Raw genomic sequence first — 129,657 nt, 5'->3', positions numbered from 1 at the left:
TTGTTATGCGTTTAAGTAAAAAAAGTTATACCTTGAATTTTAGTTATAACTTTGATATAATGGTAAGTGCTTGATGAAACAAATATATGCATTCTTCAGTATTACATAGTGCATCTCAAAACTTATAAATGTTTATACTGTATTTATGCGGAAAAAAAATGTTCTTTCATTTAATCGCTAAGAGGATCTCTTAAAAACTTCATCATCAAAGACCTCTCAAATAGTGTATTAAAGCTTACATACACCAACAACTCCTCTCGAAAGATTGCTTGACACCTCCACATAGACTTACATGCATGACTTGGTAGTAGATTCACATTAGCTGAAATGGACATGTATATAATGGACATGTATACACATATTATATATATATATATATATCCATTGTACATCAAGAATTTCCACTAGTATGGAATTTCGATTACCAAAGATACAAAATACATATATAAAGACAAATTAAAACAAAAACTCTTTTGGATTAGTTTTGGCATATAGAAGTATCCTCGTTAGAATCATTTGTTAAGATATTTGTTCTCATGCAAACACCACAATCATTGGGTCTAACAACAGACAATGAAAGAGTAAGCTAATTATTCAAAAACAATAACTTACTAATGGTAGTCATTTACACATTCATATATAATCACATTATTCTCATCAACATTAATCAAATCATCCATACCATGTATAATGAAATCAAGGTATCTTTTCGAAAGGTAAGGTTGCTATTTCCAAACTCATAAATTAACACTTGTGGGTAACATTGTAGTCGACTACTATATTGGTATCTCCAACTATGACAACACTTTGAATACCCTACCCACATGGTGTAACTATTGACGTCTCTACCCGTCCTAGCATACCTCCCTGTAGTCGTAGGAAAAGCCTCAAACAATCTCTAAACCATAAACCTTATTCTACTTGAATGGTACTAGTGGAACCTATAATCTCACTAAATCTGCAATAGCATAGCCACCACACTCATGCTCTGTTTGCATCCGAGTGAACACTGTTCATTTGGATTGAAATGCACGAATTTCTTTTGTTTGTTTCCATTCAATTACACAAAATAGAGGGCGGTGATTTGCGGGAGAGAGATGAAAGCTATCTTCTCTGCCAAGCGAAGAAAGGCAAGAAAACCTTAAGAAAAATACATCACACCATTACAAAAGTCTAAATTACCCTTAATTTTTAAAATTTAAAATAGAAATAGTATATATTAAAAATTATAAATAATAACAGTAAATAAAATAATAATAATAAAAAATAAATATAAATAAATATAAATTAATACTTAATAATAATTAAAATAAAATTATTAAATAATAATATTAACAATAATAAAAATTAATTTTAATTTTGATTTGATTTTATGAAAATAATTTTTATATGTATTTATAAAATTTTAATTAACTAAAATTAGCATAAAAATATCTCATAGTTTTTTATTTAAATATTTTTTAAAGATAGGGTAAATTTGTAAACTTATATTTTACATATTTAAAAAAAATAAAAAATTTCTTACAACCATCATATCACTCACAAACTTCAATAAACTTTTCTCATAAATTCACTATAATATATCCTAATCCAAACAATCTCACTTTCTTTACACTTTCCTCTCAAATCACTACAAGTCCACTCCCCAATCCAAACACAACCTAAATGCAAGTTGTATATTCCCAAGTACCAAACGTATCACGTGCATATCTCAATGCTTATAAACATTATTTAATGGCTTAAGTCGACCTCACAGACATCAAAGTATGCATGTATCTCAAGATAATACACATCAATATCCATAACAAAACTATACTGTAATATTTTGATTTTATTATTAGTATAATTAATTTATGTAAATTAAATTAATTTTACACAATATTCTTTTAATAAATATATTTTTTATCTGACAACAAAATAATATTGAATAGACTAACATTTAGGGTGTGTTTGGATTAGAGGGTGTGGGGGAATGGAAAGTTGAGGGTGGGTGGGAGTGGAAGTGTGAAGAAAGTTGAGGTTGTTTGGATTGGGGTATGTTAGAGTGGATGTGATAGTTGTAAGTGATGTGATAAAATTTATTGAAAATTGTGAGTGATGTGATAGTTGTAAGAATATTATAAATTAATTTGAATAGTAAAGTTTGTGAGATTACAATTTTACCCTTGTATATAAAAAAAGAATAAATAATGATTAATCCTATTTCATATTTTAGTTAATTATAATTTAAAATTAAAGTATAATTATATTATTTAACATTTTATTAATTAAGAATTATTTTTTATTTAAGTTAATTTATTTACATAATTTTAATATTATAAATGATTTTATAAATTATGTTATGTTATATATATACAAATATATATAAAATTAATTTTAATAATAATTTTCATTATTATGAATAGCAAAATGAATATATTTTAAAAAGAAAATAGAAATTTAGAATATAACATGAATATTAAGTAGGTGTCAAAATATATAATATAAAGTCATTACATGAAGAACATAATAATGTTAATTAGAAAAAGAAAAGACATTCTCAGTAATAACATTTGAATCCTTCTTGTGGGGACCTTCAAACGGTTTTCTAGAAGACATATCTTATTCCGTTGTATGATAATAATTTCATCTTTTTCATCGGCAACGTCTTCAATGCACCATTTGAAAAAATTACAGCCTAGAACCATGCCACTTCTAATCTGTTTTGAAGAAAACAATAAAATTGAACAATGAATAAGTTTAAAATAACATTCTTAAGTTTGTTTGAAACCTAATTGAATAAATTTTACCTTGTAGTTGGGACAACCCCAAAAATTTTTTCCAGCATTTTTTTGTGTTGTCGTTATTCTCAAAACAGCAAATTGTCCACAATATCCTTTTGGAATAACCAAAGGATCGCCTCGTACCAAAGCATCTTTCAATATCCTTGAATCGGAGGCAGTTCCTTCCCAACCGGCTAAGACATATGTGAACTTCAGGTCAAAGTCACAGGCTGCAAATATGTTTTGGGTTGACCAATCTTTTCTCCCTCGAAAACGAGGCGCATCAGCACGTGCAACCTTAGCACGTACATGACTCCCATCTATGGCCCCTAAACAATCCTAATGTAAACAAAAATTCATAACTTTAATTAACCACAAACTAAAGAAGACATTACACATAATTTCAAGTAATGTTTTTATCAACAAACCTTAAAGTAGGGGAAAAATCGACTTTTGTTAAGGATGTGTGGTTCTACAACCGTTCCATTTGGTTAAATTAAGAATTCCCCCTCCAACCTTAAAATTGCACTCAAAACATTATGAAAGTGACGGGAAACTGTTTCTCCAGACCGATGAAAAAAGAATGACACACTTCGATTCTTCACATTATGCCCAATAATGTGCAAAAATTTCGCTACTTGTTCTTCCACGGTTGATCGATATGCATATTTAACAAGTCCAGTTCCCCGTATTCGTTCACATAATTTAATGAAAGCTTCCGGTCCCATGCGAATAATGTGACGAGATTGTTCAGTGTGAACCAAGTACTCCATCAATTCTTGTTTGCGACGCTCTTAGTTGAGACTCACTAATACAGTTGCTTGTAGTAGGCACCGTGCTTAACAATTTCAATCCAAAAGCAATCATACAAAGAATCATGACTGATGCACCTTCATTCTTTTTTTTATTTGTTCTTCGATTTGTGAAATTAAATTCATGTTCACCGCAACAAGATCGTCATAAATTGCAACTGTTTCCTCAAAATGTACCATCTCTGCCTCGTCATAATTTCTTTCCGAATTCATACCGAATGCGGTTACCGTATCGGTATAAAAGTACACCAATACAATTATCCTAAAACGTGCTTTTAATTAATTTTAATAAAAAATTAATAAAAAGTACTATATCATTCAATAACATAATTTAATCAAACAACAAATAAATATAAACAAACTAAATAATTTATGTACAATCTCAAAAAATATACTAACACTTGACTGTTTTTTTAAATTACTACAAATATTTTTTAATGTTTTTAATTATAACATTAATAAATTATGTTAAATCTACAAAAATGAAAACCCTATAAAAATAATTTTAAAATTTTTAATTTCATTATGTCTAAATTAAATTTTGTAAATCTTCTTTATGAATAATTCATTTTTAAATAAATAATAATTTTGTAAATTTATTATTAAAATATGAATTAAAAATACAACTTCTAAAATATCAATTATTTTAAAAAAAACCTACGAATTAAAAATTCCTATTTCAAATTGTAAAAATATTCATTGTACCTTAATAATTAATTTTATTCTTTAATCACTACAACATTATGTAAAAATATTATTTCTTATAAACAATTTAATTTTGAAACACTAATAACTATCTAAAATTATTATTAAAAATTCATATTTCTTATGTAATGTTTTTCTGACTTTTTAAATTACTATAACATTTTTTTTATAACATTTAATTCTAACACCAATAATTAATGTGAAATACAAATTAAAACAAAGTTAAAATCATATTTTTACTCAACACTTTTACTGTTTTTTTAAATTACTACAACATTTTTTTATTTATTTAATTATAATATTAATAAATTATGTTAAATCTAAAAAATGAAAACCCTATAAAAATATTTTTAAAATTTTGAATTTTATTCTGTTTAAATTAAATTTTGTAAATCTTCTTTATGAACCATTCATTTTTAAATAAATAATAACTTTGTAAATTTATTATTAAAATATGAATTTAAAATACAACTTCTAAAATATCAATTACTTTTTAAAAAACCTACGAATTACAAATTCCTATTTCAAATTGTAAAAATATTCATTATACCTTAATCATTAATTTTATTCTTTAATCACTACAACAACATTCTGTAAAAATATTATTTCTTATAAACAAATTAATTTTGAAACACTAATAACCATCTAAAATTATTATTAAAAATTCATATTTCTTATGTAATGTTTTTCTGACTTTTTAAATTACTATAACATTTTTTTTATAACATTTAATTCTAACACCAATAATTAATGTGAAATACAAATTAAAACAAATTAAGTCAAAATCATATTTTTACTTAATACTTTGACTGTTTTTTTTAATTACTACAACATTTTTATTTATTTATTTAATTATAACATTAATATGTTAAATCTACAAAAATGAAAACCCTAGAAAAATATTTTTAAAATTTTGAATTTTATTCTGTCTAAATTAAATTTTTTAAATCTTTTTTATAAACAATTCATTTTTAAATAAATAATAAATTTGTACATTTACTAGTAAAATATGAATTAAAAATACAACTTCTAAAAATATCAATTACTTTTTAAAAAACCCACTAATTACAAATTCCTATTTCAAATTGTAAAAATATTCATTTTAAAAACATTAATTTTATTCTTATAAACAATTAAATCTTATAACAAAAATAACTAAAACAATTTTTTTAATACTTTTAATGATAATATTAATAATTTTTGTCCAATCATTTTAAATAAATAAATCTATTCTCTTATAAACAATATTTAACTAAATTTTTGTTTCCATTCTAGAAATCATTCATTTCATACAAATAAATATTTTTTTAAAATCTTACAAAAATTATAACTATCTACAAAAATTAAAACAATAAATCAAATAATAACATTAATTTACTAACTCCTTACCATAATTAACTAAACTAAATTCTAAAGAAATTATATTACAAAATCATAATCATCCAAACATAAATATAAAAAAAAAATAAAAAACAACTTTACATAAAAAAAATTAAAAACCTGAAGATAAGCAAGAACACCACAATTTAGGATGACTGATAGGATGAAGAACAGTGCTTGAAAATCACATAAAAAAAATTAAGAAACACAAAATTCCAAAAAAATTTAGAACATAATCGATTATGCTCTCAGTTATACACAGAGGATAATCGATTATCCATGGATAATCGATTATGTAGGTAGGCAAAAATACAGCATAATCGATTATGGCACTCAATAATCGATTATGGCCCTTTTTCAACACTCCAGATAATCGATTATGGTTCTAAATTTTTACAGATAATCGATTACCAACTTTGAAAAATCGATTATCTGCACCATAATCGATTATCTGACTGATTCTAATTGAGGCATAATCGATTATGCACCATTCCAAAAAAAGCTCTCACCTCAGACGAACCCAGATGAATCACACAGATCAACCCCAGGACGTGAGATGAACAAGGTATCCTAACACAAACTATGATGGCTTATATGAATCTCTCCAACCACACTACAATACACTCTCTGATGGCTCGGTTTCTTTGGTTTTTTGTGAATGGAGAAACCACCTTCATGCTCTTAATATAGCCAGCTTCACGCCCACCTACCTCACCCACTGCATTCACTCTCCTTTCACAGTTTCACACAGAGTCAAACGATTCCTGAGCCAAGTCAGGAATCTCATGGCTTCATGTGGCATGCATGCAGAGCCACTGTTGCTCTTGACTCCAGTGAAAGTAAGGGCAACTTTGTAACTTCCTTCGGATGACTTGGCACTCCCACTCTACAGTGCAACTTTCTCTTCATCTTTGCGCAAAACGAGAATTCACTCAACTTGATCTTTCCTTCCACACTCACCTGCAAGCATGCATGGATCCAAACGGGTGCTGTTGTGACTTCCGTCGTCGACAACAGTGACACCCCTGGATCCAAACGAAGCCTAAAGGAAAATAATGAAATTTTACAAACAACTTATACTTATTTTTTAAAATTGTAACTTTTAAATTAGAAATCCTTTCAAATTAAAAATAAAGTTGAACCAAAACGTAGAATTCAAGAACATAAACGAGTCTGCTAAGATAAGAAGTTTATTGAAATGTGATAAGCTATATATTCATTAATGTGAATTAAAAATGATAAAATTACAAATGAATTTTATAAAATAAAAATAAATTTTATAAATTTTGTAACTTTTAATAAATTTCTGTTAATTCTTTATTTTTTCCATCAATAATATAGATCGTGCTAATAACTTTTTTTTTCTTTCTAGTTACGAATCAAAATATTTTTTAAAAGTTTTTATATCTGTTCCCAAATTTTACTTTAATTAATAATTTTTCCCTATTACTCTATGCCTAGGATTGTTCACTTGCTCCCTGCTTTCAAATGTTTTATCTTCTTAATTTTAGTATTAATTAATTAATTAACTAGTGTTACCGTTGATGGTCTGTTACATTGAGTGTTTAACTCATCATAAGTTTCATCTTCTTAATTGGTTATTAATTAATTAATACGATAAATATTTCTTATCAATAATATTTTTAGTTTTTTTATAAATAAATTGCGAATAAACTTGAAATACTATAACACGCAAATAGGCATAAGAGAAATCACGTCTTTAGTTGTTTTTTTTTTACTAAATAAGCAAAGTTAAATATATTTTACTTTGTTGATAATTTACTTATTTTTAACAAATTGTTTTTATGCTTACTAGCGGAACAAGTGCAATTACGTCGGTGTATCCATATTTTTTTTCTTTTACTCATATTTTGCAATGATAATAATTTAACATACATACAAAGATAAATTTGGATGAGTTGAAATTGAAAAACAAAAAGTAACATTAAAAAAAATGATGAGTTGATTAAGCAATATCTTTTTTCTTTTTCTCTGGTTTTGGGATCGAAAAGTGTGATGATATTCACTTCAAGGTTAAGATTGACTTGATGGTAGATACAAAATAATAATGATCTTACTAGAGAATATAATTGCTTGAAATGTAGTGAAGAAAAAATAGAAGTTATTTTATTTGATATGTGAGATTTGGTGTGAGAACGAGTGATAATATATTATCTCTTTCTTCCTGTTGTTGCCTTGAAATAAATATTTAGAGAAAGAGGGAAGAAGATAATTTGTGTATAAAAACTGAACATTAATATTAATTTTAAAAATTAAACAATAATTTTATTTTTTAAGTAATTCATAGAAATGACAAAATATTTCATTATACTAATAAAATGAGATATATTAAATAATGATAGAATTAGAAAATGTTTTTGTAAAAAAAAACAATTATAATGGAAAATCCCCATTAAATATAGGTATAGATAATTTTTTATTTATTTTATTTTTGGTTCTTAAAATAACTTGAAAATACTATTTCATTTATTCTTTTTGGGAAAAATAATGTAAATTTTTTTAGGGAAAAAGATTAAAATAAAATAAAATTATCAGAGATCAATTGATAACAACATCTACTAATCTACCATTGATCTAATCTAACACATATTTAACTTTACTAAACTTGTTAGACTATTTTTTTTTTTACGTTTTCTTGATAAAATAAATATTAGAAAGAGTGGAGCGGGAAGAGAAATTCGAATTTCTCTGCTCTGTTCTCTCTCTCTCTTCTTCTTCTCTTCTTCTACAGCTTTTTCAAATCCCTTTCACTCTTGAACATTTCTCTTCTTCTTCTTCTTCTTCGGATTCAGCAATGGGCGTTGAGAACTACCACGTGATTGAACTGGTAGGCGAAGGTTCATTCGGGAAGGTATACAAGGGAAGGCGCAAGCACACGGGGCAGGTACGCTACGCTTCTGAGTAGGGTTTCTTCAGAGTCTCGATCTTTTACGATTATTATCTTACTTCCGATTTTCTATCATTAGACCGTTGCGATGAAATTCATAATGAAGCACGGGAAAACTGAGAAGGACATTCACAATTTAAGGCAGGAAATCGAGGTGATTCATTCATTTCTTCCTTTATTGTTTTTACGCTATTTGAATCTCATTGTTATGGATTTCTAGTTGTTAGGAATTTTGAGAAGCGTTGGTCACGGATTTCGTGTAGCTTGCTGTTTTGTGGCTTGAATTTCTATTTTTGTCCCCACTTTAGTGTCTAATGTATGAGTTTGGAACAAACATGTTGCCTTAGAGGTATGATCATCAGGAATATCTTGTTAAGAAGCTTGTTGTTAATTTTTACTATTTTTCAATTTTAAGTATAATATCTGCAGTAATTATTATTATTATCCGCGGACAAAAAGACCCATCTGTGTCTGCTTTTTTATTAAGTTATCAAAGATAGTTACTATGGCACTTACTGTAATAGTTACTACCATTCCCTTATCATAACAAGGTAAAATGGTATGAAATTGTGGATAGCAAAAGCCTTTACGAAAAGTAGTATCACTTATCGATTAGTATAAATTAATAATTTTATTATCATTATTATTTTTGGTCTGGTATCGAGAATGTCAAATCTGTACCCTGGAAAATTGTGATTTATTTCTTTTGTAACCCATGTTCTACATGCCTGTTGTCATGTTATAGTTAAGTCATGAGGTAACGTTAGTAGAAACTATCATTACAGTTTTTTAAATGATTTGTTGATGTACTGCCCATTTGCTTAATCGATGAATATACCTGACTTTACCTTGTAGAGTATAAGGATTTTCTTGTAATTGTTCTTGCTACTTATTGATATGATTATTGATTGCTTTAAATGTTTCTGCCGACTGCCGACTGCTGACTGCTGACTGGTGACATTTGATATTAATAAACTTTGCAGATCTTAAGAAAGTTGAAGCATGGAAATATTATTCAAATGCTTGATTCCTTTGAAAGCCCGCAAGAATTTTGTGTCGTTACAGAATTTGCACAAGTAATCATCCGTATTTTCAGTTTCCAGACTGATACTTCAGTATCTGAAAGTTAACACTTACGCATTAATTGTTGATCTAAGCGTACTCAGCTAGCTGAGAGTGAAAAGATTGTGGGACAGAACTTTGAATATAAATGTTGCCATGCTGATTATTTTATTTTGCAGGGTGAGCTATTTGAGATTCTTGAGGATGATAAGTGCCTTCCGGAAGAGCAAGTTCAAGCAATTGCAAAGCAATTGGTATTTCCTCTTATTCAGTGATCTCTACTGTCTTTTGTAGGAATGTGTGTGCTATATATATATATATTATCATCTTAGCAGAATTTCATTTTTAGTTTGGATTATGCAGGTAAAAGCTTTGCATTATTTGCATTCCAATCGGATCATCCATCGCGATATGAAGCCCCAAAATATTCTGATTGGTGCTGGATCTGTTGTCAAGGTTGGTTTAACTGCTACTTTGTTCACATGGTGAAACATAAACTTAAATTTTTGTCTTATAGCTAGCTGTAGCAGAATTTTGCCACTAATTCACTATCTATTGTTATGGTATGCATTATAACCGAGTTAAAGCTTTGTTTCATTCAATAGTCCGGCACACCTTTTGAATAGCACATTTCCCTCCTAGGCGGCACTTTGTGCATGTTTGGTTCAGCTTTTTCATGGAAATATTTGTTTTCTGTTTTCAAAATTTGTCCTTGGAAGCTGTAAAGAAACATGAGAAGCTAGTTCAACTTTCCTGCAAATGAGTACATTCAACAATGGTCTAATATTTGTTTTTTTTTTCTTTTTTGGTGAATATCTTGTAGCTTTGTGATTTTGGGTTTGCACGTGCAATGTCCACAAATACAGTTGTTTTGCGTTCTATAAAAGGTTTGGCTGATCAGAATCGATTTTGTTACTTTTAAATCTTAACTGCAATTTATACTTTTGAGGATTGTTCTATAGTCTGTAAATATTCAGACATCGTGTGTTTTACAGGCACCCCGTTGTACATGGCTCCAGAGCTAGTCCGTGAGCAACCATACAACCACACTGTAGATTTATGGTCTCTTGGTGTCATACTGTATGTTGGATCTCTCTATTTTTCTTGGTCTAGTATTGTACTTTTTATTGTGATTGTGGTTGATTGCTCATTTAAATCTGGCCTAATGCCTGATGTCTATATAATGGATCCCTTTACAAGATTTACATTAGCCCTTTGTATTTTTCTGAATATATTCATGGATGGAGAATACATTTGCCATATGGATGAATTCTGAGTGCCAATTGAGGTTTTTTACTTAGTTATATGAGGGTCCCCACATGAGGCTATGGGTGAAAGGATATTTAGGGTTAAGGAAGAGAGGATTGATATAATACTGCTTTTTGGTTTTTACTGAGTAAACCGTGAGAGATGGCTGCGATGAAGTTGTCCTAGGTGTTGTTTTCTTAGCAACTCGTGGTTTCTCGTTTGGAATCCTTTCTATTTGTCACATACTTATGCCATTTTTTGTACAGAACTTCTTGTTTCGTTCTAGCAGAAGATACTTTCCCCAGCTTCTTGCTTGTAGTATTCAACCATTCTTTCACCTTACCCTTGTATAGTGTGAATATTCCAGATCCGTTGCACTTTCCAAGAGTGATCTGAATGATGACGCTGTGTTACTAGTTGTTATGGTAGTGTGTTTTGTTGAACAGCGCTTCCTGACCCTCATTTTGCTTTACTAGTCACGAGTCACCTAGTTTTCCTGTTTCCAACAGGTACGAGTTATTTGTTGGCCAACCACCATTTTACACAAATTCTGTATATGCTCTCATCAGACACATTGTGAAGGTACATTTCCCAAATGTATTACTTTTGTTATTTAATCTCTTACGCATATTTACTAGTACTGAAGGGTGGGTCTGATCACTAGTTCAATAATCCAGGATCCTGTTAAATATCCTGATCGCATGAGTCCAAATTTCAAAAGCTTTTTAAAGGGTTTGCTTAACAAGGTAGCTCACTTGTGAATATATCCCCTTTTTTATTCCACATTGCTATATTTTACTTTGATCTAAAATGATATTTAAAATGCTTTGCTTTCTGAATTTTTTTCAAGCAGGCACCGGAAAGTCGACTAACTTGGCCGGCTCTTCTTGAGCACCCATTTGTTAAAGAAGCCTCTGACGAACTTGAGGCCAGGGTTAGTGTTAGATTGTTCCACAATGTGCAACATGCTCATTGGATGTGTAATTTGGTTGATTTCTAAATTAATTTAATAAAACATGTACTGAAACTTCAGGAATTGCGAGAGATAAATGGTTCACGCATGCGCAATGGTGCAGAACGGATGGTTGAAGGGAAAACCATTCAGACTCCAACAGGTTTAGCTACTTATAATACTGCAAAATGATAGTACCTAATACTGATAAAGTATCAGCTAAATATGCCTAAATTTTGTATTTTCTTTCCCTTCAGTATAATAGTTTTTACGTCACAGGCAAAAACAATCACATGGTAGGTGCGGAAAGGCATATTGCTTCACCGCTTCAGAGTGAAGCTCAGTTAAATGGTCCTAACTTAGACAGAACTAATTCTTCAGTGCTTGATGAGTCCCCGGTATTTTCAGATCAAAATATAGGAGACACAGGTAATTCTCTTGGCTTTATTCATTGCTCATTATATGCGAATAATATTTTTGGTTGGGGGAAACACAATCTTGTTTTTGCACTTCCAACTGTATTTCTATTGTTATATTTTGTCACATTCGTTCCAAATGCATTCTGTTATGAAAGAAAGGGTTATTATACTTTTGTTATTTTAACTAACAGGTAAGGAAATTGTAATTATAATTGATTCTTCATTCAACTGTGAAATTTCTATTTTAATGTGTGAATGATGTCTTTAACGTTTCCTCTTTAAATTAAATAATTTTATCTAATATTTAAATTTAAATTGGTATGGTGGGCTTTTGGTTATTGTAATTATGTTATATTTCTGATTTGTTTGGTGTGCTCATGAGAACAGAGGTAACTGTATGCTCCGTCGAAAGGAATTGATTGAATGTCACATACACTGAAAAATTTAGGAACCAAAATGTCGTATGGTTCTGGTCTAATATATGATGTGAAGCTTATAAGTGAGCCTCCGGGCTAATGAAAAGGAGATTTCCTCGATGTTTTGTGTTCTTTTGTTTTTCGGATTTGGTGTATACTCACATATGTCCTTCGCATTCACCAATTCTAAACTAAGTATTTTCTATATTAATTATATTCTAAGACTCTCCTCAAGCCAAAACTAACATTGCAAAATAACATTAATGCAAAATGTTAAAATTGTGATTATGATCACTCTCCAGTCCAATCACTTCCTTCATAGCTGTATCCTTTCATACAAATGAATTTGTAGAAACTGTAAAAGCTTATGCTGTTGAAACATCACGCAGTATTTTTTAAAAATTTTGTCCTAACAGAAAGGCTGAAAAGCTTATATTATACTTGAAATTTTCCACATTTTATGCAGACATTTATGAGGAATGGATTTCTTCTGGAGACTTTAAGCCTTTTATTCACCAATTTTTTTTATAAGGAAGGAATGTGTATGCATAACTATCGTATGCATCCAGTTAGGGACTTTAGTACTGTGAACTTGTATTATAATTTTTGTTCTGTTGACTTTCTGAAATTAATTTTCAAATGTCTCCATTGACGTAAATACTTCTGGGTAGGCTGCCAAAGATTGGACAGACTTGAAAATAACTCTCGCACAGTCAAAAGTGCAAAAATAATTGGTCAAGATAATGAAGCGTTGGCACATATTTTGCTACCACTGAAGAAGTGGTCAAAAGGATCTCAAAATATTTGCAGGTATATATGAACTTCTTACTTAAGACTTCTATTTTTGCATATTGAATCCTCGTCAACATTAAACGTTGAGTTGGTTTTAATATGTGGAGTTTACTCATAACTTTTCTTTTAAGATTTTGTTCATTATAATTTTAAGTAGGGAATTTTTTTTTGACTTGGAATATAGGAATACTATCGATTTGTTATCCTTCTAAAACATGGTTTTATTGTATTTCTGCTCAATGTATAATGTTTTGCGCATAGTTTTAAATTCAATCACAAATTTGCAGCATGCTTTCTATCCCTCTAGTTAAGTAAATCATGTGATGTCAGTTTTACTTCCTTGATTGCCTGCTTTTGTACGTCAGGCTGTCAGAGCGTCTCTAGCAATCATTGTATAAGCCTTTTAATGTTCGTATTTTTTTAAAAAAAACTACGATAGTTTTTTAATCTTGAAATAGCCTTAGTTTATGTGTTTGGACGTTGACTGGGCTAAAAGCCATAGTTAACGGCAAGACCAGCCAGATGATGTCAGCAGCATGTTGTTTATATGTCTTCCTAAAATCTCTCGTGTCTTACCTTCGGTATTTTCTGCTGGTATCCTCATAAATGATTTGTTGAAAGGTTTTATGTAATTTACTTTTTCTATTTTGATAATTATCTTCTCAGTTGTAGTTTGCTGCGAAGGATATAAAGTGCTAATACTAGTATTATTTGATTTGCAGAGTACTGCTGCATCACATAAACCTTTTTAAGTTTGCGTTGTTTCTGACTAAATCATTGTCTTATTTTTGAAATGGTAAATGCCAACTCAAGAGTCTTGTGTTTTATGGCTTTTCTCTTCCTGTAATTTAAAAAAAAAACTGGTTACCTTTAGTGTGCTGTTGTTCTATTCTTTCTTTATCTTCTTCATAGAAATAAAATAAATCAATTTGATTTACTAGTGGGTTTTTACTTAGTGTTTTAAATGTTAAAACAATAGCAATTCTATAACCTTTAAATTAAAAGTTAATGCTTTTTTAGGCCCTCTACACAATTTTTATAATTAATTGTCTTTGAAGTCTAATTGCATGTGAGCAATGTACAGTGATCAAGATGTTCCTCAATCAAATCAGTCATTGAGGATTCTCTCAAACCTCGTTGCAGCTGGTGCCTTCAATTCTAGTGGACGAATAGATGAACTAATAAAAGAGCTCCTTGTGTTTACTGGATCTGTTATAGCCATTAAGTCTTCTGAAGTTATTGACATGATGGCAAAGGTACATCACAATGACATCTATTATAGTATTTTTTCCTCCATGACTAGTAAAACTTGCTTGGATTTTAGTTTGATGTATGTTAGAATATTTCAGTCCGTTTCAATATCTTAGAAGTTTAATAGTGATGTAATTTAGGAAGCAATCTTAGTAATTGTTGAAAAGCGATCTTGGGAGTTGTTTATAATTTCTTATGTTTCTTGAGTTGTTTCCGTAATAAATTTATTTAGAGCTAGCAGTCTTATTTATTGTATTAGTGAGCTCGGGCGTATACTAGAAGAACAACAATGTAATCTGATCTGATTAATAAGTTATTGTAATTATAAATTGGTGGTATTGCTTTGTACTTTCTCTACCTCATTATCCATGAAACTATTACTCCCTTATACTCCTTCAGTCTTTCCTTCCTTTAGCCCCAATATTTATCATGGCATGAGAGTGGTTTTGTCCGTCTGGCAGGGTTTGTCCTTTTAGCTATGTTGAGTTCCCATAATGTGAAAACTGTAAATTGCCTCTCAAATATCATCCTTGAGAACCAATTTTTTTAGGACTGCTTTTTCTTGAAGTACGTATAGGGAAAATTTGGGTAGCATATAGGGAAAAGACTAGTGGAAGCCCTAGTGTTGGTAAACTGCCTTAATTGCACTCATTCCCGGACTGCTTTGATTGTGTCCTATAAGAGTTGGTAGCCTCTTGGAAAGGGCTATCAGTGGAAGAACAACAAGAAAGGTTGAGTGAGGTTTTGGATAGTGCAACTTCTGAGACGTTGGTTCTCAGGGGGGTTAGGTTAGATTTAGATTTGATATCAACTAGAGATATGACCAACATATTCCTTGTAAGACTCGAGCCATCATTGCTTTACAAAATGATTTGAGGAGTTGAATTAGATCTTAGACTAAAATCTCTAAAACCTAGTAAGGAGAGTAAGATTAGATGCCCGCACGGTGCAAAGTTAGAGACAGAGGGAGAGCAAGGAAAACTATAGGCCAAACCATTAAAGAAAGATGTAGATTCAAATGGTTTGCCATTAGACATAATTTATGATAGGACATTATGGCATTGCTTGATTGATGTTCTGATTGCATCTGGTTAGGCTTTCGTACTACTTTTTTTAAAGGCATCAATCTCAGTACATGCATTAAATTAGGTGCTCTTTGATTAATGATGTATTAAACCGGGTTTGCCTATTATTATTTGTTTTTGACAATAACTGACAGTCCTTTTTCTCCCAAGAATAGCCAGTGAAACTTAAGATATTTTATTTGGTGCAGGGTTTCTCCATCACTAAGATTTTGCTAGATAATGGAGGAAGTTGCCCATCAAGCTCTTATCTAAGTCACTGGGTTGAATTTGTTGATATATATTCTCAGGTAACACTCTTTCTATCATGTAAATTCATATCTCGTAATGCTAATTTATATTTTCAATCAAAGTAGTGCCGTTTTCATCCATTTTTCCAACCAGCCTATATGCACTGAATACTAGTTTGTATAACTTAGATGAAAAATCTCTTGATAATTGTGTATTTCTTTCTTGTTTTTAGTACTTATTATTATATGTACTTTCAGGTTGTAGCATCAAATAATGATGCATCTGGAAGAGTTCTTTATGAATCCAGTGCCTGCATTACAGTCATGCTGTCTAGAGTTGCTCAAGTGGTTAAGTCATCTTCTCAAATTTCAGGCCAAGAGACACTGAATGAAACAGCTAGCAGAATTTTAGACCACGCAAAAACAATGGGTTTAGTGGACCATCTATGTCTGTGTTTAGCCACTTCAGGTTCAAGTCTTATTTCAGGTTCTTCCAACATGCTAAGGGCTGCTTCTGAAGCATGCAGAGCTATGTGGTCTTTGATTAATGCACTGGATATTCTTTTTATGAAAAAAAGTGCCATTTTGTTTCCCATTAATGCTTTGCGCAGTCATTCTTTGCATCGGATGGAAGTTGTGCAACATGAGCAAAATCTCTTGGACAAAGCAGATTCAACTAAAGTTGTTGATGCAATGACAAGAGCATTCCTTAGATCAAAAGCTGTTCAGGTTGCTGTTTACTATTGTTTTCACCAACGACTTGAGTCTGCAATGAGTTGTTGTCTTCAGGTAATTGTGGTTTACCCCTTGCCCCTTTTTTGGATATATGGCAACGAGTTTTATACCTGTGTTTTGGATACAGTAGATGAATTCAATATTGTTTTTGCTGTTTTCTTCATGATGTTGTAGTTGTAGCACCTAATTTCTATTTGGACAAAGGTTGTGGTTGTAATTATGGCAGAGTTTAAGGTGATTTAATTTGTTATATTCTGTTTTTCCAGCTTTTGTCTAGGTGCTGCCTACACAATGAACTTGTTCCAGCTCTTCTTTGTGGCCTTCCCAGTTCCCTTCCAGTGACTACTGTTGTTAGTGGGGGTGGTGATGGAACTATTGTTTCAGAAGTTTTCACTGTTTTATCATTATGCGGTTCCTCTGTTAACAAAGACGCTCAGAGTATGGAACCAAGTAATGTAAAGTGCAAATTAACAAATCCTTCTGCTCTAGTTCGTCATTCATGTCTTGTTCTCGCAATAATTGCTCAGTGTTTGAAGTCAACTGGAAGAAATTCAGCAATGTTTATGCTCACTACCGCACCAAAGAAGCAGCATGCTCGACTTACAGTGCTTTCGCATCATATTACTTCTGATGATAAAATAAAAACCTCTATCGAACCTCAAAGTGCATCAGCCATATTGGCTTTGGCATCCATTCTATCTCTCGAATCTGGGGCTTTAGTTGAGTCTCCAATATCTGAAATTGCAATGCCTTTAATTCCTCGAACCTCTACACTAAGTGATCATCTTAAATTTTCATCTGGCAATGAAAATGAATTGGACCCTTGCAACTTCAGTGGGAAACTCTCATATTGGCAAGGGGTAAGAGATGGGTATGTTGGCCTTTTAGATTCCAGACTCAAGTGGGGAGGACCATTAGCTGTTCAGCAGTTGTGTGCAAGTGGCACTCCTCTACTTCTTATGGGCTTATTAGGAAATGATGGTTTTAATGCTTCTCATGGAAATGATCATCTAAGTGATAGAGTTGGATTGTCTCCTATTGGTGTTGTATGGACAATTTCATTATTATGCCATTGTCTTTCTGGCGGTGCTTTGATATATCGTCAAATTTTGATTAAGAATGAACATATTAAGCTCATTTCCAACTTGATATGTGATGTTCATATCAAGTTGGTGAAATGCTGGATCGGACCTGGTGGAGGGAGAGCAGGAGTCAGAGATCTAATAAATGCTGTGATAGATATTTTAGCATTTCCTTTTGTTGCTCTGCAAAATGCACCTGGCTTGCCTTCCGCCACTGCTTCTGTCAACAGTGGATTTCTTCTTAATATGGGCTCCTCTGGTCAGAGAGTATGCATGGAAGATAAGGGTATAATTAAGGCAATTGAAGAAGACATGGGAAAATATATTAAGATACTTGCAGAGGTAAAATCTTTTTTTGATTCCTCATTTGGTAAGCTTCTAGCAAATATCATTGTAGCATGTTATAGTAATGAGAGGTCATTCCATGATTTGCTAGTAAGACGTCATTACAAGTAAATTCATTTTCCTTAACGAGCAGTGGTTAATGATGGATAAGTCATTTCTGATGTACTGTGGTTCAACAGTTATTGCTTCTGAGACAATTTTTTTGTTGGTTTTATTTAGCAACTGTTCTAATCGTGCCTAGTACTTATATTTTGTTTAAACTTGATTACTGGATGAATCGCTATATTGTTAACTTTAATGCTCATGTTGTTACCATTATTAAATGGTTTGAACTTTTCAGGTTGGTGTGCCTGGTATCATCCTTCGGTGTGTAGATTATATGGATTTGAATGATTTGGGCAGGCCTATTGCATTTCTAGCTAAGATGGTCTGCCACCGACCTTTGGCAATCCAACTCGTGAGTAAAGGTCTTTTGGATCCAAATAGGATGAGAAAGTTGTTTGACTGTTCGGGCCCAAAAGAGGTCACACTGGATGCTCTTATGATTATTTCCGATCTTGCTCGCATGGACAAGGTTAGTTTCATTCTCCGTCAAATGATTTTATGCGAATGCAAATACCAAAGTTAGTCAGTTCTTACCTTTATTCTTTCTATTCTGTTTACTAAGGGTGGTGAATACACATAAAAGAAAGAGTTAGATAGGTGGAGATAGTGCATGCCATGCACAGCCTCATTTTACATAAATGTATTTTTGTGTTAAAAAATAAAGAGAATCCTTATTTTGCTTATTTGGTACCACAGATGCATCCATTCTCAAGTTTTTAATCCTTTAAGGGTATATTTATTTTTTATGAATTTAATGAACTTTTATTCTTTATAGAGACTGTCTTGGGTGATTTGTTTACAGGTATTTGTTTCAGTGTCAAAATGTCATTTTGATTTCAGTTGGTTGTAGTTTTACTTTGAACGAATATATACTCGTGGTTTCTGATCATCCAGTTTTGTTTCTACTTTGGATCATTAATTTCTCTGTATTTTCATTTTGGATATTCCTTAATTATTGTTTTGGAAAATCATTACTATCTGTTTTACGGTGATCAGGGATTCTATGAGTACATTAAAGGTGCTACTATTTTGGAGTTCTTGAAAGATTTTCTTTCGCACGAGGATCCCAATATGCGTGCCAAAGCTTGCAGTGCTCTTGGAAACATGTGTCGTCATAGTGCCTATTTTTATAGTTCACTTGTAAGTATTCTAAATAATGGTATTTGTATTAAAGTAATTTATTAAGACAATGATATTTCGTTGTTGGATGCTATTTCCTGAATTTCTTTTCATTATTTCTCCTACTTCAGCCATTTTCTCCTCCTGTTTATTTTTTTGTTAGCTATTAAGCAATTATGCCTTTTCCAAGTGTTAGATATATACAATTTTGTTAAATAGATTTATACTATGGCCGTAATAATGTAACAGGAAATTTTTGGATGACACCACACATTACATTAAATTTTCTGACGCTCAAATAACGATATGAAAAAAAAAGTAATACTATGTTTTCTGCTGTTCTCATATTTTGGATTCTCTTATTTTCAATTGTGATTTCCAGGTTAGACATCAAATTGTTGGTATCCTTATCGAAAGATGTTCTGATCCAGACAAACGAACACGAAAGTTTGCTTGTTTTGCTGTAAGTTTGATCTCATTCCCACTGCCGAAACTAAAACTTGATCATAACCATGTTGTTCATATGTATTTCTTAATGCGTTTGATTTTATTAATTTATTTATTTTGGCTTTAGAATATTCTTGTGGTTCATGATTTGCTGAAGATATTAATGTAATTGCATGGACATAATAACATAAAATGCGATCAATTATTTTATTTAATGTTTCACTTGTCAAACATTTATCTGTTTAATTGTCAATCTACCAAGATGTATCTAGCACAAACTTATCCTTCCTGCTTTTAGAACTGATGCCATCGTGTTTATGTTTTCTTATACCGTACATATGCCACTTTTCTTCTATTTTCATCTCTTTTAATCTGCTGCACCATATCTGAACTCAGATTGGAAATGCGGCTTACCACAATGACTTGTTGTATGAGGAGCTGAGGAGATCGATTCCTCATTTAGCAAATTTGTTACAAATAGCCGAGGAAGATAAGACTAAGGCAAATGCAGCAGGTGCACTTAGTAATCTCGTTCGTAACTCTGACAAACTTTGTGAAGACATCGTGTCTAAAGGAGCGGTTCAGGTTAGTGCAAAGCTGCATTTTTTTAATACCGTGAAAGTTTTCTATTCATATCTATTTTCACAACTTATTATCTGATTTTTTAAATATATTTTTAAATCCTCAAATTAATATTTCTAAACTGGATCATATTTTTCCAAATTCGAGAGATTAAAATAAACTTTTCTTAGTTTGGAAAACTAAAATTGTAGTTATTCCACATTTTTATGGATTTAAAATATACCTAAATTTTAATAATGCTTTTGGATGGAGAATTTTTAGACAATATTGACTATGTTTCTTTCATAAAATAAAAATAAAATCCTGTTAGTCACGCGGATGCCACGCCTGAATAGATACAGTACAGTAGCTATGCTGCTAGTGATTGCTAGTTGATTAGAATAAGGAGCAGGTGCCTACGTGAAAATGTCTGATTAGGTTTTGTAGTCTGAAAACCAGTGAACTATCAATCTCTCTATTGCGGGAGGCTTGTTTTCAATCTATCCCACAATCAATTGTTTTAAATTTGTATGGTACTAGTGGATTGTATTTCAACTACTGGCTTTGATTATACCTAATTCTTTTGTTTTGCTTGGATGGTGTTTCTCCCTTGTAGTCTCTGCTGAAATTAATATCCGATTGTGCGGTATCGGCACTAAATCCAGGCAGAAATGATTCGGGAAACGAATCTCCACTTAAGATCGCTCTGTTTTCCCTGGCAAAGATGTGTGCACATCCACTCTGCAGACAGTTCATCCGTTCATCGCCATTGTTTCCTGTGATTGGAAGGCTTAAGCAGTCTCCAGAATCATCCATAGCCAAATATGCGTCCGTGATCATTGGTAAAGTTGCTGAACCTTGACATTTTAACTCTACTTCACAGTTGTGCCATTGGTGCCTGACTTCCACTGAAGAAGTCATTATTCTCTTTGTACAATGCTTCTTGAATTGTACGGACATTGTAACACTGCAAATAAGTGATTTTTTGACACTTATTTTAATATATGTAAAATATGTACATGTACATATATTGTAATGTTTATTCTAAGTGTTTGTTTTGTCTCTTAATGACTGTGACTTCTTACTCAATCCTCTTAAAATAAAGTCAGTCTGAATAAGTATTTTTATTAGTATTTATTGAAGAAAAAAATACAATAACTAATTCTTTTAGTATACAATTAAAATATATTACTAATTAACATTCTGAGCTCTGTTAAGGAGGATTTTTGAAAATTTGCGTATTTTAATCATAATATCAATGTAGTTGTAAATATTTGTTTTAGTTTAATTAGTAAGTAAATTTAGGATTAAAATTAGAAGTGTAATTTCATACGTTTGTTTTTCTGTTATAAAAAAATGATATTTTGACTATTTATGTAAAATTAAGTGTTTAAAACTACTCAAGCAGCATTAATCTTGACACATATTAATTCTAATGTTAAGACCATAAAACCTTCTTGCAATGCAAAATTTATACTGCAAAATAATGAACTTAAAAGCTGCTGAAAAAAAAGGACACTTAAAAAGTGCTGATAAAAAAAAAGAACCACATGAGTATATTCCTGGAGTGAATCGCTCTTGAAAGAATATGGAAAAATCTATTAAAAATGGGAAGAAAATGGCCTAAGTTTCTGATTATTTAATATGTACATTGATGGTTCCAACTTCCATAGTTAGAGAGTTATTTTCTGTTGAGATGATGAACTGTTAATTGTAAGAACATTGCCAAAGTTTGCATTTTATTGGATATTTACAATAATCACTGGCTGGTTCAGAGAGCTTGAAATGGGTGAAAGATGCAAAATTGATTAGTCTGCAAATATGGAAAAAAAATGTTAGTTTCCATAGAGGGAAGAAAAACTACAATAAATTTTAAGAAGAAGATGACAGAGAAAGGGTATACCTGTTATGAGTAAGAATTATGTTAAGTAAAAGTATACTAAAAATGGAGTTAGAAGTTAGAAGTTAGAAGTTAGGAAAATGTGGTTGGAATTATATTTGGGAGACTGCAAAAACTGTTGAAGCTGCATCTTCTTCCTGCCATATCCAGAAGATAGATAGAGTAAAAGAAGTGCATAAAGAGAAAAGAGAGATGAAAAAGAGAAAGTGAAGGGAGTAAAAACGAACAAGTGGAATGTCAAAGAGGCTTCTTCTGCGTTTTCTTGTCTCAAAAGCACTCATTCTGAGAAAATACTTTTGTGCATGACTAGCAACTTGTGTTGGAGTCTTTGTTCTCACATAATTCTTTGAGATCTCTTTCCAGTTACCTTTTCCAACATTCTTTAAACCACACAAGAAGTACCTGTGCTCTTCCTCAGTCCATGGTTTCCCTTCAACAACAAAAATCATTCATGTTATATAATTTTAATAAATTTATTATTGTCTTAAGTTCCAAATAATTCTAATTTATCATTAAAATTAATTTAAGGATTAAAAAGTATCTTTATTAACTTTTTTTAAAAATTTGCAAATATTATATATGTAATTAAATAAGGTTTGCACCTACTTATATAATATGAAATGTCTTTATTTTTAGTCGATATGAAATCTCCATTGCACCCACTCACGTCAAGACCTGCAAACTCGTACGTGAAACTATATATAAATGATTCAAGATAATTTCTTTCTGCACCCCTACATATTTCTTCCTGCAACCCCACAATATTATGCAAAAATCAAACTGTCCTATTATTTTTTAAAAACCCTAAAATGCACTTGAACTGTATTTATTTTTTTGCTTTCTGGATTATAAAATCCAGAAAATTTTAGATTAGCACTTCCGATAAAATTTCGGATCCACAAATTCATAATTTAAAATAAGCATTTCACATTGAAAAAAAGCATTCCGGATCCACCAATCTGTAATAAAAATATACATTCCAAATTCAGAAATCCATAATTAAAAAAAAAGCATTTCGGATCTACCAATCCGTAACAGAATTAGGCTTTCGGATACAGCAATATGGAAATCAATAATTTATGCAAAATTTACTACCAGAACACCCCCTCATCCAAAAAAAAAATGATTTCATTTTCGGATTGATGAATTTGTAGCACACTCCCAAATCCCGATTTCCAATAACCACGGTGTTCTTTTTCAAATAAAAGGTCAAGGCCAATTTTGGAATTTAGAAAAATGTAGGGGTGGAAGAAAAAACCATGGTTCAATAGCAACTCGATAGTGCGCAATACAATAAGTCCAAGAAACTCTTGTTAAAATAGACTCTAAATGGTTCTAATATCATATTAAAACGTGAGATCTCAATCGAGACATGCCTACTCGCGTGAAACTATATATTATAACTGGTCTGATAACAACCTGATAACATGTGATCTGATAAGAGCCCAATAGTGAGTGATATAATAAGCTCAACAAACTCTCGTTAGAATAAACTCCAAATGGTTCTAATACCATATCAAGAATTTAAGTCTAACCTAACCTTATAAAATCAACCTATAATGTAAGGTTTGATTTCACCTATATACTATTAAAAGTTCTTATCTCTAGATGAAATATCTAACCGATCTTGAGATATATTCACAAATATTTTATGGCCCTGTAACTACTCTTTTGATTATCTTTATTTAAATTTAATCTATTTATCAAATATAATTAATAAAAAGTTCATAAATTTTTTCAACAAGAAAATAATTAAATGTAAAAATTGAATAAAAATACAAGTGCAAAAGATTCATACATATGTTTTTAACATAATAAAAATTGATATAAATAGTAGATTTATATGAAAGATATTAATGATGTGTACCTTTATTTTTCTTGTCATGGAAGGCATGTCGTCTTTGAAGAAAGATATCTTTAGAATTTTGTTTGAATGAAGAATTAATCATCCATTCTCTTCTTATGGATTCATCCATCATCATATTTGATCTCATAAACTCAGGATAATTCATCCAACATCCAAAATAATAATCCTTCCTATTTTTATTCTCCTTCTCTTCATCTAAATAACTCAACTTTACCATTCTTCCACCTTTCCCTGAAATATCATATAATTCTTAATTTTAATTATGTTAAATATAATCTTATCATTGTTCAGAAAAAATATATATTTTTCTCACATTTTAAAAATGTAAAATAATCATTTTTCTATCAATAAGAAAAAATAAAATAAATTAAAGTATTTAAAAATACTTCAATCCATATAAAAAAAATTCTATACACATAAAAAACTATTCTGTTTAACAAAGAAGAGAAAAAAAAAATAAACATCTTTTTTGTTTCATGGCAAATGCTAACTACTTGACATCAACAATAAACAACACTTAACCAATCATGTACACAATAACTGTTTGTACATTTTAGGCATGTTTTACAGAAAGAAAGAAAAAAAACACATTTTGTCAACAAAACATGACTAATTATTATTTTCAAAAGTCAATTTCAATAAATGTTAAGCTGAGTTATATATATATAAACAACCTCGTAATAAATAAATAGAGAAATACCTAAACATAACCACAATTATTATCTAAAAATTTATCTTGAAAAGCCTTTTATATATATTATACATAAAAGACATGTTGAACAATAACATAAAAAAAAATAGATTTTTTATTTATTTTAACTTTATAACTCAATAGTAATTTTTTTTAAAAAGTTGACTAATTTTTTTTTTAAAATTAAGATAAAAATAAAAATAAATAAAACTTGTTAGTTTGTGACTATAAAACAGGATCAATCGACAACTTGTATGTATACATAAAAATGAATTCTTATTAAAATAACAATCAACACAGTCTCATTATGTAAAATTTCAATAATATATATATATATATTTTAAAAGACAACAAATTTCTACTAATAATATAATATGAGTTTGCATATTTTTTTATAAAAAAATTAAATAAATTGAAAATATGTTTCAACCTATTTAGCACAGACACAACACGTACACAAAAATTGGATTTTTTTATAGAGGAGCAAGATGTTTTTTATGACTGGTTCAAAAGAATTTGTTCCTTATTTTTATAATCATAATAAAATTTTATACAATAAATTTGAGTTTTTAAAAAATTATTGTATTTATATTTTTTAAAATTGTGTTAGAACCGTGTTAGAATTTTAAGAAATCCAATAAATATTTTTTGAATTGAACACTTCACCGATAAGTATCGTTCGAATGTCGTACGAGTATAGACACGGATACGTGTGTCCGACACGAACAAGTCATTTAAGAGAAATGTCTAAACTTCATAGGTTTCGACCCATATAAAAACAGTTTAAAAACTTAAAAAATCCAGCAGAGACCATTAAATCTTTCTAGGTTGTCTTTATTGAAAAAAATATTATAAATTTATAACATATTACTTGAAATAATTTATGCATACTTTTATATATATATATATATATAAATAAATATAAAATTTAAAGATTTAACTCTCAAGCACCTACAAGGTGTTTGATAAAACTTCCAAGTCAATTTAGCAGTAACAGCAATCATAACACTATCAACATTAATTTAGAAAACATATGCAGTGTGTTGTTAATATAATTAAAAGGAATGAATAATGTACCCATATTGTTGTTGCCATGATATGCATGTAGTTGTTGATCAAATTCTTCAGAGAAATATTCATCTTTACAACTTTTGGCTCCATTAAGGTCCTTCTCTGCATCAGCAGCAGTTACAGGTTTCTTTGCAACAATGTTGACACCAAACAGCCTCAAACAATCTTCACTGTTCCTATTGAATGTCATTCTTCTTTCTCTTTCTCTTTTGCTCTGTCAACAACTCTTATGATCATGTGATAACAATTTTGGCTTTCTCTATTTATAAAGCTTTTGGTGGGATGAAAAAGTCCATTTTATGAACCAATAATCTTTTATTTCCTAATTCTCAATCTTATGTCTATTATCCTGGGAAAATATTTGGTCAACAATCTAATTATGGCATCAAATTTGATTATTCATTTCATTGATTAATTATTCCTTTTATTCATGTAACTGACATTTCACTTTTTCTGTAGTTTCATTCTTCTTTTTGACTTCAGAGGATTTTTGGGATCTGATTTATTTTAGATTTGCAACGACGTAATCTCTGTTATAAACTATATATGCATATTTTATGAGTCAATGAGGATAAAGTTTATAACTTATTAAGCACTTGGATTTTTTTTATTTTTTTTTAAAGATAAAATTAAAAATAGAATATGATACTATCATTTAATATTGTTATAAAAAGATGAAGCTAAAAAAAGAAACAATCTAAACATTATCTTTTATATATATAAAAGTCAATGAGGATAAAGTTTATAACTTATTAATTATTTGGATTTTTTTTTTAATTTTTAAAGATAAACATATAAAAGGAAAATCGGATATGATATTATTATATAAAGTTCAAACTAAAAAAGGAAACATCTTAACATTATCTTTTGGTTGAATATATATTTTTAGTATAAATACGTCAGTAATAATTACTTTATTTTAATTAATTGTGTAATATTATATAATTTTTCAATCTTATATTATTATCACACTTATTTCATGAACAATTAATTACAAAATTAACATTTTATCTGTTATATTATGAGAGAAAGGAAACGGTAAGATACGATGTGACAATCTATATTTGCGATTTATAATCTTATCTTGATATATCTAATTTTTATGACATTTTTTTCCGTGTATTCAATCCTTAATTAATAATTAAAGGTGATTTTTTTTACATTTTTTTTCATAGCATATTTTTATTTTCTTGTTTATTATGACGTGTTATGTTTTTTGAGAAGAAAATAACGTTGTAATCAGGATAATAATATATAATATAAGACAATTTAAAATATTTTATATAATACTTTAGATATTATATTTATTTATTTTTATCTCAGTAGAGAATGAAGTCTAATTTTCATTGTAGGAGGTGGTAATGGTGAAGAGGATGACTGAGTGAAATTTCAATATAAATTATGTCGTATGCTCTCTATAGAAAGTAGCACTTTTTTTAAATCACTACAAAAAAATCATCAAATAAAAATCAATTTTTAGATACCAAAATAATTAGTTGTAATAGTAACTAAATTATACCATTTTAGAAATTAAACAAAAAATTGGTTTCTAAATTAGTTTTTATTATTGTTAAATAGTTTCTAAATTGGTATCTAATTAGCAACCAATGTTGTAGATACCAAATTTAGAAACTAAATAATTAGTAGTGAATGAGACAAGATAAACAAGTTATAAAATTTTATTAAACAACTATTTACATAATTTTTTGACATTGACAAATCCATTTATACTCATCATTGATGTCAATACTCAGAACATTTGGATCATATTGAGATGATGCTACTAGAGCAGTCTTAGTCTTAGTAGATGCAACATATATGGTAAAAGTGCACATTGTATTAGACAAATAATTGTGTTAGAGTTGAATAATGTTTATGTTAGGTTGTTGTTGAAGAAAACAACTTTGGCTCTTTATCCAATAGATCACTTGACATGACTTGTGCTTGATCATATCTCATTGACAAACGAAAGGAACAGACAAATCCTACGACATAGAATAAACTTACAGATATTCGAGAAGTACAAGATTATCTTAAACTATGCATGTATTGTCCGAGCATATTGATGTCTTGTTAGATGTAAAGGAAGATATCAGAATGTTGTATCGTCTAATAGACGAAATATTTGCGTATTAGGTAATCTGCTATTGAATAAAATATTTGTCTTATAGACAATGTATGACCATATTTTATGTTTTATTGTATTTAAACACTTAAAATCATGGATGTATAGACACATTTTTTTTCCAATTTATATCAACAAAAGATATTTTCAAATGATATTAATCGTAATTTAAATAAATAATAAAATAAATAAAATTAATGTTATCTAACTGACATTAATTTAAATAAATATAAATACTAATAATAAACAAGATTAACATAAACTAGGTCAACACTATTTTTTTTTAATATTTATTTTATGATACCAACATAAATATTTTACTTATTAAAAAAAAAGTTAGAAATAATTAACGTCATTTTAAAGTCGCCTACGTTGTTAATGTCTAGTATTAGTTTAACAAACACTAATTCTTTTCATGGTATGTGCTTATTTTCTTGTTTATTACGACGTGTTAATTTTTTTAGGAAAACAACGTTCATTAATCAAGATAATATATAATATAACATAATTTAATTTTTTTTTCATGAAATATACTTAGTTTCTTGTTTATTATGACGTGTTAAGTTTCTTGTGAGAAAAATAACGTTCATTAATCAGGATAACATATAATAATATATAATATAACATAACTTAAATATTTTACATAATATTTTAGATATTTTATTTGTTTATTTTTATCTCAATACCAATTGCAGAGAAAAAATATTTTTTGAGAATTTGCATTATTACTAGAAGTAATAATATATGTGACATAACATTAAAATAATTGTCACAATATTTTTGTGACGAAATGTCATGTAATCAAAAGATATGTAACTCAAAATTTGTGAAAAAAAAGAGTCAAAAGTTTTGTGACAGAATTATTATTTTAGTTGATTAAAAAGGTCTTTTTTTAAGTTACCTTCTTATAAACACACACAGTTTCAAGTGAAAACAAAAAATTAAAAGTTTTATGTATCAACGATGTGTATATTTTCTCTTAAGTTATATTAAAATATATTTAATTTATTATTTATTTTAATTATTATTGTGACAATTAAAATAAATAATAAAAAATAAACAAAAAGGTAAAACTATTATTTTAATTATTGTCATAAAATTTGATATTATTATAAAAAAAGTAAAACTAAAAAACAAACAACCCAATATTATCTTTTGTTGAATATATATTTTTACTAGAGATAACAATGCGGATTGGTTCGTCCCATATAGACCGTTTCGCATTTGACACGCAAAATGCGAGCTGGATTGAGCTGTCCCCATAGTGAATGCGAACTCATTTTTCTATCCTAATCCCGTATTATTTTCAAAATATTTATCATTATTATGTACTTTTTTATCTTTATGATTTGTTCAAACAATACATTATATTTTAGAAAATATACAAACCTCAATTTTATTAGATTAAATTATTTTTAGAATATATATTTTATTATTTTCACTTATTTTTATATGTTTTTCTTTATTATGTTTAACTTAATTTTAAAAGTTTAATTGTGTAAACAATTGATTTCTTAAGTAATTAGAAAAAAAAATCTTCATTTTTTTTGTTTTTAATTTTACTTGAAAGAACTCTTATTTCACTACATAGTTTTTCGTTCTCTCACTCCCAGATAATGACTTGAATATTTTTATATCCATCAAATTTACTTACATATACAAGATATTTTCCCTCTGAGTATTTTGTGAAATTAATGGATGTTAAGATATTATGAGATCTCAATTATGTGTAATAGTTTAATTTTTTATCTATTTAAGAGCAGTATTCAATAACATATTTATTTTTTGAAACAAATAATTTTTTTAATTTTAATACATTAGAAATAGTAATTTTTATATTACTTTTGTAAATAATTATTCTATGTTCATAAAATATTATTTAAAAAGCTAAATACATATTTTTGTTTTATATTACATTATAAAATATACCTGTTTACAATTTTACATGTAAAATATAAAAAAAAAATAGTTTATAATATACAAAAAAATAAAAGTTATACATAATTATATTCTTTAATTGTATTTTAAATTTATAGTTACAATAATTGATATTTGTTTTTAATTTTTAAAATTCAATATTAAACATGAAAAATATGCAAATGTATTGGAATAGGTAAAAACAATAAATTCTGTCATTTAGCAACCAAAAACTAATTATAAAAATCTTAAACAAATAATTCACATTATTAGTCTCATAAATATTCTAAAGACACACCTTAGACGATAATTTTGTTTTTGTCAAGTTTATTTCTCTTCTTTTCTTTCTCCTCTTCTGGGTAATTTTGTATTCCTCAAAAGAAAAGAAAGAAGAAACTCTGTTTTTCTTGTTTGGTTTTCTTGAGTGTTCTGTTTCTCCAAGATTTGCCTCTGTTTTTGCAGTTGTTTGAGAAATGGCAAGTTCAACCAGTGTGTGCAACTCAGTGGTGCAGGATCGTATATTCCATGCAGAGGCAGCTCCAAGATGCAAGAAACTTGTGTGGAATGCATACAGGGAGGAACTACCCGTGAGATCTCTCTTGTTAGCAAAAGGTATTATTGAAAACGACACATGCCCATGTTGTGGGAAGGGCAACGAGACAACCATGCATGCTTTGTTGCAATGTGAGGAAGTGAAGACCATTTGGTTTGGGTCGCCATTGGGGCTCAGAGTGGAAACGATGCATGATATCAACACTGTGTCGGAATGGATCCATGAATGTGTGGCTTTGTTGGATAAAAGGGCCATGGGCATCGTCTGCGTAATCATGTGGGCACTCTGGCACAGACGCAACGTTTGGGTTCTGCGACAAAAGAAACTGGGTTTTCCAGAGGTCATGGCCAAGGCTTGCTCCATGTTCTTTCCAGATGAATGGATCCCACCTTTGTATCCTCATGTCAAGGCCAATTTTTCTGCTTTTGTTCAAGACAATGTTGGTACTGCAATGGGAGTTGTTTATAGAGACTCCACCGGTGCACCACTAGCATCTGGTATAATTTTTCTTCTATTCAACATAATTCATCTCATCATTAAGAAACTATAATGTTTTATGAGTTTTCATCATGAGAAGTGTTCTTGTTGTGTATTTTTTGAAGTTGTACTTTTGGAATGAAAACATGTTGTGCATATGGAATAATGCAGATGCTGTAATAACTGAAAAGAACAAGTTTGATGAGTGTTTATTGAAAAATTGTGTGTATGCATTAGAATTCTTATTGGGTGTAGTACTTAACATGTGTTTGGATGAACACTGCAGCGACAAATTTTATGGAAAAAGAGTGTTTTGAGGTGGAAATTGCAGAGGCATTGTGCTACAGGTGGGCTTTAGAGCGAGCAGGGGAGCTATGTTTCTGTGATGTTATTTTCGAAACTGATTGCCAAGAGTTATACAGTCACTGGAACGAAATAATGAAAGAAAAAGGCAATATTGAAACTTGCTACCTTGATTCACTTCTGGAAGATTGCAGAATCATGCTCCGTTGGACGAGATCAAGTCTCACATTGGTGGGTTGGGGAGGCAATAAAGTGGCACGTAATATAGCTTTAGAGGCTTTTGTTTATGGTGAAAGGGTTTGGACTGAGGATGTCATGGATGAAGCATCCCATTTTGTACTTGCTGATGCTACCAACTTGCAGAATCAAATCTAATTCTGGTTCAATTCATGATTACATGTTCCAAAATACAACATGTTTAATCTCTAAATTCTCCTGTTAAAGTTGATAATATGTTTCTTGTGGAGTATGTGATCAAATATCAGAACCAAGAGTTGCATCTTTTTCTGGTGTTAATACTGTCATTGCAGAATACCTATAGCAGTTAAATGCAGCAGAACTGATCAAACCAATCTATATTTGTAATTGGATGATAATATAAAAGGTATTTATTTAGGATTTCAATTCATAAGTAATTATTTGAAGTTATATCTGATTGAATTGCATTTTTCAACTTGATCATTTAGCTGACACAAAGCATGAAATTAACATATGAATGGTGTGCCTTAAAATCCAAATATGACTAAATTAACTGTGTCAGCAAACATAATTTTCATATGATTATTTTTAAATTGAGGCAAAACATAAAATTTAGCAGTTGTGGTGAATTGATTGGGTAGCTACTTTATAAAATTTGGTTAAATCTAGAACCAATTTTTATCTCTTTGTTAACCAAATATAACTATAACAACTAATAAGCATCAATATCATACACAAACCATAAATCATGAACATTTCTAGAATATTTTTATCAAGTAATGTTCAAATTTGCAAGTTGAAAATTCTTCATCTTATTTTAACTCATATTGAATCCCTTTTACACCTCCAGGGAGATGAAGATAAAGACCTATCTGCATGTAAATAAAGAAGTGCATTTGTCCACATTATGCATGGAAGCAAAAATGAGAATAAAATTAGATAGCAACCAGATAGAGACATGCAACAAATTTATTTAAACGGTTTAATTATTTATTCAACCCAATCACATTTGACCACATTAAACAAATTATTTTATTCCACAAATAAACAAATAATGTTGCTTTAAGTGTTAAATTTTGGGTTTCATGGTACATATAACAAGATTTACGTTAGAACCAATAAATAGGTTCAAAACATTTATAATATATTTTATAATTAATATATTTTATAATTGTAAGATCTGAAGAATAAAAGTTCAATTAAGTCAAAAGTTCAACAAGTGAACACTATAAATAAGTTATTTACTTAAGAGGTTAGCAAAATGATTTTTATCTGATAATTAAGCAAATTGATTTTATATTTATTATTGAACCTGACCAAGCAAAACAAGTTGCAACCGAGAACCAGTCCAAGCCAATGGACCATGTAATCGAAAGCCCAAAATAGCAATGAGAGTCTGAGATACCGAGAAGAAAAGAAGAGTACTAATTGTTTCTAAAGCCTAGTACACTAATTTATAGCTATATATAAAGGACTTTCTTCTTAACTTTCATTTTATTTTATTCCAATTTTATCCTTATACTTATATTTTAAAAATATATGAGAGGAGATATTTGTCATTTTGGGACTTCTTTATTTTTAAAAAGTAAATTTTAAATATTAAATTTTGAATGTTGAATTTTAAATTTTGAATTATGGAGTAATTGTAAACATAATTTAAAATGTTTTGAGTCACTCCTCTTTTCACTTATTTAACCAAACATTTTCCTTCAAATCCCATTCTTCTCCATTTCTTCTTTAATGGGTGAGAAAAACCACTTATACCATCCAAGAATCTTTCTACGCAATGTCATTAAACATGTAACTTTCTTAAGGTTGAATCTAAGGAGTGAACCTTTTTTTCCAAAAGTCTAATGGCGTGTAATGATGCAGAAAATATAATTAATGAATAAAGGAGTGTAACTTTTTTTCCCTAGGTGTGTTTTCGTGTCAATATTAGACATCTGAAAATTTTGTGTAATTTTTTTGTTTTTGATCTATTCTCTTTCTTTCTCTTTGAACTTTTATTGAGTTTTTTTTTTTTCAAATGAAGTGTGAGAGAGAAAATATAGGTGTGCAAATAATAACATAATTTAATATATAAATGAAAAAAAAATACGGATACATACGCATGTGGGGTAAATTCCCTATCTATCTAGCACCATTTACACTTTTATTTCCCTATCTAGCACCCTTTTGTTTTTATTTCCCTATCTAGCACTCTTTTGTTCTTATTTCCCTATCTAACACCCTTTTATTTTTTATTTCCCTATCTAGAACCATTTCAAAAATAAATAAAAATAATAATAAATTAAAAAAAATGATAATTTTAATTTTGAATGCATTAAAAAATAAATATTTTTAATGTTTAAAATAGATAGAAATATAATTAATGAATAAAGAAATGAGTTTTTACAAAATAAAAAAAAAAAAAATTTAAAATGTTTGGTTTAAAAATTATTTTTTTAAGAATGAAGAAAATAAAAAATTAAACCCTACAACAACATATAAGTTGAATCTATAAACATAAATTAGTATTTATTTTTATTATTATTGATGATGTAATCATGTTAATTTCAAGTAAAAAATACAGAACATAATTATAAAAAAAAAACCAGTTGAATAAGGACTGATATAAACATAGGAGAACAACATGATCGAACAAAAAAAATGTTCATATTGTCAAACACCAGGACACACATAAAGAACTTGTCTCAACATTACTGGATTGTGCATTTCTCGTCATTAATTATGTTTCATTTGGCACAAACTATTTAATGTACCATTGAAGAAAATATTAAATGAATGATCATTTTTCATTTATTTTCCTTTTTATGATCAACATATACTTATTTAATATCGCCTTATATCTCTTATATTTATCTTATTTGGATTTTTTTATATCTTTTATCTTTATCTTATTTTGTTTTGCCTTTATTTTATATATTTTATATTTGTAGTTATTATTTTTTTCTGCCATTCTTTCTTTATTTCTGTTTTTTGTTTTTATTTTATTGTTGCTGTTTTTATTTTCTAGACTTATTTATTTTTGTATTTTTTTCTTCTCATTTTTAAGCATTAAGTGTTAGTTTTTTTTTTTATGATTTTGCATTTAAGGTAGACACTTCAATATTATTTGTGTGTCCACTATTATTTAATACTAATTGACTTTGGTTTTTTCATAATTATGTCCTGTATTTTTTACTTGAAATTAACATGATTACATCATCAATAATAATAAAAATAAATACTAATTTAGGTTTATAGATTCAACTTTTATGTTGTTGTAGGGTTTAATTTTTTATTTTCTTCATTCTTAAAAAATAATTATAAACTAAACATTTTAAATTTATTACTTTTTTTATTTTGTAAAAACTCATTTCTTTATTCATTAATTATATTTCTAACTGTTTTAAACATTAAAAATATTTATTTTTTAATGCATTCAAAATTGAAATTATAAAAAAAATTAATTTATTATTTATTTATTTATTTTTGAAATGGTGCTAGATAGGGAAATAAAAAATAAAAGAGTGTTAGATAGAAAAATAAAAACGAAAAGGATGCTAGATAGGAAAATAAAAACAAAATATGGAGAAATAAAAGTGTAAATGGTGTTAGATAGGAAATTTACCCTATCATTGTGTTCCCGTTTTTATTTATATTTAAAAATAAAGACATTTGTGGTAAAATGTTTAAATTTTTATTAAATTTAATTAAGTCATTGATGAGATCTAATGAGTATCAATAAATTTTAAGTTTCAACTAACAGGTCTTCAAATATGTTGAAAACACCAACCGAATCCTAACTGAATAATTATTATTTAATGATTTGTATTGTTTTTTTGAAGCTGTTTCGATTTCTTTTGTGTTGGCAGTTTTCTTGATTCTTCTTCTTTCATCGCCCTATAACTGAGAGGTTAAATGTTCTTCTTATTAATAATTACTATTAAGTTCCCTAATTACGTTCAAAAAATCACACTTATCTAAATTCGCCAAAAACTATAAATTCTTCTTCTTCTTCTTCTTCTTGTTTCTTGATCTGGAATTTGTTTGCAGAAACAGAGAATGGTGCATTCTAAAAGTGTTTTGGACTCAGAGGCAAAGGTGTGGAGGGGTATATGGCACGCAGAAGCGCCTGCAAGATGCAGGAGCGTGGCGTGGCGAGCGTGCAAGGAGGAACTGCCGGTGAAGTCTCTGTTGGTACAAAAACGCATTCTGGACGACGCCACGTGTCCGTGCTGCGGCAATGGTGCGGAGACAACGGCGCACGCTTTGTTGCACTGCGAGGAAATCAAGCGCGTTTGGTTCGCGTCGCCGTTGGGGCTGAGGGTGGAGGCGCTAAGCGGAGTGACGAGTGTGTCGCAATTGATCGAACAGTGCGTGTCCGTTTTGGACGAGAAAGCGATGGGCATGGTCTGCGCCATCATTTGGTCAGTGTGGCACAGACGCAATGTACGGCTTTGGAAAGACAAGAAATTGGACTGCAAGCACGTTATGGGGAGAGCCTGGTCCGTGATCGCTCGCCAGAAATGGGCCCCACCACCAGTTCAACACGTTAAGGCCAATTTTGGTGCTGTTGTGAGAGACAGTGTTGGTACTGGAATGGGAGTTGTCTTTAGAAACTCTTTGGGTGTAGTTCTAGCATCAGGTACAGTTTTTGGTATCTTTTTAATCATTAATATGTTCTGTTTGGAATTAAATTTTTTGTGTGCATGAATGCAGGTACAAATCTTCTTGAGGATGAGACTTTTGAGCCCGAAATTGGTGGTGCATTATGCTACAAATGGGCTGTGGAACAATCAGGGGAACTGGGTTTTTCAAATGTTATTTTCGAAACTGATTGCAAAGTTTTACACTCTCAATGGAACCTAATCACTGAAGGAAAAGGTAGCAGTGGTGTTTCCTTCCTTGATTCACTTCTAGAAGATTGCAAAGTTATGATCGATGGGACAGGATCATCTTTCTCATTGGTGCGTCCCACTGCCAATAAAGTGGCACAACGTTTGGCTGCAGCAGCTTTTGATTACGGTGAGAAAATTTGGATGAAGGTTGTGCCCGAAGAGGCGTCACTGGATTTACAATCTGATATGCCAGCCTCTGCTGATAAATGAAACTGCTATACTCTTCTACGTTTTTGGGTTAAGATACACTTGAAGTTTGGTTAGTTTAATCTTTTTACTATATATATCATGAAGTGCCTTTTTGATGAAGAGATCATGGGATGAAGACTTACACTCTAAACTTATTCATGCAATCTAAATTTTATGTATTGGAAATGGTTGGTCAAATTTGAAATGACTAAACGAAATAAGCAAACAAGCTTCGGTATTCGTTTTCTATGTAATTTCACTTTATGAGATCAAATTGACTAAAAGTGAATTGTCTCTGAAGAAGACGTTTTGAAACTAAACTTAATAAATGTTTAACTATCTTTTCTATAAAAGAAAGGCCTAAGAAAACTCTTAAAATAGTATTTATTATGAGCCTTCTATAGAAAAGGGGATCACAAATACGATCCATCTTTAGTTATAAGCAATTATAGAAAAAAAAAGATATAGTGTAATCAAATTTGTTTTCATATTTAAAATTAATATATATTTGTTATGTTGAGACCTTAAACGATATGAATAATCTGCCTACACGATCTGTTAAGCTTCTATTAAATGATCTCATGAACAAAATATCATATATGAAGTTTATATTCTTATGTTTTGATGATAACAAAAATTAACAAAAAGAATTAAATCTAGTTCAAATAACATGCATTACATATGTTGAATGAATTGAAATATTGGACGGTCTAAAATTCTATAGACTATATGTTCCGACACAAGACGATCTCTGACCCATAGACGATATGATGACTAGACTGCATTAAATATGTTTATATTTGACACTGCATTAAATATGCTTGCATCCTTCACATACTCAGCACCACCTTATACATATCAAATGCTGATACCTTTAAATGTAGATCTGTCCATTGCATTGACGTGTTCCACAGTAGCAGGTATTACTCCTACACTTAATCAATTTTCCATTAGAGATATTATAATCATAAGTCAGCTCTCTACCAGCAGCAATGTCCCTTATAGCAAACAGCATTTTGTGAGGAAGACTCTTGTCATTGTGATCATACATAACATCTTTGACACATAGATTTGGAGAACAACTATGATTTATAAATCTTCCAACGTTTCCATATTTACTTGCATTAATGAAGATCTTTCCAACACCTGCAAAAGAACACTGAAACTGTTAAATTAAGTCCCCAACACAAGAAAAGAAAGTATCCATCATCAACATACCCATATGAAATGTATAGTCATCATCCAGCCTCCATCTAGCCTCCATATAGTCACTCACTTCTCCAATATACTCACATACAAAGCTTCCAGAGGGAATGAAAGAGCGTGTTCTAACACCCCAACCTTTCAGTTCTGTGATGAAGATTTCAAGCTGAAACTGAATGCCATGCTGAGTTACTCGGTTGATGCAAGAAGAGGAGCACTTGCAAGATGGGCCACACTCATATATAAATGATGATTCCAGGTCAGAAGCTAGTCTTTTATTACAATCATTCGGCATTCTGCTACCATTCTTCCTGAAGCAGACACAACTTTCTTTGTCAACACACCCGTCTGCACAATCACAGCCACGGAGAATTGCCTGCTTGAACTTGTTTGAGTAAATGTTATTTACAACGTAATCAAAGGATGTGGGTAGCTGAACACAATCACTTGAAGTCACCACCCTAACACTAAACTTCTCGCCACCATTTGAAAGATCTTTAATGCGAACAACCTCCTTTTGAGCTACACCACTTTTCAGTTTGTGTTTCTTCCTAGGAGTAAAACTTGCAAGTTGCCTTGAGTTTTGGCCATGGCCCTTAAGGGCAACACAAGTTTGGGGTTGTCCTAAAATTCTATTTAATGCAAACTTGAACACAAGCTTTCCATATCTGCCTCTTTCTATTTTCGTTGTGTCCACCAAATACAAACCATCATACACATATGAGTAATGAGAATTGTTGCCAGTGTTACTGAACTCACCATCAAACTTTCCACAAACTTTCAATATAACCCTCACGGGACTTCTAGTTTGCATGCTATTTTTCAGGGCCAAATTTCCTCCTTCCAATTTTTGATCAATAAGTGAAATATTTCTCCCAACATTAGGATTTCCTCCTTGACCTTCATAAACCAAGGTACCATTAGATTTCATAGCATTATCATAGCGATCCGTGACTACAATGCTTGTGGCCAACAAACTATTGTTTATTACCTTATAATCAATCCCATTCCAAAATTGTCTATGGAGACCAATGACATTGAGTTCAACCCAGTTCTGAAAGACATCACCGACATCGATTCCTAGTATATGCCCCACACACTTTTGAGTGTTTTCCCATTGATGTTCTCTTCTCATTGTCCTTGCTGCCTCCATCAGAGCTTTTGTCTTAACCTTAGAATTCCCAGGTTCGTACACTTTGTATTCATGCATTAGCTTCTCAAACAAGTTCCTAAATATGACCAATGCTCGATTCACCTTCCTGCGTTTCAAAAACACTTCCCTCAATTCTTTGCCAGACGAAGTGCTACTGTTGCAATCTTCATGCCTTTTCCTATAGGTCTTTGAAGCATCCATGTCTACACACCCAATTTACAAAAAGAGACTCTGTGTCAGAGATATCCATCAGTGGTACCTCAACAAGTAAAACAACAGTTATGGAAGTGTTCAAATGTAGAAATGTTGAACAAACAACAACAACAAAAATCACATACCCACTATTTAAACAAAAAAAAAACATTAAACTAAGAATTCAAATGTTGAAAGCTTTTTCAGTTATGGAAGTGTTCAAATGTAGAAATTAAAGTATAATGGGGGATTGGAGTGTAAAACAATAATGCTGCAAAATGAAAACTGAGAAGCCATGAAAACGAAAACTTCATACCTTGTAAGCTTTAGAGTGATGAAAAGTTGAAGGACAGTTGCTCGGAAAGTGACAAACAACAGAACTTGAAAAATCACAGAAACAAAAACTTCAACTTGAGACAAAAACAGTAGAAAAAAAATTCATACAAAGTAAACATATTTAAAGGAACTAACTTTTTCCCCCAGAGGAACATGCAATGCAGAAAACAGTGAAACAATATGCAAAACTCAAAAACTAAATGAAGAAAAAGCAAAGCTTTAGGGAAAACATGAAAGAAAGAAAGAAATCACTCCCATGAAAACCAAGAAAAACAAGTAAAGAAACAAACATACCAGAGAAGATAATGAAGTACGGCACTCCCTGGAATCAAGAGCATTTGTTATTGTTGAAGAACTAAAGATACAGAGAATTGGAAATGAAAACTTTTGAAAGAATAGAGACAAAAAAATATTTATTACCCTTCTGAAGAAAGTCTTGAATGAACACTACTTCCTTAGCACTGCAGTGGAGAGAGAATCTATTGTCACGTCGTTGTGCAGTTAATCATTAGTATAAGATTATAAATTTGATTAGAGTTAGAATGCAATTGCAACTTTAAGAATAACAAAGATTTATATTATGGATGCATTTAAATTAAATAATTGTTTGTTAATTTTTGTAAATCATTAAATTTAAATCATAAAAGTGATAGAAGTTTTAAGAAGACAAAAATTTAAGTTTTTTTTTTAATTTTCTTTCTAATGCCATTTGTTATTAAAAAAAGACTTGAATATATATTTCTTACAAATAGTATTATACTGTGGAACTAATACAAATATTTTCAGAATCATAAAAAAAATATTTAAGAAACTTTTATAAAAGAATGGTGTCCTTTGTAATTAAATTTATACAAGTTGTCACTAATAAGTGTTTTGAAACTTCATCTATCACTTTTATTATTTAAATTTAATGATGTACAAGTCATGAAATTTGATGATTTACAAAAATTAACAAAAAAAAATTTACTTTAAATGCATCCATTGTACCTCTTATTCTTCTCAGTGTTTACTTTCTCCAGTATACTGGTAAGGAAATTTGTTCTTTCAAGCATTTAAGAAGGGTAGTAAATATTTTCTTGTTTCTATCCTTTCAAAGTCTTCATTTCCAATTCTCTGTATCTTTAGTTCTCCAAAAAATAACAAAAGGGTAGTGATTTCACGGAGTGCTTTACTGCATTTTTTTCTCTGGTTGGTTTCTTTCTTTACCTGAGTTTCTTGGTTTTCATGGGTTGGTTTCTTTCTTTTTTTCTTGTCTTGTTTTCCTTAAAGTTTTGCTTTTTGTTTATGGGTTTTGCATGTTCCTGTGGGGGGAGTTAGTTCCTTTAAATGTTTACTTGTATGAATTTTTTTCTACTGTTTTTGCAACTGTACTGGTCATACTTCTCAAACATCTCTCGTTTCAAGTGTTCTCTTGAGGTTTTTGTTTCTGTGATTTTTCTAACTTGTGTTGTTTGTCATTTTCCGAGCTGTCATTCGACGTTTCATCACTCTAACGCTTACAAGGTATGAATTGGGTGTGTAGAAATGAATGCTTCAAAGCCCTATAGGAAAAGGCATGAAGAATTGAAACGCTGGAAGGTGAACCGAGCAGTGGTGACATTTAGGAACTTGTTTCACAAGCTAATGCATCAATACAAAGTGTACGAACCTGGGAATTCTAAGGTTAAGACAAAAGCTCTGATGGAGACAGCAAGGACAATGAGAAGAGAACATCAATGGGAAAACACTCAAAAGTGTGTGGGGCATATACTAGGAATCGATGTCGGTGATGTCTTTCAGAACAGGGCTGAACTCAATGTCATTGGTCTCCATAGACAATTTTGGAATGGGATTGATTTTAAGGTAATGGACAATAGTTTGTTGGCCACAAGCATTGTAGTAACGGATCGCTATGATAATGCTATGAAATCTAATGGTACCTTGGTTTATGAAGGTCAAGGAGGAAATCCTAATGTTGGGAGAAATGTTTCACTTATTGATCAAACATTGAAAGGAGGAAATTTGGCGCTGAAAAATAGCATGCAAACTAGAAGTCCCGTGAGGGTTATTTTGAAAGTTTGTGAAAAGTTTGATGGTGAGTTCAGTAACACTGGCAACGATTCTCATTACTCATATGTGTATGATGGTTTGTATTTGGTGGATACAATGAAAATAGAAAGAGGGAGATTTGGAAAGCTTGTGTTCAAGTTTACACTAAATAGAATTTTAGGACAACCCGAAACTTGTGTTTCCCTTAAGGACCATGGCGAAGCTTCAAGGCAACTTGCAAGTTTTACTCCTAGGAAGAAACACAAACTGAAAGGTTGTGTAGCTCAAAAAGAGGTTGTTCGCATTAAAGATCTTTCAAATGGTGGCGAGAAGTTTAGTGTTAGGGTGGTGACTTCAAGTGATTGCGTTCAGCTACCCACATCCTTTGATTATGTTGTAAATAACATTTACTCAAACAAATTCAAGCAGGAAATTCTGTGTGGCTGTGATTGTGCAGATGGGTGTGTTGACAAAGAAAGTTGTGTCTGCTTCAGGAAGAATGGTAGCAGAATGCCGAATGATTGTAATAAAAGACTCGCTTCTGACATGGAATCATCACTTACATATGAGTGTGGCCCATCGTGCAAGTGCTGCTCTTCTTGCATCAACCGAGTAACTCAGCATGGCATTCAGTTTCAGCTTGAAATCTTCTTGACAGAACTGAAAGGTTGGGGTGTTAGAACACGCTCTTTCATTCCCTCTGGAAGCTTTGTATGTGAGTATATTGGAGAAGTGAGTGACTATATGGAGGCTAGATGGAGGCTAGATGATGACTATATATTTCACATGGGTATGTTGATGATGAATACTTTTTTTTTTACTGTGCTAAACTAAATTTAACAGTTTCAGTATTCTTTTGCAGGTGTTGGAAAGGTCTTCATTAATGCAGGTAAATGTGGAAACATCGGAAGGTTTTTAAATCATAGTTGTTCTCCAAATCTCTGTGTCAAAGATGTTATGTATGATCACAAAGACAAGAGCCTTCCTCACAAAATGATGTTTGCTGTAAGGGACATTGCTGCTGGTAGAGAGCTGACTTATGATTATAATGTCTCCAATGGAAAATTGATCAAGTGTAAGAGTAATAGCTGCTACTGTGGGACACCTGAATGCAATGGACAGATCTACATTTAAAGGTACTGCTTTTATTGCGTTGTTGAAGATAATTTAGATATGTTTTTTTTATTACATATACTGGCATCACTATTTGATATGTATAAGGTGGTGCTGACTATGTGAAGCATGCAAGTATATTTAATGCAGTGTCAAATATAAACATACTAAGGGAACATGAAATAAGAATTCTGGTTGATGATTTTATATATAAAGCTGTCATTGATTCTTGATAATCATGTTCAATTATCTTGAAACTTGCACATCATTAATTCCTTCCCCCACTTTAATAGGTTGAGTTTCATTTCTCTTGATTTTTGTTTTTTCTTTTTGTTTATCATGAGTTTTAGCTTAGTCCCCTAATGACATATAAGATTGATTAGGAGTCACTAAACTTGTCAATTTGGTTTAGTCAACAGAGCCTGGCCTTGATCCACATGGGCCAGGGTCAACAGAGTCCGCAAAATCACGAAATCTACATAAGTAAAATGTCAAGAAAAGGCTTAAGGGTTAGTGAAAAATGTCTACAAGAAGTGAATTTAAAGTCTTGTTTTAATGTTGCAGTATGTGAAACCATTTTAGTTCCTATTCTAATCCACTTGGTGTTTTTCATTGGAGTGAGTGAATTAGGGTCATAGAAGTTGATAAAATGCAAAGAAAAGAGATTGAGTTAATATGCGAAAATATTGTAATATTAAAACTCTTGCATGCCATATCGTTGTTTTTTGCATAGGAATATATCGTGTGTTTTGGAATTTGTTTTATTATTTATATAATTTGACAGTATTTTATTAGTTATTTTACTGGCATAAAACATGCGTAATTTGTAATAATGTTATTTGTGTTTTATGTTCTTATCAAGTTGAACATGTAGAAATAGTTGGTATTGTTAAAATTTGTTGTAGAAAAGTTAGAATATTCCAGAAATATTTATTATTTTTTTTCTGATAAAAAAAATGTTATTATACTCAGCAGGCAAAGATTTAGCGTGGTGGAGAATGAAGATTGAGGTCTGTGGGAAGAATGATTCATTTACCGGTTTTGATGGTTCATTTTGGATTGATGAGACTCCAATTACTACAATATTATACTACATTACTACAACATTTATCATATATGAATTACATTCACCTCTTTTTACTTTTTCATGTTACAATCATTTGTGGATGAACACAAGTCTTCTCATTGTTGAATATAATATCTCATCTTTTCATTGTTGAATATAATATATTTTTTAATTGATCACATCTAAAGTAAATATATGATTCAGAAGATTTCACTTAGTTGTTATAATAAAAACCTATTACTTTAGTAATATGTTCATCAAATCTTCTAGTATGAACAAAATTACAAAATTATAATTAAATTACAGATAAAACATATCATTCAAATAACAATTAAGATAATCATTCTAAAATATACAATTAACAAGTTGTAAATGTTCAGAGATTCTATTTTGTCTGGCAATTATTCCAAAATATTGTTTGAACTTTCAAAATATAAATAAATCATTCTTTTTTTTTATATTATCAAAATATTAATTTTTTGTTTAATTTTTAGTCATTAGATAGTGCAGTGGAAATAGATGTTTCAACATATCGTCTATGAAAATGAGATGCAAGATGAATGAGAAGAATCCTAAACTTAAAAAAAAAAACATAATAGTAATGAACGTGAATAGAGAGAGAAAAGATAATTTATTATTCAATGGGTTTACCAATTAGAATGGTTCATTATATAAAAAGGCCAAACATATGGACATAGAAGTTATAAATAGAAAATTTCAACATAAACTAAACTAAAAATAAATTAACAAACTTTATAAATAGGATCTTAGACTTTATGATGGAAATATTTTTAAAATGAAAATTTTATACATTATAAATTTATATATATATATATATTATGAAAATGAAATAAAATAACGTAAAATTAAGCAATTCAAGTAATTGAACATAAGTGAAATAAAATAAATTAGAAGAAAGATATTATATTACTAAAGCTTGGTATAAAGTATTAAAATTCAAATATTCTATTAAAATAATTCAGTAAAATAAACCAACCTACACAATTATTTAAATAGAGTTAAAATCGTACCAAAATTTTAAAGATCTAGAAGAATATCACTAAACAAATCAACACTCTTTCATTAAAGAATATTAAATTTCTTCAGCTTTAAATTAGAATCCATTACATTTTATTCATAAATAAACTTTACTTCCATACACCACTCTACAATTACAATATTCATTTTGATACCTTTATCTATATATTAATATCTTTATACTTTTATTATTATGATATTATAGTAAATAACATATTCAATTTAAATTTGACTAAATAAGACATATGACTGACCTCAATTTATACTTACTATTAATAAGAATAAACATTATTGAAATACACATCCAGTTAATCATATATAAGTATAATAACATTATTTCCACTATATTAACTTAATTCATTTGTATTCTAAACTCCACTATTTTGTGATTCGAATACATTTAATCTTTTATATTAAACTCCTAATTATTTATTATTTATCAAATAACTTGTAGTAAAGAACAAAACAAAATCAATTACAAGATATAAGAAATGTATGATTAATGAAAAAAATAAAATATAATTAATATATAATTTATTTAAATTGGAAAGTTATATATTATGAGTGTGGGCCTCCTCTTGTTAGAACACGCTTTTTGATTCCCTCTGCAAGCTTTCAGTTACTGCATTTTTCTTGTGTTTCAGACTTCTTTTACAGCTGTTCAAAACCCCTTCATTAATGCACTCGAAACCCTAAACCATTCAAAATTTTATGGAATTTTTCACTTTATAATAATAATAATTAAAAAAATATAATATAATAAAATGATTAAATATTGTAAAAGAGTAATTGATAAAAAAGTTATTTAAAAATAAATTTACTATTTTTTAAATTCAAATATTAAATATACCTTAATATTTAAAAGAGATAGAATAAATATGACATTTTTGATACTTAGTAAAATTATCATTTAATTTAGGAAACTTTTTAGTTTATAATAAACTCAAACCCACATTTGGCAAATGAGTAATAATAATAACAATTTAAAAACTATGATCTTATAAAACAATCAAATAATATAAAAGGACCGTTGATGTAAAATATTTAGAAATGAATTTATTGTTTTTTAAATTTAAATATTAAAATAGAGATAGATTAGAAAAAGTTAACATATTTGACCTTTTTCTAACTCAATAAATTATAATTTAACACTGCAGTCAAAAATTTAACTTTTAATCAGATCAAACATACAATCCGTAAATCCGTAAATGAGTAATATTTAAATATAGTAAAACAATTAAATATTTTTAAATGATAATGGATTCAAAATATTTAAAATTAAATTTATTATTTTCCAATTTCAAATATTATAACGGATTTCAACTTTTCGTATTAAACCCCTCACCATTTATCAACTAACTTGTATATCAAATTATATCATTTCCAGAGAATTGTTTAAAAGTAAAGTGATTTTGAGTGTCATGTTACTATTAAATTTACTTTATATTTAATCTTTCTTTGTTCATACAACTTTTATTTTTTACAAGATATAAGAAATGTATCATTAATGAAAAAAAATATAATTAACATATAAGTCATAATAATTAGAGTTTGATTGCAAAGTTGATCTTAGTTATGATTCATAATAATTAAGTTATTCTTATTGAGTTTTTTTGTTTAATTTCCTTTGTATTTGGCTCAGAGTCATGATTTCTCTTGAAGTCTCTCCCAAAGTTTAAACTATCGTATCTTCTCTTATAATTAGTTTAAACTATCATATCACCACCCTTAGAACCATTAGAAGATTGATATATGTGTATATTTAAACTTTTTGAAGATACAAAGATAACAATGTTTATGTTTTTATTTATTTTAATTTGATCTTATAATTGACAAGTTTACCACTAGCCAATATATATATATATATATATATATAAATATAAACCTCCTAGTACTTTGGAATGATATTTTTTTTTCCTTATTTTTAAAAAGTAGATACTATTATATCAAATCAATTCAATGTAACAAATAATACATAAAAAATTACGATGTTGCTTTATTCAATTACTTTATTACAAATACTCTCATTCAAAAAAAAAAATGAAGACACAGTGCAACAACGTCACTGTATAGCCAATTAGTTGACTTCACAAGGTGGATCGCTGCAGCCATGTGAAGGTCCAGAAGGTGGAATGAATCCTTTGGGAAGAACATTAAAATGAATATTTTTAATGACTCTAACATGTTGAGCACTACAAGGTGGATCGCTGCATCCCTCTGAAGGTCCAGATGGTACAGTAGAACCTTTACTAGAAAATATTTCTTCCTTGTTCAAACTTTTCCAGGGAAATATAGCATTTACTATCACTATATTTGAGAGAATCAAAAATAAGAAAAATGAACTTAATCTAATCATCATTTTGGATTCCTTCATATGAAAATCAGAGGTTAAATGCTAACTTTTATACCACGTCAAGAGACAAAAATATAATAATAATATTAATATTATTATTTAATAAAAATGACAGTTATATATAAGTAATCTTTGACTAATCTTTCAACATAGAAAATTATTATACCTAAACTCTATAAACGGAAAAGGAATGCAAAAAAAATAATTTTAATATTTATTTAATAAATGATTTATTGATTGTTTATCATTAATTATAAATTTATTAGATCAGATAAAAAGTCAAAAGAAAAAGTCAAAGATGGTATATAATAATAATAATATAAATTCAAAGAATATTTACTTTTATTTAATAGTTAAATGTTACATATAGAAGAATATAAAAGTCACATTTCTTAAGTTGAATGAATAAATTTTATTAATAATGTAATATTTATTAATCAATTCATTTTTATATATTATTTTCAAAATTCAATAATTAATATATTTTATAGTCAATCTTTAAATATAAATTATTCATTAAATATAATATATTTATATAGTTTTTACTATATATATTGCATATTTTATTTTTATTAAAATTTAAGAATATAATATAGTTTGAATATATTTAATTTGTTTCTTGGCCATAAATATTGTTAGAATTTTATTTGTTCAATGTTAATTTTTTATCCATATATTCTATAACATCGACAATTTTGGTTTCTATTTTTTTCCCAGCAACTTTAATCCTTGAACTTTTAATCAACCATTCCTAATTTTAGTTCTTTAACTTTTTTTACGCAATCCCAACTCCTTAATTTCTAATTATTTATAATTTTATTTTGTTATACAATTTAAAAAATATATTAAATCACTTTCATGTCCAAGTAAAAAAACATTCGGACTGATGTTTCGTATAATTAAAAATTAAAGAATCAGAATTACATCAAAAGAAAATTCAGTGATCAAAATTATGGATAAGTAAAACCTATGAGACTAAAATCGTGACAAAATAAATTAAGGATAAAAAATACAATTAAGCTTTTCTTCTACTTTTATAAGAAAATAATTATCTTTAACATTAAATAAATATATAAATGCAAGAGAGAATAAACAAATTAATTCAAGTAGTTCTACATATTCATGTTGAAGGGAAACAATATCATAATTACTCAATAATATAAAGGTGAAGATTCCTACAATGGTTTAAGCAAGTATAAATATAAGATGAAGAAAAATGTAAAAAATACTTGTGTACTTACTTTATAATTTAATATTTTCATTAATGAAACTCTTTGGAATTCTTAAAGAAGACTAAACATATTTGAACTAGTTATGAAAAATCAATATAATTGTGTAATGTTTTCATTAAAACATCTAGTGTTTTATTCAGTGTCTTTTCTTGAACTCATTGGTACCTTCAATATTTATTGATATTGTAACTTACTCAAATATTTTAAAGGCAAATATAAAACTAAATTTTTTAGAGAATTTGATTATTGTAATTTACTGAGCCTTTTATTAAGAAAGAGACTAGTTTGATATTATATTCTATTTAGACAATAAATAAAAATAAGACTATTGATTTTTGTACCTCCTTCGTTACTTTTTAGAGTCTAAGGACCAAAAAATAACATTTTACAATTTTTACACTTTTCAAAACATAATATCCAAAATTTATTAAAAAAATCAGAATAAACATTTTAAAAAAGTATTCCAGGATCCGACCCTACCCTACACAAACGGGTTGGTGCTAACCCAAAAAAGGCCACTATGACCCGACCCGACCCGACTCTGTAGAAGCAATTATATTGGTTATTTGAGTGGAAAGTGGCAACCGTTAGAAACATAATATTTGAATGGCAACAGTATTTGGCGGGTGAAGAAAACGAAGGAACCACCATTTTCATTTCCATCGTCTTTTTCTTCTTAGAAGCATAAAACTAATACTAACAGTAACAACAATAATAATAATTTCATCATAGTAAAATGTGGAATCTTGAACATGATTGGTACTCTCCCAAGAGTCTTCTCAGCACTCCCACCCATTACGATTTTCCAGTAAATTATTCACCATCACTCAATCTTAGTTTCAATCTTGCAACTTTTGTAATTGTTTTTTTTTTTTGTTTTGTTTAGGGTGATCGCTTCGTTCCCAACAGGAGTTTGATGGATCTTGATCAAGCCCAGAGTTTGCTCACAAACAGGACCAAAAAAATTCAGAACAAAAAATTCAATGTATCATCCCTCTTTTTCACTCCTTTTATGTGTTTGTTCTCTTTTTTTCATGCTTAAGAAACATAACTTTCGAACCTTTTTGAATTTTGGTGGTTGGGGTTGTACCCTTCTTTACTGAGATTCAAAGAGTTCTTCTTCGTTTCTAAAGTTGTCAACTTTTTCCTCACAACTCAAGTAAAGTCATTCTTGTTGAAATTCTTGAATGTATACTTACTTTTCCCATGGTTGGTTGTTTTTAACCTCTTCAAAATACATTTTTTCTTGCCTCTGGAATATTCAGTGCATCAGATTCTGAATGTTTTTGTATTTTATTTCCATTGTTGAAGTTATCTTGTTAGAGAAGTCATGTGTATTGAGGCTTTATTTTGGGTGTGTTTTCTCTATATTCAATGACAGGATGCGTACAGACAGATAGTGGATGAGAAACTAAGTTTGGATTCAGAAGGAAAGCCATTTAGGATGTTAGTTTTTAGGGGAAGTCCAAAATCAAGCAGAAAATCCATTCGTTATATCGATGAGATACGAGAGGAAGAAGCAGCAGCATTGCAAAACATTAGCAATCAACACAGTTCTAGAAGATTGCCTAAGGTTTTGTTCATCACAGTGTGTTAATAATAGTGTTTTTATTGTATATTCTATTTTTAGATAGTGTGCTAACTTCAATTTGTTGAAACATTTATGCATTGTGAGTGATAGAATTTATATCTGTCTAAGCAAAATGCACCTTTATTTGCCTTTGGTGTGACCTTGTTCTAAATGTTCTTCAGTGGTAACCCTAAAACATATCAACACAAATGCTTTACATTTGTGATTGTCGGCCAAAACAATTTCTAAGTTGCCGTTGAAAAATTACGAAGTTTAGCCGATATGGGGTTGAATGTGATGTTTTTCTAGTTATCTTATTGAAAAGAACAACTGAACACATATAAATTGTTACGACAAAAAGACTGCCTTTGCAAAACTATGAAACTCGTGTCACTGTAAGAACATTCATGTTTAGATAAGAGTAGAGCAGAGCAATCATAACAGTCTAATATGTCATAGATATATTACATCATAAATCATAAAAGGGAGAAATTTTCATAACTTGTGTATTTTCCTCAAATCAGCTATATATCCAAAATACAAAGCCATGATCTTATGCTGCAACCTGATTGGATGAATGGCATAACTATACTTGCAGGGAGAATCAAGGATATTGGATGCACCGAATATTAGAAATGATTACTACGCAAACATCATGGATTGGGGGAAAAACAACATTCTTGCTGTTGCTTTAGGCTCAAAAATGTACCTTTGGAACTCAGACAATAGTAATGTAACAAAGTTGTTTAATGCCACTGGCAACGATTTTCCTACGAGTGTTTCCTGGTCAGAGGATACCAAATACTTGTCAGTAGGATTTAAGAGCTCAAAACTTGAACTCTGGGATGCAGAAACTTCCAAACCAGTATGTTTCTTTCTTTTTACGGGGCTTCTCAAAGATCAGCAAGTAGTTAATTATACACTACAAATATGTGCAGATAACTCAGTTTTTAACTTTCAGATAAGGATCCTCGAGGGTCATGGTGAAAGGATAGCAACCATTGCATGGAATGGTCATATTTTAACTTCTGGAAGCCATGACAAGTACATTTTAAATCATGATGGTAATCTGTTGTTCCTTTCAACCCTTTTCAGATACTGAGTGTATAGCAAGCAAGACAGTGAAATGAAATAATTTAACATCTTGACGTTTCATGCTCTTGTAAGCAGTTAGAGCAAGAACAAATGTGATATCCCGGGTAAAAGCACACAGAGCAGAAGTTTGTGGTCTAAAATGGTCAAGGAGCAACATATTGGCCAGTGGTGGAAATGAAAATCATATTTATGTATGGGACTTAGCTAAAATGAGTTCCTCAAATTTCTTGCACTGTTTTAAGGACCATTGTGCTGCAGTCAAGGCACTTGCCTGGTGTCCTTATGATTCAGGTGTGCTTGCCTCTGGAGGTGGCACTGAAGATAGATGTATCAAGTTTTGGAATGTGAAAAATGGAACCTGCATTTTCAGCATAGATACAAAAGCTCAGGCAAGACAGTTATTTGTTTCCTTGTTTTGGTAATGTCTTGTTATCATGTTGCATTTATTGTTTAGTATTAAACATTGTCATAAGCCAAAAGGAATAAATCATCATTTTCTCAATTGTACTGATGCATTTCATGCAGGTTTGCGGATTAGAATGGAATAGACACCACAAGGAGCTATTGAGTGGTCATGGATTCAGCACAAGTTCACATCACAACCAACTTTGTTTGTGGAGATATCCATCAATGACTAAAGTGGGAGCCTTGGACCGTCACACTTCTCGAGTACTCGATCTATGTCAGGTATGCTGCAAGTCATACACAATCAATTATGACAATGTATTTGAGTCCAACTTTGTGAACATCATGAAACAATTTAATCTTTGATTTGGTAGTTACTTCATCAAACTAAAATTAAATTATTCTTATGTTTTGCAGAACCCAGATGGTTTAACTGTGGTATCAGCTGGGGCAGATGAAACTCTGCGCTTTTGGAATGTATTTGGGCCACCTGTCATTGATAATTATGAGACAGATCTGGATAACCTTTTGTCTCTCAAGGTGTCCCCATTAAGGTGATGGAAACAAGACAATTTTCTTCATTCAAGCTTATATTCTTGTGTAAATAGTAATGGTGACATTGGTCTTAATACATTTAGCAATCTTATTTTAGAAAGTAGGTAATGAGAATGCTTATATAAAATATTATTTGGTTCAAAATGTCAGGTCTCTGATCTATTTAAGTGGATATAAATATTAACTTTAAGTATTAATAATTATATGAAATTTGTTATAATGTATTAAAAATTATATATATATATATATATATAAAGTCAAATTACTAAGATTATTAAAAATTTAATTATATTTTCTTTAAAAATTATTATGTACTTTATTTTTGTTCTCTGACCACATCAAAGTCTAATTGGTTTTTGCAAGACAATCCATAAATTAAGACTTAAAGCTATCAACGCATGTATATAATATTAAGCATTAAATTAGAACATTTATCATAGAACAAAATTTGCAGCTTGAAGTGATTGAGCCTCTATACCACACCCAGCTAGTGCAAAGAATACATACTTCTAAACCCCACATGAAAAATATTTTACTCATCATCCGCACCCAACTCAGCATCACTATCAGAATAAATCTCAGGAGTAGCTTCACTGCTTCTAGGTTTCTGTTCTTCGCTTTCATTCCTCTCAGCCTCTTTCTCCCTCTCCACAATTCGAGCCTTAGCTTGCTCGAGTCTTGAGCTGACTGCATCCCAAGACACAAGCTTATCCATGAACACTGATATATAATCAGGGCGCTGGTTCTACAAAGATAACAAAGCAGTCATAGATGTATATTTATCTATTGAGCAGAATTATCAAAGACAGTAATCACTGTGTAATTCTCTGAACTAACTAACATCTTACCTGAAAGTCAATGTAGTAAGCATGCTGAATAAAAGTAAAGTATTATCACAAAGTCAGCAAACTTTTTATCAAAGAAATGAAATGATAATTTTAATGTCCTCAAATCCACGAAAACAATGAAAACTAGATTAGTACCTCCCAGACATCAATGGTAAGGAGTGGCTGCAAGAAATTAATATTGAATCTTGTCAGACATTTTAACCATGATGCTAAGGCCTTACCTTAGCATTCATGTTTTAAAATATAAAATGAATTTTGGATATTATAGCTAATCCTTATAACTTACATGATAGTAGTTCCAAACAAGGGGGTTCACAGCATTGGGAGTCTTCACCACAACTAGCTTCTTGTCCTCGTCAGATGGAAGAGGATTCACCGCATTTCCCACGTCAAGTTTGCTTTCTTTATCTGTATATGAAAAAGAAAAAGAAGGGTAAAGGCCACTTGCTAGGTTAGATATACCAAGAAAAATAAAAAATGAATGCCAGAAAATTAGTATGATCAGAAGGGTATTTACTCACAGGCAAGCCATGTCCATCCTGAACCAAAATGTGTTGAAGCAGCAGTCTTGAACTCGTCAAGGAATTTTTCAAATGAACCAAAGTCTCTTTCAATCAGCTTTAGAAGATCCCCAGATGGCTTTCCACCACCACCGGGTTTCATGGACTCCCAGAAGAAGTCATGATTCCATGCCTGCAAAAAGTTGCACATGATTGTTATGCAATGATTTAGAAAAATAGACAAGACTTAATGATTACAACTATGCATGCCTGTGCTGCATTGTTGAAAGCCGGAAGAAAGTCACCCTTATTGTACGAACTAACTACAACGTTCTCCAGTGACTTCTCCTCTAGATCCGTTCCATCAATTTGCCTGTTCAGATTATCTACATAAGTCCTGTGATGCTTCCCCCAATGATATTCGAGTGTCTCCTGACTCATAATTGGCTCCAAAGCATTCTGAGAATTTTAATTATGACAGTATTGGTAAAAATATGTATTATCAGTCCAGCATCAACATAAAAATCTCCAGAAAAGTACAAGACATATGGTAGGTCATCGCAAAAACTACATGAAACTCTTGCGACATTGTTTAATCAGTTCAGTGTAACTGTTGTGCTGCACAGAAACAAATTAAATGGCTAGTTGTAATAAACTGAAGTCTGCCCAACAGAGTGATTGTATTGTAATTATAGTAATTCAAGTCAATGTGATATTAACTTCAAGAAAAAGATACAGCCAGGCTAAATATAATTTTATGGCAATTGCCATGTTTCATTTGAAGCACAGTTCCCTTTAAAAGTTTGCCAACTTAAAGGAAAAGTTAGCCAACATGTTTCATTGGGAGAAGCACACCACTAAAGCAAGCCATTGTAGCTGGTGAGTCCAAAGCCTTATAAACCCCACACCAAAATATCATTTCCAAGGTGGACCTCAAGTCATATACCTTGCAATTGGATCAAACACAATTAATTCTAATAAGTAATAAATGGAGTAATTGACAAACTTTAGATCTTACCAGTGGATACGGTGGTGGCTTCAGCTCAAACTTTGCAGTGATTTCAATACGTCCAGCTTTCCTTATACATCTACTCTGCAGCATTCAACATATTCTTCTTATATTTTTTTTCTTTTAAGAAGATGAAGAGTGAGAGGTTTAATTAGGAAAACTTTTAAACAGGACATGCTTTTCCAGCCAGAAAATTTAAGTGAAAAGTCCAATATGATCTGATAGACACCCCAAATCACAGACAATATTACAAACTTATAATCATAAAATGTAGTAGTAATCCATAAAAAGGTTATATATTGGCTGTAAAGTTCAAGCATTTATTGTTGAATTGAAGGTCAGTTTTTGTTTACCATATTCAATATATCAATTTCGTTCACTTTTTTTCCATAACTCGTTTTTCTAATAGGTAAACTTAAACATTTCAGCCGATTTTGCATCAATAGGCCTTGAAGTTTTCTCTTTAGTATAGTTATAGACTCCTTTTCTGGTCTCTAGATTTGGAGTATTCTACTCACAACATAATAACTATGTAGACTCCTTTTACTACACAAAGTGCGTTGCTAGCACTCCTCATATTTATAATATCATTGTCAAACCAAATCGCAATTTTGTATGCATTTGTTCATGACTAAGAAGCCCAAACCAAACCAACAAATAGCCTTATCTTGGGCACAGAAATAAAACAGCAAAAGACACATGATAATAAAAAATAAACTAATATTATTCCTTTTCTATTAAAAAAATCAGATAAATAAGCTTTTGATCCTTCTGAATTTAAAATTTTGAGTTCTAGTCCCTCTGAAAAAATTTCTGAACTTTTAATCCATTTTTATTGCTCATAATCAGTCCCAGGGAGGGACAAAAAATGGGAACAAAGGGTAAAATTTAACTCCTCATAGACGAACTATGAGGAACTAAAAATGGGGAACAAAAACTTACTTACCCAAAAGGAAAAAAAAAATTCTTAAAATGCTAAAAGTGTGTGTTGGAAATGGATAGTGGTTCGAAAGCAAACCTCTTTCTTCCACAATTTGAAGGTACCCAAAGAGAACCCTGCTAGCCAAACGAGAAACCCGTGTGAGAGAGAGAGAGAGAAGAGAAGAGAAGAGAGAGAAAGGTGGAACCTTGAGTTTGGCGAGGAAGAAAAGGCGAAGGTGGGAGAAAAGTAGAAGCAGCGGTGGAAGGGGAAGATAGCCAATTCATCTTCTGGTCTGCCTCTGCTTCTCACTCAGCTGTTTCAAAATATTTTGCCTCTCCTAATCTTCTTCTCTGTAACACTACTACAGTATAATACATGCTACATTCCTCTTTTCTACTTTTCTTATACTTCGTTTTTACCTCTTTATTCAAATTCACTTTTCTACTAATTTAGAGATTGTTATAAAGAAAAGAGATAAGGATGGTAAAATAAAAAGAGAAATATAATAAAACAATATAGGATTATGATTTTAAGTTACTTAATATTTTGGTATTTAAATTAAAAAGGTTTTAACTTAGTTCCTGAAAAAAAGGAAATTATTTCTCTTTCATTTCATTTCAAATTCTGGGAAAATATTTTTTATTGGGTTAGACATTACCCCTTCTTCAATTTAATCTTTTTATCTTTTCTAATTATCATCACTTTATTTCTACTAAAACAAAGGATAAGTATTACTAGAAATAGAAAGAAAAATATTACACAATAAGAAATAAAACATATATATATACACACACATATGACTATTGTTATATGTAACCTGATTTTGTTTCATTTTATATATTACTTAACTTGTACCAATAAATTGTACAAACACACTGCATGTTCTAAAAAAATTGGTTATTATGGTTGAGAGACGGATGAATTGGCTTAAAATAATAATGAAATTATTTGCGTGATTATTGTCTTCATTTTTGGAGGGGATTGTGAATTTTTTATAATAAATTTAATTATTTATTTCTCTAAACATGAGGTAATTTGTTAGATTTTAACATTAAGATCACACTTCCAAAGATTAGTTTTTTTTCTGATTTCTCCGCCAATTATTTATTACATTTAAACTCTTGATTCAATGAATCCATTAAAAACGTGTTCAAGAAATGTGATTCCCAATCAAATGTAAATGAAATTGATCTTTTCTCCAATAACTGCTCAGAGTTGATCAAGTAATTACCATGCCAACTTATGATTTAAGATATATTTGGTAGATTCCATGTCCAAATTGCAAATCTTTTTCACAGAAATTAATAGGGTCATAAATCGTTATGATCAATCCTTAGTTGAACCCTCCAAGTTTTGTTATGCATGTGAATTATATAAATGACTGGTTTAGAATATAGTTTTAGGACCTGAAAGTAGTTGTTCTTACCAAAGGCGTGAAGAGTAAAGAATTAATAGATTTAATCAAATAACACAAATTAGTGGTAATTCTATGTTGAAGAAGATCTCATGGTAAAATGTTTTATGGTGCTCATGGGGACTTTATGCCCAAACCCTTTTCCTTGGGACAAGATCTGAAGTCTTTATTTCATCTATCTTTGCAGCAACAATAAAATCATTCATACTTAAACCTCCTGCAAAATTTTGAACCATTTCCATATCATGTTACAAGATGAGAATACACACAGGACATTTAAGGATGTAAAAACAACATCTCTTGAGCATACAGCAACAATGATATGAACAGTTCACAAGAGATTTTCGGTTAAACCTCAGTAACATCATTGTATAAACCATGCACAGTTATCAAGATCGGAAATTCGCAGTCATATAACTACTTACAAGTTTTAAATAAGTTGTAATGATCAATATTTACTATCTCATTTAAGTGACTCCCTTATGTGAGGTAGATATAATCATATAATGAGCAACTCTTATACACACTAGATTATGTTCCCTGTGGGGGTGTTGAGTCCTCTATCAGGAACTTGCAACTAGTATCTAAAACAAGTGCTAAATATAATGAAAGCAACTGAATATACAGGGATTTTGATGATATGCAACTGAAATGAAAATATCCTATCATATTTGTTCTGGTTCATAGTTTAAGTAGCTTAAACAAGAGCATTCAACTGTTATCTTCTAAATCTAATATTATCTAATCTTTAAAGTTTACATCTTCAAATACCACTCGTAGATATAAGATTTTTGGGATAGTTTTATTGAATCTCTTTTAGTAATTAATAGACTCTATAACCGAATTTAAATAAGTTATATTCCAGAAGATGATACGAACTATTAGTATAGAATGTGATCCACAAGAAGAGGGTGCAAGTTATTGCTTACCAATGGAAGTTGTCCATAGTTCTGCCCTGACTTGATTTGGTTGTTCTAAGTAGATATTAGGGAAATGGCCTGCAGCCTCAGCAACCTTAGAGATCCTGTTAATTAGTTCAACCCCACATTTAAAATCTCTCAATTTCCACAAGCATCGAAGTTTATGTCCACCTTCCTCATTCACAAGTCTCCAACCCACAACCTGCAAAAATGAAGACAAAATAAGTTCTAAGAAGGTGGAAAAGGTAAAAAGGACCATCACATAGCTATTCCTTTTTTGTAAAACATAAGTTTTTAACAGGTAAACTATTAAGCTCTAAAGTCCTCTTTTTAACTTTTTAAATAAACAAATAGGGACTTGCAAATCAGTATTTATCACTGAAAATGCTAATTGCAACTAAAAGCTATCCAGAAGCATTATGCATCACCTCACTTTCTAAATCAAAATTCTGAATGTCAAACTTCAACAAACACTGACCATAAAATCTTCAACCTTATGCATAATTCCAATGCACACTTATCATTGGACTTGGGTAACTTGTGTTGACTCAATCAAAAGTTTTCAAGATGTACAGAACCAGATTACATATGATGCTCCTCAGAACACAGAACCAAACTAAAAAATCCACATTTTCAGAGTGTAAAATGTGAACGATCCCAAGCATACAATAGAATCAACTACAGTTTAGCATCACTTTTTTCTTCAACTCCTTTTGAGTCTCTCCTTTTAAGCATACAAGCCCATGCAGCTGAATATTATAAAACTCCAAAAGTGTAGTATAAACATATCTTCCAAAGTGTAGCATACAAAAAGATCAGCGCACAGAAATATGCTAACATGATTCGAGCATTCTATCTGTTATTATAGACTAAAATTTCAAAATTATATAGATCTCACTTTATTTCAGTGGTCACTCTTAATTTATAGTTCTTTTAACAATTTTTAATTAATAATAGAACGCAAATTAAAAGGAGTACAAAAAAAAAATGTGTTGCTAAGGATCATTGTTCCATAATTAGGCCTAAACAAAAAAAAATAGACAAATTCTTCCTCCATCTCCATACCTTTTTATGCACTTCTATACTTTTTTTTTTTTAATTTCAACTATAAAAAACAAACTAAACTTAGAAAAACATCTAATCTACGTTAACTTCCTTTCAATAAAAATATATATAAATAAAAAAAAACTAAAACTCAAGATGTCTCAAATAAATTCCTTTTTATTTTAAAAGATCTATTTGATGTTATTATTTTTAAATGCTAACAAAAGTTAAATAAAAGTATTAAGTTATTTGATTTAAATTGTGTAATACAAATATAAGTTAATAATGATTAAATTATTTTTCTTTAAATAATGAAAAAATTGAATAAAAAAAAGAAAAATATTTAAAAAAATATGTTCACTTTTATTATTAATTTAAGAAAAATAACATTTTTATTTTTTTCTAAATTTGGAAAAAAAAAACAGCGTGGTGCAAAAATAAGCACAAATCTAAAAAGAAAAATTATCTTGACAATGAAAAGTTGAATACAATGAATTTTTATCAATCATTTCACACAAACACAAATCTAAAAAGAAAAATTATCTTGGCAATGAAAAAGTTGAATACAATGAATTTTTATCAATCAATGATGAAATTACTCTCTCAAATATTATAATTAAAAAAAAAAAAAATGTTGAGATTATTTAAAAATGTAAATTTATGCTTATTTAAAAATAAGTGAGGTGTAATCTTTTTCACAAATACTCTGATCCAATCCAATAATTGGTATTATAGAATGAAAGTTTATGAGTTCGATTTGTGTTGGGATAGATGAAAAAGCTGCTGAATCCAACATTAACATGTAAAAATTACTAAATTTAACATATTTTTTCGTTTTTTCTTATATAAAATTTCTTGTCAGTTTGTCTACACATACCTTGTGATTCATTTCATTTGAGCAGAATTTAATTTAATTTAATTATTATCTGCAAGCTCTCCGAAATTATGAGTGATGAGATGTTTCTGTTACCTTTCTGACGAGCATCTGAGCGTCGTGTTCTGAGATGGGAGGTTGCGAAGGGGAAATGGGGGCACAGTCCTGCTGCGAGAGAGAGAGAGCAGAGATATTGGGGATCAGGATTCTGTGCTCGGTGTTGCCGTATCCCAGCACCTTCTCTCCGAACGAGCTCTCCAATTCCGCCGGAAAAGGGTCCCTCGCCCCGAAGTCCCCCAGGAACTCGTTCGTGTCGATGGCGCGCGTAACCACCAGCGGTGCCACCCCGTTTCCACCGCGACTCACCGACGGGGCGCGTGTGGGCCACGTCATGGGCTTCTGGTGCATCCCATGAAACCCAAGGTTAAGGTTAAGATTGAAGTTACATGCGGTGGTGGCCATCTAAAAACAAGACACAGTGTGTGATGTCTGGCGATAAGGAAGTTGTTTTGTCTGTGACCTGTGAGAAGAGAGAATGGAAGTGATAATGGCCATAAATTATACTATCTATCCTCTTTAAAGATATCACCATCAAAATTCATATTTCAGAATTTCTTTTATATATATAACTTAAAATTAGTGTTTATTAAGTTGTTTCGGTATGGTTAATATATACTTTTATATTATTTAGTAATCGAGGTCAATTATAATTTAAATATACTTGTTTTTCTTAATTTATTAAAAAAAAATTAAAAATAAAATTGTGATCTGTTTATTCCGATATTTGCTAATATAGTCTCATATAGAATCGATAATAGACTTTTGAAATTCGAAGATAATTGGTTTATACTTTGGTCAAATTATTTGTATTAAACTTTGCACTTATATTTTTTAAAAGTATTTTAGGACATGTGATGTAATTTTGTTAGAATATAAAATTAATTATTTAATTGCTGTTATTTTAAAAGTTCTTACAAAGTAGGCTTATAAAATTCCATATAAAGAGAAGTTAATTCATGTCTAACACACTGCTATTTTTAAGTGATTATTTTGTAAATAAAATATAACTGAGTTTTAGGATTTTTTTTTTTATATTCCTCTTAAATGTTAAAGAACGAGCCCAATAAAAAAAAGTGGGTTATATAAACTGAAGTCGAAACAAAGAAAGAAAGCAAGAAGGGTTTTGAGAAGAGGGACAAAATCAAGGTTGAACGAACAGGCAAGCGTGTAGGGAAACTTTTTCATTTTCGAGCGCGTGGCTTTCGAATCCAATCTGCGTTACCAATGGCCTTCAACAACGCACTCAGATCCGCCGCAAAACTCATCGCTTCTTCTGAATCTTCCCTCTCTACCTCAGGTCAAATCCTCCCTTTCGTTAATATTTTTGTGATTTCTAATTCGCAAATCTTAATGCAATTCGTGGTTGATTTTACGTTGATGTTCCTTTTGGTTGTTTTATGATGAATTCGGTTATGGATGCGGAGGATTCTGTATCGGTGAGGTGTTTTTTTATGGTTAGGGTTTTTTGATTTCATAATAGAAGAAAAAATGGTTGGTTGCAGGTTGTGTTGTATCGACGATTGGAGATTTTTTTTCATGAATTCTTAACAAATTTTATAGGAAACTGGGAGTGTTGACATACCTACGTTGGAAATGAAATGCAATCTCTGAGAGCATAAAGTGTAGGGCTGGATTAATGTGCAATTCGCGCTGTGTCCGTTTATATCGATTGTGGAGTTTGATGGGAGAGGTGTTGGCAGTGACTTTAGTTGATGAATGTGACCTAGAGGGAGTGAATGTTTGGGACTGTCACTTTTCTGGTTGTGTTCCCTGAGTTGGAGGAGTTTTAGCTTGGTAAGTGGAGAATGAGGGGAGCTGGATAGAGATGAGACCATGTAAATCTAGAACCAAAGGACTTGTATTTGATAATGTGTCCTTTTTACAGCACGGAAAGGGTGATGTTTGTTGAGGTAGAAGGAGTTTTGATTTTCTTGAAAATTAGTTATTTTCTGTTGCATGTTTGCTGTTTTTTCTTTGTTTATTTGCTCTCCAGCATGTTGGAGGTATGGCTGCATAGTTCTACCCTCCATAGACCCCTCTAAGTTTGAGCTCCATGCAGTTGATTGTCGTCCCCCTGCTCTTTTTTGCTGCGGAATGTATACTGTTGGATGAGTTCAGTTATGAGTTTAAATTATAGTTACAAATTCAATTGGTTGTTGATAGTACAGAAGTGTTGGCTTTTGAAAGAGCTTTCTTATTAAATAGAGGGAAGCAGTTAAATCTTTGTTTGTGGACTTTCTTTGCAAGAAAGACTGTTTGGAAATGCTTAAGTTTTCTTTTTCTTGTTAATTGCTGTAATCGATTTTGCAAATTTTATGTACATACCTGAGGTTTTTGTATAAATGTTTTATCCTGTTAAACTGATATTTATAGTCATGTTTTAAGTTCCAAATCCACTATTGTATTTATAGAGCATTTAGTTTATTGAACGTTTGAGAGTTCGTATGAGAAGGAACAAATGGAAGGGAAGAGGAGAGAAGAAAAGGGGATGAGTATTTAAGAGTAACTTTCCTTTGCTTCGTTAAATTGTTTGTGATTGATTACTTACAATCTTTTAAGTTTCTTAACACTCCCAAGTTGATGCATAATGCAGAGTCTTGGATAATTACGTGATAATTCTTCAATTACTTCCTCTTATCTCCAAATAGTCCCAAACAAAGGCCTTCTCTATCCATATCTACCCTTAAAATGTATGTTGGATCTTTAGCGCCTACTGTTTCTTGTTCCAGACTCCAATTGCTGCCTGAATATTTGTTATATTCATTAGGTTACGATTTGAATTTTGTTGACTGCTTTCACTTTTAACATGATCGAAAATCTTGCTGTATATAATCAAGTTTGTCAATCCACCTACTGTAATAAGTGTGTATGTGTACATACAATTGCATATCAATACCCTTTTAGATCCTTGAAAATTAGTTATTTAGTAATCGTTAACATTTACTGATATCTGAGTGTGTCTGTATGTACACACACAATTGCATATCAATACCCTTTTAGATTCTTGGAAAGTCACTGTTTTCATCAGAGTTCCGCCTTCTTACTGGAAAATAATTAATATGTTGACAGTGACCAGAGGTTTTCATTCAACTGCAATGAAGAGGATGGGTGGACATGGGCATGATGAGCCCTATTATCTTCATGCAAAGCACATGTACAACTTGGACAGGATGAAGTACCAGGGATTGAAAATGTCCCTTGCTGTATTCACTGCTTTCAGCATTGGTGTTGCAGTTCCTGTGTATGCTGTCATTTTCCAGCAAAAGAAGACAGCTTCTGCCTAACTCATCTTTCGCTTCAATTGCAACAATAAGGTGGATTTGGGGATCCTAGACTAGCCTATTGGTTTTGGTTTTTATTATTGTTTTCAACGTTGTTTGTGTTCAACCTTCTATATAGATTTTCCTGATATATCTGATAATAATCAAATTCTCTGCACATCTGTTTCATGCGGTTCATCAATTGTTTGATCATTTTTGGTTGATTGCGTGTCTGCAATCAGCTCTCATTTGCATCTTTCCACATCATGGTAAGAATGCTAAAAAAGCAGTAAAACCCAAGTGTTGTATTTATTTGTTTTTATTTCGATTTTGAAATAAATTACACAGCGCGTACGCTTTTTTGGGTGTGAACAGAGAAATTGTTTGCCAAATCCTTGTTACATTTTCAGGGTATATTTGAGTGTTTTTGGCGACAAAACAAAGTTAGGGTAAAATTTACATTTTTAATTAATGTTTTAAAATGTGGTAATTTCTTATAATAAAAGCAATAGATGATGTATTAAATCTTCCAACTTCTTTTCGTGAATTTTGTTCCTTCTGAAAACTGTAGATTGGTTGTTTCCTTTCACTTTGGAAAATCGTGAAGTAGGTCTTCTTAAACAGATAACAAGTTTGTCATTTGACAACGAAGTTTTTAAGTTACTGAGGATTTGACTTTAGTTCATTTGGTTAGCTATTTGTACATTTGTTCAGGTTAGTCAGAAATTTCACATTAGAAGATCTGAACTCATAATAAGAAAGTTAGGAGGTTAAAATTATATGTAACTTTAATTTATTTTTATATAAAATCAACTTTTTAAAAAAGTTTAAAATATTTAAAAAAATTGTATTATAATAAATTTTTTATTTGTATTAAAATTGGATTGGATTTATCAATTTGAAAGTATAAATCACTTGTAAGTTTAAAAGAAAATTCAAAACTGTACTTTTTTTCTAAAAAGTATTATGAATAATCTCTTTTCTCATTCCAAACTTTATTTTCTTCAAATTTGAACAAATCTTATATTCTAAAAAGGTTTATTTTACCACAAAAGCTTCTATAGAATAAATAAATAAAATAAACTTATTTATAAATTAAAATTAATTTATGCATAAGTTTAAAATAAAAATTTTGAGGAATTATATAAAATAATTTAGGTATAATTATCTTTTTTTCCTATATTACGCGCAGTCAACTTAATTTAGTTGTTATTTTAAAAAAAATCGTCTTGATTTTTTAAAAAAAATCGTCTTATTTTTAAAAAAAATATACAATTTGTTCCCTTCATCAACATCGTTAATCGATGATTACATGGCATATTACGTGACACATAGAGTAGTACTTTTATTTATACATGTTTCCCCGTGTTTAACACTCTTCTCTTTCCTTATTTCATTCTCTTCCATTAAAATCCTAGTACTTCTCAATCTTCTTCCTCTAACTCTTTTCTATCGCTCGATGACTACCTCTCTGAGTTCCTCAAATATGAAGCAGTAATGCTTCAATGACACATTTGAAATCGAATTCGAAAAAGGAAAAATAAATTTTGTTTGGATCATCATTGAAAGAATGTGTTGTTGTGCTTGAAGTTGAACTTCACGCTCACTTTCAAACTAAACTATTTTAACCTAAACTTTTCAATTTCTTCATCTAATCTCCATATCTTCATCATCAATTTTGTAACTTTTTTATTTTAATAATTATTTTTACAAAGTTTTATTCACTTTAATTACATATATAAAACAAACACAATAAATAATTTTTTCGTAAATCCTAAACTCTAAACTTACGAATTATATAATGCTTAAATTCACTAAACAAGTATCAATTTATGATAATATAAAATTAATAAATATTATATTATATTACTTTTATTAAGAGACAATGAAACTTCATCAAGAATCTGTACAAGAACATAATATATTTTGCTAAGCGCTCCTTAATGGTACATAAGGAGCATTGATGTTATTAAAGTTACATAAATGACTTAAAGTTTGTGTGAAAAGCTTAAACAAACATGTTTAATCTATGTTCCTCCCGTTCTTACCTTGGAGTTCGAAATTGACGAGTATGACACTGTTGGAGCTTATAATGGGGAGCAAGTCATTGACAGAGTTTGGAGATGGAGTGTACATCATTGGATGACTAAACAAAATCATATTGGAGATCTCTACTCCGTAAGATGCAACATTAGTGTTGACGGTGGTGGACCCAAGACTTAGTGGGTATTCATTGACAAGTGTCATTTACATGTTCAACATTATTATGATGTGTGTCACTCTGTCTGTCACATCATCACCACTTAACGTTGTTTAAATGAATTTAACAAAACATATCAAATTACATATTTAAAAAAAATATGAAATTGATTTTTTTTTAAAAAAAAAATCATTAGATCAAATTGACTATTTACTCCCTTAAGAACAAAAAGGTAATTATATTAAGAATTTATATAAATTAGTTTATAAAAAAGTTATTCTACAGTTTCGATAAGAGATAAAATTTAATTTGGTAAAAAAGCTCAAGAACTTTAAGGGTACCAAATACAAAACTAAAGTGAGGAAAATATTTCTTTAATATTTAGTTAATTGAGTGCGATGAGACCACGTAGATTTCATATTTATATCCCATATGGATTACATTTGAGACTTTTATTCATTCTAAGTAAAGAACTCAAACTTTGTACTAAACTGAGTATAATTATTAAAGATATTAAGTATGATAAGAATATTATTAGTGATACATTTAATTATTTCTTACTTGTTTTATTTTTTTAAGAAAATTTTATATTTATATTTACTACAAGCTAAAGATAACATTGAGTTTATGATAACTTTAGTGAGACAAAATTGAAATTGTGTTTAAGTCAAAGAGAAATTGTATCATTCAATTATGTTCCACACTCATAATAACATTAGATACTTTTAGCCATTATCCATTCTATATAAAGAATTTATTTTTAAATAGGTAAAAAAGAAATCACTTAAACCTAGTTCTAAGTAGAATTTTGAAGTTATTTTAGTAAAACATTTATCATGAAAGGAAGACATTAGTAAACTATTTATTATGAAGGAAATAAGATAATACTTCTTCAAAATTTAGTTAATTGAGTATAAGAAAACCTAATATAGTGGCAACTTTTCTTACTTATTTTATTTTCATCCATTTCATAGTAAGGAGTAGTAAAACAAACAAATATATTTTATAATTATTAAAAAGTTGAAAATGAAAAAAGTAAGGAAAACAAAAACTAGTTTGAAAAAAATTAGAATGAAATTTATTTTCAAAATAAAAAATATAAATTAAAAGTGTAACATCTTTAATCAATTTGACCTTTATCCAAATTTTTGTGCTTTTATAAACTAAAACATGTCTCACCTCACCTTCACCATCTTAAACTTGTAGTTGACTAATGGCTACTAAGAAGATAACATGGAGTTTCTAGAAAAAGTTAAACAAACTACTAATTACTAACTAATAGGAAGATAATAGAAATTATTATTGTCTCAATGTTGTTCAGAAGAATGATCATACTGGTTAAAGATGAAACATTGAAGAAGAAGAAGGAATAAAAATGATAGGTTTTAATTTTGAAACAATGTTCCTGGTATAACACTGAACACAGTAATGGTGAATTCCAGATTTGAGTGATGGTTCCAAAGGGGTGTATCTAATGATTATTCTGTACAGTTCCACATTTACCATAATCCGTGGTCCAATAAAGAAGTGACACGTGGAGAAACGAAGGTGAGGGACATTAGCAACACCAGCAAGTAATTTTAATGAAACCAGCAGTTGAAAAGCGAAAAGGACAAGAAGGCATTATATCCGGATTTAAGAATCGCGACTTTCCTTTCTCTCTCTAAACGTTCTCTCTCTAAAAACCTACAGCCAAACCCTCAGCACACTTTTCACTGTAACAACAAGATCTAACCCTGGTACCAACTCTGTTCTTTTTTTCTTATTCTTCGTTTCTCTTTGCTGGGTGTCAACGTTTCAATTTATATGTTATTTTCCTTTCTGGGATTGTTGCAATATTGTTTCCTGTTCCCTTTCTTTCGGTGTACGTTCTGGAGAAATCTGTGCAGTTTTTTTCATCTGGGTCATTTACAATTTTCCAAATTCCCGGGGTGAAAAAGCGGGGTTTTTTTTTAGTTTATTGAATGTTTGAAGTTTCAATTTTTGTTAGATACAATCTCCATGGAGGAACAGGAGAAGGGTTTGTGTGGGACATCAGAATCCGCAGTGAACCATGAGGGGAAAGTGGGGGATGAAACCCTAGAAGGGTCTGTGGATTATGGGGGTGAGGTTCAGACGGAGGGTTCATTTTCGGATGAGTTAATTGGAGAGGGTGGGGATTGTAATGGGAAGGATGTAATGGTGGAGGTTTTGGGGTCTGATTTGTACATAGATGGTGTTTGCACACATGGGAGTGTTGCTGAGCTTAGTGGTGAAGTAGGTGGTGGTAGATCAGTTGAGGGTTTAGGGGAGGATGTGTGGTCTGGAGCGGCAGGTGGTGGGGACCCTCAGGGTGTAGAATCTGAAGAAGGTAGAAGCGAGAATGTGGCAGTGGAAGATGGTGGGACCGTGATGAACGTGGCAATGGAATTGGATAATGTGGTTATGGGGAGGGAAGATAGAGATGAAGCAATTGTTGGTAGTGAAGTTGATGCTGCATCTTTACAGGAGGAAGCTGTTTTTGATAATAGAGCTCAGAAAGAAGTGGGGACTGCAGTTAGCAATATCGAAGATCCTATTGTGGCAGGCACTGGTGTTGAGTGCACAAATGCACTAGATGCGGGGGCCTCAGATCACAAGGTGACAAATAGTAGATATGATGATGGTTTAGGATGCCAGTTAACGGGTAGTTCTGTAGAAGGAGAGAATGTACAGAGTGAATGTGCTGAAAAGGATAGTGGAGCAACGAGAGACGGAGATGATGTGACCTTAGACGAAGAGAAGAACATTGCTAACTTGCATAGTGATAAAATATTGGAGAAAGAATGTATCGGTGACAAAGTTGAATCTGAGGAAAAGTTAAATTCAGATGTTGAACAACCCATGGAGATTAATAGAGTTGATGAAGACTCCAAAGAAGTGGTTGGTGAAACTGAAGTTACAATGGATGAGGCTCTGCCAACTTCTGAGGAAAAACAGTGCTTGAGAAAATGCACTGAAAAGGAACAAATGTCTGAGACTATACAGGTTGGTTCAGATACAGGGCAGGGAATAGTTGATAAGGATTCAACAGAAGAAGATAAATTAAACAACAATTTTTCTGATGCTAAAAGATGTGGTTTGCTGGAGGGGACAGAAGTAGAAGTCGAAGTTCAACCAGAGACAGAAATTATTGAAACAATGAACCACACTTCATATATTGAAGGTAAGATCTCTGTTGATCTAGTAACTGCTACTTTTCAGTTCAATCAGTTGTTAAAAATGATGTTGTAGCCATAATACAACTTTTCTATTCATTCCTGATAATGGTCTTTGTAATTCTGTGAATGAAGGTACATTTGTATCTTTCAGGAGTGAGAAAAATTTAGATGCTAATGCAATTTCTGTAATTGCAGAAGACACTCAAATTGCGGACCAGGATAACCTTGCACTGATGGATGCTGGAAAGGACAAAGTCCACGATGAGTGTAATATTAGGCAAAATGTTGAAGTACAAATAGGCATTTCTGAGCAGGTTGGTTCAAATGGAGCACAGGAACTTCAAGAATTTGTTCAAGTTGAACAGAAAAAAGTAGAGGGAAGGGTCACAAGACGGTCATCATTACTGAAGGCTGTGAATTCAGAACTATCTAATTATGCAAGATATTTGCTGCCAACAGAAAAGGAAAGCAACTTTGCGGTTTCAAATATGGTTTGGGGAAAGGTGAGAAGCCACCCATGGTGGCCTGGACAGATATTTAATCCCTCAGATTCGTCTGAAAAGGCAATGAAGCATTATAAAAAGGACTGCTATTTGGTAGCATATTTTGGGGACCGAACATTTGCTTGGAATGAAGAATCTCAGCTAAAACCTTTTAGAACACATTTCTCTTCTATTGAAAAGCAGAGCACTTCAGAGTCATTTCAGAATGCTGTAGATTGTGCTCTTGATGAAGTAACAAGACGAGTAGAATATGGGCTGTCATGTTCTTGTATACCTAAAGATACCTATGACTCCATTAAATTCCAGACTGTAGAAAACACTGGGATCCGACCAGAACGAAGTGTCAGACATGGGATGGATGAATCTCTAAATGCAAGCACCTTTTCACCTGATAAGCTTGTAGCGTACATGAAAACACTATCTGAATTGCCAACTGGTGGGTTTGATCGTTTGGAGCTTGGGATTGCTAAGGCTCAACTGCTTGCATTCTATCGCTTCAAGGGTTATTCTTGCTTGCCAGAATTACAATATTGTGGAGGTTTTGACGATGACATGGACACCTTAGTTCATGGTGATGAGAATAAAGCTATTGATTATTCAGCTTCTCTAAGCAAGAATGATGGTCGAGCTGGTTCTGGAAATTTGAAAAACCAAAGCTCTCGCTTCAAACGGAAATATACCTTGAAGGATACTATGCAAGAAACAAAGAAGGAAAGAAGCATGTCTGAACTAATGGGTGGGACTCCAGACTCTCCTGATGGTGATTATTGGTTTGATGAGAAGGTAAATGATAATCTCGTTTCACCTGGCCACTCCAAGAAAAGGAGGACTGTTGATCACTATGGTGATGACTTTGGGAAGCAAGATGGAAGGAAAACAATATCTGTTGCAAAAGTTTCTAATACCACAAAACCGTCATTTTTAATTGGTGACCGTATTCGTAGGGTTGCTAGTAAACTTACTGGTTCACCCTCTGTGGTGAAGAGTTATGGTGACCGGTCTCAGAAGACAGATGGTAGCACTGAAGGCATTTCAGGGAATGGGTTTGATGTTTCCTTTGATGAGGATCAGAGGTCAAGTATGGTTGTTACAACAGAGTATTCATCTCTGGATGATTTGCTATCTTCACTTCAGTTGGTGGCACAGGAACCCTTTGGATATTATCGCTTCCTGAATCCTATTGTAAGTTTCTTCTCTGATTTCAGAGATTCGATAACTATGGCTGGTGATGCTGTAAAGGATATCTTTTGTACAGAAAACGTTGGCACTAAAAGGAAGCAGTCACCCATAGCTGGATCGCCTGAAACATTTGAATTTGAGGATATGAGTGACACATATTGGACAGACAGGGTCATTGACAATGTCAGTGAAGTGCAACCAGCACAACTGTCGCAACCAACACAACCAGCACGGAAAAACCGGAAAAAGGACCATCAACTTGTTTCTGCTGAGCCAGGGAAGCCTGTTCCAGTTGGTCGAAGGCCCTATTCCAGGAAACAGTATTCTAACAGTAATCATATTGAGGCTCCTCAAAAACCTGCTGGTTATATAGATGAGAATGCCCCTGCTGAACTTGTTATGAACTTTGCTGAGTTGGGTTCTGTTCCCTCAGAAACAAACCTTAATAGAATGTTTAGGCGTTTTGGACCTCTAAAGGAAGCTGAGACAGAAGTTGATACAGTAAGCAGCCGGGCAAGAGTGGTTTTTAAAAAGTGTTCTGATGCAGAGGTTGCTTGTAGTAGTGCTCAAAAGTTCAACATATTTGGTCCAATACTTGTGAATTACCAGCTTAACTATACTCTAAATGCATTGTTCAAAGCTTCGTCTGTTGCCACAACACAGGACCACGAGATGCATTTTGATCTCTCCAATTTTGAAGTTAATCTTGGTAAGTACTTTAAATTGCTTTTCATACACAATATGTTAATTGATTCACTTTTAGGCTACAGTTATTTTGTGCTATTTTGTTGGGGTATGCTCTCTAGCTTCAGGAAAAATTATTCTCGGGGACCCTGTTATCATGTAAAAGGCTACCTTAAAGTGAACTTGTTTGAAAATTTAGGGAGTAGGGGTGTGCATCCAGCCTTACTTAGATCTAAGTTGCATCTGATCTTAATCTACTAAGTTCATATAAGGCTGGATACATCATCCTTGCTTGTTTTATATACGATCTTAGTTTAGTGTCAATTATTCAGGTATAGTTTTTCATTTGGTGGTTGATTGAATTATTCCATAACCTTAATTTAGGGTAAATAGGTACTTCTAAAGAAACGTTCTAGCAGACTATCCTAATAGAATGCAATCAAGATGAGCATGCTCAGAATTTGAATTTAATTTATATGCACTCATCGGTATAAAACTGTTTTACACAGCCAATTGAAATTTTCTATATTGCCACGAACCAAGTTTATGAACCAAAATCAAACCATAAGAACATGATCTCTCTTTGTAGGTTGTCATAGAATGATTCTAGAATAAGATTCAACTAATTGACTCATGGAAGTTTATGAATAACACATGAAATATGAAACCTGTTTTTGAACAAAACAAGATTTCAACAAAATAAACAAGAATTCGAAGACAAGACAAATATTTGTTGAAGATGTAAGGAAATCACAAAACAAGGCAATAATCGTATGGATTTCATGGAATGGATCTCATGAACAAAAATGCATATAAAACCAGTTTTGAAGCTTCGAGACTCAGCCAAATGATGAACGCAAACCATTGAATTGTTGTTAATGCTTGTGGAAATTAAATGACATTGGAAAAAAAAATTAAAGATCAAATGGTAATAAAAGGTGAAAAGAGATAAAGGAATGTAGAACACGCCAGTTGAACAAGTTCAAGATAAGTGCAAAGGACCAGTACTTAAAAGCAAGAGATTTGAGATTTGAGATTAAGATAAGGATCAAAGAGACATATTCATACCTTACGGGAGAAAACGCACTGTCAAGCTTCTCCAAAAACTACAATTTATCCAAGTTCTCAAATTTGTGATTTACACACTGAAGTCAACTATGTAAAAGAGAAGTGACCCAACATCTAAAGCTTTAACAAGAAGCTGAGGTGTTTGGTTACAAGACTAATCTATACTATCCTATTCTTGTAAATAAACACTACAAATGATCTTATACCTAACAGAGCTATCCTAATCGCCAAAAAATGGTTTTAGCTTCTAAAAGGAATTTGAGTTCTGCTATCCCTTCTTTAGCTACCAGCATGATTAATGATCCTTCAATACTATTGTGAGTGTAAAAAGTTGCGAACACTTAAAATATAAAAGGTAGAAAATGTGATTTATTTGCTTGCATCATTCAGAACTAATATTCTATGAACTATAAATGATATTTGTGATTCTCATTTCAGGAAGTGGTGATGATGATGTGGTGGCAAGTTTGGCTGAATGAACAGCGAAAACAAATTTTTATGAAGGGGCTGCTGTAGTAGTTAGGTAAACGGAGAATGTTAATTCATCTGGTCATCCATTTTTCTGTTAAGAGATATTTTTGGTTGTAGGATTCCTTTTATTGTAGTTCTGTAGTTTGTAATTCATTTTCTAGTTTTCTGTATAGCCTTGTCACTGACCCTCTTTTTGTAGTTGCCATCATTCTCCAGCCTGATTGTTTTGAATTCTCTAGTCTGAACACTGCTTCTGTATCAATATCAATGCTACATATAGTAGTCATAGGCCATTATAGTTAACCTTTAGTTGTTGCTAGCTAGTCATTTTGGTTATATGTGTGCTGAGTCAGTAAAGGGCATTAGTAAGTTAATCGTTAGCCTATGCTTGACTAAATTTTCATACAAGACATTTTTTTATGAGTGGTTACTGTATAATAGGCATTTCATATTCAGCAGATTTCAAGTACTTACCAAATGTTTGGTTCATATTATTGTCACATGATCCGGTTGAGATGCATACCAGTTCCTTCTTTTCCCTCCAACTACTTCATTGCTATGAATGGTTTCCTCTTGTAGCATCAAAGGATCTTCTATGAAAGAGAGAGGTTACAGAAAGTGACAACACATATTAATAGTAAAATAGCATTACATTTCAACACAGTGAAATGAAAAATTCTTTTTCCTTTTCTTTTCTTGCTGGAAATTCAGTTCTCTTAGAGATGTACCCTTTCTATTAAATTTATTTATATTTTATATGTTACAATTTGGTCTAAGATGAAATATGTGAGCGATATATTATAACTTAATCATATGAATTTTCAACAATCTTAAAATTAGAAGTTTACCTACATTAGCAATGTGGCTATCAGATATCATGTTCAGAGATTTAACGATTACAGTACAGATTACAGTACAGTGGGCTTGAAATTTGGTTTTGGAATTAAGATCGTTAGAACTTGTAGTTGTGGCATAGCACTATGTTGAAAATCTTAGTGTACATGTCCAATGATTTTAATTCTACTTAAACTCATGCTTTGGTGAATTGGATGTCCACTTTTTTTTCAAAAAGGGTTCCAATAGGTTTCAAAATACACTTAATTCTTGACAAAATTGAAATGGGTTCTTCGTATTCATTTTGTTGGGTGCTCCATGAGATTAGATCAATGTTAATTCCCTTTTACTCTAACACTTAGTATTCTTCCATTTTTTTAAAATATCGTTTTGGAGAAATGGTTTTCAAAATTTTAATACATTCCAATCCAAAAGTTAGTTTTTGAAAAGTTGATTGTAATAGAAAATTAAGATCCAAAATGAGAGGACTGTTTCTTCCTGCACCTCCATACCTTCTTCTCTCACCTCCATAAGTTTTCAAATTTCCAAAAATGCCCCTTTATAATATTCCGGATTACGTAATCCGGAAGTCATTTTTTAAATTTGTAATTAGTTACCGGATTACATAATCCGGAAGCCATTTTTCAGATGCATGATTATTCTCTGAATTACATAATCCGGAAGTCTTATTTAACTTCTGGATTATGTAATCCGGAAGTCTTTTTTTAAATGAGTTTCCGAACTACATAATCCAGAAACTAAATGGGGGTGACACAAGAAGGACAAAAATGTATTTTTATGTTGTGTATGGAGGTGCCAGAAGAAGATATGGAGGTGCAGGAAGAAACAGTCAAATGAGAGTAGTTGTAGAGGGAGTTTGGGGATGAAGGTCAAACTTGGGCCATTTTGTGATGTTTAGGGAGGAGGTCCATCACTCGCTGTTGAAGACCTCCAACTACTTTATCTTGACTCTTTCTTCCTGCACCTCCATACCTTCTTCTCTCACCTCCATAAATTTTCAAATTTCCAAAAATGCCCCTCTATAATATTCTGTATTACGTAATCTGGAAGTCATTTTTCAAATTTGTAATTAGCTTCTGGATTACATAATCCGGAAGCCTTTTTTCCAATGCATGATTACTTTTCGGATTACATAATCCGGAAGTCTTATTTAGCTTCTGGATTATGTAATCCGGAAGTCTTTTTTAAATGAGTTTCCGGATTACATAATCCGGAAGCTATTCTATGGGGGTGACACAAGAAGGATAAAAATGTATTTTCATGTTGTGTATGGAGGTGGCAGAAGAAGATACGGAGGTGCAGGAAGAAACAGTCCTTTATCTTGTCCCATGTTGTTCTCGTTGTATTGAGAAAAAAGTCCCATATTGATAGGTTGAATATTTTATATATCTATGAGAGTTTAACTCATTTTAAAATTGTGATAATTGATCAAGTTAAGTGAGTGATTAATTTTGAGTTTTAAGTTAGAATTCTTTTTACACCTGATTTTTGACAAGTGTTTGGATTATAAATTTTTAAAAGATAATTTCTATTTATAAAAAAATGAATTTTTTTATGTCAAATATATTCTTTATGTAAGACATTTTAAAATATATATATATATATATATATGAATTTTAGAAATTTATGGTAATAATTCAGATTATACTTAAAGGAAGAATTTAACATTCTTTACACTCTCATTTCTTAAATCTATGTTTCTTTTCTTTATATTCTCTCTTTTTACGTCTATGATTCTTTTCTTTATATTCTCTCTTGGACTAGGATTTAATGATAATATTATGAGGTTGATTTTAATTGTAATGTTGTTCATTGATATAGATTTTTTCATTGATGTCAACGATAATTTTATTTAAGTTAAAATTAATTACGATTATTTTTCGGTCACTATTATTAAGATTATTTTTTATATAGCTATTGTTACTGTCAACATAAAAAAATTAAATGAAATTTGTAGTGTTTTTTTTATGTTTATAATTTTTTTTTATCTATATCGTAGTTTTATTTGTTAATAGTTGTTGTATTTGGTATTTGGTGATCCAAACAAAAAAAATGAATTATTTTATCCAAATAAAACAATTATAAAATTAAACATTTTGAAAAGAAAATTCTTCAAAATTAATATGTTTAAATTTTTTATACTTATAAAACTCTCTATCCAAACACAAACTTTTTTTTAAAGAAAATTACTTTAGTTTGATATCCTAAGTGTTTTGGAATTTGTCGAACAATACCATCTAAAATCAAATAAATTATATACCACACAAACAAATGGTATGAAATTGTTATCACAATTTATTATGACAACTTTGTTGTTATTATTTCTTATTGATGAAAAAAAAAAGGAGAAATATAGAGTTTTTAAACTTTTTGTTGTATATGTCACCATTTCCTGCATTTTAATTTTATTTCATGCTCAACATGCATCATAAGTATAACATATGTTTTGGATTGTTGTTCTGTTTTTTTTTTTTCTTTCTATAATCAATTCAATCTTTAAAAAATTTGTCACATGAAAATAAATATTGTTAACACTTGGACAATCCATTATATGTTTAGGAGCACCAGATTGACCCTAGTTAAGTTTTCATGATTATATTATAATGATCGAATTAATTATTAGATTTCTTATTTTCTACCAACTATCTAATGTTTGTTTTGAATAAGAAAAAGTTTCATAAGTTGGACCTTCTATAAAATCAAAATGTACACTAAACGATATATAATGATTATTCTTTCTAGAATATAACAAATTATTTTTGAATAATTTGTATGTAAGTTATATATATATATATATATATATATGGTTAACATCATTGCTTGAAATAAATAAATAAATTAAAACAACATTCAACATGTTTATATGTTTTTATTAAGAAATAAATTATGTAATGGAACATTCATATATCCTTATATTAGGAATAATTGATTCCAAATTAATTACGTAATTTTGACAACACTTACCTCATGTATGTCTATATATATTATTGTTATATACACACATTCTATAGTTTGTGTTTATTCAACTTAAAGCTTACGGAGGAAATAAACCTTTTATACAAAGGTTCTAATCTCATTATAGAAACATATAAAGTATCTCTATAAATTTTACATGGATCAAAATCAAAAGAGATCTCACTAGAAAATTTCTCAAACATAAAGTTCAAATTCTCAAAGAACAATATAAAGATAAAGGTGATAAAAGATCAAACACGAATGAGAAAAAACTGAAATTACTTTATCTTTTAGTTTTCAAAAGTGTTTTTAATTTTTTGGAAAAAAATTGATCATATTTATTTTTATACTCGTCATTTCCACTCAATTTATAATAGATATCATCGTGAATACTTTTTTTAAAAGTTCACTTATTTTAAATTGGGATTCCACTTTATAGGTCTAGTGAATCAATTTCAAATAATACTACTCATGTAACTTTATTATATCTTGAACAACTCTATTAAGATCACTTATAAAAGTAGCCATTTTAGCATCTAAAGATTTATCATGCATTTTTTTTTATTATAATAGTTTTCATATCTTTAAAATGCTCATCAACACTCTATTTTTTTAAAATAAAAACCATGTCATGAAATTGTTCTTAAATTCTAAGGAAGCTAATTGGAATTGTTGATCCTCATTTATATTATATACATTAAATATTTCATCTACTTTAACTTCCTATTTTTTTTTATTTTTTTTATTAAATAACTAGTGTTTTAAATTTTGGAATCTTAAAAATTGACTTCTTGGATTTGCAAGCATAGGAGTTAGGCTTCCTCTCTTGAAGTCTTCAATGGTAGGATGGGGAAAAGTCCTTCTTCTCCCTTCATTTTACATGTCTCTTCTCTCATCTTCCCATTGTATTCTTTCCTCTTTCATACTGTTTTTTCTCTCTTTAATCCTTCACAAAAACTAAAATAAAGAAAATATGAAAAAAAAATTAAAAAAACTTTTGTAAACAAAGAATTGAATAATTTTATTGTGAGAAAATTGTTTTAATTTTTTCAATATCATTTTAAATTGCATTCACACGTTATGGAGTAGAAAACTCATTCTATATAAAAACTCACCATGTTAAGGATAGTCTTAATAAAATAACATTATGAAATAAACTGATATTAGTCCTAACTGAGTTGGTTTTTTTTTTACAATGTTTTATTTAAGTTTTAGCCAATATGATATTTTTAAATAAATTAAAGAAAGTTTATTACAATATAGGATAAATTTTGTGACATCTATTAAAAAATTAAAAGAGATAAACACCTATCTTAGGTTTTAAAAGATTTGAGTGTCATGTTATTAAAATGATCGTAAATATAATTTAATATGAGCTCCAAGAAGTTAAGTGTAATTTCCAGGTTTAAAGTAATATAGGAGTTTTTTTTTCTAAAATAAGATATTATGTTTCAAAAACAGAGTTGATTTATAATCCTGATTAGAAATCAGTTAGTTTAAAATAAAGTAAAATCAAATATATACTCAATGCAATTTAAAATTAATTATAATCTCAATTATCAATATTTTAATTAATAATTATTATTGTTTTTTATTCTCATGAATTCATTCTCACATTTTAAAGAAAATCAAATCATTTTATAACCTTGCTTTGCAAAATATAGAAACTTGATGAAAGGGAAACACGAAAAAAGAAAAATTATGTGTTTGAAATTAGATAAACATAGAAGTGATTGAAGCATTGTGTCTGAGACTCACCATTTGTCAAATTGTAAATTTCCACACAAAAGTATGGAAGAAAAAAAATTGGTGGATATATTAAATGAATAAATTATTTGTTCCTCTATAAATTTATTAAAGATTTATGGATTATTATTTTTTAATAAATAATATATAAAATCATCTTCTTTGTTTTCTTTCCAAACTAAAAATATACATGATGTGACGTTACAATACCAAATTTCAACATTTAATAAATGCATGTACAAAAGTTTTATTTCCATAAACTTCTAAGTACTTTCACACAAAAATAAGAAAATTTTGAAATTAATTTTCTTATAAGTTAATTTTAATTAATTTATCCAGAAGTTAAAAATAAGAATTTAAATGAACTATGATTAAGTTCTACAAAATAATTTACTTACCCAACAAAATAATGAATTTTATTTTTTCTAATTTTCTTTTCTTAAAAAAATTATGAATAAATTTATTCAAACATATCGAAAATAAAAAAATGACATAAATTGCAATATTTGTTCACTTCCTCCAACATTCTAATCTCAAATATCAGGTTTCGCTTTTATCAAAGAATAAACAAAGTATTCATAGTTATCCATGATACCTCACCATAAAATATTATATATATATATATATATATATTGTATGTATATATATATATATATATATATATATATATATATATATGTGTGTGTGTGTGTAGGTATCTATTTTTCAAATACGTATTAGGCAAGTTATCAAACTAGATTTGCCTTATCTGTTTTAATTTATTTTTATTTTAAATAGATTTAGTTAAATTTTAAATATGTCATAAATTTAAGTATTTTAATTAAGTTTTTACTAAAAAAATATTTTATTAAAAAATAATTTTTTATTTTGTTAAGTACTTTTTTTTTACTTAATTTTCAACTTTTATAATAGAAGGGTGTACCCTTTACTTCAGTCTCTCTTTATTCAACTCATTGATTATAAATTTTTTATATAACATTTTTGTATTTTTTTCTCTGAGATATTTATTAGGATATCACCGTTTTGGATATAGCTCAGAATTCAGTCCTCGGATAGCCAAATAAGGAATCAAATTCTGAGCTGAACTTTTTATCTTTTTCACATTTTCATTTATTAAAATAATATGAAAGAGAAAATTGTTGGGACCAAATTATAAAAGTAATTAATTAAAAAGAGTTATTTTTGAGGAAATATTAAAATTAATTTTAAAACTAGTAATAATAATTAATTATATTTATTAAGTGCGTAGGAATTAATTATTGAAGTAAAAGTGAGATAAATAAATATTTAAAAATAGATAATTTTTTAAACAAGAGAAATTTTGTGGAAGAACTATAAAGGACTATAAGAAAATAATGAAATGTATGTGGTATAATTAAATTTATTGAGCATTGAAAAATATATTAAATAACTCTTGACAAATTGTTTCGTAAAAGACAATATATATAGATTATTATAACATCAAAAATATCTATATTTGATTAGCTTTTTATATGTTTAATTTTTCATCTAATTACATGTATTACTTTTATAACTATTCATGTCAAATTTCAATTCCTTTTTAAGTATCATTTAAATATTTTCCTGTTCATCCTGCCTTACTTTTTTTGAAAAAATTATATAATAGAACTATTAATATCAATAAAATAAATCCTACCATAGTACATTTTCCCAACCCAATCCTACCATAAAAGTCAACTTTGTTTACATTTATAAACTTCATTATTATATGGAATAATGTTACTTCAAACATCTTTTACTTGAAAATTTTATTTCTATACATTTTTAATTTCCTTCTAACAATATTTTTAAAATAATTTTTCTAATTCACACTACAAAAAAATTAGGATGGCAAAGTGGGGCGGGCCATGCAGGCCGATCCGCAGCCCGCTGGTAAAAAACGCGAGGCAAGTTGACCTTTTCAATCCGCTAACTCGCATTAGCGTGCGGACCAGCAGCGGGGCGGGGCGGGCTGACCCGCTAACCCGCAAGAAAAAAAAAGGATGAAAGTTCTTCTAATGTTTTTGAATTAATGTTTAATGTTTTGATGTTTGACTATGTTTGAAAAGGAAGAAAAATTAATTTAGGTTTGATAGTAACAAATATATAGGTTTAATTTGACAATTTTTTAAGAACAAAATGTAAAATAAATAAAAAAGAACGCGGACTAGCCCGCAAACCCGTGGGCCAACTCTTATGGGGCAGATTAGGAATTCTAGCCCGCCATAATTTTGCGGGGCGGGCCAAACGCAGGGCGAGCTGATCCGCTTTGCCACCCCTAAAGAAAATTATGAAATAGAAACCAATTTTTAGAGACCAAAATAATTAGTTGCAATAGTAACTATTTTAGAAAATAAAAAAAAATGGTTTCCAAAATAGTTTCTAAATTGGTATCTAGCAACCAAGGTTTTTGCTACCAAATTAGAAACTAGTAGTTAAAACCTTGATTACTAATGACGTACTAATTTAGAAACTATTTAACAATAATATAAATTAATTTAGAAACCAAAACTTTTTTAGTTTATAAAATAATTTCTAATTTTATTACTAATTATTTTAGTATTTAAAAATTATTTATATTTTATGATTTTCTTGTAATGTCATCATATTTCAGTTAAAATATTGATCATAACTCAACTCACAAATCTCAATTATATTAAACAAACTTTCCAATATACTTTTACAAGTATTCATTTTCTCTACTTATTCATAAATTTTACTTATTTATATATTTTTTAAATTTATATTTTCTTAAAATATGTGTAATTTAAATTATTTGTGGAAATTTTATTTCTCTAAATTGATAGGTTACACACACTTATTTTTTAAAATTAATATATTTTTCACTACTCAAAAAATTTAATTATATCACATACATTTCATTATTTTCTTATCCATTTTTTAAAATATATCTATTTTTAAATATTTCTTTATATAACTTTTTACTTCTCTAAATAATCATATCCTACACACATACTAAATATAATTAATTATTACAATTACTTTTAGAAATAATTTAATATTTCCTCCAAACAAATGTTTTCAATTAATTATATTTACAATTTTTCTTGAAATTTTTTCATTCATATTATTTAATAAATCAAAACACACACAAAATAATAAAAAACCAGTTTAAAATTTCGTTTTCTGAATGGTTTTCAATGCCAGATCAGTTAATCTAAGATCAGAATTCACCTTCCCAACCACTAAATTGTGATCTAAACCAAAAAATAGAGTGCACAGTGAAAAAAAAAACGATTTCATGGTACCTCTGAAAAAATTTCATGAATTAACTTTCGTTCATCCTTGTTTTAATGTCAGTGTCTTTCAACTCGTCCATCATCAATCCACGAAGATGAGAAAACATAGAAAGGTAATGTCCCTATATATATGTAATCAAATCTGATTAAAAATAACAACATCTTATAATATATAAATAATTACTAATTTAATTTTATAAGATTGAATTATATTTATATTTATTTTTCATCTTATTAAAAGCGGACATACTCGATTATCCAGCTTTTTTTCAATAGTCTTGACTTGGTTCTGATTTCTCTATTTTTTTTTTAAAATCGAGTTCGATTTTTCTCTTATCCGTATGGAATAGAACATGCTTAGTCAAATCTTGCTTCTTATAGGTTAACTAAAGTAAAAAATAGATTAAAAATAATAAAAAATGATTAAAAAATTATTGGGTTTGCATTAATCTTCATAAAACATAAAATCCAATAGAAAATTATAAATAAAGGTAAATCCCTAACTCTAAACCTATATAAACATATCAACATCTCAATTAACTTAAACGTTGAATTGTCTTTGTAAGTACCTCACATTTTAAACTTGACGAATGAATAACGGAATAAGGTAGTGAATAGACAATACTTGGAGATATTCGATCTCTTATATTGTAAGAACACCTCTTAATAAAATAAAATAAATAATATTAAAAATATAGAAAAATCTTAGTATAATAATTTAAAAGTCTCTAAACATATATATATGTATATAATGTGTTTAAAATAGAAGAAATATTTTTGGAGTGATATAGAATCTGAAAGAGGATGCAGTGGGCAATTATTTGAGGGTGCGTATGGAGAAAAAGGTTGAAGGAATTAAGTGTGGTGAGGCCCACTCTATCTGTCTCTTTACTCATATTGCCTGCCCTATAATTATATCTTTTAAGAATGTGTGATTCACAGAGGTTATATCCTATCGTTGTAAGGCCTTATGGACCAAAATCAAACACACCCACTGCATTCATTTCGGGCATGTGGTCCTTTTTTTTCATCATTGCCTTTTCGTCTATTCCAAAAACCACCTCAACTACATCCACCAAATCACACATGTCTAAAGGATTTTCTCTACCCACCAAATTTCAACATTCACATTACTCATAAATCTATAAATCTATGCAACAGAGAGTAAAAACAAAAATATCTACTTTAGAATATGCATTATGGCTAACTCCATTTTATTGATTTTGTTTTATGCTCTTATTTGGTTATTTTAATGTAATACTTTTCTCAGACATATACCAAATATTTCTTTTTTCATATACTCTACTTATTCTACAATGACCAAACTTGTGGCCAAATAGTATATCATTCAATCTAATCAAGCAAAACAAGACAAAATATGAAATTTCTTGCAAAGGTATAAAATTATGCAGTAACATTATGGTAACACGCTCTCTTGTTTTAACCACCTAGTAAGTTATATTAAATATCTTAAATGTAAACACAACACTAGAATGTTATGTCTCCTGAGTCTTAGTTGCTTACCCCTCTGTCCAAAAGATAAGGGTATATGTGCATCAGTTCTCACGGTTAGCACTTCTTTACAATATCTTTGCATTTGAAGTAAATCACTTCTCTGAGTCTGTCTCAACCAGTTCTTCTGCTTGTTTCCTTTTATGGTGGAACAAGCTCCTGTTCTTCTCTTTATCCACTGTTGTCTCTCTCTCTCTCTCTCTCTCTCATATCTTCCTCTAACCTTAATTTCAGTCTATCTGTTGTTCTGTCAGATACTTTCTAGGTTCACCAATTCAGTCTTCTATCTTCTTCTGTTAGTGCTTAGCTTTTAAAGGGTCTTCTTCTCTCTCTCTCTCTCTCTCTCTCTCTCTCTCTCATTCGGTTTGAGTTTCATTTCACTGCACTAGGAAGTACATGAGACTCTTCCAAAAGTGAGATTTGAAGAGAGATTTTCCAAGACATGGCTATGTTTGATCTCAATGTTGACATCAACCATGCTGAGGCTGATGCTGGCTCAAGCTGTGCTCAAAAGGGGGCGAAACTGCAAAATTTTCCACCTGAAATCTCAGATTCCAGGACCTCCAACTCCTCTGTGTGGAATCCTGCAGATGAAGATTCCTCAAACAATTCCTCTCCCTTGATTTTTGACATACTGAAGAAAGAGAGGGGTGGCTCAGAGTTTGATGCTGCCACTGAAGGCAACAAGGAGCAAACCATGGCACAAAAGGGAGAGATGGTGACAAGGACCCTTTTCCCTGTGACTTCTTCTGATAAAGGAGGAAGAGTGCCTGATTTCAAATCGGGGTTGTGGGAGAAGACTCAGTTGTCGAACCTGTCCTTTCCTGAGCCTGATGGACAAAATGGACTGAGAACCTTACAACAGAAGCTACCTCATGTGAGGAAAAATAGGAGAGGACCAAGGTCTCGCAGCTCGCAATACCGGGGTGTCACCTTCTACCGCAGGACTGGTAGATGGGAATCACATATTTGGTATGGTTTATGATGTTGAATTTGTAGTCCAAGATGTTAGTTTCAATATATTTTCCTGATAGATCATAAAAACTAATATGCTGCTACTAATGGATGTAGTTAAAGTTTTAAGTTTGGTCTATAAGTACTCTTGGAGATCCCACAACTAGAGAAATAGATAGTATATATGGGTAACCTCACCTTCACCTTATAAGCTGGTTTTACTTCTTAATAAGTACCAAGGTTGTCATGATTATTATTTTGACACGATCCATAACATTGTAGAAAATTGTGAACAAACGTAGTTGATGTAGTTATAATTGTCGTAAGTAAGTGGTGACAGAGACCGAAAGAAACCTTGACTTGCAGCTCCAACTGGTTGCAGATGGTTGCTTAAAACTTTTGTGATTATAGTTTATGACATGGTTTTGGAGGTCTTTGCAACCACAGATGTGCATATGACCATAAATGTAGTTGTATATTCCTATGAAAGTAATTTTAACCACCATTGAACCGCAATTTAAATCATGAAAACAGTAATCTTAAATATTGTCCCTGCTGTTTTAACTGTTTGGTGGTCTGGACTAACATAATTGTATCTGCTCTTATTGAGTGCAGGGATTGTGGGAAGCAGGTCTATCTGGGTAAGTGGATATTTGATTTCGTTGTTGTTTTTTTTATTTAAATTGGTTACTTGGAAACTATTTCTGTGGTGATTTATTTTAAGTATATGTATATTTGGTTTACTGAATTGGCCTAATTTGGTTTTTGTTAGGTGGATTTGACACTGCTCAAGCTGCTGCAAGGTAAGGACTACACTTTGACTGAAGCCAAAGCTATACTTGTATGCAACTTCTTTTTATGGTTTATTTCTCTCTAACACTTGTTCACAAACTTGATATTGTTCTCTGCACAGTGCGTACGATAGGGCTGCTATTAAGTTTCGTGGAGTAGATGCTGATATAAACTTTAGTTTGAGAGATTATGAGGAGGATTTGAAGCAGGTATTGAACAACAAGCATGCACGGCCATCAGTTTTATTTGATTTTTCTGTCACAATTTAATTCATGATTTGGTTGAGTTGTAGATGAGAGCTTTGAGTAAGGAAGAGTTTGTGCTAGTACTTCGTCGACAAATCAATGGAATCTCGAGGAGAAGTACAACATACAGAGGTTCATTATCTCTTCACAAAGGTGGTCAAGGAGAACCAAGAATGGGACCATTTATTGGCAAGACGTGAGAACTTCTATGCAATGTTTCGTGTAGCCTTGCTATTTAGTTATTTAAATTGTTAATTTCTCATCCTAGTTAATTAGGCTTTAACTTTTTTGCCTGAGTAATAGAATGTATATACAAAATCTTTGCAATTTATCACACATGGCTCTGTATCTTTCTATATCTCTATTTTGTGCAAAAGTTGTTATATAGAAATCAAGTACAACTACAATTACTTATTCTTATCCTACCATGAGAAGTTTTCATGGATTTGTGTGCCACTGACAAGCTTATCCAACAGGGAACTCTCCAATAGTCCTTTATTGGGATACTCAATTTATTGTCCTTGTATGAGACTGTGCAGAAATAAGGAGTTTAATCCAAAAGAGTTTTTCATTTTATATTTTCTTTGTGCAGATTTTGTCCCAAGTCTTCTGAAGGAAAAGTGGAGGCCAGTTTTAGACCTTTTTCCTATAAGGAAAATATAATTGCAAATTCCAGTATAGCAGGTTTTTGATGATGTGCTCAATTTCCTTTTCTGCTTTGTTTCTTTTCTATTGTCAACATTGACTCATGAAACATCATTTTTAATTGAAGCAGGCACTTGCCATAATCTTGATTTGAGCCTGGGGATTTCTCCATCTTCTAAAATGTTGAAGAATTGTGATTTTGGTGGAGAGTACTCCTTTGGATGTATGGCTTCTAAGATACCTGAGGAAATAGGAACAATGGTACTACTATTTGCTTCCCTTTGCAATATTTTTTTTATGGGTGATACTCACTTGGACATGAGCAAGTCTTGTTATATGTTACTAATGCCTTTTTACATGTGTTGAGTTTCATCAATTCCACTGTCAAATAATTTTTTTGATTAAGTATATAAAATTTTATACTTAATTAGTTTATAGATATTCCTTTCATTCAACTGTTGGATTGAAAGTTCACGTTATGTTTTTTTTTGTATAAACAAGGAATCTAATTAAAAACTCTCACCAAGTCTACCAATAAAAAAACCAGTCAGTATAACTTTAAGATAATTAATGTAAATATTAACAGACTTGTCATTTATAACCATAAAAATTACATATACACAAGTTTATTTAAAACTTGGTGTCTGTAGCTATGGAACATGACAGGACATGATTTAGTGATTAAACTTCCATCCTAAACAAAATTTTTTTAGCAAAACTTGGTGTGAAACAGTTGCATGCTTAGCTCTTTGTACTTGTAGATTTGTTGGAATTGTCTAGAATGTGTGAGAAAACTACTAACCAGCTTAACACATGCTACTCTAAGGCTGCTTCCAAGAAAAGCCAAATTTTTACAATATTTGAAGGCATATATATCAGTGTAAACATTTCTAATGTTGTTAAATCATGTGTTACTGTCAGGAGAAGAGCATGGTGGGCAGAATAAGAAGTGTTCCTTTGCAAAAGTTTTCCAACTTGGCTTCACATATTTGCAGCAATGGCAGCATTGGCTCAAGGCCATTGCAATCAAATGCAGCAGCATCATCAGGATTCGTCTCTTCTTCTGGCTGTCTCATCAGCCACACTTCCAATCAGCACACATATTAATTGTGCCAATAATTGGCATTGGCTCAGCCACGGAACTCATCATTAACTTCCCAAGGTTGTGGGGCCATAGTAGATGAAACCACTATAAACAAAGCATATATTTACTATTTGCTTTCTGGAAGATTTGATGAGACAGAAGACATCATAACCACATGTATCCACACTATAATATTCTATTGATTTCGTCAAATATGACTGTCTTTAATAATGTTGCCAAGCATTGATTGCAATGCAAACCAGTAACTTCTATATTCATTATTGTGAATCAGTACACTCTGTTGCCTTGTGTAAGAGGGCTGCTAAAGTAAGAGACCTTTCTTCAAGTATGTAAATATTTTTTAATAAATGCAAAAACTGGTTTGTGACTTCTGGCTTCTTATGATTTTTGGCCATGGTAAATTCAAATCAACATTCTTCCAGTGAATATCTTTCTAGATTAAGATGTTAAGAACTGTAACACTTGTGCTGTGGTTCCTTATAAAAATGCAAACCCTAAACCTTAACATGCAAACATTCGGCACCTTATAAAAATCAAGGTGTATCTCCTTTTCATTTGGAAAAAGGTGTTTTAGAACTTAAATTTTACACTAAAATATCTTTCTAAAATAAAAGAAGGGTGTGCCTTGATTATTATAGGATGGAAGAAGAAACTTTGTGACCTTAATATGCAAATCGACTTGGGCCTTATCAACTTGGTAGGACTTAAACTCAGTCAGACTCATCTTAATGAGTTAATTTTGATTTGGTCCAATGATTTGGTTTGACTTGAATCTTATCTGATTAAGCATAATTTAGATTCTATCTGACTTGGGTTCGACTTAATCCAACTTGACTTATACTCCTCTCGACTAACTTGACATGATTATAGCTCGATCTAAATTGATTTGGCCACAACTTGATTAAGATTGATCTAAGTTTGACTTGGGTTTGATCTAATTTGAGGTTGAACTCAACTCAGGCCAACCCGACTTGGGTTAGTCTTGGAAACATAAGACTGATATAATTTAGCTTGATTTTGACGTGACACAATCCAACTTATCTTGAACTCGGCTTGACTTAACCTTGAATGACTTAGGCTTAACCCAACTTGATCACGTATGAGTTGGTCCTAATTCGACCGAGTCTTTCCTCACTTAAACCTGATCCACCTGATCCAATCTAACACATTTCATAACTTGAGTTGGCGAAACTCACATAGATTTTAATTTTTCAAAATCAAACAAATTATCTTATCTATATGCAATTAAAATCCAATTAAATGAATTAACTTAAAATCCAATTAAATGAATTGAAATTAAAATCCAAAATATGGATTTAAATTTTAGTTAAACCTATTAAAATAAACTTAAAATAATATAGATTTAGATAATTATAAATTTAAATTTAAAAAATATATTATTTTTTAACACTTTAAATTGTATAAGATATTTAAACTTAAATGGCAAAAATAATAAGTTTATGATATGTAAAAAAATCTTAAATAATTATTTATTTATTTATTAAATGCTTAATTTATTTTTTAATACTTTTAAATAAATATGACTAATATACTCGAGACATGAAAAATTGTTTAAATCTAAATAAATAAATAAGTAAATTAAATAATAAATAATGGACCACGACATTTTGGCACACAACTTATTTTTACATCTATATTTAATTCACTATTTTATTCTTCATAATCTGTACAAAAGTTTTTTCTTTAATGATCATATTACCTCCACCATCCACGTTTAACGATCCACTTTTAATTTATTTTTACATCCTTCTTTCATTCCTTATTTTACTCTTCATTCTCAATACAAAATACAAAAAATTATTTTTTAATTATCATATTACCTTCACCAACCACTTGACAACCTACGTTTAACAACTAACTTTTAATTTATTTTTACATAGATAATAATACACTATGATTATATATAATTATTAGAAAATAAACTTTTGTATTCGTAAAGAAAAAGAGAAGATGAAGAGTAAAATATTAGGCGAGTGTAAAAATTTATTGTGTAAAAATTTCATAGTCCTAATAATAAAATCTAGTGTAAACAATTGAAGAAACTTTTCAAAAAATTAGATATTCTCCCTTTCATCACATCTTTTCTTTTATAAATATAAAACTTTATTTTTTAATAATTATATTATTCTTAAAAAAATTAGGGCGAAATAGTAAATGTTAGGTGTGTTTATTTAGAGTCTAGATTTAGAGTTTTCAAATTAAAATTTGAAATGGTCCAAATAATAATTTATTTTCAACAACTTAAGATATTGTCATTACTCTCTTCCAATAAATGAGTGGTGTGCAACTAGCAAGTATAAACATGAGGAGGTGAACATCTTCTTTTTTGATACTCTTATATTATTATTTTAATATATTTTTTTGTATCATATAATTTATAATTTAAATTCATCCTTTATTATATAAAACTCATCGATAAGAATTATATATAACTCTTTAGAATTCTATAAGTATTAGAGTTGTGAAAGAATCATTTTCCTATATATTTATAATCACTACTTTACATTGCTCCCAACCAAGATCAATGGCCACCGCAGCACCGCCGACTCTGACAGCGGAAACCACCCCATTGAGCCGGCACCTCTTCACGCGCATCCGCCTGGCCACCCCCTCCGACATTCCCCACATCCACAAACTCATCCACCAAATGGCCGTCTATGAACGCCTGACCCACCTCTTCTCCGCCACGGAGTCCTCCCTATCGGCCACCCTCTTCTCCCCCACCGTCCAACCCTTCCACTCCTTCACCATCCTCCTTCTAGAAGCTTCCCCCACCCCCTTCCCCTTTTCAACCGTTGACTCCAACCCTTTCTTCAAACCCATCACCAAACTCGTGAATCTGAGCCTCCCCTTTGAGGATCCCGAGCGAGACACGTTCAAGAGCATGGATGATGTTACCGTTACAGGGTTCGTGCTGTTTTTTCCAAACTATTCAACTTTTCTGGGAAAACCAGGGTTTTACGTGGAGAACTTGTACGTGAGGGAGTGTTACAGGAGAATGGGGTTTGGGAAAATGCTGCTTTGTGCGGTGGCTAAGGAAGCAGTGAAAATGAAGTACGGAAGAGTGGATTGGGTTGTACTTGATTGGAATGTTAATGCGTTAAGGTTTTATGAAGGCATGGGTGGTGAGACGGTGGAGGAATACAAGTTTTTCAGAATGACAGGGAAGGCTCTTGAGGCTTGTGGAAACACTCACTAAAAAAAATTGTACTTTGAACTATTCATGCTTCAAATACCATATTATATCAGAGATTATTACATTGGTTAAAAATAAAGAAAAAATATATTTTTTTTTATTCAAATATGAACTCATAGAGGTAGATATGCTACCAGAGTCGGTCAAACCAACTCTATTATGATGCTATCATAAATATGATGTCGACGCTATCATAAATATAAGGTTAGAGTCAACTAAGCATAATTTAGATTAATTTTTAAAAAATAAAATTACTGATATTAAGCATTAAAAATTCGTCGTCTAATTCAAGACACTAATTTTTTTATTTGAAATTAAATAATAATAAAAATGTCAGTTTCATTGATACAAAATAAAATATATAGAATTATAATTAAAATAAAGTATAATGAAGGGATGTATTTGTTGAGTCTATTTAAAAAAAAATATTAGAGGTAATGTTAGTTAGTTAATATTATGTTTAATGCGATATAAGTGTTTTTTTTTTACATTATTTTAAGTGATATTTAGTTAAAATTAATTGGAGATTTATTTCACATGCAAACTAGGTTTTTGGTTTTTTGTTTTTTTTTTAAAAAAAAATCTAACTGATATTCTTTTGACATTTAAAAAATTTCTTGAGTGTGGTGAGATGATGTGAAACTCTGTAGAAAAATAATACAAATTATTTATTGTTTGTAATAAGTAATTTGAGAGATCCTGATAAATTAGGGTTTTTGAAATAGGGTTTCTGAATATGGCTTTTCCTTTTCATGTATGGTTGTGCAATGGTGATTCCAATAGATGCGGCATAACAATGACAGAGCACCATTCGAGTAATGGTTTTTGAATTTGAATTTGCGAAATTTGTAGAGCTTTTTTTGCTATATATACAATGTATGTGGCATGGTGAACCTCCATTCACATTGCATTCAAATTCTTTTTCTTTTTTTTCTCTTTTGTAGCATTATTTGTTTGATGGGTTTTGATGATTTTTTAAGATTTTAAAATATGCTTGGTTTTGTCTTTTATCTTTTACGGTTTTTGTCTTGTAGTGTTTTCTCTTCATCTCTTTTAGTTTCCCGTACTCTGTTTGTTGGATTTTGCTATATTTTAAGAGTGTTGAATGACATCTAAATATAACTGAATGAAAAATAATCAAGTGCTTCACATTGGAAATGGAAATAAAATTGTGTAAGAGAAATCATCAAATACTTTATCAAATGACATATGACATTCAAATATAATTTAGACTTCAGTAATACAATCTATAGAAATGTTTTGTTGTCTAATTTATAAATTTATAATTCATTGGATGAGAAACAGAATAGTTGATGAGTAATAGAATGAGAACAATGCACATCCATTTTGAGAAATGGTATTCTAATTGGTATGAGAAATGGAAAGTGAAATGTACAAAAAGTGCTAAGTAAACACATCATTTAATATGTTGTGTGCTAAAGAAAAATGTTTTGTAACAGTACTTGCCCCCAACTGGGCTGACACGTGAAAATTTGAATTTGGAGAGTTCACAAAAAATACATTAGACAGCTGTGCTATACACCCTATGTAATGTAGATTGAAAATTTTATCAAATACATAAATATATAGTTTATCAAATACTTTACATAAATATTTTATCAAATACTTTACATTATTTATATCAAGTAAAATCACGTGCATAATAAGTATTTGAATTCATTTGTATAATAATAAGTATAAATTATAATAACTAAAAAATTGTTTTTATTTGTTCTGTGCAGACACAATTTGAAGATAAAAAAAGATTTTTCTATTATGTACTGCAACACAAACACAAATTACAAACATGTTTAATTTAGAGATCGGAAGATGTTTTCTAAAGATATCAATAGTATATTATAGTATATTATGGATTCAGTCATGTATGTTGTGCACATTTAATAAGAACGCCAATCAAATATTAATAACATATGAATTTATTGTCAAAATTTATAAAATTTGGAAGATTCATCGTGGATCTTTCTTAATGCAATTGTGTTTGATTCTCATTAAAATGTTTGGTTCTCATATTCAGATCTCTTCATTCACATCTCCTCTCTAAATATAGTTTTATTAAATATAATTTTATTAGAACATTATTAGAATTCCTATCGTTATGAGTTTTAATTTTAATAAAAGGAATTATGGATGATTATGAAATTGATAGGTAGTTTTATTTCTTATTTATTTTCAGATTAATGAGTGAAATTATTATATTTTTTAGTTATGTTTTTTTCTATATTTAAAGATTGTCAATATCAATAGAAGTGCGTAAACATTTTCAACTTTAAATTCTTACGTGTCAATACCTAATTAGTCATGATACTTTTGCTCTATTAATATCTAATTAGTTATGATAATTTCGCTGAATTTAATTTTTAAAATAATATTTATTTATTTTTATTACTAAACTAATTGAGTGTAATCAAATAACAAATTACATATTTAGATGTAAATCATTAAATATAATCTGTCTCAATAATTATCTCTTCAAACATGTAAAACTATTAGAATTTCTATTAATATTTTTATAAGTTTTAACTATAGAAATTATGAGTGTTAATAAAATTTATAGATAGCTTTATTATTTATTTATCTTCAAATTAATAGGTAGAATTATTATATTTTTAGTTATATATTTTTTTATTTAAAGCGAGCGTAATCATTGGAATAAATTGTTTTCATTAACTCCTAGTGATATAGTTTATGAATATAATGGAATTTTTTATTGTGGCAATCAAACTTAATTTCGTTATGAAAATCAATTTCATTCATATAATTAAGTTATTATTAAATTTTAATATTTTAATGTTAAAATATTGTTATTAACATAAAACTAAAAAAAAAGAAATATAATAATAATAATAATAGAAAAGAATAAGATGAGAAATTCCATAACAAACCTTAAGAATATATTTGTTTTCTAACCCATTTCATTTCTTCACAAGAATGTACTGTGCAGTATTTCGTCTGAAAAGAAAACTTACTTACCGAGACTAACATGTAAAATGCGTAATGAATTTTTTTTTTATATATATATATATATAAATATTTTTATGTAAAGTGAAGAAAAAACACCAAAAAAAAAACTTGGAGTATAATGAAAATTTTAAGTATGTAAAATGATTTAAAAGAAATTCGATAAAATTAGTAACACATACTAAATAAAGAAATAAGTATCTTTAATTTTATTTATTTATTCGTGATTTTTATTTTTTATATATTAATATTTACTATATAAGTTAAAAACCTAGTAAATAACACATGAGGGTTAGTTGAAGAGGTGTTAGCATTGAAGAGGTGTTACCCTCGTTGTGGCTGTGCCCAAACCAGAAAAAGATGTGGCACAGCACCACTCTCAGAGCCTTGCGCCTTAGTTCCTTCCTCTTCTCTTCCTCTTCCTCTTTTTCTTCTTCTTCACTCACCACCATTTCTTCCCCCTCTCCCTTCGCCACTCTCACCACCATCATCACCCAACACTCTTTTACCCCAACGTCCCGCGTTTCTTTCACCGTCTCGCGCCACTTCTCCACCCCCGCTCCCCGCTGCGTTTCGTCCCTCCCCACCCTCGACTGGAACGATGCCGTTTCCTGCTCCGAGGTCAATGCGGGAAGCCGCGATGACGGAACCGTCGATCAAGACACCAAGCCTTGTATTCCTGTCAGAGCCTTCTTCTTCTCTACTAGGTATTCACTTATTTTTCGTCTAATTTGAAATTGAGAAACACGAGTAGTGTGAATGTGAAACAAGAGGACTGGTTAATTGGTCTGGGCCCTTTGTTATCTTTGTTATTGTTATTACTAGAGAAGAAAATATAGTTCCTTTAGACTCAAATATAATGTAAACAAATTTCAATTCCCTAAACCATATTTGATTTATTGTATCTTTACTTGTCTTAATTAATGTGATAGTTGTTAATTTTGCTTATACTTGAGTCTTGACTCCTGAGCTAGAATGGAGTTTTAAACTGTCATTCAATTACAAACCTGAGATGGACTTTTCTAGCTACCTTAATGTCATATCAACAGTGATGTGTAATTGTATGACAATATAAAATTGTTTTTTTGCATTGTCTATGCATAGTAAAATTTCAGAGACAAAAAACATAGTAAATTAAATAGTTGGTTGCATCTGTATGTACCTGCAATGGCTTCAGTGTGACTGCAATTCTTTTAAAGTCTTGATTAGTGCTTTAGGTTTATTCAATGGGTTACCATTGAAGACTACAATAATGTGCCCCACCCTTCTCATTCACAAATGTAGTTTTTAATTTTGTTACTTGTAGTAACTACAAGTCACGGTTGATTTTGGTTTAATCTCAAGTCCCACATCGGTGGGTTCATTGTTTGGAAAGGAGGTTTGAGGGTTATAAATTAAACTCTTCTCCTTTGTTATATATTCCAATTTGTAATATCTTCTCTCATAATAATAAAAGGGAGTTGTTTTTGCTGTGCTCGGAGATTAGGCTAAACAGGTCGAACTCCGTTAACAATTTTCGGGTGTGTTTTTCCTCTTTATCTCTTTTATTATTCCGCTTTATTTATTCAATATTATTTGTCGGGTAGCTCTGTTAGGGTTTTGTTTTAGTGGGAAAATTATCAGTTTTTCCCACCAGTCACTTCATTCTTTTGGCTGAATTTGTCATTTTTTTTTAAATGTGAAAGTTGTGCCTTCTGTGCTCCAAGACAAGACAGTGCTCATTGTTAATTCGCATGAACTATGCTTGTAAAGTTGTAGTTATAGTTGTAGACAAGACAAGACAAGACAGTGCTCATTGTTCTTCTAATTTTGTTGTCATTAGAAATCTATAATTTTTTTGAGATAAATGGGTAACTAAGAATGTCTTCTCCAGTTATTTGGTAAATTCATGAACTGTTTTTAGGACAAAGTAATATTGCAGATTTTTAAAGTAGGATAACTAAATGTTGCTACGTTCTTGATGGCTTGTTGTTTCATACTATATATGTATATCAATGTTGATTTATTTTATCTCTTCCATTTCTTTGAATGTAGTGTTGATTTGAAAAGCTTGGTGGAACAGAACAAACCAAACGTTGTCCCGCCATCATCACGGATGACGAATTATATAGTTCTTAAGTTTGGTGATATTTGTGATTCGAAGGTATGTCATTCTTGTATCTAGGTAGTGCATATCCTGTACGGTTAGGAATAATATGTATTTGAGGACATGATTCCAGAAAGGTGTACGAGTTTTGAGGACATGATTCAAAGTAATTCATGCACACAAGTGCTTATCAATTTGTTTTAATTTTACTTGGTGGAAAGATAAATGATGAAATTGTGACCTCAACTACTATTGACAGACTATTGTTTCTTTTTTGTTATGTTTAATGGTTAAACCTTTTCATATGAAAAACATCGTGAGAATGGACTCATGCCATTGGTGTATCATTAAAATCCCTCTACAACGAGGTTCAGGATAGAATTTAAAGTTAGTGAATACTGGTAATACATGTTCACATTCTACTAAGTCAAATTGATGGCACTTCTTTTGTAGTTTTTTTCCAATTATTGGTCACTATTCTTACATAAAACATTCATACCTTGGAGGATCAAGTGTATTGTGTACCCTCTAAACTGTTTTATTAACATTTGAAGTCATAAGATCAATGATTGTGACTGCAAACTACCTTTTTAGGGTCTGGGTTCTTTCTTGAGTGGAAGCAATGGCTGTTATATGGTGGTTTTTCAGTATGGTTCCATTGTATTGTTTAATGTCGCTGAGCACGAGGTAGATGACTATTTGAAAATTGTTAAGAAGCATGCATCTGGTCTGCTTCCAGAAATGAGAAAGGATGGTGAGTTCTGATATCCAATTTGTATTTAAATTTAAAGTATAATGCATACGTTTTCATCTGTGTTATCAATAGTGGAATTTCAAAATGGAATAAAGTCAAAAAGCTGCCACGTGAAATACCAGATAGCATTGCGGCCAAATGTTGCAAGTCACAAAGCAGTTGAAATACAACACACACTTGTATCAAATGAGGACCGTTATATTTTGTGAATTGAGAACTATAAATATACGCCATTAGATCATATTTAAATGGCTAATATTAAAAGAAAAATGCAGATAACTTATTTTAAGTGGTCACGTAACCATTAACTAATTTTTAAGGTTGATCATCATGTATGTTTATATGGTCTAGATATATAGTTCTCATTTCTCACAATAGGAAAAGTTTTCCCTTGATTTGTTTCCTATATATATATGTGTGTATATGTATATGCTGTTTCAATAACTTCAACTGAATTTTCATCTTTTAACAAGACAGGCATCCAAAGAAGTCTAGTGACTAAGTTGTTCTTTGAAGGAATTTGATCACTGGCTAAAATTTGGTACCATGCATGATCAAAATTTGAGTGTAGACTTCTTAGAATTTGGACTAGTATAACTTAGCAAGTTTTTTGTTGATATCCTCCAATGAACCAACCACAAGAAATCTCTTCAATTCTTGTACTGCAGTCCAAACCTTTATTATATGTGAGATCATATTATGATCAGTCTTTCTGAGATAGGTTACTTATTGAGTCACATCAAAGAGATGTTGAATGTTATTAGCAAAAATATCTTGCGCATTTTTCCAAAAAGAAGAGCATGCCATTAGCATAAATATCTTCCACCTCTATTTGAGTGATTGTGTTTTCTTGGACTGTGGTATTAATTCTATTTAACACTTACACATGCCTAAACTTTGTCACTTTTTTCTTCATTTGTCGGAAAAGAATGTAGACTCTGCCCATATTTTGCTGTGTTGTAGCTTTGAATTTGTGATTCATGTACTGGTGGATTCCAGCAGTATTTTTTGTAGACATGTGAAAATCTACTATTATCATAGCGTGTATATTACTGGGTTTATGAAATTATTATTCAGATGCACTATTGCCTTGTTTTGTTTATTACATTTTTTTCATTTTAAGTTTCTATGGTCTCGTTGAATGCTTTTTATAAAATTTAACTTTTATTCTGTTTTTACATGAGATTTTAGAGTATGAAGTTAGAGAAAAACCATCTTTAAGCACATGGATGGAAGGTGGACTAGACTACATAATGTTACAATACTTGAACGTTGATGGAATTCGAACTATTGGTAGTGTGCTAGGTCAAAGTATTGCTCTTGATTACTATGGTAGGCAGGTATGTTCTTCATCTTGTCAGGATTTTCTGATATTTGTATATACCTTATACTGATTATATTCCTGTAAAGGTCTAGTCTAACAGCTCTCTTGTGCTTTTATTCTAGGTTGATGGGATGGTCGCAGAATTTACAGACATAAACCGTGAGATGGAAGCTACTGGAAAATTCAAAATGCAAAGGAAGAAACTTTTCCAGTTGGTGGGCAAGGCAAATTCAAATCTTGCTGATGTCATTCTAAAGCTTGGACTATTTGAGAGGTAATAATTCTGTATGTGGTAACAAATTTTGCAGGTTAATTTTAGTTTCCAAAGTTGAAAAGGAAAATTGTACTTGTGTTACTAGTTGCTCTTTATTTTGGTAGACTCGAGTAGTTTCAATATGAAAATCTTAAAGGGCAGTCCAATGAATGAAACAGTTGGATCTAGAGAGGGTAGATGTATGAAACCTTAAACCCACAAATGGAAGGTTGTTTTCAAGATTTGAATATTACTTCTAGGTCACAAGACAACAACCTTATCATTGCACAAGGTTTTTCCTCTCGAATGCATGTTGAATAGAAAAAAGTTAAAGGGTAAATTAAATATTAGTGATGATACACATCACAAATATGATGTGTACCAATAACAACATGCATTAAAACAGTAAGATTATTCTAAAAATATACACAATTAGATATATCCATGAAGATTCATATTTAGAATATACTTCTTGATTATTATTATTAAAGACTCTTAGAAAATGGGTTGAGTCTAATTCAACCTTGCAAAACCAATTTGTAAAGTGCGTACAGAGGAGGCCACGAGTGGATGCGAACAGTAATGCCGGCTGGATAAAGGTCAGTGAAAAAAAGAAACTTGTTAGGAAGACATAAACAATATTTGCTGGAAAAATGTCAGCAGTATATTTATGTCCGTCATCCCCATTTCTCCTCTTCTCTTTTCTTATATACAACTGACTTTACTCATTAGTGGATTCTTGAGGTTTTTGGGCCGAAATCCCTTTCCTTCCTGCCTCTTCTTACATAAACTCTTGTAATAGTAGGTCTGTTACTAACAATACTTGTCCCCAAAAGTTTCACCTTGTCTTCAAGGTGAAAGTGTGGAAACTGTTTTATTAGAGTGTCAAAGGGTTCCCTAGTAGCTTCAAAGTCAGGTAGATTTTTCCATTTGATTGGAACTTCAGCTCCTTCTGCAGACTTGTTATGAACTGCTATGACTTCTATGGGTTCAATTTGTGGTTCCAGATTTTCTGATAGCATTAAAGGCATAGGTTGGATGTGATAGTAGGGTTGATAGCTTTTTTTAGGTAATTGTAGTTATAAGCAACATGTCTCACCTTGATAATCTGATAAGGGCTATAAAATTGTGGACTCAGCTTCTCATTCCTAAGGGGGATTTACCAGAAAAGTTGAGTGAAGTGCTATACAATGGGTTGACTAGACTCACTCTTAGGTGGTTGAAATCACATATTGACTATATGTACGACCTAAGTGCTTATAAGGCTAGCGCAAATCTTTACAAGTTGATTTTGTAGAATTGAGTTACACTCATGAACCTGAATTCGAAGATATTTTTTAACTTCGGTCAAAATGGAAGTCATCTCATTCATCTAGGTTGAAAGTATCAGAAATTTTTATATTATTGTAAAGGAATACTAGTGATCATATTATTGTTCCTAACTAAGAAATCAAGGCATTTTTATGTGTGGATATCAATGAAAGTGAAAACCAATTTCAGTTGTTTTCCTTCAAGGTTCTTCTATTAACAAAGTTCTTGATCCCATGTTATAGGAAGTGACATTTTCCCCCAGACAACATGAAAAGAAGATTAGCGCATGATTTTGGTGTCTGAATTACAATACTTTATTTTATTTTATTTCTATTGTACAGCAGTAGGTTGTTATTTTCCACTTGACAGCTGTCACCTGTAAATAACTTAGAGTTGGTCAGAGATTAGTGATTCCATCCTCTGACCTATATAAACTTTTTGTAATTGATGTGTAATTGAGTTTGAGTTCATTTCCACATAATTACGAAACTCTCTCTATGAACTCTTGGAATTTGGATGTAAACCTTAAAAAACCAACTTGAGCATATCTCTAGTCAATTTGAGATTTTAAGCTAAAAGCTGTCATCTCAATGGCTGCATTATACGGCACTTGGTCTTTGGTCAGCCCTTAAGAAGTAGTATTCAAGCACTAACAAACAACTAATTCTAGTAGGGTCGCAATTAAAGTGGCCAGAGGTGACCTCAATTATAATAGCGCAAATTCATGAATCCCCCCAAAAGTTCTTGAATCTTCCCACCTCTTAACATGTCCATGTCATCTTGGAGCTGCTGTGGCTGTGTTTTATATTTGGAGTTTTTTTTGTCTTTCTATTTGTCTGTAACTTCTATTTGTCTTATTATAAAATATAAATGTTTTTTGCAGATCAGATATTGCTTGGAAAGATGCTAAATATGCTCAGATATGGGAATATCTCAGAGATGAATTTGAATTAACTCAGAGATTTGCAAGTCTTGATTTCAAGTTGAAATTTGTGGAGGTGTAACTTCTGGAGAACAATTTATTGTTTGATTCTCTATCCGCACTTTCCGTTGACATTTTTTTCCTTTTTTATTTATACGATTTACCTATTTCCCTTTTTAATTTGCAGCATAACATCCGTTTTCTGCAAGAAATTCTTCAAAATAGGAAATCCGATTTCCTTGAGTGGCTCATTATTGCATTGATTGGTGCCGAAATTCTTTTGTCTCTCTATGACATTGTTCAACGGTCTGGCATGAAACTTTAGCAACAGACTGTAGGATACGTAGTTGGCGTTACTCGGTTTTTAGATATTGGTGGCTCATGCTATAAAACATTCCGTCTCTTGTAAATAATTATTTAAAACCCTCTAAACTCCGTTATTTACTTGTCAATTGTATAACTTCACATGTGTGGAATAATATCTCACTGAATACTGTTCCTCGATGCTTCTTGTAATATAATTCTGTCTGTTGCAATCAACCAATTATTGTGTTCAGTCATGAGAATTCAGGAAGTTGCCAATTGTGATGAATCTCTTTCAACCTTTTACCTGTACTCGAAAACGATTAAGTAAGTGGTAACAATTTTTTCCTTTTTTTTTTTTTAAATCTGTATCATTAACACATTCTTTATTATCTATACCTATATATAAAGGATTCTCCATTATAATCGTATTTTAGTATACACAAATATTTTTATATAATTCTTTCAAAATTATTTTTGTATGTATGTAAAATGTAAATATTTTTTTTATGTTGTTTTTAAGAGGTTAATTATTGTTTTTAATTAAATAATTTAAGAGACTTATTATTTTTTGTACGTTAAATAATTTTTTACTAATTATTTAAGTTAAAATACCATTATATATTTATTTTTTAAATAATATAATACAATATTAAATATTTTAAATTATCTATATCATTAAATTTGAGAGATTGACTTGTATAATATTTGTACCTTCAAATTTGAACGGGAAGCTCTCAAATCGGTTTCCTAATTATTGCGTGTAATTTTTGTACGTTATTAAAATGTATGCAATTATATGTATTTAATTTAATAATGATAGAATCCTATGATTAATATATCCTTACGTAATTAACTTGTAATTTGTAATTTGGAGGGATAAAATGTCATATACTTGTATATACGTGATGGAGTTATGTAAATACACATTAGAATAAAGAGATCTTCATTTTTTTTAGCATCTTCTTATAATTTTTTTTAACTTTTTTCTAAAAAGTTAAGACTCACTCTTTTGAAGTTGAATACCATTTTTTTAATTTCTTATTTTCTTGTTTCTGAGTTATGTCTTGTTAGCTGTTGTTCTCAGTGTCATAATTATCTTGATTTTATAAGATAGTTTTTAACTAAATTTTTGCTTCTTAATTTGTGGATCTTGAGTTCAAACTTAGAAGTGTTAATGTTATGAAACTTTGATTAAAAACTTATAATTTTTTTGCCTATATAATCGGACATAAAGAGGAAAATAAGCGGTACCAGTTTAAGGCTAAAAGACTACACAAACTAATTAGTTTAATTGTTATTAAAAATTACCATGTCTACGACATCCAGTTCTAAAAATTATTATACGATACGCAATTATATGTAATTAATTTGATAATGATATAATTTTGTGTGATTAGTGCATTCTCACATAATTAGATTGTAATTTGGTGAAAAAATATATATAAATATATATATATATATATATATATTGTACATATACTTATGTAAATAAATAAAAAAATCTCAAATTACCGATTTGAGGCTAAAAGACTAATTATTTTAAATGTTCTTAAAAATTACCATTAATATAACAAAATAAATATTCAAAAGAAAATTGTAAAATCAATAGTCATGTAAAAAAATGTGTCATCATCACTAATTAACTATTCTATTCTGAATATTTTTTTTTATTTCCATTAATTTTTTTATCAAAAAAAATAAAATAAATAAAAAGTGATATTTCATAAATAAATAAAAGGTGATATGTGATAGAAGTATTCGAAGGATGCGGATTGGTGCAATATGCTTGTGATGAGAGGCAAGCTCTCCTCATTCACAATATCATCATAAGGGAAATGAGGACTCTCAATGCAGTTCAAAACCACAATGGGTTCATCTGCGAGGCTATCAGCCCATTGGAGCAGCTCCTTCACCGTACACATATCCTTGCACTGTTTTTCAAGTCACATGAAGAAGGCCATCACATGTGTGGACTGGCTTGTGTCACGACCTAGCCCCACCACCAAACGGGTGAAGAGGAGACGATCAATATTGTGGAACCTTTCTCATATCTCAATGTCATAATTATCTTGATTTTATAAGATATTTTTTAACTAAATTTTTGTTTTTTAAGTTTGTGGATCTTGAGTTCAAACTTAGAAATGTGAATGTTATGAAACTTTGATTGAAAACTTTTAGTTTTTTTTCCTACGGCTATATAAAGAGGAAAATAAGCGGTAAAAAGGTTGAATAACAATCTTGTATTGGTGTTAAAATCATAAAGGAAAACAAAAAAAAAATCTGAAACTAAGTTATGAATTTGAGGCAAAAGACTACACAAACTAATTAGTTTAAATGTTCTTAAAAATTACTATTTTACACGCAGAATTAAGGCATTCATTTCACAACTTGATTTGCAATGTTCTTCTTTCTTTTCTTTCTTTAAAGAGACCTCACTAATTTGAAAATTAGCATTTTTATTTGTGCTTCTTGTTATATCTTCTAACTATTAGGAATTCAACACCAAACTTTCCATCAGAGGTTAACAATGTCCTTACAATTATTTTATATTAATTTCACTCATGGATTTTCATTCAGTTTCTCATCATGCTATGCATATTTGTTCAATAAGATTAACACACCAATTTTTTTTATTTTTTTTAACAAAGAATTAAATTAAATAAAAGGGAAGGGGTATCCCAACCGTGGACAGAAAAAATAAAAGAAACCTATCTATATCTAAAGCAAAACCTCTTCCCTTCTTAAAAAATAATAAAACTAGGTACCAAAACTTGATTAAGATGTGTATTACTTGCATAAGTGAAGAGTAATAACACATTTTTTTTAAGTGAAAATAAGCTTGCAAAAACATCATTGCAGTTGATACGATGTTCCTAGCCCTAACTTCGCCTATCACACAACTAACCATTAAAATATCAACGGAGGTAAAACTATCCAACATGTTAGATACATGGTTATTAAAAAAAATTGTTAGCTTTGAAGCTATTGTGTTTGTTAAGTGCAGACAAGGAGTTTCGCATAGCACTAAAACATGACACATTAAGCATGCATATTAAATATCAAAAGTGCCTAAAATCATGTAATAAAAAACATTAAAGAAAATTATTAAAAAGTGAACTTTAAGTTTAACTCAATATTAGAAAACTGACTTAAAAACTCATTTAAAAATTGAATTATGTACTCATTTATATATATATAAAATGTTTTTTATTTTTGTAAATTCAATAAAATCTCGTCAAAATAAACTCTGAGGATTCTGATATCATTTTAAAAAAATAAATTTTTAAATCTAACACAATTTTATAAAATTGATTTATAAAGTAAGATTTACACTCATTTATATATTAAAAAACACATCAGCTCTAATCGATATGAGATTTCGAATAAAAACCACAATAATTATTTGAATTCAAGAACATTCAAAAGTTGAATGAAGTAACAGTTGATGAAAAGATAATATAAGATAAGATTAAACAGACAGTTGTTGAAGATGTTGTTCCAAAACTAGGAATGCTCTACAGAAGCAGCTTATTAGTCTAGCCTTCCAAACATAAAGCATGCAATTGACGACAACAAAACCTTAAAGATGTTCTCATAATTGAAGTACCCAAAGACACATTTCATGAAGAAAATTGACGGGCTGAAGAAGTTGGTGAAGGTGGTCGAGAAGTGACAGGGGATTTATCCCTTGGTGATTTGTTACCTTTGCGAAGATACTTTCTAGCCCAAGCATGTTTTCCATTGATGGAGAGCTTCACTTTGTTTGTGCTCTCAAGCAAATAATCAACCAAATGAATGGCTCTTGAACGAATCACTACACGAGCATACAATGGTTGATCCGGTGGAACCACCTCTTGCATGTACAATGCTTCAACGATATCTCCATACCTTCTGTTTGTTAAGAAACAAATTAATAGAAAAATGATACAAAACTAAATTTATTATTTACTTTTTTTGTCTTTCGTATGCATATTATATGCTATTTCAAACTATTATTTATAAGTATTGAGTTGAATATGGTACTATATTTCTCCAATAGAAGTTGAAATTCATTATATTTCTCCAATAGATACTACTATTATATTCTGATAAAAAAAAATTAAACTAGTGTACAATATAGTTTTTTTTTATGGAGACACAATAATGGACTTTAAAGTGTTCTATTATGTAATAAACACTTGGATGATATATTTTACTAACTTTTATAATACTTTAGCATAGATAACATGTTAGATTTTTTTTCACTTTATTAGAATGTATATTATAATAGGTTTGCACTTCATTAGTTCATTAATTTGCAATAATTTTTTTACTTTCATTTACAATAGATTTTAGGTTCCGAATGATCTTTTAAGTCATGAATATTTTTGAATAAACTTGATCTATAAATAATCTTCATTATGTTTAAGTTTGTTATATATATATATATATATATATAAATTTATAATTATGTTTTACAATCCATTATAAATTGATGGTTCTCAATTATGATTTGGAACTCTAAAAGCTAAAGATATATCTGTATAACAAAATAAATATTCAAAAATAATTTTTTGATAAAAAAAATAAAATAAATAAAAGGTGATATTTCAGGAAACATCCCAATCTATATCCAAAAATCTATAGATCATTTTCACTAAGCTAGTCTCAGTCATGGATATAACAGTGAATACTGGATTTTAGCCATCTATAAAATCATTTTGTTTTTCATTGTGATTTTATCAACAACACTGTCATTAAAAATTATTTTTAACCATCATTACAACTCTTTCCAAGTGACACACATCAATTTACAAGTTTCAAAAAGACAATCTAAACTTAACAAACTCCAATAAATAGCTGAATCTAACCAAACAGATATATGTTTTTGTAGAGTAAATAGAAGTTACATACCTTGCAAAGAAAGCTCTAACTTCAGCCTCAGAAATAGGGTAGCCCTTAGAAAATGTCATGAAGATAATCCTATCATCAACAGGCACCTCCTGTGTTTCATCACTGGTTGGAGCAGAAATACTAGTCTGATTCATCATGGCAACAAGGTCATTGAAATGTTGGTTTGAAACACCATAACTCTCTAGAGGAAGATACATATTGGGATTGGTCTCCCAAGAGGTGGAACTCCCTTCACCCCACTGTGGTGGTGGTAATGCAGGTTGTTGGGATACAATAGTAACACCAGGCACTGGAGTGTTATGATACACCACTTGTTTAACATAAGGATTACTTCCATAAAGATTCTCATATTCTAACTTTTGTTCCCTCACCACCTTCATATACTGCACTTCTTTGATTATGTCTGTGAAGGCTCTCACACAAACACTATCAAGTAACTTGGTGACTGCTTCAATGATGGCCACACGGTTGTGATAGAAATATTTAAAGGATGCAGATTGGTGCAATATGCTTCTGATTAGAGGCAAACTCTCATCATTCACAGCATCATCATAAGGGAAATGGGGACTCTCAATGCAGTTCAAAACCATGATGGCTTCATCTGCAAGGCTATTGATCATGGGATCAGCCCATTGGAGCAGCTTCTTCACCATACACATATCCTTGCACTGTTTTTCAAGCCACATGAAGAAGGCCATCACATGTGTGGACTGGCTTGTGTCACGACCTAACCCCACCACCAAACGGGTGAAGAGAAGACGATCAATGTTGTGGAAGCTAAAGAACTCTTCTCTGCTAACAGTCACATTGGTGCCTAGGTCTGAACATGGAAGGAAACAAGCCATGGTAATGATCAAGAAAACAAATCAAAACTATAGCTGTTGTATACAAAGGTGTGTTATGTATGAAAACTTCTGTATGTATATGTTCAAAGTGAACTACAAGAAATTTATTCTCCTTTCTTTCTTTTTCTTTCTTTCTTTATTTATTTATTTATTTATTTATTTATTCATTTATTGTATTTGCAATGTATTCCAAAAACAACATCTTATTCAATTTCTGGATGGAAACCAAAATGATGTTTAGGTCTACAAGTATGATGACAGAACAAGATATAGGGCAGTTAAATCACCACTATATAATGTTTAATTCATTTCCTATATATGTATATATTAATTGATTATTTAACAAATAGGTTATGAATTCAATTAATAATTTAGATCCATTAATTTATTAAATGCATTAATATTTTTAAGTTTGATGCAAAAGATATTTTTAATTAAATATAGAATATTGTAAGTCAATTTCTATATGATTATTATTTCATTTATTAGTTTTTTTTCCTGTTAAACATTTCCAGTTATATGCGTTTAATTATAATTATATTAATTTCATTAAATAATTTCTAGTTTAAATTATAGTTTACTTTCTCATACTATTTTAACATATATTAATTGCATTTAATAATAAGGTTTATTGTGGTCCCTTATTTTATCTTTAGCATCTGTTTAGTTTTTAAAAAAAATCACATTCTTTCCTTTGAAGTGTATGTGTAAGACCAAATAGTACTTATCTCAATCGGTTAGCACACTAAATGATATTATAACTTTGTTTTGGATGAATTCCATCAATTTAGTATATTAAAGCAGACCTATTATATTATTTCAGATTTCTTACTTTTATTAAATCCAACTTAAATCAATGAAATTTGTTGAGGTGTGGCTCTAGTATTGGATTTGTAATCTGCAAATCCAATAACCCAAATCGATAATGATGTAATTTTTTTTATTTTTAATTATTATGCATGAAGTTTTTATTGTTTAATTATATACAATTCGGTTTTGCTATTATATGTTAGCCAGTTAGATTTTAAAATGTTAATATTGTTTGTGACAAAATTATGCATATTTTTTTGTGACAAATGTATTGCAAGATTTTTTTGTGACAAATGTATTGCAACGTAACTGGAAAGAATACTCGTGTTTTTAATTCTTAGGCGAAATTTAAAATGAATAACTAAGAGTAGTTGATATGTATTAACTTTGTAATCAAACTTTTGATGAATGGAATCCTTTGAGAACTAAACGTATCCAAGAGTTTATCTATTAGAGGATCTAGAGAAGTTTTTTGTAGTTATATTCAACTTCTTTTAAAGCTTTTCTATCACCTCAAATTCCTTAATGATGAGTATCATCTAATAAAACTCGTTGATCTATATGAACTTTGTGTGTAATTAATTTTTTTTTTAGAATGTAAGAAGCTTTGTTTATCCTTCACCTTCTACCGTTATCCACTTGCGAGGAAGTCACATATTTATCCTCTTTCTATTAGTTATCTTCCATTTATCAAACATGATTTGTTTTGTCGTAAAAAATGACAGCTAGAATTAATACTTGAATTCTTAATCTTATGCGGAGATTATAAGAAGACTCAATCATAAATTATTTATGTACTCGTGATAATTAGGAGTGACTTGTGTAATTGTTTGTAATCAAGTTTTAATTAATGAAATCTCTTAAGTTTGACCTAAGAAAAAACTAGACTTAACCAAAAGAGTTGTGAGTGGAAGTATAACTCTATTTTGAATAACTAGATGATTTCTATCAAATGATATAGTATTTATGAGAAAAAGTCTTGAGATTCTATTTGATCTACCTCTTTTAGAGCTTATATGGTACTTCATCTAAAAGGATTTAATTTTACCTCATATTAGTGTTAAAAGGAAATGAATATATTTTATAGATTTTATCTAAAATTAAAAATCATATGTAAATGACAATAATTTGTCACATATTAATTTGGCACATATTCTTTGTATTTTCTTTCTGATGTGAATAATATACGATTCAAATCAAATATACAAAAGAAAAATAACAAGAAAGAATCAAAACTATTTACAATAACTCTATAAGAATATGAACACCACAAGAAGAACTCAACCAACAATCTTACAATCAAATTTTTGTTTCAATGTTAATTTTGGGACACCAATGTTTAACATATTGTCATCATCTGAGAATAATGGAGGAAAAAAGTGCACAAGGTTTGGCTATCAAATCAGTGTGAATATTTCTGGTGAAGAGGAGTGTCAGTTACGACTGGGGTAACAATGTGGGTTGACCTGCCTCACATAGGCCCGTCTTGTGTTTGGCTTGCCCCACGCAAGGAGTGTGAGTTTATTTCACTGATCTGTCCTGCATAAGAGATAATATTTTTTTTTGTATTTATAAATTTTGAATTACAGTATTTAATAATTATTCATATTTAATAATTATTCAGACTAATTGTTTGTTTCTGTGCGATTTTGTACATGGATTGGGTTAGTGAGCTCGCCCCTAACTATGACTATGCTATTTCAAGCATGTTGAGAACGGTTTTCTGAAGCATCTATTTCCATGCACTTTTAAACATCTAGAAACTATAAAGAAGATGTGGACAACCAATACAAATAGGATTAACCTCACGGTGCTCGACATGATCACACGAAGAATGGATGGAAACTGGTGGAATTGGAAGGCAAATTACATTAAATTTTTTATCGAAAGTCTTATTTTATTTCAACATAGTATTTTCACATATAATATATGTACTTTTTATTGTTAGTTAGACACACAAAATATCCATTTTCTATTGGGACATACTAAGGTTGTGCTAGGCTTATATATTTTTTTACGAGTTCCTACTGTTGGAACATGTTTTTGGAAATTATGAGAGGTAGACTATTTTTTACAAAGTGTTGGAGTGTTCCTCAAATATTTCAATTTATTCATTGTTAGTAAAAAAAAAATCAATATTTAAAATTAGATATCTTACCACAAATATATTCATATAGCTTATAAAAGACAAAGGATTTAAAAAAATAACACATAATTCTCATAAAATAATGACAATATTCATGAAAATCATTCAACAATAATGTGTCCATCTTCTAGACTTTCTAGTCTTTAAGAGTTATAATTTTCACATAATGAATTTGTAACTATAGTCATAAGTGAGATTTATTGTATACCTTTTTTTTTATAAGAGTACTTGATTTTCTTGATCTTAAGATTGTCATTGTATACTCATGTAAATACTAGTATATCATCTTTATTTTGGTTATATTGGTGTCACTAGTACAAAATATCAATAGGACAACCTAATATAAAGACTGTTATCATAAAATCATCATTAAAAAAAGTGTGGTGACAAACTTGTAATTATTTAAGGTTTTTAACGACGGTTCCAGCATGAACCATCGTTATAAGAGGGTTTGTGGCATTTTAAACAACGGTTCCATCCTGAATTGTCGTTATAAGCGTGTATGCGGGGCTTTTCAAATCCCACGCTCTCACTTCTTCGTTTGCGCCTTCAATCTTCTTCACTCCTTCATTCTTCTTTGCCTTTCCTCCCTCTTAATTGCACCTCTCATTTCTTCTTCCCCTCTTCACCGCACATCTCTCTCCTTTCTTCTTCCCGTCTTCACTGCACCTATCCTTTCTTCTTCCCGTCTTCACGGCACCTCCCTCTCCTTTCTTCTTCCCCTCTTCGCTACCAGCTTTGTCGCGACTGCGCCGCTGCACCTGTGACCAACCATCCAAGCTCCCCCAACCCCCGCACCGCCAACGTCGTCTTCTCTCTCCCCCTCTGTGTCGTCCAATGTCATCGGTTTTCGCCACATCTCTCCTCCACGTGCACGCAAACAGCTGTCTCTATCGCCAACCCTTCACATCGGCAACACCTCCACACGCCGGCAACATCTAAACCCTAAACAACTATAGAAGGTTAGCTAGTGTTTTTTTAAATTTTTTAATTAATTTTATAATAAATATTTGCATGTATCTATGTGTTGATTAGTTAGTAGTTTAGGGTTTGTGAGAACTTCATTTAGTGGATATTTGATGGAGGAGCCCTAACATTGAAGAGAAGAGTGATAGATTTGGTGTTGGCAAAAATTAGCATGAAGAAACTTCAAACGACTATAACTTTTGATAGAGAAGTCGGATGGAGACGCGTAAGAAATGAAAGTTGCTCGAAATGAGGACAAATCACAAGGTAATGAAAGTTAGTATTTTTTTATGTATTATTTAGGTATTTTTTCAAGTATTTTAAAGTTTTAGTTTTCATACTTACACTTGTTAGAAAAATCTGAAATTTTGCATGATGTTTCCTAGTATAAATTAGAGATTTATCAAACTATTATGATTATGATTATGATTATATTACATTCAAAAATTTATTATTCATACATTATGTTATGTGTGTGTTTTAACATGAAATCTTATTATTTAAGTGTTTATTCTGGATATAACATGTTGAGTGGAAGGAGAAGTGCAAATGCAAATAAATTCACTTGGATGCACCTTAAGGTAACCATATATAACACTTTAGATGACAAAAACTTTTTCATATAGTTATAAAACTTTTTATAGACTTTCATATTTAAATTATGATATTACATGCATTATTGTTCTGAAAATTTTATATTTTATGCAAAATTAGAGTGAGTATATAATAATAAAACATTTTAAAAAAATACACTTATAACGACAATGGAACCGTCTTTAAAAGCTTGCCAGAAGCACTTATAACGTTATAAGTGTTTTTTTTTATTTGCCATAATGTGGATTTATAACTACATTCACAATAACAACAATTTTTTAAAACCGTTTTTATATAATTTTTTAACCATGATTAAAGGAGTTTTCTATAGTAGTGTGTCTTTCAGTAATTATTTTAAGGAGAATTTGATGTAGATAAAAATAGTTATGAACCAATATAAATTCAAATTTTGGTCATCTTCTGTTATACTTATAGATTGCTTATCGTATTATATCTTTACACCCTAATTTAAAAAACAAAACTATTATTTTAAAAAGGAATTTTAATTGTATATACATGGAATATTTCTAGCTTAGAGTCTCAATATTTTTTGTTATAACAATATCTATTATTCATTTTCTAAAACATCTGAAAAAAAAAGTTTGTGAATTTTACTTAATCTACCTCTAAAATTAAGATGTTTCAGCATAAACTTATGGTTTCAAATCAGGTTAAGCTATACATGCTAGTTCCAAGTTTTCAAATGAAAGATAAATTATTTGCTTGTTAAATCCCACTTTTCTCTTCACTTTCCTTAATTCAACAAATTATTAAAATTTAGTAAATTCGTAATTAGTGAGAAGACTCTTCAACAAAAACTACAAACCCTCTTGCCGAAAAGAACCATGAATTTTGCATCATGGTTCCTTTGAAGGGAACCACTCAAACTCTCTTTTATAATGCAGATATTATTGGGAACTTTTATCAAGGCAACTAACATGTTCAAAAAATACAAAATAATAGTCTATTTCTTGAAAGAAAAAAATAAATAAATGAATTCGTTTAAAACAAAAAATAGCTAAATTTCGAGAAATTTTATCACGACCAAAATTCAGAATTTTAGCATCCATTGTTTATCACCTAAAAAAATTATCAATAATAACTTGTTTTAATAGTTTTTTATTATAAACATTTGAAAATTTTAATATTTAAACTAAAAAAAAAAAAATTAATAATTTTTAATTATTTAATGTATTCTAGGGTGCTTCAGTTTCACTCAGATCTCGACATGAGTGTCGGACACCGTACAGCAGTGATACGTGTAAGTTTGTGGATCACTTATTGGCGTGAAATGAATAAATTTAATAGACATGTGACCAACGTGCTTATTATATTATTCTCAGAAAACAAAAACAAAAAGTATGCTTAGAATAGTCCCTGAATTGCCCCACAATCTTATTGCATTCACCATCTTCTCCCATTCATTTTAGGAGAATGTGTTTATAATTTTACAAATGATTTTCCATTAAAAATATGATAATTAATTTTAACTATTTTTCTTGAAAAATAATACAAAAAATATTGTACTTTTAGGGTTACCTACAATGGAAAAGGTTCTATTTTTTAACTAGCAGTTTCTTTTGGCTCGTTTATAAAAATAGGATTCTAACATGCAAATCAAGCTTCAATACATAAAACAATAGGGCCTAAAAAAATATATTTTTTGTATGGTTATATTTAATATTATGTAGTGAAATTATTAATATTTGATAAGAACTATCTGAAGGTAGCAAAAGGATTGGGAGGGGTTTAAAATATCTTTTAGCAATGGCATGATTGAATATTTTGGAAAGATCAAAACTTATAAATTTTGTAAAGGTAAAATATTATTTAATATATATGTTACAAATTTAAGTAGAAAAGTTTGAGAGGTGGATCATGTCCTTTTTTACCTCTTAATATATGCTAATGGTTTAATTATTTTCATGAAATAAAAATAGGGAAGTGGGGTATGGTAATCCTTAATCTGTAGGTTAACTGTTACCCTCATTATGAAAGGAAAAATATAGATAATATTAATTCAAATGTATATTTGTATTTTGTAAGAATGATTAACTTTAAGGAGGATAAACTGACTTAATGTAATAGAAAGAGAACATAAATAGGAAGTTATGTGATATATATAATAGAGACTTTCTCAAAAGATGTATTTTCGTGTGTTGTTAGGGAATGAAATTCTTTATGATATTTATTTTGTTGTTTAATATATAGGAAGCTCGTAAAGTAGAAGGGTTGAGATACCTAAAGTGTTTCAATTATTTAATTTATTTAAGAAAAATAAAATGTTAACTATTAACCTTAACCTTTTTGTTGATACGTATATTTGATGAATAAATTGGATTTATGATGTAGTTAAACTTAACATTATAACACACGTGAACACAAGATTTTTTACCTCTATAAAACGCGTAGTTTTAGCTCTTGTATTTTAATAGCCGCGTTATTGTAAACTTTTTAGAGTGGTGTTGATAAACATCTATCCATTTTAAATGGATAGAGTTAGAAAGTAAGAAAAAGAAGAGAAAAATATTAAATAATATCATAGAAATGAAAGATAAGTGTAAAGAAATTTAAATAAAAATTAGATGGGCGAGTAAGTTAGTTTATATATTGATTTCTTTAGTGATTTAATAGCTTGTGAAAGTCAAATATTTCCTTTTTTATGCTATACTTTAACTTATAATAATCCTTTCCATTATTATAAACTTTTTTTAAATTACATATTTTTCAAATTATGCATTAATATTACAACTCTATTTTGTTAATATTTATCCTTATTTAATTGTATATAATTTATAGATTAAAATGTTATATTAACGAGTGTGATTGAATCTGTTTTATATATGTTGTTAAGTGTGGATTATTAGGAAGTTAAGAAAATATAAAAAGAGTAAAATAGAGTTAACTGCATGATGTTATTATTTTGTGTGACAGATGAAGATTATTAGCAGGAAACAAGTGTCACAGTGCAGGAGTTTGGAGTCTAGAGGATCTTGTTGAGGACGAAATTGGCGAGATTAATACCTTCTGTGGTTTCATCTGAGAGCTTCGAAGCAAAAGACCAAGAGAGGATGTCGTGTGTTTCAATGGAACCATCAAGCAACCCTGTGGTGGCAGAGAACCCAATGCTCACCCACTCGGGAACAACGCTCTTCAGGTCCACTCTCTCGGAGACGATGTAGCTGGTTCTCCGAGAAGGGTGAACCAGAGAAGCCACCAAGAGCTTCGTGGAGGAGTCATAGGTGATCAGAATCTCCGCGTTTTGCCCGTTGGCCAAACCCCACGACGCCGTTCGGATAGACTTGATGGAGTTCACGTCGATGCCAATGTGACGGGTTTCGGGGTCCCACTTAGGGTTGGAGTAGGTGTCGAACTCCACGGCCACAGTCTGGGCGGAGTTGTCGTAGGTGGCGTTGTCGAAAAGACCTAGAAAACCGCCGTTGGATTTGGGCTGAGAGCCGACGGGGACGAGAGCAAAGGCAAGGCCGTCGGCGGAGTTTGATTTGTTGGGAGCGAGGATATTGAAGGTGAAGGAGGTGGCGAAGCTGGCGACGTTGCCGGTGGCGCTGTCCCAGATTTGGATGGGGGCGGAGTAGAAGGCGCGGCCCAGAGAGGCCGGCGTGGGTTTGCCGTTGCCTTTGACTTTGGTGAGTCGTAACTGGCCGGAGGATGAGACGGAGGCATCACCTTGGAAGACAAGGTTGGGTGAGTCGAAGGTTTGGAAGTTGAAGGAGAAGAGGTTGGTTGAGTTTGCATGGGTGAGAAGCACAAGGAAGAGGGCTAGGGAGAGGACATTGGAGGAAGCCATGGCTTGAGGTGATGGTTTGATGCATTATGGATGAGTCTGTTGTCTATTTATAGAACAACAACTGCACTGTGCGTAGTTTCTCAATTTTCAACACACAATGCAAAGACTTTCAAACTTTTTGTTTCATTTTATTATTAAACACGTCTTTTGGAATGGTTAATCATTATAATCAGATGAAAACTTTTTTTTTTTATATATATACACATACATATACAGAACGGATCATGTGTTTATAGGAAATATTAATCATAGGTATTACATATCAATTTGAATCTATAAATAATTTTTATAATCCACCATTTGTTGGGCTATACCCACCATTCACGAGTTGATATTTCTAGGAACATTTTCTACCACCACAAAAATATGTAGGTTTTAGAATTTGTATAATTCAATTATAAAAGAATTTTTCAGAAGATGGTAAGAAAAAAAAATGATTTTATTTTCTTGTGTATAGAAAATATATATAAGTATATGGAGATTTTTTCTCTCCAAATTATTCTATCATTATCAAATTAATTGTGTATAATTGCGTACAATAATTATGTATCATTATTTTTTTAATAATTTCCAACTTTGTAGGTGAAAATCACAAATCTCAAACTTGCGCCGCAGCATCAAAAATTGTTCCTTATCTAGTGCATTCATAGAAAATCTGCGAGCTCATACGGTGTCAGTACATAGGACTGATTATTCTGCCTTGTAAGTTTTCTTGCACAATGTGGCGTCTATTCAATGTGTTTTGTGTATTCATGAAATTTTGGGTTTGCTGCAATATGCAAGGCTGCTGATTGTCACAGAAAAGTCGAGCTGTCAAGTTACATGACACCTTTAAGTCCTGCAACAGATATTTCAACCAAACTATCTCCAAACAGATTGTTCTCGGATGACAATAGTAATCTTTGTCCCGGTGATCCTTTGATGTACTTTAGGACTCGAATTGCAGCATCCCAATGAGGTTTTCGTGGAGCCTGTATATATTGCGTTAGGGTCCGAAACAAAAAACACTATGTCAGGCCGAGTAACCGTGAAGTATATATATCAGTCGTCCCACAAGTCGCCTGTATTTGAGTGGATCCTTTAATAACTCACCATCTTCAATCTGAGTGTACCATTTGCGATAAGGCACGCCATATAACTGTTGATGCGGGCAAAATATCTTGTAATGGAGGTGAGGATTGCATCTGAGACTGTTGGCAAAAAGGGAAAACACTTTCATGGAAGGTGACATCCCGACTTGTAAAACAAGTACCTGCATTTATATCAAATAATGTGTATGTTTTTTTTTTAGAGAATAACCAGCAAAGATGCATTGTCGAGCGTGCGGTGCGGATCAAATTTTTGCGAAGGGGAAACAAGAATTGCGTAACAGAGACAACCAAAAGTTTTTAGGTGAGAAAGTGAAGGTGGCGATATCTCAAAAGGTGATTTATTTTTTAGTAAAGGTGATGACAAACAATTAATGATATATGTGGTGGTTAAAACATGATATGATTTCAATAACATGATATGGATATAGAATGAATGGGTAACTCTAAAACAGCAAGTAAACCCCAAGAACAGTTCAGGAATCACAAGAACAGTGTCAAGAACAACAAGTTAACGCAACATACAAAGGATCTACCGAATGAAATGAGCTAAACAACAAAACCCATGGAAAGGAATTTGAAAACAACAAGATTATCACACGTAATTGGATACCGAAAAGGGACGAATCAAGAACAGCAAGGAAACAACCAAACTGCACTGATTAAAGGAGAAATAAAGTGCAGAAAATGAAAAGGAAAACAACAAAGAACAGATTGCACCGAATAGAATAGGAAACACAAGTAAGAAACACAAAAATGGAAGAAAATGGAAGATAGAAATAGTGACTTATGTGGTTGTAGACCAAGGGAGGATCTTCACGCCACTTGGAGGGTGGTTTGCTCCAAGATGAGTGGTGGTGCCGCCACTTGAGAGCCCACTTGAGACTAAAGAGAGAAGAAGAGTCAAGGCTCACAACTTTCTCTAAAATTCACTAGCATTTTCATTACTCTCAATTTTCAACTTGTTTTACAATGAGGCAAGGCTCTTTCCTTAAAATTCTAATGGTAAATGGGGCTGAAATAGGAGGGTTTGTATTGTGTTTAAAATGTGTCTAGGTTTGCATTCTACTACTCCATTTTGTTGAGGAGTGTAGACGCAAGTGCGTTGACATTCAATATCTTTTTTGAGAAAAAAAATTACGCATTGAAATAAATTCCAATTTGTTGTCAACGCAGATGGTTTTAATAGTCAATGTGAATGGTTTTAATAAATGTTTGAAATTGATTTTGTGCAAAAGTAATGAATGATTCTAAGAAATGTTGGGTTTCAGACTTGTGATTCATAAGAAATAGCCAAGTACATCTAGTATAGTCATCGACTATAGTGAGAAAAAAACGTTTTCAAAAATGCGTTGGGGTTTTATGAGGACCTAAGTGTCACAATGCAATAGATTGTATGGAGAATGAAATTTTATTGTGCTTAAAGGAAAGGGTAGCCTTGTAGCTTTGGGACAAATACTACAATTATTATGAATGGTAATTAGATTTTTACTGATAGGAGGTAGTAATGAAGATGCAAGTTGTAAAGACATTGAAAAAGGATGTCTGAGGCGTTTCATAAATCTCGGTCGAAATTTGAGATGCGTGAGCTTCGTTTGGAAGAGGGGACATGTAGTATAAGCTTGCGTGTTGTTTACCGAGCAAATCATCCTCCATGTAGCCAAGTCCTGCAAAACACAACCATGTAGAGTAAAAACGACACAACAATTTAGTGAATTGGTTATCTTACTAACGGACATGAGATTTAAATTAAAAATAGAAACGCAAATAACATCTTTGAGAGTGATATTGTCATTGAATTTAACTGTGTCCGTAGATGAGATGGGCGCAACCTTTAGAATAAATGATGATGAAGTGTGTGAAAAACTGTGAATCAGATGCAAAATTGACTTTGATTATTTTAAAATAAAATTTTTATTTATTATGTAATGATCCGCTGATTATGAGATTCTATCATTATCAAATTAATTACTGCGTATAATTGCGTAAACTAATATATAATAATTACGTGCATACAATAATTATATGTATAATTTGATAATCATGAGCGACAACTCAACTATAAGCAAAATTAACCATTATCACATTAATTAAGAACAATAGTAAATATATAATAAATGAAATATGGTTTAGGGAATTGAAATTTGTTTACATAATAGTCCACCAATCATTACTCTTTTTTCTTATATAAACACAAGCACATAGTAAATGTTTGAAAATGTTAAAACATGCATTAAATCATATAAAATATTACTTGAACAAATATATTTATTAGAAGGAAATAGAATTTATTCAGTCTCTCATTCAAATGAATTGACCAATTTAACGACTAACTCATAGTTTAAGTGTTCAATTGAGCGCTTAAATTATCAAACTCTCAAGAAAAAATTGTTATAATTTCTCTCTTAAATTAATACTTAGGAGTTTGAACGTTGAACAACATTATTTGAATAATGAGATTGATATTTTAGTGACGAGTATTTGTAACAGTACTAAATAAGACAATATTTGGTCCTAAACGAATCATTCACGTAAGTGAGATATGTATAAGATAATAACTTAATTTAATAAATTAATCTATTAGACCAAAACTTAAACACATCAATTCAAAACAAGATTGCATCAATTTTTTTTATAGTTGATTTAAATTATCTTACTTCACTCAAGCTTAACATTCAATCGTTTTTTATAAAAACACTCATCTTCAATTATAACATAGGATTTACTGAAATAAACTCAAGTTAATTAAATTAAATTAGTTTCCCTTGATGATATATTTTGCTCTTCAAGCAAAATACTAAGAAGAAAAAGGAGAGTTAATGATGTCTTAACTTATTTTCTGAAAACCTATTCAAAAATTAAACACATAAACCTAAACTAAGAGATATTCATATCATATTTTCAGACCAGATTATAGTTTCGATAGAAAAATCCAATCCATGTTATACAAAACAAAAACAAGGAATTTGAGATCTAAGAAAACCTTACTCAAATCAAAATTGGATGAGTTCAAATTCATTAAAACTTTATTATCTTCTTCGTCTCGCACTTTAAAAGAACAATAAAAAAAGAAAAATCACCTATAATTAATATATATATATAACTTAAAATAATTAAAATATTTATTTTTCTTTTATTTTAAATCATTTCATTTAAACTACATAAGCAAATCCTTTCATCATTTTTCACTGGCAAAAAAATATTATTTTCATAATTTTATTTTTAAAAATTTGAATAATAAATATAATAAATTGTTATGATTTATTAGATAGATATCCTGCATTATCCGTAAACAGATAACGGATCCAAATCCTCCCAAACCTTTGACAAAATGGTTTTTTTTCATACCTGTTTTTCCTTTTTTTTTTTGCAGTTTAATTAGGTCAAATTATCTTCAAATAGTGCTTTTAATTTTATATAAATAAATATATAGTGCAATTTAATTTAATTAGTATACTTATTTTTATCACCGTATTTATTAAACTTTAAACTCACTTTTGATTCCTGTCGTTTATTGATTATCATACTTAGTCCTTATAAAATTTTAATTATAGATTTGGTGTTTCGAGTTTTTAAAATTAAATAAATTTAATCATATTAATAAATTATGTAATTGTTTACAGAAAATATTACACATTTCTAAATGATAATAACATTAATATTTCATTTCATAAAATATGAATAGTAAACTTTAATAATTAGTTTTAATATATATTATTTTTAGGAATATGTTAACATTTGTTAACAACTGAGTTATATATTAGCAGTCGATTAAAATAATTTAACTTTAAAAAATTAAAAGGCTAAATTTTGTAATTTAAATTTTATAAAGATTAACAAAATTTAAGCAAGTTTATTATTTCTTCCCTTTTATTAATATGTTTTCAAAAAGTGCTAGCATAGGAACATCCTATAACTATACTTTTCAACGCACCTTTTAATTAATGAAATAAATTTTGGAAAGAGTAATTGTTTAATAAAGAGTTACACTTAACTTTTCATGGATAATATAAATATATTAAAAATATATAGTACATCACATAAAAGCTCTGGAGTAGGTAGCCACGTTCAACACGAGGAGTCATGATTTTTTCTTTTATCTTTAATAAATAAATATTGATATAACATAATGTGAAAAATTATCTATTTTTTTTCATAAAATTATATGTTTCTCCTATTTTTAATTTCTTATTTATCAAAATATTTTCAAAGTATTAATACCATGAAGTAGTTTTAATGATAAGTCTTTTAAATATAAAACCATAACAAAACACAAGTATCTAAAATAAACACTATTTTAGGTTGGAAAGTTTAAGGTAAAGTTTAACCCTAAATAATATTATGTAAATAATTAGATATGAAAGTATGTTATAATCAAATTTATTGAATTTATAGTATTATCTACTATCAATATGATAGAGCTATACGTATTTCCATAACAATATTTAAATAAATAAGAAATTATTTATCTATTTTTGTAAATTAGACCAAAATTAATTTGTAAGGTACACGTGCTTGGAGAGAAACGAAAAATCATGGGCAGATCCTGTATAGTTGCTTTCAGAAAAGAAGATACGAATACATTTTTATGTTTCCTTGTACGAAAGCTGTGGATGTTAGTTAGCCACGAGCAACACGTGAGATTTATGAATTTTTGTTTTTACTAGATAATAATGAAAATTAATTTATTTTAATAACTAATTTTTATAATTAATTATAATTATAATTAGTTTTTATTGAAGTAGTTAAGTATGTTTGAAAGTATTAAAAAAAATATTTTTATCTATAACAATATAGAAAAGGATTTTTTTTTTTGGTTTTTTCTAATTTTATCCTTTATTATATTAAGATATAAAAAGTATTTACTTTAAATTGAAAATTTGAATTTTAAAAAATTTAGAGAAATTTGAATTTGAAAAAAAAAAACAGAGGATTCAATTTCTTACCATTTTATCCTTTAAATAATGAATGAGCTTTGATCACTAGGTAAATATTATAAATTGGAATTTCTTACCCTGCTGCCTTACGGTGACCACATAAAAATGAAGGGTGGAGTGTTGAGTTGGGTGTGGATTGAGTTATCTAAACCCTAATTTTCATTTCAGTAAGAATATTTTAGTCTTTTCCTTTACGTCTGGTGGAAGAAGAATCTGCCAAAAATTTGTTGACATCCTAAAACCCAAGCACATAATAGTAAAACTCACATTCAAGAATAAATTGAAATAAAGATATCACATCACTTTAAAAAACTTCATGATAAGAGTTGAAAGAGTTTAGGGTTTATCTAATGTTACTTGATCTAATGAAATAAAATAAAACTTAATTAAGAAGAGAACTCTCTTAAAAAAATTTAAAATAACCTAAAGAAAAATTGAATTTCAAAATTTAAAAAGAGAATGATTAAAAATGAAGGAGGTTGGATGAACTTGATCATGCACTGCTTTGCCTCCTTGGTTTCACACTTTCCATGTCTTCTTCTCTTTGTATTTGGTTGATATTTAACTTCACTCAAAGTAAGCTTGTTTGACTTTAAAATGCCATTTACTTCTTTGTCTTTCAATGCTCACACCCTTAGTTTTATTGGGCTTCATAAGTCCAAACACAAAATTACTATTTACACCTATTAGTTTTATTTTTAATTTTTTAAATTTGCATTCAAAGAATAAATTATTCTACAAACATTTCATTTATTTAAGACTAATTAAGATCTTGGATATTCGTACACTTATCATCCTCCTTCTTAAATACGTTTCGTCCATAAAATTTGAGAAAATTTATAATAGAAAAACAATTTTATTACTATTCCAGGATCAATATTAAATGTTTCTTTTCTTTTTCTTTCATAATTTTTTTAAAAATAATTTATATGTTTTTTATATTTTCTATTCCTCTTTCACAATTTATTTATGTTTCAAAAAATATATTTTTATTTCAAAGTACTATACATTTTCCAATTAAGTTGTAAACAATTCTTATTATCATCCAAAAGTTCACAAGTATTTGATATTTTAGAAGATCAAGTATTCCATAAGGTTTTTTGAGTCTTTCTTCAACCCACTCAATCTCTTCCTCTTCATTGCACGGTTGGTCTTTAGAATTTAGAGGTACAAAAAAAAATGTCATATTCGAAAAGATGATTTTAATAACAATAATTTTTTTAATGATAAGGAATTTTCTTTAATTCTTAAAACTGGATTTTCCTTTTTGGGTTCCATATGCTTTTCTTTTTCTTTTTCTTTTTTGATAAAAAAAAATGTACTTGACGACCTTACCAACAAAACTTTTTTTAACTTCAACAGATGCAGAGTGATACTCAAACATCTAATGTGAGTAACTTTCAGGCACACACAACAAATTTTTACAAATTTTTAGTAGTGAAAATAACGTAAAATATTTTCTATTTCAGTACTATCAAACTCCTTTTGGAATATGAAAAAATGGAAGTGGTGCAGCGGAGATGGAAGAAGAAGAGTTGGAGGAGAAGAAAAGGTAGGTTTAATATAAATATAAGAAATAGGGTATTTCGGTCTTTTCCATATATCATGGGAGTGCAATTTAAATTTATGGGGTGTAGAATGTAGAGCCCCTCTTACAAAGACTATGTAGAGACTTATAGCCCGTAGTAATAATTCAACCACTTAGGAGGCAGATTCTTCTTGCACCAGATCATTTTAGACAACACCCAATATACATAAAGGAAAAGACCAAAATATCATTAATGAAATGAAATTTAGGATTTAGGTAAAATGTGCACCCAACCCAACAGTGCACCCTTCTCCGGTGGCTTTGTCTCCTCCTCCGATGGCTTCAATCCTTCTCCGGTGGCTTTGTTTGTTGTCGTTGCGGTGCCTCAACGTTGCTTTTGAGTTTCGATGCTGCCACAGTCACGAGAAGAATAAGAATGGAGGTGCTTGAATTGCTCTTTGTTTAAGTTTCCAAGCTTCCGCAGCGCTGCCTCATAGTGACTATAGAAAAATGAAGGGTGCACTGCTGGGTTGGGTGCACATTTTACCTAAACCTTAATTTTCATTTCATTAAGAGTATTTTGATCTTTTCCTTTACATATATTGGGTACAGTCCAAAATGATCTGGTGCAGGGAGAATCTGCCCATTTAGGATTAGACATGGGTATTTTCTTCCTGCACCTCCACAGTTTTTTCTCACACTTCCTTAATTCTTTTAATTCCAAAACTTCCCTGTCACAGAATTTTATTTTTTTTCACTTTCAAATTGTAAGATTTCGAATTCTAAAATTTAAAATATAACTTTATTAAAGATAAATGAGAGTTTTCATAAAAAAAATATGAAGAAAAAGAAGAAAGAATGAAAGTAGAGGAAGAAAACGCGTTCAGCATGGTGGGCTTGGGTCTCAGGGTGATCATGGGCTGGTGGGCTTATATGAAATGTATGTTTTTCGTTTTAAATGTACATTTTTTTTATAATATTATTGACAACTAATGAACAACTCTGCTTCCATTTCTCTTGTAAAAACAAATAAATTAATTCAATAAACTTACAAACAAATCTCTAATAAATTATAAGCTAATTAAAATAAGTTACAACACATTTTTTTTGGAAAAAGAGTTCATGATGTGCATGAATGGAAGAGATTGAATGAAATGTGAAAGTGTTAAAATAGGTATTTTCAATGACCACCATCCATACATACCCCAAAAGCAGTACATACATGTAATATATATACAATCATTTGGTTAAAATTATGCATACCATGCAGTCCTAGTTAAGCTCAAATTTTAAAATATTGCCGTAGTTTTCTCTTCACCCCACATGCAAGAACAACCTTTGATCCACATACATAAACCAACCAAATTAACCAAACATCATTGAATTTACCTGCTTCAAAATCTTGCAGAAAAAAGAAACATTTACAAGTATGATGTCAAAGAAAACAATAGGTGCCATGTTGATCTGCTTGGTGGTTACCATGGCCTGTGTTGAAAGGGCTGAAAGTCTGTCTGATTGTGCCAAACAATGCATGCCTGTGTGTTTGAAAGAGAAGGGTTCTACCATTGCTGTGTGTGGTCCAGCTTGTGAAAAGTATTGTGATCAAATTGCTGGGAATAGCAAATTGAATCCAAAACCTTGAGATTCTTCCTTAATTCTTCAAATCCAAAATGCTTTTTTTAAGGTTTTAATCACATATTTGTAATGCCTTTTTTGTTCTACAAATTGTCAAGAACACAACTCTCAACCTGATGGAACCACTGCTCATGATTCTGCCAATTTCTGGTTTTCTTTTTCAACCAGATATTTTATAAAATTTGTTGCTATGTAATGGGGGTGTCATTGGGTCATGTAAAGGTAGAAATAATAGAGTAAAATCATTAAATAAAAATTAATATTTTATACGAAAAATAATTTATTGTTATATTAATTAAATTATATATTATGTTTGAGATTAAAAAAATTATTAGTTTCTAAATTAGTTTTGATTTTTTATAAATAATTTTTAAATTGGTATTTAATTAGCTATCAAAGTTTTAACAATTAATTATATAGATTCTAAATTTGGTAGAAAAAATATTTGCGGCTAATTATCAATTTAGAAACTATTTATCAATAATAGAAACTAATTTAGAAATAAATAATTTTTGTTTAATTTTTAAAATAGTATTTAATTTAGTCATTATTTTTATTTTTTAAAATTGATTTTTATTCAATTATTTTCTAATAGTAGTTAGGGGTTTTGTGTATGTAGATAAGTTTATATTAATTATAAATTCTTAGTTGGCTTAAATTGATGAATAGTGTAAATTATGTAATTAAAATCTAATAAAAAATATTTTCAATATTTTATTTAATAATAATTCATTCGAGATTACTAGTTTTTCAACATATAGTTGAATTATGATTCAATCTAAACTATAATGGTGACCATTATTTTAGCAATATTTTTAAGCATTAAGGTAAGTATATATAATAATTAGTTTTTTTAATATAGTTCTATACTTTTGTTAGTATTTCTTTCATTATTGTAATAAGATATGTATTAAGGTAATATTATTGATGACGTTATCTACATTATTTATATTAAGTTTTTATTAGGTAGGTTACCTTATGAGTTATATGCTTACACAACTTTTTTTATTTTATTTTAGTGGGTTATTATAAACTTATATATTTAACTATATACGAGTTGGGTTGAATTATGTCCGATAAAATGAAATAGTAGATAAATGTATACATACTGTTCATCAAATTATTTAAATAAATTTTTAACTTTTTTTTCCAGCAGAAAATTTTGTTTCACTTTAATTTCAATATTTGTTATAAAACTTTCTGGTAGCTTGTACTATTTTTTTGAGATATTAACTAAGATAATATTTTTTTAAAAACAGTGACTTCTTTAATATTTATTCTTTTTTGTCTTTAAAATGTTATTAAAAAATTTCAACTCTTTCCTATACAAAGACAAACTCAAATATAATACATGGGTCAAAATATAATAACAATAATCAAAATAAAAAGAATTATAAGAACAATTTAAAAAAAAAAATCTATAAAGATGAAACTAAATACAAAAATCTATTATTTAACACTTTGAAGTATGTTTGCAAAACAGTTTTAGTAAGGTTTAATAAGAATTATTTTGTAAGAAATTTATTGTCTTGCAATTAATTGTGAAGAATTTCTGGAAGTGATTTATGAATATGGATTGTTGAGTGTCCCATGGTTTGTTCCAACATACATTAATAATGCCAAAAGGAAAATAGAACAAAAAAAAAAGAGTAAAGAAATTAGTGAATGACAGTCTGTATATTCCTAGATTAGGACCCTTAAATGCCTTATATCCACAAACATAACTCTAACAACATTATAATATTAACTTCCCACAACAATAATTCTCCTCTTCTTTTCTTAGAATTATCAAAACCATACAATAATTATTATCTTTATTAATAAATTCATCCTATTAAACCTATTATTTCCAAAATAGTTCAAATTTATTTTCGGTAATCAATATTTGATAAATATGTTATTTTGGCTATTACCTTTGAATTCATACTATTCACTTGCTATATTTATATATATTTACATACTATACTCGCAAAACTAACTATTAATTTAAAAGTAATATTAAATATTGGGAACAAATTAACATATTTACTAAATATGGAATAAATTATAAATAAAAAAAAATCATCTTTTTAGTACGTTGAAGATCGTATCAGAACTATTTCGAACCTATCCTAACGATTTCGAACTTTTCCTAACGATTTCGAACTTATCTTAACGAGTATTTGTTGGGTTTATCACGCTACCACCATCCCCAATCCCCACGTTTATGCTTTATAAGATGTGTGAATACAAAAACAAGATTACTTGGGAACAAATTTACAAAGTGTTTTGTGTGAAAAAGAGTAAAAAAAAAATGGAAGATATGAAATTTAATATGATGAATTTTGGAAATAGCAAGAAGTGTATGGAAATCCCTATGTGCAAGGACCTATGACAGAGCTTGAAGGGAACATGAGAAAGGGAGGATCCCAGGCATAGGAGAAGTTAACAGTGTCAAAACCCTTCATGGGATTTCCACTGATAAGGAGACAACTATCACCTTCCATGGAAAGAATTGAAGGGTCAATACTTTCTGAGCTCTGAAACCCTTTGCATGATAACTTTATCTCACTCTGTTGGCAAGAACAATTGTTGATCACACTCACGTTCCACTCTGGCTGGCCCCCTATTTCCCTACCACTTCTGCTTGTTCCTATGTTGATGTTGTTCAAGGAACAGTCACAAGAACCTGAAAATGGAAAAGATCATGGTGGAATTGGAAAAGGGTTTGATGGAATTGGGTAGGAATAGAGAAAAAATTGGAGAAGTGAAAGAAGATAGATACCTTTGATGATGATGATGATAAGGGTGAGGAAGAAGATGGAAGTGAGGGAGTTGAAGGTTGTTGTTGTTGCCATGTCTTTGCTCATTGATTGACTCTTATGGCTTTGGTTGTATGAACAAATGCCAAACACCTCTCTATGTTTCAACAATATAAAGCCAACCAAGTGGGTTGGGCCGAATTGGTCAAAATTGCTTTTCATCAAAAATATAAAATTGAGTTCAAATTTTGACTCTGGATTAATTATATAGACATGTGAGTAGGATTTCATTAGGCTGTTCCAAAGGATTTAACTTGGAAGTAAAAATCCCTAAAAGTAGGGTGGTCTTGATTAGAATAGAATCAAAAATTCAACCTCAATCCAAATAATTCTAAACAATTAAATAAAAATTTGTTATGATACGGTCAATATAGTCTCACCTCAATTCAATTCAAGATCAAAATAGTTTAAATACATCTTTCTCTTTTAATTCATCGAGATATCTTCAATTCAATTCAAGATCAAAAGTAATTTAAATACATCTTTCTTTTTTAATCCATCGAAATATCTTTTAAAAACAAAATCAGAGTTAAAATCTCAAAAACGAATATATTTTCTAGAAATAATACTTTAAAATTTTGTAGATATAAATTTAAATAAATGGACTGGATTTGAATTTAAATTCATATTTAAAAAATTAATTTATATTTTCATTAATTAATTTTATATCAATTTCAAAATTGGTATATTTTTTCAAAATCAATTTTAAATCCATTTTTTTATATTATTTTAGAAAAAAAAATAGATTGAAAATTTATTAAATCTTTTGATATTTCAAAATTTACAATTAATTAATAATTTTAAAAAAATACCTTTTTTATATTAGATACATGTTTTCTTTTTAATATATGAGATACATGTTTTATATAGAGCTAGATACATTTCTTGACTTTGAGTATGTGTCACTTCCTAATAAAAGTAATAGTGTATTCCTTTAAGAGTTTGTTGAGAGAAGAAAACATAAATATAAAATTTTAAAATATGTTTTTTTTTATTCTCTCACTAAATCAAATAAATGTAATAAATGATATTATGGAAAAAGTGAGTATAGATATACATGTGTGTCTTATTGGTATATGTCGAATCATATATTTTTATATTTTAGAGTTAACTTTCTCTTTTAGTTATATTGACCAGAAATAACAATTGAAACTACTAGTTAGCACTTAAGGACAAACAAATATAATAAAAAGAAATAATGAATAATCATGAATTACATACATATTGCATTAATCCAAACCTAATTATAACTAACTGCATAATCAAATAATAAAAAGCTTAACTAATTAAATAATAAATTTAACAATAATCTAATTATAATAATGAAGAGACACTGATAACTAGAGTATGAAAAAGAGACGTGACAAAAGTCAACAATTTTTTAAGTAAAAGTCTTAAAAATTTACTTTCTTTTCTCTTTATTATTTTCCTTCATAAATTCATTATTAAGAGCTTTTTTACTTATGTGAAATTTTTTTATCATATTTATTTTATTAAAGTAAAATTGAGTTGTCGAATCATGGGTATGAACATACTTATATATTGAATTATTTATTTCTTATTTATATTAAATTATTTATTTCTTATTTATATTGAATTATTTATTTCTGGTTTATATTCACAAAGTTATAAAAAATGATCTAGCAAAATTTAATTCTGCCATCCTTAGAGAAATAGTTCTTATCAAGAAAATAGAAAACACTTCTATATTACTCCTAAATAATATTTAATGAAATTCTAATTTTAATTTATTAAGATATTTTGATGTTAAGATATAGTTTAATATCTATTTCAACGCACTAATTAATTCACTATGTTTTAATATTTTAGAAATTAAATACGTTTATTTTTTAAAATTTATTGATAAAAAATAATTTTATTCATAGGTCACATTAACACAACTCAAGGGATTTACTTTCATTACCTTATAATACATAATATAAAATTATATCTATTATATATATATATATATTTTGATTCACTGGTTTTACATTGTTAAAAGTCGATATCAAAAGTATTTTATATACATTTTTCTTCTTTGATTTAGAGAGACATCTTGTAAGAAAAAAACTGTGATGGAGTTTCAAACTCTAAAACAGACAATTAGGTGATTTCACTGATATTATCTCAATGGATTTGAAGTTGAAATTAGGTGATTTGGTACCTTTAATTACTTATTTTTTTATCATATTAAACAAAATTGTCTAATTATACGCAATTATTGTACGTTATTGTACGATATTATATGCAATTAATTTAATAATGATAAAATCTTATGATTAATGAATTCCTACATAATTAGCTTATAATATGGAGAGAGAAATTCTCTATACCATAATAAAGACATATTCATTTTTCTTACCATCTTCTATATAATTTTCTTATATATAAAAAATCAAAACTCGTATATAAAAAAAATATAGATCTCACACCAAAATATTTATTTTCCATTTCTAAAGAAAATATACAAAGGATAACAAAAATTTAATAAATACAATTGCACCTTTTGGGATTTCAACAAATTTAAACAAAACTATTATATTATATTTAATTTCTATTTTTAAATATTTATGTTGTTTTATAAATATATTATTATATTTTTTCTTTCACTTTTTATTTTATTTTTTTTTTTTGCTTTTTTATAAAAAAACTAAGTTATTATCTAACTTCTAAAAATATTTTCTCTTTTACCTTTTTTTTTTCTGAAACCATGTGGTTCCTTCATATGCTAATTTATGGAACCACACATAACATATATGGAGGACTTAATTATTGGTTTTAGGTAGAAACTTTACAAAGTTTGAATCTTATAGAAGGAAAAAGGAAATCAAAACTCAATCTTTTTAAGTTTTGGCACTGTTCAGTTGCTTTCGTTATATATGTCATCACACCTACATTTTCCTTTCGTACTTATCTTAACTTTTTATATTTCTTTCTAATAATGCTACTAATATGAAAATATTGATTAGATTAATGACTAGTTATCATAGAAAAAAATCTAACTTTCTACTTTTATATCTCACTTATCACAATATTTGAGCTTGAAAATCTGATTAATAATTTCTCTTAAACTATAATATTTTTACAAATTGTTGTGTTATATATATCCTATATAGAATATTTAATTTATTTTAATTTTTAAGTTTCAATTTCTTATTTCTTTGAAATACAATTACTTACATTTATTAATTTTGATTTGAATTTTGAATCTTAATACACTGTACCAAATATTAAATATATGTCATTTTTTTATTATAGAGTAAACCTTTTTTCATGATTATTGGATTTTTAATATATTGTAATTTGAATTTAATTTTTTAACCATATCACTATAAGAAAATTCACTATATTTATATATATCTATATCTATACATATATATATATATTATTTTGTTTAAAACACCTACTTTTATTATTCAAATCAATCTCATTGTTATGCAAAAACGAAAAGACGATGAAAATATACAACCTATAAGTGTGATTGACGTGAATTAAATCGGTAGGAATTTAAAATTAGTAAGAAAACATAAATTGATACAAACTATAATATACTCAGAGTGTTTTTTATGTTATACCATCAAATAATTGATGTTATTTTTTATTTAAAATAAAAGTTTTCCAATTCATAACAAATCACAAATTTATGTCAAACATTTAATTGATTAATATTTAATTAAAAAAATTATATCTATTTTTCGTCACTTAATAACTGGTGATAAAAAGTGAGTAGTTAATTAATTTTAAAATTCTTACAAATTTCTCTCATTCATTATCCTATGTTCTAAAAGTTACGACCACTATGTTTGTTTCATTGACACACTTCATTTTAAATTAATTTAAGTTAATTATAATTTTCATTATAAATAAATTAATATAATTAGTGTGATATACTTAGTTATACATTTTATATTTAACTTGTATTAGCGATTGATTAATTAAGAGTTTGTTAGCAAGAAAGTACCTTATGTATTATTACATATAAAGAAAAGGTAAAGTGGTCCAAAACTCACTTTGAGTCACTTAGATTGAATCATAATAACTAATCCATTAAAAGAAATTCACCTAATTATAAATTTCATATTTATTTAATTTTTTTAATTCACTATGCATAATGTGAAAATTTAGAAATTTTTAAGTTGATAAACAAAAAAAATAACTAAAATGAAAATTTGAAGTTAATAAGAATTAAAGAATAATTCACCTATCTATAACCTGACTTACCTGTTTTGAATTATAATGGATCGATGAACTTACTCAAAATAATAATTTAATTATAAAATATATTTATTTTTAATTTAAAATTTTAATTTATTGTGTATCATGT

General features: G+C 29.9%; 17 protein-coding genes across 20 annotated transcripts; 10 read left to right on the top strand and 7 right to left on the bottom strand.

Annotated features, from left to right (window-relative positions):
- The first annotated feature begins 8,309 nt into the window (after positions 1-8,309).
- LOC137830449 (serine/threonine-protein kinase TIO) lies at positions 8,310-21,481 on the top strand. Its single transcript, XM_068637785.1, has 22 exons — positions 8,310-8,564; positions 8,647-8,721; positions 9,551-9,643; positions 9,809-9,883; positions 9,993-10,085; positions 10,453-10,516; positions 10,625-10,709; positions 11,387-11,459; positions 11,555-11,623; positions 11,731-11,811; positions 11,911-11,992; positions 12,109-12,258; positions 13,336-13,474; positions 14,541-14,712; positions 15,981-16,079; positions 16,278-16,808; positions 17,021-18,178; positions 18,522-18,755; positions 19,283-19,426; positions 19,788-19,868; positions 20,249-20,437; positions 21,030-21,481. The coding sequence occupies exons 1-22, from the start codon at positions 8,475-8,477 to the stop codon at positions 21,273-21,275; spliced, it is 4,023 nt and encodes a 1,340-aa protein (XP_068493886.1). The 5' UTR covers positions 8,310-8,474; the 3' UTR covers positions 21,276-21,481.
- A 924-nt stretch (positions 21,482-22,405) lies between these two features.
- LOC137829449 (probable transcription factor At5g61620) lies at positions 22,406-26,132 on the bottom strand. The gene is made up of 3 exons (XM_068636253.1): positions 25,949-26,132; positions 22,541-22,743; positions 22,406-22,450 (listed from the first exon to the last, which is right to left on the bottom strand). Exons 1-3 carry the CDS (start codon positions 26,130-26,132, stop codon positions 22,406-22,408), a joined length of 432 nt encoding a protein of 143 aa, XP_068492354.1.
- A 4,325-nt stretch (positions 26,133-30,457) lies between these two features.
- On the top strand, positions 30,458-31,692 carry LOC137829448 (uncharacterized). The gene is made up of 3 exons (XM_068636252.1): positions 30,458-31,034; positions 31,186-31,236; positions 31,301-31,692. Exons 1-3 carry the CDS (start codon positions 30,458-30,460, stop codon positions 31,690-31,692), a joined length of 1,020 nt encoding a protein of 339 aa, XP_068492353.1.
- Positions 31,693-35,333: 3,641 nt separating this feature from the next.
- On the top strand, positions 35,334-36,743 carry LOC137828394 (uncharacterized). Of its 2 annotated transcripts, XM_068634951.1 has the most exons (3): positions 35,334-35,413; positions 35,554-36,145; positions 36,220-36,743. In XM_068634951.1, the coding sequence occupies exons 2-3, from the start codon at positions 35,563-35,565 to the stop codon at positions 36,606-36,608; spliced, it is 972 nt and encodes a 323-aa protein (XP_068491052.1). In that variant the 5' UTR covers positions 35,334-35,413; positions 35,554-35,562; the 3' UTR covers positions 36,609-36,743. The 2 variants fall into 2 exon arrangements, with proteins under 2 accessions (XP_068491052.1, XP_068491053.1); XM_068634952.1 differs by lacking the exon at positions 35,334-35,413 and having other exon boundaries at positions 35,471-36,145.
- A 437-nt stretch (positions 36,744-37,180) lies between these two features.
- LOC137828345 (histone-lysine N-methyltransferase, H3 lysine-9 specific SUVH5-like) lies at positions 37,181-39,911 on the bottom strand. Its single transcript, XM_068634868.1, has 4 exons — positions 39,892-39,911; positions 39,766-39,793; positions 37,806-39,146; positions 37,181-37,733 (listed from the first exon to the last, which is right to left on the bottom strand). Exons 3-4 carry the CDS (start codon positions 39,142-39,144, stop codon positions 37,462-37,464), a joined length of 1,611 nt encoding a protein of 536 aa, XP_068490969.1. The 5' UTR covers positions 39,145-39,146; positions 39,766-39,793; positions 39,892-39,911; the 3' UTR covers positions 37,181-37,461.
- A 644-nt stretch (positions 39,912-40,555) lies between these two features.
- LOC137828344 (histone-lysine N-methyltransferase, H3 lysine-9 specific SUVH5-like) lies at positions 40,556-43,838 on the top strand. The gene is made up of 3 exons (XM_068634867.1): positions 40,556-42,289; positions 42,362-42,635; positions 43,585-43,838. The coding sequence occupies exons 1-2, from the start codon at positions 40,996-40,998 to the stop codon at positions 42,631-42,633; spliced, it is 1,566 nt and encodes a 521-aa protein (XP_068490968.1). The 5' UTR covers positions 40,556-40,995; the 3' UTR covers positions 42,634-42,635; positions 43,585-43,838.
- Positions 43,839-48,890: 5,052 nt separating this feature from the next.
- On the top strand, positions 48,891-52,127 carry LOC137830446 (cell division cycle 20.2, cofactor of APC complex-like). The gene is made up of 8 exons (XM_068637781.1): positions 48,891-49,109; positions 49,188-49,286; positions 49,683-49,874; positions 50,470-50,736; positions 50,833-50,935; positions 51,042-51,355; positions 51,492-51,653; positions 51,789-52,127. The coding sequence occupies exons 1-8, from the start codon at positions 49,038-49,040 to the stop codon at positions 51,927-51,929; spliced, it is 1,350 nt and encodes a 449-aa protein (XP_068493882.1). The 5' UTR covers positions 48,891-49,037; the 3' UTR covers positions 51,930-52,127.
- A 174-nt stretch (positions 52,128-52,301) lies between these two features.
- On the bottom strand, positions 52,302-55,595 carry LOC137830447 (superoxide dismutase [Fe], chloroplastic). Of its 2 annotated transcripts, none has more exons than XM_068637783.1 (9): positions 55,411-55,595; positions 55,302-55,339; positions 54,293-54,367; positions 53,545-53,733; positions 53,296-53,467; positions 53,061-53,182; positions 52,910-52,936; positions 52,775-52,798; positions 52,302-52,671 (listed from the first exon to the last, which is right to left on the bottom strand). In XM_068637783.1, the coding sequence occupies exons 1-9, from the start codon at positions 55,487-55,489 to the stop codon at positions 52,459-52,461; spliced, it is 939 nt and encodes a 312-aa protein (XP_068493884.1). In that variant the 5' UTR covers positions 55,490-55,595; the 3' UTR covers positions 52,302-52,458. The 2 variants fall into 2 exon arrangements, with proteins under 2 accessions (XP_068493884.1, XP_068493883.1); XM_068637782.1 differs by having other exon boundaries at positions 55,302-55,342; positions 55,411-55,576.
- A 1,044-nt stretch (positions 55,596-56,639) lies between these two features.
- On the bottom strand, positions 56,640-60,050 carry LOC137830448 (probable pterin-4-alpha-carbinolamine dehydratase, chloroplastic). Its single transcript, XM_068637784.1, has 3 exons — positions 59,554-60,050; positions 57,549-57,741; positions 56,640-56,836 (listed from the first exon to the last, which is right to left on the bottom strand). Exons 1-3 carry the CDS (start codon positions 59,917-59,919, stop codon positions 56,745-56,747), a joined length of 651 nt encoding a protein of 216 aa, XP_068493885.1. The 5' UTR covers positions 59,920-60,050; the 3' UTR covers positions 56,640-56,744.
- Positions 60,051-60,484: 434 nt separating this feature from the next.
- Positions 60,485-62,955, top strand: LOC137830445 (uncharacterized). Its single transcript, XM_068637780.1, has 2 exons — positions 60,485-60,814; positions 62,587-62,955. Exons 1-2 carry the CDS (start codon positions 60,742-60,744, stop codon positions 62,799-62,801), a joined length of 288 nt encoding a protein of 95 aa, XP_068493881.1. The 5' UTR covers positions 60,485-60,741; the 3' UTR covers positions 62,802-62,955.
- Positions 62,956-66,582: 3,627 nt separating this feature from the next.
- Positions 66,583-72,581, top strand: LOC137830444 (PWWP domain-containing protein 1-like). Of its 2 annotated transcripts, none has more exons than XM_068637777.1 (4): positions 66,583-66,716; positions 66,968-68,161; positions 68,289-70,547; positions 72,029-72,581. In XM_068637777.1, exons 2-4 carry the CDS (start codon positions 66,979-66,981, stop codon positions 72,067-72,069), a joined length of 3,483 nt encoding a protein of 1,160 aa, XP_068493878.1. In that variant the 5' UTR covers positions 66,583-66,716; positions 66,968-66,978; the 3' UTR covers positions 72,070-72,581. The 2 variants fall into 2 exon arrangements, with proteins under 2 accessions (XP_068493878.1, XP_068493879.1); XM_068637778.1 differs by having other exon boundaries at positions 66,585-66,716; positions 68,352-70,547.
- A 9,409-nt stretch (positions 72,582-81,990) lies between these two features.
- Positions 81,991-86,497, top strand: LOC137830443 (AP2-like ethylene-responsive transcription factor TOE3). Its single transcript, XM_068637776.1, has 8 exons — positions 81,991-83,361; positions 83,959-83,984; positions 84,116-84,146; positions 84,257-84,344; positions 84,428-84,576; positions 84,973-85,064; positions 85,156-85,286; positions 85,947-86,497. The coding sequence occupies exons 1-8, from the start codon at positions 82,832-82,834 to the stop codon at positions 86,130-86,132; spliced, it is 1,233 nt and encodes a 410-aa protein (XP_068493877.1). The 5' UTR covers positions 81,991-82,831; the 3' UTR covers positions 86,133-86,497.
- A 2,030-nt stretch (positions 86,498-88,527) lies between these two features.
- Positions 88,528-89,453, top strand: LOC137830442 (GCN5-related N-acetyltransferase 8-like). Its single transcript, XM_068637774.1, has one exon. It carries the CDS (start codon positions 88,676-88,678, stop codon positions 89,348-89,350), a length of 675 nt encoding a protein of 224 aa, XP_068493875.1. The 5' UTR covers positions 88,528-88,675; the 3' UTR covers positions 89,351-89,453.
- Positions 89,454-92,612: 3,159 nt separating this feature from the next.
- Positions 92,613-99,532, top strand: LOC137830440 (protein RETARDED ROOT GROWTH-LIKE-like). Its single transcript, XM_068637772.1, has 7 exons — positions 92,613-93,033; positions 94,361-94,469; positions 95,007-95,166; positions 96,358-96,506; positions 96,613-96,764; positions 98,938-99,052; positions 99,164-99,532. Exons 1-7 carry the CDS (start codon positions 92,687-92,689, stop codon positions 99,299-99,301), a joined length of 1,170 nt encoding a protein of 389 aa, XP_068493873.1. The 5' UTR covers positions 92,613-92,686; the 3' UTR covers positions 99,302-99,532.
- A 3,318-nt stretch (positions 99,533-102,850) lies between these two features.
- On the bottom strand, positions 102,851-105,032 carry LOC137830441 (uncharacterized). The gene is made up of 2 exons (XM_068637773.1): positions 104,176-105,032; positions 102,851-103,173 (listed from the first exon to the last, which is right to left on the bottom strand). Exons 1-2 carry the CDS (start codon positions 105,018-105,020, stop codon positions 102,903-102,905), a joined length of 1,116 nt encoding a protein of 371 aa, XP_068493874.1. The 5' UTR covers positions 105,021-105,032; the 3' UTR covers positions 102,851-102,902.
- A 7,400-nt stretch (positions 105,033-112,432) lies between these two features.
- Positions 112,433-113,364, bottom strand: LOC137830439 (lectin DB58-like). Its single transcript, XM_068637771.1, has one exon. The coding sequence runs from the start codon at positions 113,342-113,344 to the stop codon at positions 112,520-112,522; it is 825 nt and encodes a 274-aa protein (XP_068493872.1). The 5' UTR covers positions 113,345-113,364; the 3' UTR covers positions 112,433-112,519.
- Positions 113,365-124,753: 11,389 nt separating this feature from the next.
- On the bottom strand, positions 124,754-125,455 carry LOC137828343 (TPD1 protein homolog 1B-like). The gene is made up of 2 exons (XM_068634866.1): positions 125,297-125,455; positions 124,754-125,200 (listed from the first exon to the last, which is right to left on the bottom strand). The coding sequence occupies exons 1-2, from the start codon at positions 125,379-125,381 to the stop codon at positions 124,887-124,889; spliced, it is 399 nt and encodes a 132-aa protein (XP_068490967.1). The 5' UTR covers positions 125,382-125,455; the 3' UTR covers positions 124,754-124,886.
- Between the last annotated feature and the right edge of the window lie 4,202 nt (positions 125,456-129,657).

Source organism: Phaseolus vulgaris, chromosome 7 (genome assembly GCF_000499845.2).
Source record: "Phaseolus vulgaris cultivar G19833 chromosome 7, P. vulgaris v2.0, whole genome shotgun sequence".
NCBI lineage: Eukaryota > Viridiplantae > Streptophyta > Magnoliopsida > Fabales > Fabaceae > Phaseolus > Phaseolus vulgaris.
This window is presented reverse-complemented; position numbering and strand designations above follow the sequence as displayed.

Coding starts and splice junctions, on each gene's coding strand:
- LOC137830440 (XM_068637772.1), top strand. CDS start 92,687: ATGTGGCACAGCACCACTCTCAGAGCCTTGCGCCTTAGTTCCTTCCTC. Junction 96,765..98,937: donor AAGCTTGGACTATTTGAGAG/GTAATAATTCTG, acceptor TGTTTTTTGCAG/ATCAGATATTGCTTGGAAAG. Junction 99,053..99,163: donor TCAAGTTGAAATTTGTGGAG/GTGTAACTTCTG, acceptor TTTAATTTGCAG/CATAACATCCGTTTTCTGCA.
- LOC137830443 (XM_068637776.1), top strand. CDS start 82,832: ATGGCTATGTTTGATCTCAATGTTGACATCAACCATGCTGAGGCTGAT. Junction 83,985..84,115: donor TGGGAAGCAGGTCTATCTGG/GTAAGTGGATAT, acceptor GGTTTTTGTTAG/GTGGATTTGACACTGCTCAA. Junction 84,345..84,427: donor ATGAGGAGGATTTGAAGCAG/GTATTGAACAAC, acceptor GTTGAGTTGTAG/ATGAGAGCTTTGAGTAAGGA.
- LOC137830442 (XM_068637774.1), top strand. CDS start 88,676: ATGGCCACCGCAGCACCGCCGACTCTGACAGCGGAAACCACCCCATTG.
- LOC137828344 (XM_068634867.1), top strand. CDS start 40,996: ATGAATGCTTCAAAGCCCTATAGGAAAAGGCATGAAGAATTGAAACGC. Junction 42,290..42,361: donor TGACTATATATTTCACATGG/GTATGTTGATGA, acceptor ATTCTTTTGCAG/GTGTTGGAAAGGTCTTCATT.
- LOC137830447 (XM_068637782.1), bottom strand. CDS start 55,489: ATGAATTGGCTATCTTCCCCTTCCACCGCTGCTTCTACTTTTCTCCCA. Junction 53,734..54,292: donor AGCCACCACCGTATCCACTG/GTAAGATCTAAA, acceptor TAAAATTCTCAG/AATGCTTTGGAGCCAATTAT. Junction 53,183..53,295: donor AGGATGGACATGGCTTGCCT/GTGAGTAAATAC, acceptor TTTCATATACAG/ATAAAGAAAGCAAACTTGAC.
- LOC137828394 (XM_068634951.1), top strand. CDS start 35,563: ATGGTGCATTCTAAAAGTGTTTTGGACTCAGAGGCAAAGGTGTGGAGG. Junction 36,146..36,219: donor GGGTGTAGTTCTAGCATCAG/GTACAGTTTTTG, acceptor GCATGAATGCAG/GTACAAATCTTCTTGAGGAT.
- LOC137830444 (XM_068637777.1), top strand. CDS start 66,979: ATGGAGGAACAGGAGAAGGGTTTGTGTGGGACATCAGAATCCGCAGTG. Junction 68,162..68,288: donor CCACACTTCATATATTGAAG/GTAAGATCTCTG, acceptor CTGTGAATGAAG/GTACATTTGTATCTTTCAGG. Junction 70,548..72,028: donor CAATTTTGAAGTTAATCTTG/GTAAGTACTTTA, acceptor TTCTCATTTCAG/GAAGTGGTGATGATGATGTG.
- LOC137828345 (XM_068634868.1), bottom strand. CDS start 39,144: ATGGATGCTTCAAAGACCTATAGGAAAAGGCATGAAGATTGCAACAGT. Junction 37,734..37,805: donor TGACTATACATTTCATATGG/GTATGTTGATGA, acceptor GTTCTTTTGCAG/GTGTTGGAAAGATCTTCATT.
- LOC137830446 (XM_068637781.1), top strand. CDS start 49,038: ATGTGGAATCTTGAACATGATTGGTACTCTCCCAAGAGTCTTCTCAGC. Junction 49,287..49,682: donor TTCAGAACAAAAAATTCAAT/GTATCATCCCTC, acceptor ATTCAATGACAG/GATGCGTACAGACAGATAGT. Junction 51,654..51,788: donor GAGTACTCGATCTATGTCAG/GTATGCTGCAAG, acceptor TATGTTTTGCAG/AACCCAGATGGTTTAACTGT.
- LOC137830448 (XM_068637784.1), bottom strand. CDS start 59,919: ATGGCCACCACCGCATGTAACTTCAATCTTAACCTTAACCTTGGGTTT. Junction 57,742..59,553: donor CTCAGATGCTCGTCAGAAAG/GTAACAGAAACA, acceptor TCATTTTTGCAG/GTTGTGGGTTGGAGACTTGT. Junction 56,837..57,548: donor ACTATGGACAACTTCCATTG/GTAAGCAATAAC, acceptor AAAATTTTGCAG/GAGGTTTAAGTATGAATGAT.
- LOC137829449 (XM_068636253.1), bottom strand. CDS start 26,132: ATGACATTCAATAGGAACAGTGAAGATTGTTTGAGGCTGTTTGGTGTC. Junction 22,744..25,948: donor TCATGGCAACAACAATATGG/GTACATTATTCA, acceptor TTGTTGTTGAAG/GGAAACCATGGACTGAGGAA. Junction 22,451..22,540: donor GCCTCTTTGACATTCCACTT/GTTCGTTTTTAC, acceptor TGGATATGGCAG/GAAGAAGATGCAGCTTCAAC.
- LOC137830449 (XM_068637785.1), top strand. CDS start 8,475: ATGGGCGTTGAGAACTACCACGTGATTGAACTGGTAGGCGAAGGTTCA. Junction 10,517..10,624: donor TGTTTTGCGTTCTATAAAAG/GTTTGGCTGATC, acceptor TGTGTTTTACAG/GCACCCCGTTGTACATGGCT. Junction 11,624..11,730: donor TAAAGGGTTTGCTTAACAAG/GTAGCTCACTTG, acceptor TTTTTCAAGCAG/GCACCGGAAAGTCGACTAAC.
- LOC137828343 (XM_068634866.1), bottom strand. CDS start 125,381: ATGAGCAAAGACATGGCAACAACAACAACCTTCAACTCCCTCACTTCC. Junction 125,201..125,296: donor TATCATCATCATCATCAAAG/GTATCTATCTTC, acceptor TTCCATTTTCAG/GTTCTTGTGACTGTTCCTTG.
- LOC137830441 (XM_068637773.1), bottom strand. CDS start 105,020: ATGGCTTGTTTCCTTCCATGTTCAGACCTAGGCACCAATGTGACTGTT. Junction 103,174..104,175: donor GTTAGAGCTTTCTTTGCAAG/GTATGTAACTTC, acceptor CTTAACAAACAG/AAGGTATGGAGATATCGTTG.
- LOC137830445 (XM_068637780.1), top strand. CDS start 60,742: ATGGCCTTCAACAACGCACTCAGATCCGCCGCAAAACTCATCGCTTCT. Junction 60,815..62,586: donor ATCTTCCCTCTCTACCTCAG/GTCAAATCCTCC, acceptor ATATGTTGACAG/TGACCAGAGGTTTTCATTCA.
- LOC137830439 (XM_068637771.1), bottom strand. CDS start 113,344: ATGGCTTCCTCCAATGTCCTCTCCCTAGCCCTCTTCCTTGTGCTTCTC.
- LOC137829448 (XM_068636252.1), top strand. CDS start 30,458: ATGGCAAGTTCAACCAGTGTGTGCAACTCAGTGGTGCAGGATCGTATA. Junction 31,035..31,185: donor CGGTGCACCACTAGCATCTG/GTATAATTTTTC, acceptor GGAATAATGCAG/ATGCTGTAATAACTGAAAAG. Junction 31,237..31,300: donor TGAGTGTTTATTGAAAAATT/GTGTGTATGCAT, acceptor TGAACACTGCAG/CGACAAATTTTATGGAAAAA.